Below are 102,071 nucleotides of genomic sequence, written 5' to 3'. Positions count from 1 at the left end.
TCTTCAGAACTGCAAGAAAAGAATGTATGTCCTGTCTTAAATCACTAAGCTGTGGTAATTTGTTATAGCAGCAATAGAAAACTAATACAGGTACCATGATGCTATTAAAGGAGATAAAAAGAGAGAAATAAGATGAAGCAACAGCTGGCTACCAGTTCTTTAATTTTATTGAAATATTAGTTTGAAAATAAAATTTCTTATAAGCTATATGCAGATTGTATACTGGAAAAGCTTACCAATACATACCACAAGCCCTTTCCCCTCACCCCCCACCAATTCTTATAAGACTTAAGCTGAACATTCTCCCTTTTTTAAAAATTTCCATTTTGGGAAATGAAGATTCAAGTAAATTCCAATAAAGTGATTGGGAACTCTACAGGCATTTTTCTATGTCATATTCTGATAATCTCTTTATTTTGATCATCTCTTCTTGACATTTCTTCCTTTATTGTTAAATCATCTTCGTTCATTCAATAAACAGCTAAGTATTGAAATATATATGCATGAACAATATATATGTGTGCACATACATACACATGAGATCAGAATGAAATAAATCCTCTTCTTAATAACTGTATGAGTACAGTGAAGATTTTGATTTTTAAAAAGATGAATCCAAGGATATATATCTGTGATGTCCTAGAAAGTTCTTTTGGGACATTATTAAATGATAGTTTGAAAGCATTTTCAAACAAGGGTTTGTGATCCTTAGGCATCTGCAAAATGTTTTCCTGGTGACTTCTACTATGACTAATCAGGCGTGATAGGCATTCACCCAACCCAAGGGCTTTGCAAAGCTCTCTTTGTGCCTTCATACTACATACTCAACTCAGGCTGACATCCATCTATTTTTTTGGTGCCCATCCTGGGGTTTGAACTCAGGACCTGGGTGCTATCTCAAGCTCAAGGCTAGTGCTCTATCTATCACTTGAGCCACAACTAATTGAAGATAGGAATCTCACAAACTTTCCTGCCCAGGCTAGCTTTGAACTGCAATCCTTAAATCGCCGCCTCAGAAGTAGCTACGATTACAGATGTGAGTGAGCCACCAGTGCCTCACTATAAGTCTATTTTTTGAGAGTATCTTCTAATATGTGAATAACTTGATTAGAAACAATGTTCCTGGGGCTGGGAAGGTGGCTCAGTGGTAGAGCACTTGCCTTGCATGCATGAGGCTCTGGTTTCTATTCCTCAACACCACATAAGCAGAAAAAAAAAAGCCGGAAGTGGTGCTATGGCTCAAGTGGTAGCGTGCTAGCCTTGAGCTGAAGAGCTGAGGGACAGTGCCCAGGCCCAGAGTTCAGGCCCCACGACCGGACTCCCCCCCAAAAAAAAGAAAAGAAAAGAAAAGATAAGAAACAATGTTCCTGCCAAGTTTACAAATACCTGACTTGAAAATAATCTCAGTATACTTTTAAAACTTGTCATTAAGAAAAAAAAAACAACTTGTCATTAAGTTTCTTGCCGTGGTACCTAAGAGTATCTCTTTGAAGTCATCTGAGTCAATCCAACATACTCCAGAACACCAGCTGAGCTTAGTGAATGGGAACCTCCTGCCTTATTCAACCTGTTCATTAGACCTTTCATTTACAGGGAACATTTCATTTAATGCCGACCATTTGCTCACCTGTAAATAAAGATAAAATCCTGTTGTCTCCTATTACCTGAAAACAGCTGCGGGCTTTCTTGCACAATCTTTCCTTTTTTCCTCAAGTTAAATATATGTTTCTTTTTCCCCCCTCTCCTTTCCTTCATAGGACAATTTTTCAGACAATTCTATCTCACTTTTCTTTCTGCATTTTTTCTAAGCCCCTTTTTAAAAGAGACCATTCAAAATAGGACAAATAAATATTCTAGATGGCACCTGGTCACAACAGTTCCGTCAATGCTTATGAAGTTAATGCTGTGTTTTATTCATGTGGTATGAATAAAAGATCTCATTAGCTGCAGCTGGGAAGGTGGCTCAGTGGTAGAGGGCTTGCCTTGCATGCAGGAGGCTCTGGGTTTGATTCCTCAGCACCACATGAGTAGAAAAACCTGGAAGTTGCACTATGGCTCAAGTGGTAAAGTGCTAGTCTTGAGCTGAAGAGCTGAGGGACATTGCCCAGGCCCAGAGTTCAGACCCCACAACAACAACAACAAAATCTCATTAGCTTGAGAAAAAAATGATTGAAAACAAAAACTGTGAGTGTCTTTCTACAAGTCATTCATAGAAAATATTGCACAGAATGAATGAGTGAGTGAATGAATGAATCAGAGGATCGCCCTGTGATACTGTGAAGCAGACATCCCTCCAGGTAGCCACGTAAGGCATTGTGTTAAGTCAGTCAGCTGTGACTCCACCCAACAGTCCAATAAAGAGCTATTGTTTCTCCACCTTCTTCAAAAAGCTGCTGTGGGAGACTACCCAAGCACCAGTCAGTGAATTACCAATATGACATGTAACAAGTTTATAATAAGGATGATTTGGCTTGCCATTACTTTTCTGACTCTTGGTGATCCCTTCATTTCTAAATATTCAGCCACCATTAGTTTGAAAATGAGCTCTTTAACTTTCTTATATTGGTTTATAGGATCTACTCTTAAAAAAAAACCCTCTATTTATTAACACAAGTAAACACAGACATCATATCCTAACATATACTGTACACCAATATTTTTGAAGATTAAAGTAGGTCTGAAAAAGTCTCCATATTTGTTCCCCAGCCTGAGATAAAATGAATCTGGATTTAGAAACTTACATGAAGCCAGGCAACTGGTGACTCATGCCTGTAATCAATCCTTGCTACTCAGGAGGCTGAGTGCTGGGAATCACAGTTCAAAGCAAGCCCTAGTAGGAAAGTCCCTGAGACTCTTATCTCCAATTAACCACCAGAAAACTGGCTCAAAGGGGTAGAGCACTAGCATTAAGCAAAAGAGTTCAGGAACAACACCCAGGCACTGAGTTCAAGACCCACAACCCACAAAAGAAAAAAGAAAAAAGAAAGAAAGAAACTTAAATGAAGAATGACTGGAATTGGATGAGATTCCCTGTTTCACAGTGACTAGTCATCCAGGAGTAAAGGGAGAAGGGGAGCAGGCTCTGGCACCTCCAGATCTTGCGATACGATAGGGGGTACTATCAGCTCTAGCTTCAGATTCTATTTTTTTCCATTTCACAAAGCTGCTTCTGTGTTCAGCTTGAGAAATGCTTGGTGATACAAAAGGGCTTCCCAGAAAGGAGTATTATTAAACATTAATTATTAAAATGATTACCTGAATTGGGATTAATATGTTCAAAATAATCTTGTTTCTGCATAACATGAGATATGTTTACTTTATTAACATTGTGATAGAATGCCACCTGGACAGCTTCTAGGATTTGTCACTATCATGACACTGATAGCTTCTTTTTTTTTTTTTTTTTTTTTTGTCAGTTGTGGGGCTTGAACTCTGGGCTTGGGCGCTGTCCCTGCGCTCTTCACCTCCACGCAGGCACTCTACCTCTTGAGTCACAGCACCACTTCCGGTTTTCAAATGGTTTATTGGAGATAAGAGTCTCTCGGACTTTCCTTCCCCAGGCTGGCTTTGAACTGCGATCCTCAGATCTCAGCTCCTGAGTAGCTAGGATTATAGGTGTGGGCCACCAGTGCCCGGCATTTCTGAAATTTTTTACCTTAATTCAAGAGAAGGATGTAGAACACATTACGGATGTTTCTTCAATCCAATTTTTCCCTTTCCCTTTGCTCAGCTTAATATTGGATGCGGCTGACTTCACTCCCTGCTTCAGGGTACCTACTGATTGGTCTCAAGTCTATTTGCTCCATAGATTAATTAGGAAGGACATATGACTCTATACTGAGCAGCAAACAAGAATTCAGGACATTTGTTAAATGATGGTCAAGAAAAAAGCTATCAGCTCTTCTCTGGATGCTATTGTGCTTATCTGTCAATCAAGAGGAAAGCAGTGTGAAGATAGGAAAAAACAGCATTTAAAAATAATCACACGCACACATTCACACAGAGAGAATAGTATCCTTTATGAAATAATCTGCAATTCACACTATCCTGGTCTTTCTCACCCAAAGTTCTATAGAAGAATTCATTCCCAGTGGTTCCAAGACACCCTCTACATGTAACTATGTTCTCTCTTACACATTTAGAATGCACTGTGGACTGTCCTTGGAAAACAGGGGAAACAGTCACTCAAGCCACTTACTATGCTCTGTGGTGAAGATAAGAAACTCCGCTTGTAAAAGCACTTTGACTTTCTAGTTGATGGAGCTAATAAATTGCCTTTATTGTTTAAGCTAGTTTGAATCAAGATATCTGTTTCTTGCAGAGCTGAAGTGTTCTAACTGATAGAGAGGCCAACGGCCTTTTGCAAACAGACTTCTTTCTTGTGCTCCATCTGTTGGTCAGATTACAATGTTAATAAAATTCCTGTAAAATCTGGCTCAGCAGATGCAGTCTCTCATAGGTTTGCTGCAGAATCTGTTATCAGTTGCTTCATTTCTCAGGCCATTTAAAAGATATTGGACAATAATAAGAGGGTTAATCAGGAAGAGATTAGATTCTAACAAATGTGTAACTAACAATAAAGATGATCCCCCTTACATTCCACCCCAAAAAGCCCCAAACAAACAATGGAGATACTGAAAGAACTGGAGGTAAAGGAGACAACTCAAAATTAAAGCGTTATGCACTTATTACCACTATTATATGCCATTTATCCCAGGAATGCATATTTTTGATGTCACAAATATGTACCTTGGGGCTGGGAAGGTGGCTCAGTGGTAGAGCACTTGCCTTGCATGCATGAGGCCCTGGGTTCGATTCCTCAGTACCACATAAGCAAAAAAGAAAAAAGCTGGAAGTGACGCTGTGGCTCAAGTGGTAGAGCGCTAGCCTTGAGCTGAAGAGCTGAGGGACAGCGCCCAGGCCCAGAGTTCAGGCCCCACGACCGGACCCAAAAAAAAAACCCAAAAAAACAAAAAAACAACAAAAAAAACAAATATGTACTTTTGAAATGCTAGGAAAGGTAGGGCATACTTCCTAGGAAAAAATACCCAATTTGGTATTTATTTGTATATTGAGGGCTTTTGTGGAATGATAAGAATAAAAGTAGGGAATAAAAAGAAAAGGAATAAAATGTGCTAACTTGTAAATGTGACTAAATTGTAAAAACAGATTCAACTAATCACATAGAGACTGAGTTGTCTGGAATGATGACAAGAGAGCTTAATTTGTGCATCTGCGCATTGACAAGTAGGTGAATATGGGTTTCCCCTGGGGGAAAAAGTTAGCATTGCCTGGAGAGAAGAAATTTATTTCATCTTAGGGCAGTTTTGAGAGGAAAGATTTGCCACAAGCCATCAACTGGGTAATCGTTTGGGCAGCTGAGGAAATCAGGGTGTTAGTCCTAAGAAGAGTGCATCTAGACAGGGCCTCACAGTACCTGCCACAGCCCACCCCTATAATGCATCCATTCCCATTTATTTATTTATCTGGGTCTAACCTTCTTAGGGTTGGTCTCTTTTCCCAGGAAACATGCAAGAAGGAAGGTAGGGAATGAAGTACCATCTCCACTAGTGCAGCCGACCTCAGAACAACCATTCATCATATTGAACACCTCCTTCTCTGTGGTCCATTTTGAATTCCCTCATCCTTGGGTCATGGCTGCACCATGCTCATTATGCTCTCCTCTGGGCCACAATGCTGGGTTATTCTTTTCCTGCAAAGAGTAGGAGAAGATAGTAAAAGAAACCTTGGGGCCTGTCATGGAGTGACAGCAGTCACATTCCGTGAAGTTCTTTTATCTGGAAGCCAGCACTTGACTGGCCACCCTCTGCTCTCCTCTGGATGTCTCACAGGACTATGGATGGCTCAACGTGCACTAAACAAATTGGCATTTGTTTCAAGCCACACCTGTAGCATCATTTTTTTTTTTTAAAGAATACCCAGAATACCAACATACACCTTTAGAAAGTAGAAAAGTCTTATGAAAGTAGACAATGTGGGGCTGGGAAGGTGGCTCAGTGATAGAGTGCTTGCCTTGCATGCACTGAGGTCCTGGGTTCCATTCCTCTGTACTACATAAGCAGAAAAAAAAAAAAAGCCAGAAGTGGCACTGTGGATCAAGTGGTAGAGCGCTAGCCTTGAGCTGAAGAGCTGAGGGACAGTGCCCAGGTCCAGCGTTCATTCCCCATGACTGACCAAAAAAACCCAAAACAACCAGAAAGTAGACAGTGTGTTTGAGAGGAATACCTCCTTCTCTGGAAGATGATAAATCATCTATGTCTCTCCAGGATGCAGTTGAGCATACTCTTTCCTCCAAAGCTTAATTTTTAATTAATCAGAAAAGCACATTTATTTATTTATTTATTTATTTGTTTATTTATTATGCTGGTCCTGGGGCTTGAACTCAGAGCTTAGGCCCTGTCCTTGAACTTCTTTTGGTTTAAGGCTAGTGCTCTACCATTTGAGCCACAGATCCGCATCCAGCTTTTTGATGATTAATTAGAGATAAGAGTCTCACACATTTGAACCATGATCCTTAGATCTCAGCCTCCTGAGTAACTAGGATTATAAGCATGAACCACCAGTCCCTAGCTAAAAAGCACATTGTAAGATATAAAGCTAGTGCCTGTGTCCATGTCATCCTGGTTGTCAAACACTTATACCACACCCACATTTTCATAATTTTAAAAGTAAATTATTGCTGGGCACTGGTGGTTCACACTTGTAATCCTAGCTATTCAGTAGGCTGAGATCTGAGAATTATGGTTTAAAGCCAGCCTGGGCAGGAAAGTCCATGAGACTCTTATCTCCAATAAACCACTAGAAAACTGGAAGTAGTACTGTGGCTCAAAAGGGAGAGTATTTGCCTTGAACTGAAGAGCTCAGGGACAGCACCCAGGCCCAGAGTTCAAGCCCCACGACTGACAAAAAAAAAAAAAATTATTGATACACAGTGTTGATTGGCCTATTTAGCACCAATGGGGCTGAAGCAATCTGGAATCTAGGAATTATTTGACAGCATTGACTTGGGTACATCTCTGTAACTGACTGTAAGTTCTTTAAAACACAAGAGTATTTTCTTTCTTTTTTCTTTTCTTTCTTTTTAATGGCCAATTCACTTCATGCTAAACCCAATATTTTAATGTTTAATTTCAGAGTATTTTTGTCTAACATCTGCCTCAATGACTGGTCGAAAGCAAAGTCTACTCTTGACTTTTACTTTTTTCCCTAAACCTTTTACAAATAGGCTGCTCAAACTATATGGAAATAAACCAATATTTTTTATCAGTTCTTTAAAAATATGCAGACATGAAGTAATGCAAAAGCATTGTCCTGATTATGATAATGAAAGAACTAGAAAAGTTAAGTTAGAAAATATTTTTGATTCAGTTGTACATTTTCATGGTCTAGAGTAGTTCATTTCTATTTAGTTAGATCTATGGAGCCAAATAATGTAACAATAAAAAGAATTAAGAATTCATGTGCAACCTGCATTTAATAAGTATTGTACTTCACAAGACAGAGCATCTGTCCATTTCATGGCTTCCCACTAGAGTATGAGAGTCTGGCAAATAGAGGCTCAGTAAATACATCTCAAAATGGGCATGGTGGTACATACCTGTAATGCCAACTCTTACAAGGCTAAAGCTGGGGGGATTACAAGCAAGTTAAAAGTCAGCATAGTAGCCAGGTGTCAGTGGCTCATGCCTGTAATCCTAACTACTCAGAAGACTGAGATTTGAGGATTGTGGTTCAAAGCCAGCCCTGGTAGAAAAGTTCTTATCTCCAATAAAATACTCAGAATAATCTGGAAGTGGTACTGTAGCTCAAGTGGTAGAGTGCTAGCCTTGAGCACAAATAGGCTCAAAGATAGCAACCAGGATCTGAATTCAAGCCCCAGGACTGAAAAAAAAAGTATGTTTGCTGCTTCATATCAAAACAAACAAATATATCTCTAAACAAACAAATATATCAAACTCATAAATATACAAAGATTGTATTGCTTATCTGATACTTCATATTGCAGTTAACTTTTCTTTTCTTTCTTTTTTTTTTTGTCAGTCATGGGGTCTGAACTCTGGGTCTGGGCCCTGTCGTTCAGCTCTTCATCTTAAGGCTAGTGCTCTTCCACTTGAGCCACAGTGCCACTTCCAGGTTTTTCTGCTTATGTGGTACTGAGGAATTGAACCCAGGGCCTCATGCATGCAAGGCAAGCACTCTACCACTAAGCCATATTCCCAGCCCCTGCAGTTTTCTCTGTATGTATATGTGAGTGTGTGTGTGTGTGTGTGTGTGTGTGTGTGTGTGTGTGTGTGTGTGCGTGTGCGCGCGCGCACGCGCGTGCGCGCACATGTAGTCTGCATGCACAAGTACCAGGGCTTGACGTTAGGGCCTGGGTACTGTTCCCTTAGCTTTTCTGGCTCAAGGCTAGTCCACTACCACTCGCACCACATCTCTACTTTCAGGGGTTTTTTTTGCTGGTTACTTGGAGATAAAAGTCTCATGGACTTTCCTGCATGGGCTGGCATCAAATTGCAATCCTCAGATCTCAGCCTCTTGAATAGTTAGGATTACAGGCATGAGTCATGGGCACCTGGCTGTTTTTCTTCCTTTTTGTTTTTGTTTTCTTATTCATCCTTCCTTTCCTCCCTCTTTAGTTTCTCCTTTCTTCTGTATCTTTACCTTTCTTTAGTTTTTCCTTTGCTTTAACCCCATTTCCTTTTTACTTTCTTTAGAGTGGGTAACAAGGGGAGACAGAAAACATTTTTAAGATAGGATTTTATTAGGTAGCACAGTTTGGCCTTAAATGCAAGATTCTCCTGCTTCAGTCTCCCAAATGCTGGGATTACAGCTGCACACTATCATGCCAAACTTAGGAGACATTCCTTTTTATGAATAAACGTCTCATTTTGCGTTATCCTAACGTTCCCTTTCCAAGTACAGAGCTGGGAGAAGTTTTCTTTCCTCTAAAGAGGTGAGGTGGGCCTCTGTGCCAATTCAGAGCAATCAAAGCAAACCTTAATGAAATCTTCTCGAAATGAAAGGTCTGCGAGGGGCTGGAGATGATGGTACGTACCTGTGACTCCAGTTACTGTGCGATCATAGTTGGAGCGTGGCCCAAGGAGAAGCAAGAGACTCTCTCTAAGAGAATAAAAGCCAAGGACTGGGTGTGACTGAAGTACTAAAGCACTTGAGATCCTGAGTTCAATCCCCAGTACCACCAAAACAGGGTGGGTGATGTGCTGGTAGAAGAGTTGGGGTGAGGGCATGAGGTTCCTCAAATACTCAGGGAGAACAGTGGGCCTTGGTGAGTTCATTCACATTAGCCACAGGCTGCCAGGACCCTTAGCCTCTGCGTCTACTGAATCAGCAGAACCAAACTTAGTCTTGCCCTTAGCTAAATGTAAGCGGACATTCAGGAGCTAGGTTCCCAGAAATCATTTAAGAAGCTGTCACAGGAGACCCATTTCATTCACCTCTACATTCCAAATATAGTATTGATCCTTACACTCAAATCTGAGTGACAAAAACAGATTCATCCAGGATCAGAGAGGTTGCTGAAGCCAAGGTTGGTACGGTAAATTATCCTATGTGAGCTCGCAGACAGGACTCCTCTCATTCTGCTTCATCCTGCCTCCTTCTCACCCTTGGCCTCCCAACCTTCGTCTCTGCCTCCTCCTCTCACCTCCACCAGAACCCACAGACAGGAAATGCATGCAATAAGTAATAAAAAGGGCTGATGGAGTCACGCATTGAATACCGACTCTATCCAAAGTGCTACTCTTTAAAAGAAGGATGTCTATTTTCGAGAAGTGAGAAATATGCTTTGTTTCTCAATTTCCTTGACATGTTCCATCCGCATCTGCCACGTTGTGAAACAGGAGATTTAAAACACAAAGTTAATTGAACATTGAAAGGGCTAGTGTCATAGGCACTGCAAGTTGATTTTCAAAGAATCAAGGAGCGGAAAAGGAAAAGGCTAGTTTTAACATTATCTAAGAAAAAAGAGTTTTCAGAACTGTGGCTTCTTCAACTTAGGGACCCATGTTCTTTGTTGGCTTTTTCCATTCAAGGCTGGTGCTTTAGTACTTGCACTGTCGCTCCACTTCTGGCCTTTTGCTGGTTAATTGGAGATAAGAGTCTCAGAGATTGTCCTGCTCCTGAGAAGCTAGGATTACAAGAGTGAGCCATGGGCATCTAGCTGAAAAGAGATTTTTAGCTGTAATAATTTTTTGTATGTATGTACTTAGTCTTTTTCCTATATAAGTACATCAAATATATTTCATTTATTTAGAATTCTTAAAATCAATGCCTAAAGATATTATATAGTCTGAGAAATAGCCACTGCTTTAATGTTAAAGAATCATAATAAAATAATGGTAATGAACTATGGATTAGGCAAAGAATGGCTAAATAGCTAAATCATGTTAAGAAATCAGCCGAAGTTAATTTCACTTATTTGCCTTGGCAAGTCAAAGCTGAATGCATGTTATGATTCTTGCATGAAATGTAATAAGGAAGCAGAGGAAATTTCTTTTTATCATAATTACCTACCATCTACCTTCCCTCCCTTCCCAAAAAGAAATTCCTGTTCTGTGTGCTTAGCTTAATTTATATTACTTATAAGTTTAACATATTATTTCATGTGTCTTAGTTTATATAGTGAAATTGTTATTAAGCATGTCAAATCATTTAAAGACTTTTGAAAGCTTAATGCAAAATGATGCAGGTTTTTTTTAATGGTTTACAGCTTTTAAAATTATTGTGCTTGATAATGGAGCCCCCTTGTGGGGAATGTGAAGCATTTCAGGCATTCAAATCAGAAAATACTAACTTTCCACCCTTCAACTACACGCTATGTATCAAGAAAATATATTATTTTTCAGGTTTTTAAAGTTTTCATCATAGAGGTCTTTCACTTCTATATTTAGTTAATTTCTAGGTATTTTATTTTTTGTGGGGCTATTAAAAAGGGAGTTGCTTTCCTGATTTCAGCTTTGCTTTTCTCATTGTTGGCATACAGACAAGCCATTTATTTATTTGTTTGTTTGTTTATTTTTGGGTCCGGTGGTAGGGCCTGAACTATGGGCCTGGGTGCTGTCTCTCAGCTCTTCAGTTCAAGGCTAGCACTCTACCACTTGAGCCACAGCACCACTTCCAGATTTTTTTTTCTTTCTGCTTATGGGGTGCTGAGGAATCGAACCCAGAGCCTCAAGCATGCAAGGCAAGCGCTCTACCACTGAGCCACCTTCCCAGCCCAAGCCACTGATTTTGGAGGGTTAATTTTGTACCCTGCTACTTTGCCAAAGTTTTGAATCAGCTCGAGTAATCATTCCAGTTAGAATGGCTATAATCAAGAAATTTAATAACAACAGATGCTGGAGGGGATGTGGACAGAAGGGAATCCTACTGCATTGTTGGTGGGAGTGTGAACTTGTTCAACCACTTTGGAAAGCAGTATGGAGGTTCCTCAGAAGAGCTCCCCTACGACCCAGCAATCCCACTTTTGGGCATTTACCCAAATGATCACAAACAAGACCATACTAAAGCTACCAGCACAACTATGTTTACTGCAGCATTATTTACCATAGCTAACATGTGGAACCAACCTAGATGCCCCTCAGTAGATGAATGGATCAAGAAAATGTGGTATACATAAACAATGGAATTCTATGCCTCCAGCAGAAAGAATGACATCGCCCCATTTGTTAGGAAATGGAAAGACTTGGAAAAGATTATATTAAGTGAAGTAAGCCAGGCCCAAAGAAACATAGGTCCCATGGTTTCCCTTATTTACAATAACTAGTATATATCTGGGACGAGCAGAAAAGGTCAAAAACTATGTACATATGACCTGATAAGATGATGTTAAGCGAAATGAACCCCAAGATAGGGACACAGTGGTTTTTCCTTTCTGGCTATTGTTCTTAACATATTTGTAAGTACCATGTGATTTTTTTGTTTCTTTGTATGTTCCTCCCCCATGGTATAACCCCTGTTTTCACTGTATTTGATGTCGGTGCCCTGCATCTTGTATATACAGTTCACTAGTTTGGGGAGGGGAAGGGAAAAAACAAAATGCTTAAATAGGGATACAGGTTGACCCATTGTAACAATGAGATGTACAAGACACTATGTAGAAAAATGAACTTTACAATTTAGGTGGGGGGGGAAGAAAGAAGGGAGGAATGTAGTTGTGGAAGTGGGAGGTGAAGGAGGGGAAGGGAAAAACAAAGGAGGAAGTAACAATGCTTGATAAGAAATGTACTCATTACCTTGCTCATGTAACTGTAACCCCTCTGTACAGTATTTTTACAATAAAAAAAGTATTTAAAAATATATTCTTTTCTGGCATCCAGAAATGAGCAGGAGCTCAATGACCACCAGGAGCTTTGTGACATCACCATGTGATGTCTCTCATGCGGTAGATCATATTTGCAGCAAAAGATAACACATTATGATTTTTAAATTTTTATTCAACTTGTTATGTCCTTTAGGGAACAAAACAAAGTGACTTGCCATTGCTCTCCCATTAAAACTGTCTCCTGTAATGGGAGTCCTGAACACGTGACATTGGGAAGATGTGTGTTTTTTCTTAATGTAGCTAGTTCTTTACTTTTAACCAGAGGGCATTCTTCCAGTTAAAAGAAGAAAGGTTACTCAACAAACTGCAGCACATTGGAAGATAGGTGCTAGCCTCTCATGCAAGCCAGTTCCAATTTGCCAATGAACATGCTAACACATATTAGAATCTTGTGTTTTTGCTTTCTTAACCAATGATGGAGTCTCAGCTGAGAAGGAGGTCAGGAATATGGAGAAATGGTACAGTAACAGTGTCATCTATTCCTTCACTTGTATAAGTATGAAATAGAATATTGAATGAAAAAAATACCCAAGTGAGAACTATTACAATACACATACAAATATAAAAATCAGGAGTGGTGCTATGGCTCAAGTGGTAGAGCGCTAGCCTTGAGCTGAAGAGCGCAAGGACAGCAGCGCCCAGGCCCAGGGTTAAAGCTCCACGACTGACAGATAGATAGATAGATAGATAGATAGATAGATAGATAGATAGATAGATAGATAGATAGATAGATAGATAGATAGATAGATAGATAATCAAACTTGCTTATAACTTAACTGAATATTTCCAGGACTTTTTGGGTCCCAGGAAAAGAACTCAGTCCTACAGTAGAGGCTTAATGTATTTTTCAGAACTTAGCCCTAGGTAATGGTCTTCCCAAGCGGAGAGGGCAGAGAACAGCATTCAAGGCAGCTGCAGTGGCTAATACTCATAGATCACAGTGACTGGAATTTGTGGACTGAAATCAGAAATAAAGGATTTATGCAATGGATGGAAACAAAAGTCTCTAGGGGGGGTATCATAAATCTTTGGGAGAGATTTATGGGCTACACATGCATAGGAAAGAATCTCTGGGAGACCTGGGAGAGAGGGGCTACTGTAGGAATGAGAGATGAGCAGAAATATATAAAAATACATGGTAGAATGATGCTGGATTTATAGTACAGCGAGAGTGGAACCTTAGATGTGCATTTAAGACAACAGAAAGATTGGACCTTGGAAGCAAAAATCAGGACTTTAAAACACATGGTATGCTATATATCTATAGTTTAAAAAAAATGGAATTTTCAACAATTATATATAGAAAAGATGTCAGCATATGTTAGTAAATGAAAAAAAATCAATGTGTATAGGTTTATAGTTTCCTATCTTTTGTATGCAAAAGGGAAAATATTATGCAAATAGATTTGTATTAACAAAAACAAAAATGAGGCAAGAATATGGTAACTGTGATGGATGAAGACAAGAGCCTTTCAGTGTATATCTGTTAAAAGACACTGGCTATCTTTGGCTGATCTTGAATATAGGATTCACCACAGATTTTTCTTTCAGCATATTGAATATGTGATCCTACTACCTTCCGGCTTCCATTGCTTCTAATGAGCAATCAGCCATTTCTCTTATTTTCTTTTCTGCTTTTAAGATTTCCCCCCAAAACACAGCGTTTTTAGTGTGGTGTGCCTTTGTTGATCTTTATGTGTTTTTCTTGGAGTTCATTGAGTTTCTGTGCATGTGTGTGTGTGTGTGTGTGTGTGTGTGTGTGTGTGTGTGTGTGTGTGCGCTCTACTACTTGAGCTCTGCCCAAGTACTTTTGTTCTTACATATTTTATTTTGTTTTATTTTGTTCAGATGGAGTATTGGGATTACAGGTTTGCACTACCATACTTGACTTCCACTTCTTGAATGTGAAGATAAATTCTTTTGAAAATCAAATTTGTAAGATTGTCAGCTGCCATGTCTTCACTTTTTTTTTTTTTTTAAACTCTGGGCCTGGGCGCTGTCCCTCAGCTCTTCAGCTCAAGGCTAGCGCTCTACCACTTGAGCCACAGCACCACTTCCTGCTTTTTCTGTTTATTTGGTGCTGAGGGATCAAACCCAGGGCCTCATGCATGTGAGGCAAGCACTCTACCACTGAGCCACTTTCCCAGCCCCCTTCAAATTCTTTCTTTTATTCTTTTTTTCTCTTTCTTAATCATTGGATACTCCCACCACAGACACATATATGTGCTTTATGTGGTCCCATGGGCCTCTGAAGCTACATCAATTTGTGTTTATTCTTTTTTACTCTCTTCTTTAGATTGCACTAACTCTTTGAAACAAATTATAATCAAGCCCACTAGTTATTTCTTATACCAGTTTAAATTACTGTTGATGATTTTAGTAAATCTTAAATCCCAGGTATCATACCTTTCAACTCTAGAATTTGTGTCTTTATGATTTTTATTCTCTATTAACAACATTCCAAGTATGCCTTCTTTTAGTACTTTTAAATTTTTTTGAAAATTATTGTTATTATTTTATTTTATTTTTGTCAGTTGTGGGACTTGAACTCTGGTCTTGGGCACTATCCCTCAGCTCTTCAGCTCAAGGCGAGCACTTTACTGCTTGAGCCACAGGACCACTTCCGGTTTCCTAGTGGTTTATTGAAGATAAAAGTCTCACGGACTTTTCCTGCCCCGGCTGGCTTTGAATCGTAATCCTCAGATCTCAGCCTCCTGAGTAGCTAGGATTACAGGCGTGAGCCACTGGCGCCTGGCTTGAAAATAATCTTTAAATAGCTGTGCAAAGAGGTTTCAATTCAACACAGGGAATTTTTTTTCCTTCTTTAGGCATAGGTTTCAAAAAATATTTACAGATTTATAATGGCTACTTTAGGACTGAAATCTGGTAGATCTCACAGTTTCTGTTGCCTGGATTTCTTTTTTCTGGGTATGGTTTATTTGCCTTTGTTAGGTTCTAATACATTTGTTGTTCTGGTTGCAAACTGGACGTTTTAGAAAGACACTAGAAAAGCCTAGAGATTAAGCTTTAGTGCTCTGTTTTTAGGTGTACCTCCACTCCTGGACAAACTCTCAGAGTTATAACTTGGAAGGTGGGGGCTGGGATGGTGGCCTGCTTATCTTGGAGTGACAGCTTGCTTTAGAAATAAGCCACTGAATGGAGGCACTAGTGTCTGATCTGTTCAGCTTACCTGTCCTAGTATAAAACCCTAGTCCTACCAATGAGCTGGGTTGAGGACAAGCCAGCCACAGCATCACTGAAGCGAGACATCTTGTCCTGTGATTGGAGGCTAGGCAGATGAAGAGAACTTATTGGCTATTTTCAGCTGGAATGGAATTTGTGCTACATGTAGCTGGAGAGCCAAGTTCCCCTGAGCCTCTCTTCTTGGGATATTAAGATAGTTCTTGACATAGGGAGGAAGGAATCCCACGCTTTTGGCCATACCCACTTGGAGTAGGATTTCCACCATGGTGACTCTGGAGGAAGTCAGATTCAGTATTCTCCTGAGTTTCAGTAGATTCCCTTGAATCTACTTCATTTTTTATATCCCCTTATGTCAATGCCAAGAGATTTCTACTGGTTGTTTAAAGAATAATGTTCCACAATGACATGTTTTCACTAGGACTTAGGTCTACAGTTTGTCACTGCTGTTCCAGAAAGGGAAACCCCTCATGTGTATTTTAGATATCATTTTCATTTTCGGATTCAGAAATATTAAAAAAAGAAACCAAATAACACAAAGTAGTTTTGACAAGCAGCCTGAGCTAGCCTGATGGGCATGACCATAGTTCTCCATGATACTGAGTTGGGACAATGATCTGTGTCCAGGGAGGAGCCACGAGCAGTCAGTAGAGCTGGGTCCTCTTGAGCATAAGTAGGGGGTAATTACGTTCTGCACTATGCATGGAAGGCCAGGGTCAGGTTGACAGATTTCTCGACAGAGGCCAGTGTGGATGCATGACCACTGCGGACTAATGCTTACCAAGGCCCTGGCAGGAAAGCAGCACCTGCACACAGATGCCATGATCTTAAATATTTCCAACTGGAAGAATAAGGGACTAGAAAAAAAATGAATTCTAGAACAATAATTTCTTGTGTCTCTAGACCTATGAGTTATGACTTTGACGCAGCTGTAAAAGTATAGGTAATTCTTAATGACTTTGGCTGAGAGACCTGAGGGAGAGAAAAGGGTAAGAGATGGGGGCAAGGTTATGGCTTAGCATTCTTCAGAGGGATTTGGTTCAACAGGAAAGCTAAGGATACCAGGAGAGGTAGATAACTGAGATAATGCAATTCCTCAGGCTAGACAGGGAACCTGGCTTCTTACTTTAACAGGAAGGCCAGCTCTAAAAACTGGTATAAATCCAGGTTACTAGGCTTAGTGGCTAACATGTGAATATGTATAATTTATATGCATTTTTATATACACATACATGCTTATTTGATGTCCTATTTTGGCATCTTTTTGTATGATAGAGATAGTTCAAAATTTAAATGGAGGATGTCTGAAGGGTCATAAAAGTGGGAAAATATGGTGACAAAGGTTTACAGATTCTGTGCAGAAGTTGCCGTTTGATGTGACACCCTAACTTTTCTTCAACTGTGCTCTCCTGATTGGGAATAAGAGTGGAAAACATAGATCATCAAGGTCAAAGGTTGAGATGATTTCACAAAATAACTGCTCAGTACATACCTCTTCATGTATTTTTTTTTAAAAAAACATACATCTTATATAGCTGTTCTTCCAGTGAAACAAATTACTTCTTTTAAATTTTATGTGATCTAGTCTCCTGTCCCTTTCATGGCTATCTTCATCTTCTCTGGCTCCTTTTGAGGTTTCCATTGTAATTTACAAAGGAGAGAAGTAGTACAGTGTGTATAGGAGATCTGCTGCTCACAGTGTTTCAGAAATAAATCGTGCATCTAACACTTTCTGGCTGTGTGGACTTAGCATCTTTGTACCTCAGTTTTCTCATCTGTAAAATGGAGGGAGAAATATCTCACTAAAGTTTCTCTGAAGATTAAATGAATTCCTCAGAATCCATTACTGAGCATTACTTTGTTGTCACTGTTGCAATTCAAATGAGATCCTCACAACAGGCAGCAGAATGAGGCTTACATCCTGGCTTTTGCATATCCTATAATATTTAATTCCTCGCCATATTACATAGTTTCACTCTCTTCTTCTTTTTCCTCTAAATTATATAATTGCACATTTGTGGTAAACAGGAGGAAAGGTCTATCTTAGATTGCTAGAGACTTTCATCTTTTGAGACATTAATTTCTAAGTATTTACATGGGACCTGTTTGACTATTGATATTTATTTGCACCTCTTTTACTTCCAAAACTCATCTTTCTTTCTTTTTGTTTTGTTTTTTGTTTTGGGTCTGGTCGTGGGGCCTGAACTCTGGGCCTGGGCGACGTCCCTCAGCTCTTCAGCTCAAGGCTAGCGCTCTACCACTTGAGCCACAGCATCACTTCCAGCTTTTTTTTTTCTTTTTGCTTATGTGGTGCTGAGGAATCAAACCCAGGGCCTCAGGCATGCAAGGCAAGCACTCTACCACTGAGCCACCTTCCCAGCCCCAAAACTCATCTTTTTTTTGCTATCTTCTACTGAAAGTGCCACTGCTTTCCCCACAGGCTTGCTTATGGATATTCCTTTCCAAATACAACATCCTCAGGCTGTGGAGCCTTCTGAAGGTGGGACTGTCATTTCTATCTTCGGTGGTAGCCTTAGAGCCAAGGCCTTTCACAGCCCATCCCCCACCCAGCACTTTCTTCCAGTATGCTCAAGGGGATGCCTTTTCTTCCTTAAAGTCATGAATGCCCTCACTTTGTCCCTCTCCCCCCAACTTTTCTCCTTTACACACCAGATAGGTTGTTTTTCAACACCTACTTTCAGTTCTTAAGTGATTACCTGCTTTGAACTCTGCTTACCTTCTTCCTCCAAGTTCTCTAGCCTGCTTTCTGACCTCTGTTGAGAACAGCTGATTCCTATTCTCTGACACATTTCACCATTGAAAGATTGTTCATTTCTACCTAAACCCAAAACGTGACTCCTATTTTCTCACAATGCTAAAAACTATTATTCCTCCTCCTCCTCCTCCTCCTTCTCCTCCTCCTCCTCCTCCTCCTCCTCCTCCTCCTCCTCCTCCTCCTCCTCCTCCCCCCCTCCTCCCCCCCCCTCCTCCTCCTCCTCCTCCTCCTCCTCCTCCTCTTCTTCTTCTTCTTCTGTCAAATGTGAACCCAGCTGCATTTAGCCTGTATATTTTATCACAGTAAGTACTAGAAAGGAAAAATTTCATCTATGTTTTACAACTTTGAGTGTAATAAAATACATACAGATAATTTGTTAACTTCTGATCATGATGATACTCGAAGAACAGAATAAGCATTCTTTGCTCAAGACAGGAACCATGTATTTCCATCTTTGATTACAAAATAATGATACAACCCCACCTGTAACACAAAGTCATAAATACTGATAAACATTTTCAAATACCTTACAAGAAAAATGTTATTTCACATTGAAATTGTCATGTGAAAGCTGATGTCTTTTCTTATGTAAAACGCTTATACATTTAAGGCTGTGAAGTATTATTGACCTAAAAGAAGAATAGCAGCATGGCAAGAAGGAAAAGAGGGAGAAAACAGAACAACTGAATGTTCTCAGCAAATGATTCTGTATACAGTGTCAGTCAAAGTGAGAAATTTTATACACACAATTTTGGAATTGTGCTTTTGAACTATTGTTAAAAGAAAACCTGTGTTTTAGTATGTTTCTGAAGGTGTTTTCAGTTTATTTGAGGTACCTCTCCAATCCAATGACTGTTTTTAACATCCTATTCGATAATCCTAAGCCTATTTTTCCTTCCTAATAATGAGTGTTAATATTTTAGACAATTCACATCTCTAAAAGCTAAAGGAAGCTGCTTATAAAAATACCCAATCTTTCAAATATAAGAAAGTACAATCATCTTAGAAAGCACTATGATTATTCCAAGAATGTGTTCACTTCTCCAGACTGTTTCTAGAATGCTGCTTTGGGATCACAGTCAGTTAGTTGAAAGCCATGTTGGAAAGCCAATCTTGTAACTTTACAGAATTCATATGTATATATGAATATATATGTGTGAATTAATTATATACATATTATTCACCGTATTAATTTAGCTTCAAATTACAGTTGCCTGCATAAAAAGTCAAATTTACTTCACAAAGGCTTATATTCTGAAGGTGCCAGCCATCAGTACCTCAGCTTTGTCATCCTAGTGACTGAGGAGGCTGCCTTTTGAGGATCACTGTTTGAGGCCAGCCCAGGCAGGATAGTTGGAGATACTCTTATCTCCAAAAATTAACTAGCAAAAGGCCAGAGATGAAACTTGCTCATGTGATAGAGGTCCAGCCTTGCATAAAAAGTAAAAGGATTAAGTGACAGTGCCAAGGCCCTGAATTTAAGCCCCAGGATTGGCACAGGTACATACAAGAAGAAAGAGAGAGACAGACAGACAGACAGACAGACAGACAGAGACAGAGACAGAGCAGAGACAGAGACAGACAGACAGAGAGGCAGGCAGGAAGGGAAGGGAAGGGAAGATGGGAGGGAAAGAAAAGAGTAAAGGAGAAAGAAAAAAAGATCTGAAAGGTATTACTTAAAATATGAAAGCATTTTTGAGTGGTATCTTAAAAGCTATTGAAAAGAACTGGGCAGTCTGAGTAAGATTAAAGCCTCTAAGCCAAAGCCGGCCATCTGAAAGTGGTATGGGGTGGCAGTGACATTTTTATGTGTAATGCTTTCCAAAAGCCCCATCTCTTTGCCTTCATACTTCTACTTTTCCTTCGGATGATTGAATTTTATCTAGCAACACATCACCTTTAAAAACCCTAAAATCATTTATAATAGGATCTGAATTTAAAACTTCCCATCAAGATGACCAGGGCTGGGGAGAGGTGCACCACTCTAAGAGACAATAAGAATATTTTGCTCCCAAACCCACGGCACCCAACGCATGTGGCAGGGGTTGGGATTCTAGACTCAAGTTTGCTTGTTTGTTTGTTTTGAATGCTGGTGATTTGGAGGGCCTTTCAAGCAGCTCCGAGGGTCTCCATTCTTTCCACAAACTCTAGGTATTTGAGCAAGTACGGGTTGCTTTCAATGAGTTTTGTTTGTTGCACAGTGATTGCTATGATATGAGCATTTCAGTAACTGAATTTTATGTTTTGTCTTTCTTTTTTGGCACAGTTCACCATGCCTACTTGTGTGGCTTAAGATTGTTTTAAGTTTTGCAATTTGCTTTCCTTTGGGCACTTTTGAGGAAGAGGATGCCATGACTTTTATGTTGTCTGGGGAAGAGTGGTAACCTCCTCCCGTGGTCTCTTTATCTATAAACAATTTGGCTTTCTGAAATGCACGGTTTATCATTGAATGAAGGGGATGGGAATTTGGCTTCACGAACCGTGTGATCTAACCCTTTTCTCAGAGGCTAGTGTCCCCGGCTTCAAACTTAGGCTGTTTGGTCAATGCCGTCACGGGCTCTGGCGGTCCCTCGCGGCAGAAAAGCACAACTGGGTTTTTGCGGGCCCACAAGGCCACGTCCCCTCCCGCCCCGCTGTTGGGGTCGGAAGAGGATATCCAACTACAAGCCCCCAGCCTTTTGGCATAGCGGTTTCGAAGGCGATTGCGGCTTCGGGTCTGCAGATCCGAGCCCTGGCTGGGCAGGAAAGCATCCATATTCCTAGTCCGGTATCCCTCTTCGCGGTTGCGCCCTAGGAGCATGGAGATGTTGGGGTTGCGGACGGCGTAGATGACAGGGTTGATGGCCCCATTCGCCCAGGTCAGCCAGACAGCCACGACGTTGAGGATGGAGGGCGCCTGCGTGGCCTGGACCTGTCGGGTGGCAGCCAGCAGCACCAGGAAGCAGTACGGACCCCAGCAGCAGATGACAAAGACGATCATGATGAGCACGGTGGTGGCGGTGCGCACCTCGCTGAAGAAGCGCAGCACGCGCGCGTAGGTGGTCACGGGCCGCACGCGCACGTCCGACAGGCGCACCGTCTTGCAGATGTGGTAGTGGCAGAAACACATGAGCAGGAAGGGCAGCAGGTAGCAGGCCACCACCAAGCCCACGCTGTAGGCCGCGCCCAGCTGCGCGGGGTCCGGGGAGGTCCGGTAGAGGCAGCCGTGGAAGCTCTGCGCGGCGGGCGGGTCCCGGGCAGCGCCGAGCAGCTCCCAGGGCAGGGAGAAGCCCAGCGCCGCCAGCCAGGCTCCGGCCAGCAGCTGCAGCGCGCGGCGGCGGCCGATCTTGTCCCGGGGCGGCCGCACGATGGCGCAGTAGCGGTCGAGCGAGATGAGGGCCACGCTGAAGGTGGACACGATGCCGAAGCACGAGCTGAAGAAGCGGCTGGCGGCGCAGAAGCCGCGCCAGGGCCCCGCGGAGTCGGGGGCGGCGGCGCTGGAGGAGGCCGCGCTGGCCGCCGAGGGCGCGGAGCCCCCCGGGGGCGTGAAGAGGTCCAGGAAGGCGGCGGGCAGGCAGAGCAAGGCCGTGAGCAGATCCGACAGGGACAGGGACAAGATGAAGGCGTTGGTGACGGTGCGGAGCTGCCGGTGCTTCACGATCACGCCCATCACCGCGCAGTTGCCCAGGCTAGACAGCAGGAAGATGAGCAGCAGGACGAGCGCCTGCGCCGCCACCGCCGCCCCGTGCGACAGCAGCGGCGCAGCCTCGGGGCCCGGCGCCGCCGGCCTCGCCTCCCCGGCCTCGGCCGCCGCCCGCGGGCCCCCGGCGCCCCCCGCCGCCGCCGCCGCCGCCCCCGGCCCGCCCAGGCCGCCGCCGCCCCCGGCCGCAGCGCCGCCACCCCCGCTCCCGTCGCTCTGGTTCCCCAGCGCCGCGGCCGCCGCGCTCGCCACGGTGCTGAAGGAGAGCGCGGCCAGCGAGGCCGCGGAGGAGGCCCCGCCGGGAGAGCCGGCGCCGGGGTGCGGGCTGCGCGGCCAGGCCAAGGCCATGCTCACTGGTGGGCGAGCCGGCTGCTCCTCCATGGGGCCCCGCGGCGGCGGCCGCGGGTCTGTTCATCCCGCACTCGGGAGGGCAGGCGGCGGCTGGGCCAGGGACGTGGCTCGGGGTGGGGCGCCCGCGGCGGGGAGTCAGGCTCCGCCGGGGCCCCCCGAGGGGTGGAGGTCGCCCGGGACCCGGCCGATCCTTTGACGTGGGTTCCAGGCGTTGCCGAGGGAACCGCGTGTTTACGCAGGGAACGCGGGGCGGGACGCCAGCCCTGTACCCCAGAAAAGCCAGCCCATGACACCCCTCCCCACACACACCTGCTCCCACCGCCCGCCCCAAAGTTTCTTGGCCAGGGATCGATCTGGGCATCGGAGTGCCAGCCGCCAATCCACCTTCTTAAGCCCAGCTGGAAAGAATGACACCACCAGCATACAAATGCGCAGGCACAATGGTGCAGTCTTACTTTCCTGTTGGGCACCCATGGCCTAGAGGATGGCCTCAGAGAGGAGGCTTTGCTTACTTCCCATGGGTGATTTTGGCGTATGCTGGTAGGAAAGGAATCTAGACCCCGAAGTGAAAATTCACACTGTGAGATCCTAAACTTGAGAGGGAGACTGATTATAACCAGTCTCTGTCCAGCTTGTGCAAAAGCAAAGCACAGAGGGCCTCAGTCTCCATTTCAGACGATGTAGATCAGGGATAGGGTCCAAGAATGTGCATAGGTGGTGATGATAAATGTTGGTCCGAGAACCACAATTTGAGAGACCCTGTGAAAATACGGCTTCTCTGGCTGACTCCCAGCGATCCCGGGAGTGGGCCTCTAAGTCTGTTCTGAAACAGGGGTTTTGCGGACGTTGGTTCCTTGCCTGCCCTGCTTCCATCTGATCTCAGGATCGTGGCATGTGTTGAGTCTAAGGTGCTGCCAGCCAGGCAACCATCACAGGCACAGCACCAGATACCCAGCATGGAGACACAGGAGCAGGACAGATGTGGCTGCCGAGGGAAAATGGACAGTGGGCCAGCAGCATCAGCATGACTAGGAACTTCCAGAAATGCAAATTCCCAGGCCCGACCCTGATTGACTGAATGTGACCTTCTGGGGGAGGTACCCAGCCTTTTGGTGCATGTTGTGGAAGCCCTCCAGGAGATGCTGACACACAAGTGTGAGAAACACTATTTTAAAGAATGACTAGCACACTTCTGGCCCACTTCTGTTCTCGATTAGTCCTTTGAATGCTTGCTTCAGTGAAGCGAAATACCTTACAAAGGGAAGTACCTTTAAGGTGGTGTCAAGTAAGATCAACTTTCTCAGTCTCAACACTGTTGACTTTTGGGAACAGATAATTGTGCGGGAGCTGTCCTCTTCTACCCAACTCCGGAGCACCTCTTTCAATTGTGGCAACTAAAAATGTCTCAGAAATTGCCAAATTCCCCTTCAGGGAAAAATCATCCCCAGATAAGAGTCATTCAAGACAAAAAAATAGAATAACTATAGGTTCATTTATTTAGCAAATATAAGCTTCTAACATTATGTTTAGTTTTAGGAAATGAAATAATGAATCCTGGTCCCAAGAGGCTTACAGTATTAGGCGAACATAAATGTGTAACAGGTTGATATGTGCTGTTAAAAATGTATATGACCAAGCCAGGTGCCAGTGGCTTATGCCTGTAATTCTAGCTACTCAAGAGGCTGAGATCTGAGGATCATAGTTTGAAGCCTGTCTGGGTAGGAAAATCTCAGAGACTCCTACCTCCAAGTAACAACCAAAGAGCAAAAAATGGAGCTGGGGCTCAAGTGGTAAAGCTTTGGACAATAAAACCCTCAGGGACTGTGCCTAGGCCCTGAGTTCAAGCCCCAGGACCAGCAAACACTTTCTCTCTCTCTCTCTCTCTATATATATATATTTTCATATATTGTCAGATAATATGGACTTGAGGTCTAGGCCCTTGAAAAAAATGACACACACATATGATGTATGGATATATGTATATATATCCAGTTAAGGATTATTTTGCATACTGTTATTTTGTATACTGTAGCTTATCTAACAAAAGAGTCTACTGAATTCACGTGATAAAAGAGAATATTTTAATGTTTTCACTTATAATTGACAATGATCAAATACTATTTTTTACATGTTTATGTGGAAGTATCAATTAGTAAGAAGGCACTAGTGAACATTTTATGTTTTAAATGTACTTAGTATATGGTGATAAAGTATAAGATTCACTTCTTGATAATGATTCACTGATTAGTTTTTTGTTTTTTTGGAAGTACTAGAGTTTGAATTTAGGGCCTAAAGCTTGCTAGGCTGGCCCTCTACTACTTGAGCCATGCCTCCTTCCTTGCTTTTTGCTGGTGATTTTTGGAGATACCAAAATAAGTCACCAGCACTGGGCTCATGGATTGATTTCTACTGTCTTATTGTTTTTCAATAATATAGTATGCAAGTCTTTTTGTATAAAAGCTTTAAAGAAACTAGAGGCACATTTGTGAGAGACTGTGTGTTTAATGGGAATGAGGCCCTGGGTTCAATTCCCAGCATGATTTTTTTTAAAGCCTTAAAGTGATAGCAAAAATTTGATTAGCATTTGGTCTTTGTATCTGTTTATAGCACGTAGGTACCAATGAATATAGAAGCTGGGCTTTGTAACTCAGAGGCAAACCGCTAAAATACAGTATGCCTGTTCAAAGATGTCAACACCGGGGCTGGGAAGGTGGCTCAGTGGTAGAGCGCTTGCCTTGCATGCTCAAGGCCCTGGGTTCGATTCCTCAGCACCACGTAAGCAAAAAGAAAAAGCCGGAAGTGGCGCTGTGGCTCAAGTGGTAGAGCTCTAGCCTTGAGCTGAAGAGCTCAGGGACAGCGCCCAGGCCCAGAGTTCAAGGCCCCACGACTGGACCCAAAAAAAAAAAAAAAAAGATGTCAACACCCCGGCCCACCCTTCCAAGCCTAGGTATGCCAAGTATTGAGAACCTTCCAGTACTCCATCTGGCTTCCATGCAGCTTACTGAGAACATTTTTGCTCCAATTTAGACATCAGAATGATAAGCTTGTAGAATTCATTGTTATAAGTCCTATAAGTACAGGTATTATTCAAAGAGCCTTTAAGATAACATACTGTAGTCATTACCATAGAGTCATGTTTTTAAAGTAATATAGGTTTTTATTTTATCTGGTAGGTTAATAACTAGGAAAAGTTCCTGAATTTGTATACTAAACATACCAAATACATTGGAAAATTGGAGTTATAATGACTTTTGATTTAGCCACAGTGTGGAATTTAGACAGAATGGAAATTAGCTTACATGCATATCCAATATTGGTTTTTACACCATTAAGAGACAATGTTACTTATAGATAACGACCTTTAGAAGGAAAGCCCACACAATCATGGAAGAGGTCACTTGAGAAGAAAGCCATCCTTCAGTGGGTCATCCTCCTCCACCGTCATGCTCGCAGCCCCGGTGTAATGGGCTCGTCCCGACACTTCCACTACCACAGCGTTAAAGTCACCACACTTTGCTTCCTGAGAAAGCAACATGGAATGAGCACACTCTCAAAATGTTGCGTCCACATTTCACCTGGTCTAAAGTTGTACTCTTGATTCTTATCATGCTAAGGAAAGCCCAAGCATTAGTCCCATGGGCAATGAGAGATTTTAAAGGACAGTGACATGGTCAAGTGAGTTTAAGCTAAATTAGGTTGGAAAATGGGGGGACAAATTAGAGAAGAAAGAGACTAGAAGCCCAGAAACTTAAGAGGTAGCCTTGACTCACTGATTGAATCCAGAGTCACTAGGTAGTTTTTGGTAATGATGGAGGAGGACTAATATAAAGAATTAGGAGGTGGAACTAACTGGCCTGTTGACCCATGACAGTGTGGAAAGTAAGGAATTAGGAATCAGGTACACATAACCATAGTTTCTAGCTTGGAAGTGATACTAGTGATGGCATTAATCAAGATGAAGGAGGAAGGGAAGGAAGAAGGGAGGTTGGGAGAGAGGAAGGGAGGATTTTTTCCATGGGTTAGAGTTTGTGATGCTTTGTGGACAGAATTTAGAGATGACTATAGAAAACATATAGATTCAGAAATTGGTACAGGATAGGCACTGTAATGATGAAGGTATGTGAGTAGGCAGTAGATAAGAATAAGCCTAGAAAATGATGAAAATGCCCAGTGAAGATGTTGGTAAGCATGATTAATACCATGCTTGGACATTTTACCTGCAGGATGTTTTATTTTGTAATTTTTAAGAATGACTGCATATAAGGATAAAATGTCAAATATTAAATTAGGGTAGAGTAATTTTACTATCTTTTTATAAAGCTGTTATAATATCAAGCCTCAGGAACTTTTGTTTTGTCTGGTGACAATATAAAAGCAGTTCTTAAAAGGAAAAGGTCTGGTGAGGGAACCACATTCCTAGTCTTGCTTTGCTGCTCACTGAGTAGATTCTGGTAAATTACCCAACCTTTCTAATGTTCTTCATTTATCATCTCTGAAAGAGGATGAGAACAGTACTAATTTGGTATTCTAGTAATGTTTAAATGAGATGTTTGTATGAAGTTCTTGGTTTAGAAATTGACATAGTAAATTACCTAACAAACACATACATTATTACTATTTTGTTGGTTGGTTTGAGACAGAGTCTCACTATGTATTCAGGCTGACCTGAGGATGTGAGGGCGATCTGGCTGCGACATCTGTCACCCCATTGATCACCAGGGTTGATTCGGCTGATCTGGCTGGCTAGGCGGGTGTCCCCTTCCTCCCTCACCGCTCCATGTGCGTCCCTCCCGAAGCTGCGCGCTCGGTCAAAGAGGGCGACCATCCCCGATAGAGGAGGACCGGTCTTCGGTCAAGGGTATACGAGTAGCTGCGCTCCCCTGCTAGAACCTCCAAACAAGCTCTCAGGCTGACCTGAAACTATGTAGCTCAGACTGCAGTCAAACTTGTGATGTTTCTCCCTCAGCCTCTTGAGTGTAAGTACCTCCTAGACAAGTACCATCAATACCTGGCTTATCTTTATCTTAAATTTCAGATTCTGAGGACATAGTGTTCTAAATTCCTGTTTACAACATAAATGGTTTAGAAAATTTCATGATTGCTTTGTGATACAGAAAGATCTAATGTAAAGAAAATTCAAGCTGAGCGCTAGTGACACACTCCTGCAATCTTAGCTATTTTAGAGGATTGTGGTTGTAAGCTGTCCAGAGCAGAAAAGTCCATGAGACTCAATCTTAAACTAACCAGCAAAATGCTACATATGGGCATGGCTCAAGTGGTAAAGCACCAGCCATAACAAAAAGCTAAGCGAGAGTATGAGGGGAGTTCTAGCCTTGGGATAGGCATTAAAAACAGAAAAAGAAAGGAAAAGAAAGTGAAAAGAAAGAAAAGGAAGTCTAATATATTTTCTAAAAAAAAAGCTACATTTGGATAGACTGCTATGTTAAAGGGCTCTTAATGTGATTTGTTTGTTCAATGTAGATTATTCATTCTGTAGATTTCATTTATCTACTATAAACAGATACAATAATTAGCTGTGTTGGTATATGTAAAGCTTTATTTCATTACAAAAGTTCTAATTTTCTTCAACTTTTTACACCTTTACTTTTTTTTTTTTTTTTTTGCTTATTGGAGATAAGAGTCTCACAGAGTTTCCTTCCCGGGCTGGCTTTGAACCGTGATCCTCACATCTCAGCCTCCTGAGTAGCTAGGATTATAGGCGTGAGCCACCGGCGCCTGTCACCTTTACATCTTATTATATAAAATGAAATATTACTACAGAATAAAACATAAGACAAAAAGTACCATATTCTTGTTTATGTGGTTCTTAAGTCTTCTGGTCTCAGGTCCACCTTTGGATTTGGGGACCTCCAAAGAGTTTTTATTTATATAGTTGTATCTATCAATATTTACTGTACTAGGAATAAAGATGTTTATTCATTGCTTCATCTTAAAAGCTTCTACATGCTAATATGTAAAAACTAAATTTTTGTGAAAAGAAGTATTTCCAAAAAAGTAATGACAAAAGTGGCATTGTTTTACACATATGCAAACCTCTTTCCTAACAGAAGATAGGTAGGTTTTCCAAGCTACTTCTGCCTTCTATTGGCTGGGATGTTGCCCATCATGTAGACTCTGGAGAACTCCATTGAACACTCTTGAGAGAATGAGAGTGAAGAGCAAACACATCGTAATATTATTATGAACATAGTTTTGACTTGGGATCCCCAGAAACATTGTCAAATTCGAATAGTTTTTACAGGACTGCTCTAAATTTTTTTTCTACCTAGCCTGGTGATTAGTAGATCACACTTGTAATCCTAGTTACTCAGGGGGCCGAGATCTGAGGATCATGTTTCGAAGCCAGCCTGGGCAGCAAAGTATATGAGACTCTTTGTTTTTTTGGTTGTGGGGCTTAAACTCTGGGCTTGGGTGCTGTCCCTGCACTCTTCAGCTCAAGGTGAGCACTCTACCACTTGAGCCACAATGCCACTTCTGGTTTTCTAGTGGTTTATTGGAGATAAAGAGTCTCACAGACTTTCCTGCCCAGGCTGGCTTTGAACCATGATCCTCAGATCTCAGCCTCATAAGTAGCTAGGATTACAGCCATGAGCCACTGGCACCCAGCGGTATATATGAGACTCATCTCCAGTGAACCTCCAAAAAGCTGAAAGTGGAGCTGTGGTTCAAGTGGTAGAGCACTAGCCTTGAGCAAAAAAAACTCAGGCCCTGAGTTCAAACCCCAGAACATTCTCTCTCTCTCTCTCCCTCCCTCCCTCTCTCTCTCTCTCTCTCTCCCTCGCTCTCTCTCTCTCTCGCTCTCTCTCTGTCACACACACACACATATTTTTCTTCTAAGGTTGCTGTGGTGGTTAACCGTTCAGCAACTGCAGAGAGAGAGAGAGAGAGATCAGGAGGACTGTGGTTTGAGGCAGGCCCAGGAAAAAGGGCAGAAGGATCTCATCAATGAAAAAAAAACAAAAGTGGGTGTGGTGGTGTGTGCTAAATAATCCTGGCTATGTGGAGGTATAAGTAGAATCACAGTCCAGACTGGTACCAGCAAAACATACAAGACTTTTTCTGAAAAGCAAACATGTGCAGAGTATGGCTCCAGTGGTAGAGTATGTGACTTTGACAAATGCCATTAACTAGAGTTCAAACCACAGTAACACACACACACATACACACACACACACACACACACACACACACACACACACACAGAGTTTTTCTGATTATAATTCCAGCTACCTAGGAGGTGAAGATTGAAGATTAGGAGGATTTTGATTTGAACCCAGTCCAGCAGAAAAAAGTAAAATCCCATGTCAGCTAAGAAACAGGACATAGTAGTACATGCATGTGATCCCAGATATATGAGAGATATAGCCAGAGTGGCTCAAGCAAAAAGTACAAGTAACTGTGACAAAAACAAAAGCAAGAAGGTCTAGATGGATGGCTCAAGTGCTTCCCTCACAAGTGGAAGGCCCTTACTTCCAACCCTACTATTGTTAAAAAACAAACAAACAAAAAACTCTCATCCAAGAATTGAGTGAAGAGATTTATCCAACATTAACTGTTCAGTCTCACTTGCAAATAAGCAAAGGTGACACTCACCCTAACAGCCTTTCCTGTGAACACAGAGCCAGTTGCACTGCTCTTGAAGCCTCTGGTCTGGTTCAGTCCCAGAAGACCTTTATGGTACTGTAAAGCAATTCGCGCTGTCACTCCTGAGCCGGTAGGGCTTCTGTCAACCTGTTTCAGAACCAGCAAAGATAGGAATGTTCAGTGTGGCTGAGTTCCATGCTACCTAGTGTGTGTCCCTAACAACTGTAGTGTTAATACCTGTTCATCTGCAAACACACAGATGTTGGTGGTGGGGTCCTTACTGTAAGCATCTTTCCCATCTGTTAATATAGTTCCATACAGAAAAGCCAGGTCTTCACTCTCAGGATGGCTAATTTTAAACTGTAAACAACAAAGTCATCACATAGAAAATCAGTATGATTCAAATGCATCTTTATAACTCATGTAGTCAGGTACTCTTAGACATAGCTTTTCAATCTGTACTGTATTTGAAATTCTTTTTTTTTTTTTTTGGGTCCGGTCGTGGGGCCTGAACTCTGGGCCTGAGCGCTGTCCCTCAGTTCTTCAGCTCAAGGCTAGCACTCTACCACTTGAGCCACAGCACCACTTCCGGCTTTTTTCCTTTTGCTTATATGGTGCTGAGGAATCGAACCCAGGGCCTCAGGCATGCAAGGCAAGCGCTCTACCACTGAGCCAACTTCTCAGCCCCTGTATTTGAAATTCTTTTGGGGATAAGACACTGAGTACTAGATATTATGTCACTATAGGTGACAGTAGCTTTATTGGAAGTTACAATTCTTAGGAAAGTAATACTTATAGGTGAAGTGAAAGCCAGCAATAGAAGAAAGGACTGTAAGCAAAAGTTAACAAGATTCAGAAGTTATTAGGAAAAAAAAATCAGGATGGAAAAAAGATGATAGTAGAGAATGAAGTCATTGGGTTCCATGAAAAGCAGCAGACAAATACACACAGAAGCAGGCTCTGGCAGAGGGGCCATACCCCTCAATGTAAAGCACACTCAGGCCCAAAGATGTAAGGCTTCCAGGTCTTCTTGGGGGTCCAGTTGTTTAACTTTTCCTGGATTTCTGCAATGTCCGATAGTATAATCAAGATTACCCTCATTTTCGTATAGTCTTACATTTAGTACCTTCCACTTTCACTTACCTGGCATTTAAGACATTTAAGACAAAGATAATAGTCTAGGAACATCAATTTTTTTCTTCCAAAGAACTTTGGGTATTTATAACATCATATGAGGCCAGACAGATTTATCAATATATACAGACAGTCATGAACTGCGGATCTATGTATACACCAAACAATTTTGCAGGCTGGATATTCCCACTTCCTCTAGAGCCTGACTTTAACCAGTACCCTATTCCTAGTACTGGAAACCTAAATGTGGAGGTATTTAGTTGGCTTCCTAGATATGATCTTTTCTCTTTCTCCACAGCACATAATAAGGTACTTGTCATATGAACAGAGATGGGACTGACCTGAGACTTCACTGCACCTGTCACCGCGCTAGCTGCATCCACAAGGTCCCTTGTCTTTGCAGAACACACATCAAGTCCTAACTTTTCTGCGCTGACAAATGCATAAAATGCTCCACCATATGCAATGTCTACTACCAACTTTCCATGTCCAGGAACATCCACTGTGAGATCTGAAATAGACATAGGCAGAAGCCTATTTTCAAATTGAGTAAACAGGAAAATGATAGCTAGACACCTCTTTCTATTTTAACTGGATAGTATTTGCATAAAGTATAAGACCTCAGAATGCCGTATGTTCCTCTACCATGGGTTAATTTTGTAGGAAACATCATTGAGGCTAAAAGAGGGAAAACCTTGGACATCTGTGAACACATGGAGGAAAATGTACTAAAGCTGGTTTTAAATACTGAGGATGTTAATCCTATTCACAAATCGGTTATCTTCAGTTATCGTGTCAAACTTCAAGAAAAGATTTTTCTATATAAATTATTTGCAAACATTTAGTTTACATGTTTTCATCTTAAACTTTCCTCCAGGCAAATAGAGCCATTGTGGAATAGCTGATCTGCACAGTATATCATTTTGTTCAGAGTTTTAAGCACTCTTAAGTTGTCAACATACCTGAAGTTTCACCCAAAGGTGGGTTGTCTGAAATCCTTTATCCGTGTTTCCAAAGCAAGAGGGTTGGGTAATATTTGGGGACATTACATCTGGTTTTACCCCTTCTAATGTTTTCTTCTCTTCCTCTTTCCCATTTCAAGGTGGTCAAGTGGTCACTACTTCAGGGGGAGGGGAGATGAAGCAGATGGCAAGAGAAGAAGCAGGGCTTTCTTAAGTTAATAAGGAAACCTAAGTTCTCAAGGGAAACACATTTTGTTAGTAAAAGAGCATACTGAAGGAATAAATAGTTCTACCAGTTTCTACCAGTCATCACATTCCCTTTGGACTCTGAAGTGAGAAGGCCAAAGGTCCTGGGGGCACACACAGCACCACAGGAGGGTGAAATGCTGTGCAGAGCCAGCCAGCCAGGAGGGGGGAAAAAGGGAGAGAGGGCAGGGCCACTTGAAGTAGCTGGCCAGAGAACAAGATGAGGCGAAAGGGCCTTTCTCTCCAAAGCATGGACACATTTCAGAAACATTTGCTCGTATAAGGGGACAGATACGGAAAAGATGAACTAAGTCACCCAGCAGGGCAGAGTGAGGCCTCCATTTGAGAAAGTCGTTTTGGTGTATGAGTTTTCACACTGTGTCATAAAACAATAGCAATGAGATGGGTTACAGAGTCGTCTACAGAAGCTTCTTCTACTTTGTGTCAAAGTAGACCAGGTTTACAATCAAAGCAGTCACACATGCATGAGTCCTTACAACTCTGAATCAACGGTGTCTGTCTTGATGCTACGCAAAATGAAAAGCAGGTTGAATGAAGGGAAAGAAGAAATGATAGAAGCACAGGACTGCTGGAGCATGGGAACCCAAAGCGAAATGGTAGCTATGGGCATCATCAGAGGAAATAGGTGACAGGTTGTGGCCCATTTGTCTCCTCTGACTCAGTGCTATTTAAACAGAGAATTGGCTGCCAATCCTGGCCAGAGGAGTAGGGCAGCTGGCTCTACTGAAGGAATCACTGAGCCAACAATCATTTCCCTAACCCACTCTTTCTAAAATCTTGGGCACTTTCTTGGGGTGGGCTTGAATTTTGGATATTGCACCTCCATGAGTTTCTGTTTCCCTCTCTTCAGAACGGAACAGATGCCCTTTAAGTTATTTCAGCCCACACAAAATTACTTATATTGAAAATTAAGATACTTTTTATCAGATGTGACTACAGCCTATTTGTTAGGTGTATTAAATATACAGGCTCATTAATGACTACAGCCCTCAGAAGTAGTTAATTATTTTCAGTTATCCACCAAACAAGTGGATAAACTCAGGATGAGGTAATCCAAAGCCCAAACTCTTTCCATTGAAGTATGAAACCTGTATGTCCATAGAACTCAATCCAAATTCTAAGGCTTTCCCTTTTATTCTAGTATAAGCTTACTGTTGGAATTTTAATTTGACTTACTTCACATGAGATTTATTGAGCAACTTTTATATGCTGATTATGCTGGAACATGTAAAAAGCACAAGAGTGAATAAAAGTTCTTTATTTTCTTGGAGTTAGTTGAACAAGAAATACTAGTTTTGCCAGGTGCCAGTTGCTCACACCTGTAATCCTAGCTACTCAGGAGGCTGAGATCTGAGGATCACAGTTCAAAGCCAGCCTGGGCAGGAAAGTCCATGAGACTCTTATCTCCAATAAACCACTAGAAAACTAGAAGTGGCGCTGTGGCTCAAGGGGTGGAGTGCTTGCCTTGAGCTGAAGAGTGCAGGGACAGAGCCCAAGCCCGGAGTTCAAGCCTCACAACCAACCAAACAAAAAAAAAAATGCTAGTTTTTGAATATACCATATGCATGAATAAGTTGTAGTACTTTAGTTGTTTTCCAGAAAATTGACATATATCTCCTTAAGCTAAAAAAAAAAATCTGAAGGATAAGAGAGACAGGCATTCTGATAAGCCTGGGTTCAGATTCTGATTCTGACATGTAATGTGGCTTCAATGTAAAATGGAACTTCTATTTCCCTAGAAGAGTTGTTTTGAGAATCCATATGATGCGTGGAGTGTGCCTCTAACATAACGAAAGGCTAACATTAGTTTCATATTAATTAATATTAGTTTCATATTCAACAGCAATAGTGTTGTCAAGAGGACTAGATATTTACATTTGCCAGTCAGCACGTTTTCCAAATTTCATTCCTCAACAAATATCCATTGCCTACCTGCAGTTCTAGACACTTAGATTGGATGAATGCAACAAAGGAGTTTGCACGTTAGCAGGTTGGGTGGAGAACTCTGCACCCTCAAGGTGGATCCTGCTGTCATTCTCACTTGTCATACTCTGATCTAGAAACTTAATTGCCAGGGTCACCAGGATGGGAGTGGGCAGAGCAGTAAACCGGAATAGCATTGTCTAGGCACAACATTTTTTTTAAAGTAGAGAATAGAGCAGTGCACTTTCTTAATACTCAGAGTGACCATGCCCCTCACGGACTGTGTGTACTATCACCCAGAAATGCTCTCAGGAACTATGTTCCTCCAGGGTACTGGCTGTCCTTGCCCTTACGCAGGCAGGGCTATGAAACAATCCATGATCAATTCCAACAAAATCTAGTGCCTCCATCACCTACTGGGGCTGCCTCAGGGGAAGCCACCTGCTAGGCAAACTATTGAGGTTTTCCAGATGCCATCTTTAACACAAATTCATTCAAGTGCCAATCAGGATGTGACACCATTCTCTCCTAAAGGAGAAAGCATTTAACTCCCTCACCAGTATTCTTCATCAATGTGTGTTTAAGCTGCCTGGGTTGGTTAATCTAAGACTGACAAATGCCATCTGGAATCCAAGCCAGATGAATCTGAAGTCACCACATCCAGTGGAAAGGAAAAGGAAAAGGCATGTTTAGAAACTTGTTAGGAGTTTACCAAGCATATTCTGAGTCGGCTTGGAAACTTGGTACGCTGGCTGTCCTTGGTGCTTAACTTTACCTTAGTGTACCTTGCTTTATGTCACTGTGTCATCTCCAGGAATGCCTGACAGGGCAGCATGAGGCGCTGAGTAAGGGGCACGCTCAATTCTTAATCGTCCCAGGCTTTCCTCAAGCGGTTGGATAGAAGTGCAAGATCATGGAATTGCAGGCACGGAATCTGCAGAGGTAAGCGGCTCACACAAGCTTGCAGTGTGATTCGAAATTACCCTGTCAATCGTTAGTAAGCACATGCGAGACGGGTTAGAAGGGTGGAATTGGCACCAGCACCGTGGTTAGCTAGGCTTGCCGAGACCCGGGTGGCGCCCCCCTGCCCTGGGGTCTGGTAGGGTCCTCGGGTTACCTGAGGCCAGCACGAAGGCCGGGACGCTGTGGAAGCGCACTGGGCCGCAGCTGCGGCCATCCTCGCACGCCACGAAGGCGGTCACCAGCCCGCAGGGACAGTGGATGTTGACGCGGGCCTCGCGCGCTCCGGCGGGGGGCGCGGGCAGCAGCCCGAAGTCCAGAGCCAGGCGGCCCAGAGCCAGCACCGCGTGGCCGCACATGGAGCTGTAGCCCTCGTTGTGCAGGAATAAGACGCCCAGGTGCGCGTCGGGCAGCTCGCTGCGCACCAGGACCGCCCCGTACATGTCCCGGTGGCCCCGGGGCTCCAACATAAGCCTGCGCCTCACGAAGTCGAGGTGCTGCCGCATGTAGCGCCGCTTGGCCAGCAGCGTGGGCCCGACCACCTCCGGACACCCGGCCAGCACCACGCGCAGGGGCTCGCCGCCCGTGTGCATGTCCACCACGAACAGCGCGGGCGTCCCCGGGTCGTGTGGGGGCAGCCGGGGCACTGCCAGCACGCTCTCCATTCTCGGCGGACAGTGACTCTGTGATGGTGCTCGCTCCAAGGCCCGGATCAGCACCGAAACCCACTGGAGGAGGGTGAGAGCGTGGCAGCTCGGAGGCGGGACCTCCAAGCCGTGATGGGCGGGGCCGGGGACTCCAAGCCGTGATGACGAGAGGGGCGGGGCTTCCAAGCCGCAACGACGGAGGGGGCGGGACCTCCGAGCCTAGACAACTACCGGGGGCGGGGCCTCCAAGCTGTGAGGACGTGCGGGGGCGGGGCCTCAAGCCCAGACAACTAGCAGGGGCGGGGCCTCAAAGCCGTGAAGACGAGCGGGGGCGGGGCTTCCAAGCCGTGATGACGAGGAGGGCGGGGCTTCCAAGCCGCAACGACAGAGGGGGCGGGACTTCCAAGCCTAGACAACTAGCGGGGGCGGGGCCTTCAAGTTGTGAGGCCGAGAGGGGGCGGGGCCTCAAGCCGAGCCAACTATCAGGGGTGGGGCCTCCAAATCAGTAAGGACGTGCGGGGGCGGGGCCTCAAGCCGAGACAACTAGCAGGGGCGGGGCCTCAAAGCCATGAAGACAAGCGGGGAGGGGGGGCCTCCAAGCCGTAAGGACGAACGGGGTCGGGGCCTCAAGCCGAGACAACTATCAGGGGCGGGGCCTCCAATCCGAGACAACGAGCGGGGGCGGGGCCTCTGAGCGCAGACGTGTGGGAGCGGGGTCTCCCAGCCGAGACCAGGCAGTGGGGCGGAGCTTCAGAGTCTAGACCGAGCGGCGGGGGCGGGGCTATGATGCCCAGCTTAGGGAGCAAGGCGGAGCTTCAGAGCCTAAACCAGGAAGTGGAGGCGGAGCTTCAGAACCAAGACGAGCGGCAGGGGCGGGGCTTCAGAGCAGTCGTCCTGGTTACTGGGAGGCGGAGCCGCGAAGGCCGCTGTGGCCCGGATGTCCGGGCAGGACCGTCGGGTCCGTTGGTTCCTGAGCTTCTGGAGTGAAGCCTAGGAGCGCCCAATGGGTGAGTGGTCGTCGAGGGTGCCGGAAGCATCAAGGTTGATCCGGCCGTGGGTGCGGCGCTCGGCTTCCCGGCGGCCGGGGCTCCGGCCGTCCCGGGGCGGGCCGTGGACTGCAGCCGGGCTGCCGGGCGGCGGCGCGGGCTTGGCTCCGGGGAGGCCGAGCCGGTGTGGTGTGCCAGTGTCACCTGGGTCTGGAGGCTCGCGCGGAGGACGCCTGCGCGGAGCCGTGTTGTGCGGCTTGCGGTCCAGCTTCCGTGGGCCCTTCACGATGGGACGAGACCATTGCAGAAAAGAGGGAACGGAAGAGCAAGGAAAGCCGTGCTTCACTGAAGGAAATGAAAGCAGATGGGCCTTTGGAGCCAGGGTTTTCTTGGGTAGATTGGATAGCTGCAGTTACTGTAACCAAGTCACAGGCCTTGGGTTTTTGAAAAACAACTCAAATTTACATTCAGATGAATTAAGCATCTATTAGGTAGAAAGCCCTTGCAGAAGTTTCCAGCGCCTTAATTTCTGCCAAAAAAATCTGAAAGACTGCTTGCTTTCATATTTTTAGCACACTGAGATAAAATTGGTTTCAAAGATAAGTTCCGACGTCAAGAAGCCTGTGCCACTGAAAGAAAAGAAACCACCCCAACATAGTCAATGAAAATACTAAGCCTGAGGCGTTTTAGATTTTCTGTTTTCCTCTCAGCAGCATACACAGGGAAAAAGAAATCAACTCTTGGGAGTTGAAAGGAGAAAGGGCCCTGGGGACCAGACAGGCTGCAGATTTGTCAATTCGTGAAACATTTGAGAGATCGTTCATTATTCATAGTCATAAAATGCATACTTCTTCTAAATTCACATTCAGACCCCAGTGGTTTGAGGTCTGCTCTACTTTAGTCGGTAGGGTCTTAGCGGGGCAGAGACTGTCCATCAGTGCACGTTAAGAACCAGTGAATCAGTGAAGGACAGGAATCAAATATCACTGCTGAAGAACATTCCCAGTAATTTCTCCTTATGGATGAAGTCCAGGATGATCTTTAGGGTCTTGAGGCACTTCCCTCATCCCTCCTTTGTATAAAAAAAACTGTTGTAACCTTTAAGGTTAAGAAATTGATTCTAAAATAGTGGTTCCCAAACACGATCAGAGGCCCAGTGACAGCCCTGATTTAATTTCCACCTGTCCTCAACAGAAGTGACAAAATGCTAGGACAGTGCTTTTATAAAGGTGAATTGATTAAAGGCCTGACCTCTTCTGAAACTACATTTTAATTTCTCTGTTATTACTGAGTTCTGTTAAGAACAAAAGTGGCAATAGGTTGTTTGTGTGCTTAATGTTCTCACTGGGCACAATACACCTTTATTGGTGCTCTATTGAAGACACACTGGGTTGGACTATTAGTTCTGGGGATTTAACCTGCTCTGAGGAAGTTCATGGTAAGGCACACTAAATTATCATCAAGGTTTGAGTGTAACAATGCTTAGTGTCACCGCGTGAAAGAAGAAATTTAAAACTAATGCATCAACGTTTTTGAATAATACATAGGTCATCTAAAAACTGAAATTGTCGAGATACTTCTGCAAAGTGCTTCAGCTATTATCATATTTTTTTTAATAATCAAAAGATGTTACTTTACTGGCATTTGTTTTTAAAAAGCTGTCGATATCCAACCAGCATGCCTTGGACTTTATTGTGGGAAGACCCTATTATTTAAAAATGGCTCAACTGAAATCTATGGTGAATGTGGGGTAAGTTTCTTGTTTGTATGTTATTTCATTTGTTGTATTTATTTGCTTTTGAAATATTTTCACATATAGAATCCTTTTTCTTAAATATACGCAATTTATAAAACAGTATGGAGACATTAATAGAATCTTTGTATTGTTATATTGATAAATGTTACATCTTGATTCCACAGCTGAATATTTTAAAGTATTTTATAATTTTGTAGTAATTTTTCAAATTATTTAGCATAGTGCCTTATATAGAAGTTAATATTAATACTTTAGAACTCATTCATTCATTAATGCACTATTCATATTTATATCTTTATTCATTTTATTTATTTTTTTGTATTAGTATTGGGACTTGAACTCTGGGCTCTCACTTGGCTTTTTTGCTCAAGGCTGATGCTTTCCCCCTTGAACTATACCCACACATCCTTCTTATTGCTGGTTAATTGGAGATAAGAATCTCCAGGCTAGCTTCAATCCTTAGGTAGGCATGAGCCTGGCTGTATAATTTTTTTTATGTAATGTTACCAAGTAGTTTTTTTTATTAGATGTTCCTTAACCATTTTAACTAAATAAGTATAATATTTTAAAAATGTTCCTTCTAAGAATATTTTATGAGCATTTTATAAACAAAGTAGATTTTTCTTCTTTTGCAGTACTAGAGTCTGAACTCAGGCCATGTGCTTTCTAGGCAGGCACTCTGCTACTACACCAGGCTCCCAGCTCTTATTCACTTATTTTCTGAATAGGAACTTGTAATTTTTGCCCAGACCTAGCCACAAACTGTGATCTCCTTATCCGCAACTCCTGTGTAGCTGGGGTTATCAGTGTGCTCCATTGCATAGTCTAGTTTGTTTGTTGAGCTAGTTGTCTCACTTATAACATCCCCTTATCTCACCCCGACCAATACTTTGAGCCAAGATCCTGATCCCTCCCCTCACCCACTAGCTGGGATTACTAACGTGGACTCCCATACCAGGTCCTCCCCCCTCCCCACTTTTTTTTTTAATTCTAAAAGCTATACATACAAATTTAAATGTTTAAAATAGTATGTCTTACAGAATCACATTGGAGGAGAGTTAATACTATAGTCTCTCTATAAAATATTTTTTGTAGGTGTGCCCCAGAGGACAGAGGACAAATGCACAGAAGTACTGTCAGCCCTGCACAGGGTCTCCAGAGCTCTATGATTGGCTCTATCTTGGATTTATGGCTATGCTGCCTCTTATTTTACATTGGTTCTTCATTGAATGGTACTCAGGGAAAAAGAGGTGAGACATTTATGAACGTGTCTACATGGAGTGGTGTTGGACTAATTATCATTTATTATCCATTTTCATGGTGGCAGTAGAACCCAGGGCCTTCTATGTGTTAAGTATACAGTCTTCCACTGACAGAATGCTTTTATTTAGGTCATGAAGAATGTAGACACATTGTGCCTGGGGAGATCTGAAAATAATTTTAATGAAATAACTTTTAGGCAGGAAAAAACAGCATAAATAATGAGATGTATGTGTAACAACTGTGGTCTGAATTGGACAGAGTCTAGGCTGCAGATAAAAGGAATACAATATAAAGAGAGTCCGAAAGACCTTAGGGCTTGAGTGCTCTCCCTGCTCAAGGTTGGTACTCTGCCACTTTGAACCACAGTTCTCGGTCTCATTTTTAGACACTTAGTTGGAGATAAGAGTCTCAGAAACGTTTTTGCCTAGGCTGGCTTTGAACCGCAATTCTCAGAGATCAGCCTCTTGAATAGGTGGGATTATAGGCATGAGCCACCAGTATCTCTCTTAGATATGAAAGTTATAAGGATGCTACTGGGAATGGAGAGTCCAGTTCCAACTTTGTTTCTGTCATACTGCTTTTAGTTCCTCACACTTCTCAGAATTTTTCCTTCTATCAAGATAATTAAAAATGATTGGGTTGGGAAGGTGGTAGAGGACTTGCCTTGCATGCATGAGGCCCTGGGTTCGATTCCTCAGCATCACATAAGCAGGGGAAAAAAAAGCTGGAAGTGGCACTGTGGCTCAAGTGGTAGAGCACTAGCCTTGAACTGAAGAGCTAGGGGACAGCGCCCAGGCCAAGAGTTCAGGCCCCACGACCCGACCCAAAAATAAATAAATAAATAAATAAATATGATTTACAGATAGATAACTTTAAGACATTTTAATAAGACTTCGGCAGTACAATGAAGTTAAAAATTTCTGCTCTTCTGTTGCATTTTAAAATAATACTGGTTTTCTGAAATGAGTATTCCTTTTTAGAGAATAAGATTATACTTTTCTGATCTACTTAGAAAACTTTAGTTTTAGGGTTTTTTTTTTGGAAATATATACATGTTTTTTTTACTAGAGCCAGTTGAATACTGACTTCTTCCTGGTGGTGGTGCCCCTTCCCTGTGCTTCTCTAGCTCCAGTGCGCTTCTCCAGCACATCACTGCACTGTTTGAGTGTGGCATGGCCGCCATCATCACCTTACTTGTGAGTGATCCAGTTGGCGTTCTTCATATCCGTTCGTGTCGAGTATTGATGCTTTCTGATTGGTATACGATGCTCTACAACCCAAGTCCTGACTATATTACCACAGTGCACTGTACTCATGAGGCCGTCTACCCGCTGTAAGTATTCAGACTTAAGCTCATTTAAAAACTATACTCTGGGGGCTGGGAAGGTGGCTCAGTGGTAGAGCGCTTGCCTTGCATGCATGAGGCCCTGGGTTCGATTCCTCAGCACCACATAAAAAAAGAAAAAAAGCCAGAAGTGGTGCTGTGGCTTAAGTGGTAGAGCGCTAACCTTGAGCTGAAGAGCTGAGGACAGCGCCCAGGCCCAAGTTCAGGCCCCATGACCGGACCCCCCCCACCCCCCATTTAAACAGATTGAGCATTGTTAGATATCTTTTTAGGCAGTGAGGGAGATACATAGAAATGATTTTCTTCTCTCAAGACGTATATTCTAATAAGAGAAAATGAAAATATATCTTAGTATAACAAAAGGGAAAATATTTTTGTTGGTATGGAGTAAATATAAAAATGAAATAAGCTTTGTCTTGTTTCATAGACCTTCTTTAAAGAGAAAGTAAGAAGGAACCCCTTGTGCAACAGAAACCGAGTATCTGGCATGTAAGAAACAGTATGAGCTTTGGAGGCAAAACCAGCTTGGGTCTAATTCTGGATCTGCCCCCTGCTATATTAACAGAAGTGTGTTAGTAGGTCTAGTGATCTCAGTTTTCCCTTTGGCAAAATGGGAATACTGAAAAATGCTGGGCAGATTGAGTCCACACATCGGAGAGAGATCATATATATAGAAGGCACTCAGTAGTAGCAGGATTATTGCTAGAGTACTTGGGTTAACACTTTATTTCTCTCCTGTTTTTCCAAATACAATTTTCATTAGAATATTTTAGTTAAAAAAAAGAAAAGTCATAAGATTCTGTATAATACTTGTCTAAAACATTGTGTTCTAGCTGGGCGCTGGTGGTTCACACCTGTAATCCTAGCTACTCGGGAGGCTGAGATCTGAGGATAGTGGTTCAAAGTCAGCCCAGGCAGAAAAGTCCCTGAGACTCTTACCAACAATAAACCACTCCAAAAACCAAAGTGGAGCTGTGGCTCAAGAGGTAGAGCACTAGCCTTGAGCTGAAGAGCTGAGGGACAGTGCCTAGGCTCAGAGTTAAGCCCCACGACTGACAAAACAAACAAACAAAAACACATAGAAATTCTTCAAGATAAAATTTCTACAAAATTATACAAATTCATTTTTATACGTTTTCTTGGTAAATGTGTTTCCAGTCTCTCAGAACAGGAACCATTGCAACTTGTCAGCAATGTAACAGAATCTGGCCAACCCTTCTCCAATCAGAGTGTTCATTGATCAGACTTCATATAGGATCTCTAATTTTAAAATATAAGGGGTCTAAAAGTTCATAAATACATTTTGATGTTACAAATGCTTTATTTTATTCCACAGGTACACCATTGTGTTTATTTATTATGCATTCTGCTTGGTATTAATGATGCTGCTCCGGCCTCTCCTGGTAAAGAAGATTGCATGTGGCTTAGGGAAGTCCGATAGATTTAAAAGCATTTATGCTGCCCTCTATTTCTTCCCAATTTTAACTGTGCTGCAGGCTGTTGGCGGAGGCCTTCTATGTGAGTATATATTTTCTGCTTTATATTTATGCTATATATTGTTTATACAAGGCAATTTATAGTCCTTTGGAATATAATATTATGTATAATAAACATTTGTTTTCTTTGAATTCAATTTTGCAGCTTTTTCTTAAAAACCAGTCTTTAATCCTTGAAAAGAGGCCTTAGTACATATTTTTACTAAATGTTATAGTCAACATTAAAAAAAAAGAATGGAATAGGAATTCTCAAGATACTGGTTATATTTGAAACTCAAGCCAAATTGGACTAGTGTTAAAACAATTATTATTCTAAAGTAATTATATAAAGGGTTTTCAGTTCAACATGCCAATCTATAAATATGATGCAAATTGTTATCCCTCAAATTGGAAAAATTTTAAAGACTACATAGAAAACAAGAACAAAAATTTTCTTGCATATTGTAGTTAGAAATTGGTCTTGATATAAACTGTTTAGTATTAAGTCAGATCTTGAATTTCTTTTACATTCTTTTACATATAATAAAAAAAGTACCAATCTGTTCTTTGTCTTTTTTTGTTTTGTTTTAGCCAGTCCGTTCATTTCCTTCAGCAGTCATTTAGATTGACCTGTGCCTTAAATGAACAACAAAGTCATTATTACAGTTCTCACACACTAGTAGAACATACAGTAGAGAAGTTATAAATAGCTGAAGGAACAGTCCAGGATTTGAAAACATGACATTAAATGTTCCAAGATATTGGATATCATCTTTAGGAGGAACCAACCAGGGTGTTGAGAGTGAGCCTTCTGGCTAAAGGGTACCATGTAGATGCTGCAACTTTTTTTTTTTCCACTTGGATTGTTTTTCCCCCAGTCTTGGGACTTGAACTGGGCCTGGGCACTGTCCCTGAACTTCTTTTGCTCAAGGCTAGTGCTCTACCACTTGAGCCACAATGCCACTTTTGGCTTTTTTCTGAGTAGTTTGTCAGAGATAAGACTCTTATATACTTTTCTCCCCCGGCTAATTTCAAATCTTGGTCCTCAGGTCTCAGCCTGTGGAATAGCTCGGATTACAGGTGTGAGCCACCACCACCAGTGCCCATCTGGAGATGGATGTTAAACTTTTATCTATTTATTTTATCTTTAAATAGTTGTTTAAGGAGTTTCCATTCAACAAAGCAGTTTATGAATAAAGTGCATCTTAATCAGTGACATTCCTTTAATCACTTATAATGATTGAAGGAATTACAATGATTAAATCTGCCCAACATTTTTAGGTATTTCCATTTTGTCAAAGGAAAAACTGAGGTCACTAGATGCTACTAACATACTTCTGTTAATATAGCAGGGGGCAGATCCAGAATTAGACCCAAGCTGGTTTTGCCTCCAAAATGTAATTTGGTTCAAGGTAAGGGTAGATCTGAAAGTGAATCCAAAGGAAAATCAGAAGCTAATTAGGGATCTGATATCCTTCAGGGTCTAGCCTACAGACCAACTATTTATTTGGTGGCTGCCATTTTAAAATCTACAGTCCCTTCTATCTGTTGCCCACTCCCTGATGGATTTGACCCACTTTAGTTATTTGCCAGTATGGCTAGTGCCGGGGGGTATATACATTTGAGGTTACTGCAAATAGGACACTACTTGTAAAAAGATTTGGAAGGAAGAGTAATTAGATTTACATTTTAGAAAGACAATTTGATAGCTTAATGGAAAATAGAGAAAGGGAACCTGAGGGATCCTTTAAGAGAATATTCCAGTCATTCAGACTTGCCTTATCTAAAAACAGAGAAACACTGGGAATTCAAGAGTGATTTCAAAGGTAGGGCTATATAAAGTAGGAAACTAAGACTAGAGTTGAAGAATGTGACACTGTAACTTTATGATTTAGCAATGAGGACATGGATAAACAGCAAATAGTAGAGGAAGCAAGGGGGTTGGGAGAAGTGAATTCAGTTCCCAGTATTCATGGAATGGCCAAAAGGTCACAGGAAGGAATTTATGCCAGTTTGGAGCTTGGATTGCTGTCTAGGCTGGAAAGAGAATTGGCAGCCCTCAAATTCCTCAGCCCTGGATTGATAATATAGAAGCTCTTAGTTATGAAATGGAGGAAAGGAAAAGGTTGTGAAAGGCAGGAAGAGGTTTTGGAAGCATAATTGAGAGACTGCCAGACAGCAATGATTCCTAAATTGTAGTTGCCCCTACTGAAGATTGCCCTTTCCTATAATATGGAGAGTTAAGAACTTAGTATTCATTTGCGCCCTTTCCTATAATATGGAGAGTTAAGAACTTAGTATTCATTTGCGCCCTTTCCTATAATATGGAGAGTTAAGATCTTAGTATTCATTTGTGCCAAGTATAAATTTAGTCTGCTGAGATTACTCACAGGGGGCTTGTAACAACTCATTCTTTTATGTTGCTGAAATTAGTTTGGGGTTGTAGGATATAACTAGTCTGAGCAATTTAGAACAACCTGTGGTTTATAGTAACTGACAATATTGGGGGGATGAGGGGCTTGAGAGAGAGTCACTGAGAGTGGTTAGGAAGTTGTTAGTGGAAACTTTTGTTTACTTTGAAGTGTTATAAGTGTGATCTCCTACTAACCCACTAGAGGAATTATGTGGCAGATTTTCAGACCCACCCCACACCAAAGGGCTGGAGTACTCTTATACATAACCTTTCTCAACCAAAGCTCCTCTTTGGGACCATAAAACACATAAAATTATTTTTATTTTCTCAATACTCCCAGGTTTGATGTATATCTAGTACCACTCTAGCTGCACGGAAGAGGCATTAATTCTTTTCATTCAGTGAAAGCCTTTACAATTTTAAGAAGTTGAGAAAAAGAAATCATAAGACATTTATTGTCACATAAAAGTTGTGACATTCAAATTTTACTGTTTGAAAATTTTTATTGCAACAGGACATGCCCATTGCTCTTTACCTTTACTATGGTCACCTTCACACTACTGTTATATACGTAACTGGATAACTAAGACAGACTACATGGCCTGCAAGGTCAATAGCATTTACTCTCTGACCTTTCCCAGAAAATTTTGGGTGACCTGATGTCTTAAGATATAGGACTCAAGTCTCACAGAACTGGTTGAGAAGGGAGTTTCCTGACCATGGGGAAAATTACACTCTTTGAATTTGTTTGATGCTTTATTTACAAAATATGATTAATTTCTAATGTAATATGAATACTTTTCTTACAGATTATGCCTTCCCATACATTATATTAGTGTTATCTTTGGTTACTCTGGCTGTATACATGTCAGCTTCTGAAATAGAGGTAGGCAATTTTTCTTCTTTGTTAAAATTTTTTTGACATATTGACTATAAGTGCATATGCTATGATAAAGTAAAATTGGTAGTTTTAGTAATCCTTGACTAATGGATATAATCCTAGTTTCTAACTCCTTAGTAAATTTATGGAAAATTCTCTCTACTACATTATTTCCTTCAGAAATTAAATAGTGAAGTAATCAGACGGTTAACATAGCATGAGGAAGAAAAATCATCTCATGTAATTTACCCACAGAGCAAGCAGAATTTTTAAACTTTATCCTGATAATTGCAGTACATAATCATTAGTAATTAGTAATTAAAGTATAGATGACATAGAATGTATGTCATCTATTTTTTATTGTCTTGATTATGGATGAGTTGTATTGTCTTGATTATGGATAGGTTTCTTTTACCCCTTAATATGTATAATATTTTTATATTTAGAGATCATGTTAGTAGTAGCCACATTCGTTCTGATTCTGATCTTTCCTGAAGAGCAGTGCCTCTTTTAGTATCTCAGCAGAAGGTCACTGTTAAAAAGAATCCTATTTTGTTGTTTTCATTACTTAAAGAATACTTCATTAATTTCTGTAATATGGCCCATGTAGATAAGACCATATGTATTTAATAAAGTGTATTACCTCTGTACAACTGGGAAAAAATAATTTTTAACATTTCTAGGTCATGGCTATTAGTTTCTGTGTAATGCCAACTCAACCCAGTGAGCTTTTCCAGGTTCTTCAGTTGTCTAAACAAAATTACAAGCAGCATGCTCCATTAAAAAATTTCTAGAAAAATCTCTCTATATATATACTTATATACAGATGTATATTGTATATATATGTATGTATATATATTCAGCGTATTTTGACCAAAAGTTACATTTTGACTTATTTAAAGGTTAGTAGAATAAAATAGAATTTCATGTCATCACAATTTGTATTTTTAAGTATTTTTAAGGAACTAAGCTATTATCAATCAAAAAGAAGAGTAATAAATGAGTAGTCACATTCATTAAGCTTTTAATACAAAAGTGTATTTTTGCCTATTTGTTCATGTACAGTCATCTGAAATTTTCTTTCTAAATAATGTGGCCGGGGCTGGAGGTTTAGCCCAGCGGAAGGGCGCGTGCCCGGCGCGCGCAAGGCCCTGGGTTCGGTCCTCAGCCCTGGGGGGGGGAAAAAAGCTAAATAATGTGGCCCTCTGTTGATGCTATTGATGTCACTTTTTCTAATATAGGTGAGAAAGCACAGGGGCTACCTAGATGTCCTAGTGACTTTTAGGAAGAATATCAGTGGAAGCACTAGACAGAATATGTTGATGGAGGTTACTCAGTTCTCATTTAAAGCTATCCTCTTTTCTCCTTATAGTCAGCATTTCAGTATGATTAATTAAGACAGAAATTAGCTCTATACATTTATCAATTGTAGGGAAAGATTTGAAAGGTGAAATGTTTGGGTGATTGAATCAAATGAGGCTTTTGAATTTGTTATATATTTGTTATATAATTATAAATTAGGCATGCACTTATAAAATTAGCTTGAAATCTACTGGGTTCTCTGCCTCTGCAAATCGCTCCTCCGTAAAATATACATATAGTTCATTAATTCTAGACACACAAGTCAGAAATAGGTACCTGCATCCGGGAAAGCAGCATTAGGTGAGTTGATGGGTCACATATAATGATAAGAGAAAGTAGATGACTGTCTACTACAGATTACATGTTATATGTTAGCACACTTAGATGATACTTAAATTAATTTGATCCTTCTAGTTTCTGCATATTATAGGGTATTGTTAAGAGTAAAAGAGGATAAGGATATTTACATGTCATTTTTGCTCCCTTCTAATTATTCAGGCAGAATACTCTGAGAATGCTAAAGGGTGAGGAAGCTTAGTTTATGTAACTCTTATGTCATAGCTACATGGGGCGGGGCAGGAAGAAAGAATGTAATAAAGAATTCCTCTTGTAGTTAACATCTTTCAAAAGAATCCTTGCTGTTTCCAAGAGCAAACAGCAAGCCTGGGTGATTCTTACATCCTTATAACCTCATATTCTGTGATTCTAAGGCTATGACTTTGTGTGAGAACAGTTATCTTGCTTGTTCAGTTAATAATATGTATTTCTCTTTTCTTTCTTTTATAAAATGATATAGAACTGCTATGATCTTCTGGTTAGAAAGAAAAGACTTATTGTTCTCTTCAGCCACTGGTTACTTCATGCCTATGGGATAATCTCCATTTCCAGAGTGGATAAACTTGAGCAAGACTTACCCCTTTTGGCTTTGGTACCTACACCAGCTCTTTTTTACTTGTTCACTGCAAAATTTACTGAACCTTCACGGATACTCTCTGAAGGAGCCAATGGACACTGATGTATGGAACATGCCAGAAAACCTAAGAAGTATTCTTAATAAGTCAAGTTTTTTTTTATTATGTTACCACTGTTCTGTCATATGTGAGAACAGTTTTATCAGCAAACCTTAATGCTTGTGAATTTTTTTACTTTTTTGTTTTTTGGCTTAAAAAGCCTTACGGTTGAACTTGGAAATATAAAATACCATGATCCTCTGTTATACAGCATACTGTTATCTATTACACTAAAAGCCTAAAAGTTCTTTTTTGGAGTGCCACCATGTTTATGGAATCTAGCATGGATTATTCTCATTTTTTTTAAAGAAAAACTTTAGGTGTGGGGACAGAACTCAAGTGGTAATGGCTCTGGGTTTAATTCCTAGAACTTCCAGCAAAACAGAACAAAAAATCCTGCAGTCTCACCTCCTGGGGAGGCAGAGGCAGATCCCAGGTTTGAGGCCAGCGCAGACAAAGGTAGTGGTGAGAGCCTGTGAAACTAAGTAAAAATGAAGGAGCTCAAGTGATAAACTGCTTACCTACCATATGCAAGGCCCTGGTTCAATGCCCCGCACTACAGGGAAAATTAAAAAAAAAACTCCTTTTAACAAAATTACATTCTGAAGTCCTAAGCAGTAACGTAATTGTGCATGCGTATTCTGTTTTGATATGCCACCTGTACTGAGGTACAGTGTCAAAGATAATTGTTTAGTCTATAAGCAAACGTGGAAATAAAGTATGTTGTTTTTATTTATTTTTGCCAATACAGTATTTTGATAATATAGAACATAATTTATACACCATTTTTTTGTTTATAAACTATGTAGTAGACAGGTTCATATTATGGTTCCTGTAAAGAAAACAATGATAAAAAGTTTTAAGTACAAAAACCTCAAATGTTCGGATATACTAATTATGGAAGTAACTTCTCAAAATGTCAAATAAAAGTATAGTGTTTCTTCTGAAATGAATAAATATATGTACTCACATAAACCCTTTTTCCTTTGTCTCATTTTTTGAAAAAATCTATATGCCATACTTTATTGAGACACATTTTTTCACATTGTTATATTTTGGAATGAAGATGTGTCTAATGATTCACAGAGTGCTGCTAGAGTGAATGAAATACAGAATAGATGTTTTCCTTTAGTTGGGTTTTTTTTTTGGATCCGGTCGTGGGGCCTGAACTCTGGGCCTGGGTGCTGTCCCTCAGCTCTTCAGCTCAAGGCTAGCGCTCTACCACTTGAGCACAGCACCACTTCTGGCTTTTCTTTTCTTTTTTTTGCTTATGTGGTGCTGAGGAATTGAACCCAGGGCCTCATGCATGGTAGGCAAGCACTCTACCACTGAGCCACCTTCCCAGCCCCCTTATAGTTGGTTTTTGATGATGTTTATGCTTTCAGGTTTCAAGAGACTCAGGGACAGTCATGAAAACGAAATAGCACTTAACCTTATAATCTGGCTACAGATTATATTATTATCTATTTGTATTGTTTAGACAGTTACTCTCTGGCTCTGCTACTTGTTGGGTAAATTACTTCATAGACCTTGAAGATTTCTATGACAGTTGCAAAATGTGGAAGTAGATGTGCTCACCTTTACATTAGTTTTGTCTGTGCTTTTTGAAGTTACAGCAATTGTATCCTTGATTTTGTTAGTTATTCTTTGTTAATGCATTTTCCTACTACATTTAGAAGGTGGACTTCTGGCACTTTTGATACGTCTAGTTTTCTTCTTTTCTGTAGGAATAAAAAATATATATTCTTGTTTGTTCAGGAATGGATCTACCACTTTATCCATGCCTCTAACAAATAGGAAAATCAATTATGAAATTCATGTGAAAGCACAAAAGACACTAAGTAGCCAAAGAAATCTTAAGCAAAAAGTAGCAATGCTGGAGGTACCACAATACCAGACTTCAAATTCTTTTACAGAGCCACAGTAACCAAAATAGCTTGGTACTGGCAACAAAAGCAGAAGCTAAGACCCATGGAACAGAAGACACAGAAGTAAGGCTACACAGTTATAGCCATCTTTTGAGGGGTGGGGGCGGGGAGGGGAAGATAGCCTTTTCAACAGATGGTATTGGTAAAACTTGATAGCCACATGCAGATGATTGATATTAGGTCTCTCTGCAAAGTGGATCAAGGATTTTAATGTAGAACCTGAAAGTTGGTTGTTTTGACTTAAGCCTTTGTAGCACCTTAGACTTTTCACTGCAAATGGTAATTTTGTTAATCAGCCCGAAATAATTTAAAAGTCAAATTTTTTTCTGTTGATAAATCTAACAAGTACATTGTTATATACTATCTAAAACCATTGGTTTGTAATGCTGCACACTGAGCTATTTGCAAGGTTTAAATGAAACACAAAACATGCTTGGGCCGATCCCCTGACATTCATGTTGAATTGATTTAAAATATAGTCTGAGCCTAGGAATTTTATTCAAACCTCCCTGTGGCTCTCATATTTAAGAGTCTGTGGCCTAGATTCTTCATTTAGTTTTTCCAAGAGATAATTGCTGTTAAAAAATGATTTTTCCTTGCTGAAATTATACAAGTATAAGTAGTTTTCCAGAATTAAATGCACAAAATATAGCCAGGCACCAGTGGTTCATGACTGTAATCCTAGCTACTCAGGAAGATGAGATCTCACGATCTTGGTTTGAAGCCAACCAGGGCAGGAAAGTCAATTAACCAGCAAAGAAACAGAAAAGTGGAGCAGTGGTTCAAATGGTATAGTACTAGTCATGAGGGGCAAAGCTAAGGGACAGAGCCCCGGCTCTGAGTTCAAGCCCCAGTATTGGCACAAAAAAAAAAAAAAAAAGCTCCAAATGTTTTTAGGTATATCAAGTAGTTTTCAATCAAACAAAAACATAACACTGCAAATTGAATTTTTAAGGCTTTAAAAATATTACAGGGTTGGGCTTAGTGGTTAATCCTTGTATAAGATAGAACTGGAGGATTACAGTTCAAACAAGTACAAACAGAATAAATAAATTCAGGTAGAAGGAAGAATTGGCAAATAATTCTATAGTATTCAACCCATAAATGAGTGCCAATGTCTATTTGAGTGTGACATATTAGAGATAATTTTTTTCTTTTGATGTCACCAACTACAGTAAGATAACAACACTATCTTATCAAAGATATGAAAGTATTGCTTACTACGGTCCTCTGGTAATTCCTCCTCCATGAGGGAACGTAGCTTTTTAATATTCCCTTCGAGCCACCTACTCATGTTTTCGATGCTTTCATCCCTCTCCTTCAGTTTCTTTATTAGAGTTGCTAGGTCTTGCAAGATCTCTTCACCATTACGCCCCGAGTCCTTAAAGAAAAGACATTTGGAAAAAATTATATTAGTGAAGTAAGCCAGGCCCAAAGAAACATAGGTCCCATGGTTTCCCTTATTTGTGGTAAATAGTATATGTCTGGGACAAGCAGAAAAGGTCAAAAGCTATGTACATATGACCATATAGGTGGTTTTTTCTTTCTTGCTATTGTTTTTAACATATTTAAAATGTACTATGTGATTTTTTTGTTGTTTCTTTTGTATGTTCTTCCCCCACGGTACAACCCCTGTTGTCACTGTTTTTGATTCTGGTGTCCTGCATCTTGTATATACCTTTTTCTAATTTGGGGAGGGGAAGGGAAATAGCAAAACACCGAAATAAGGATACAGGTTGACCCATTGTAACAATGAGATGTACAAGACACTATGTTGAAAACAAACTTTACAACTTGGGTGGGGGGAGGGAGGAGTTGGGGAGGTGGGGAGGGAAGGGATGGATGCTAAGGGGAAAACAAAAGAGGAGGTAACGATGCTCCATAGGAAATGTATTCATTATCTTACTCATATAACTGTAACCCCTCTGTACAGTATTTTTACAAATAAAAATCATTTAAAAAAAGCCATTTGAGGTGGGGGTGTAAGTGTATCAGTCGCAACAAAATATGCATTCTGAAAACAAAAGTAATGTGAAATAAGTATGTGTATACAGCCAGTTTGCAAAGTTCTGTAAAAGTACCCAGAAAAAAATGGATTATTAAAGGTCAAGATTGGTAGAATTCCCACTGACACTGCCTTTTTCATGTGTATCTATGTGTGTGTGTGCTAGAAAACAGGGCCTTGGCACTGTCCCTGAGCCTCTTTGTGCTCAAGGCTAGCACTCTACCACTTGAGCCACAGGCTCACTTCTAGTTTTGAGTGGTTAATTGGAGATAAGAGTCTCATGGGGACTTTTCTGCCTGGGCTGACTTCAAACTCTGATCCTCAGATCTCAGCCTCCTGAGTAGCTAGGATTTCAGGCGTGAGCCACTAGTGCCCAGTTTTTATTTATTTATCATTTATTTATTTAGCCCAATGCTAGCACTCTACCACTGGAACCACAGTTCCAGTTCCAGTTCCAGCTAATTGGAGTCTCATGGATTCTCATGCTTGGGTTGGCCTTGAACCAACATCTTCAGTTCTCAGTCACCTAAGGATTATAGGTATGAGCCACCAGCACCCAGCTCTGACTTTGACTTTTTAACTGTATACAGTTGGGGGTGAGGTGGTAGAAAAAGCCAGATCACCCTCAAAACAGAACAGAACTGCAAAGTAGCTAAAGTTTAAGATAAGCAACCTTGGAACCAAATGAGATCTGCCTTTTACGTTCTTAAGCTTATTGATTGGGTCTTGGAAAAGTTACTTAGACTCAGCTGCCACAGCTTCTTTTTCAGAAGGAATTCTGAAGATGTCTTAAGGGCTACAAAAGGATTGTATGAACACTAGTACTTAAAACTTAGTACATAGGCAGAGCCTGGATTGAAATCCTAGGCTACCTAACTGTAATGAAGACCCTGGTACTGGCTGGTGAAACATGATGATAGCCTGCATTTAGGACTGACTACTTTGTCCAAAAACAATAATGTGTTTAAGCTTGCAAGGAGAGAGAGAAAAAAGATGAGAGGGGGATGGGAGACTGGCAGGTGAACCCCCCCCCCACACACATGCACACACATACACAAAGGCAGAGAAACTCCCAAATTAGAAGTATAAGACAGTTTCCTAAAAAATTAAGATTTCATTGGCACAATGAAAATTTTGAACTATGATAGTCATAAAGGTACTGTCAACCTCCTGCAGTCCTGGATTCTTTTTCAGTTTTGGTCGGTCTTGGGGTTTGAAATGTGGGCCTGGCCACTGTCCCTCAACTCAAGGTGAGCATTCTACCACTTGAGCCACAGCACCACTTCTGGTTTTCTGGTGCTTTATTGGAGATAAAAGTCTCACGGACTTTTCCTGCCCAGACTGCCTTTGAGCCATGATCCTCAGGCCTCAGCCTCCTGAGTAGGTAGGATTTCAGGCGTGAGCCACCGGTGCCTGGCTAGTACTGGATTCTTGTCCAAATATGTACACCCCACCCCTACACACTCACCTTAACTGTGGCCTGAAATTCTGCCCACAAATCTGTGTATCTTGCTAAAGGATTTTAAAAAATAATAGTTAGTGAAACAATTTGAACATTTTTGTAAAACTAGCTTTAGTTTTCTTATAGAAATACTTATCAGTACTTATACAATTTAATAGGCTTCTCTTCATACATATGTGTATATATACGATATATATTAAAGAACATATATATGACATATATATATATATATATATATATATATATATATATATATATATATATATATATTCACCTCCTCATTGTCCTAGCATGATCTTTTTTGCACTGGTTGGTTTTTTTGTTTTTGTTTTTGTTGGTCATGGGGCTTAAACTCTGGGACTGGGCACTGTCCCTTAGCTCTTCATCTCAAGGCTAGTGCTCTACCACTTGAGCCACAGCACCACTTTGTAAATAAGAGTCTCACAGACTTTCCTGCCTGGCCTGGCTTTGAACCAAGATCCTCAGATCTTAGCCTCTTGAGTAGCTAGGATTACAGGCGTGAGCCACCAGCGCCAGGCTTGCACTGATTGCTTTTGAGATAGGGTCTTATTTTTTGCTCAGGTGTGACTGGACTGTGATTCTCCAGTTTTCTGCTTCCTGTCATAGTTGGGACACGAGGGCATTACCCAAACCAGCTATTTGCTGAGAAAAGTTCTTGTGTGAATTTTTTGCCCAGGCTGATCTTAAGCTTCAGTCCTGATCTTGGCATGACCCACCATGTCTGGCTAAAATCTTAAACATTTTGCTGAGTCAAAAAGCCAAAAGGCACACTTTTTTTTTTCCTTTCACTTAATTTCTAGTGTTGAAAGCAGAAAAGTGGATTCTAGAAAGTGGAGGAGAATTGAGAGATCAACCCTAAGGAGACATAAGGGAACATTTGGAATGATAAAAATGTGTTATGTCTTGCCATGGTGGTAGTAGTTGAACAGTTGATAACATTCATTGACCTTCAAACCAGGGCATTTTACTCTATGCAAATTGATAAAGCCGATCTAATGGGTCCATAAGACATTATTCACCTTGCTGAGCTAACAGCTGCCAAGACAGGTCATTGGAACTTTGCTCAAGGAATTCTCTTCCTTTCTTGTAGTTATCGGCTTCATTCCGCAAGTAGGCCGTATGCTGTAAAAGAGAGGTTTGGTGTTGCTTTTAGGAGTCTGGTTACTGTGTGTTTTAAATAGGCATGTAGTCATTTAATGAACCTAGAGCCTAGACTTACTTTCCTGGTGCTACCAAGTGCTCTACATGAAGGGGGCAAATGGCCAATATCCTTATCAAGCTTCTATGGAAGGAGAAAGACAGAGGATATTCTGAATGTAAACTGATACCGTAAGAATTTGAAGAGGTGTGCTGTCTGAAAGCATGAAGTCCCAAACAAAAATATTGCCGGGCACCGGTGGCTCACGCCTGTAATCCTAGCTACTCAGGAGGCTGACATCTGAGGATCACAGATCAAAGCCAACCCAGGCAGGAAAGTCCATGAGACTCGTATCTCCAAGAAACCACTAGAAAACCGGGAGTGGTGCTGTGGTTCAAATGATAGAGCACTTGCCTTGAGCTGAAGAGCTGAGGTATAGCGCCCAAGCCCAGGGTTCAAGCCCCATGACTGACCAAAAAAAAAAAAATTCCTGCACCAAAATGTACAAATGGAAATTTGAATTATTTTAATAAATAATAATTATTAGAAGAGAGTCTATTGGAATACTTTCACAAGCGGATAAAATTCCTTCTAAGTTTGTTCCAAGGGCTAGAAAAAGAAGATGTCTTTCACATGTGAAGTTCTGAGACTTAGGCTGTTTGGAGCACCATTGCTCTTTCAAAGAACATTAGGACTTATTAAGCCATGTATGTATGCATGTATGTATGTATATATGAATGTTTGTGTATATATATTTTTGTGCCAGTACTGGGACTTGAACTCAGGGCTTCACACTCTTCCTTAGCTTTTTTTGCTCAAGGCTAGCACTCTTCCACTGAAGCCATGCCTCCAATTTAGCTTTATGCTGATTAATTGGAAATAAGAGTCTTATAGACTTTCCTACTTGCTCTGGCTTTGAATTGCTATCCTTAGATCTCAAACTCCTGAGTAGCTAGAATTATATGCACGTGCCATCTGTGCTTTGCCTATTTTGCTATTTTAATACTATCAACCTCCCCCCCCCCAAGAGATTGGTAGGATAGCTATTGACATGTTACAGGAGGGAAAAAAATCACCCATATAAGTGAAGAGAATTAGCCAGTGACTATGCCAATTCTTTTTAGACTTATTGCTGCAGTGCTCACTGTTTTATCTAACATCAAAACATTTTAAAATCATATAAAGTCTTAGTTTCTTCCTCTGTAAAAAGAATGTAACATTCCCTAGTTAGAGTATTGTGAATATCCAACAGACTGAATACATGCTAACTAAGCTTTGTTACTCTTGGGAGTACACTGATACAGATTCTGACCTTCAGATCATTTTACTTAACTGAAAAGTTATTTTATTAAAAAAAAAGTTCATTCACTTTAAACTTTCAGTTTACAAAGAAGTTACATTTTTTCCTATAAGGAATCACTACTATTTCAAGAAGACAAAAATGGGAGACATTAAGTATCTGCCCAAAGTGAGTGTTAGCAGCAGGTGGCAGAATCTAATTCAGGCCTTTCAAGCTGGGATATATTATACAAACTTTTGTTATTACTGTTTTTTTTTGTCACACAACATGAAATGTACAAATTATGCATTTTAAAGACATATAATACAGATTATATATTCTTTTTTATTGTGAAAATACCATACAGAGGGGCTATAATTACATGGGCAAGGTAATGAGTACCTTTTTCTTTTTCTTTTTTTCTTTTTTTGGGTCCGGTCGTGGGGCCTGAACTCTGGGCCTGTCCCTCAACTCTTCAGCTCAAGGCTAGCACTCTACTGCTTGAGCCACAGTGCCACTTCCGGCTTTTTTCTTTTTGCTTATGTGGTGCTGAGGAATCGAACCCAGGGCTTCGTGCATGCAAGGCAAGCGCTCTACCACTGAGCCACCTTCCCAGCCCCCATGAGTACATTTCTTATCAAGCCTTGTTGACTCCTCCTTTGGGATGGGAGACATATTATATATTCTTTGCAATGTATATGTACACTAGCTCTGAGCATTAAAATCAGTTGCATATCTAATTATTGAACATAAATTATTAAAATGATGGATCTTATATAATATGCAAACCTTAATCTTTTGAGATCTAAACCCAAAAACTTAAAATCTGTATGTTGAGACTAATTTTAGGGGCTTGGTGAACCAATTTTTTTTTTTTTGCTGTAAAATGATCAGTATGATACAGACAGCTTTAATTTTTTTTTAAATAGGTAGAAAATTTAGAACAGGTACTTCTTCAAGGAGATGTTCAAGTGACCAGCAATATATAAATAGTCATCAATTATTAGGGAAAGGCAAATTAGTGGGGTACCACTGTGTGCACACCAGAATGGCTGAATTGAAGAGGCATGTTGGTGAGAAGATGGAGTTCCCAGTGACCTTATGTACTGAGGAGAGGAAGGGCAATTGGTGCCACACCTTCAGAAGACTGCAAATATGTTAAGATGAACCCTGTAACCTAGCAATTCCACTTGAGATAACTAATAGAAATGTGTTTGTGTGTTTATGTATGGTCATCAAAATTTTATACTAAGCATGGCGATACTGCCAAAAGTTAGAAACTCTCCAAATATCTAAGGACAGGAGAGGTGGGTTTAAATAAAGTGAAGTAGAGTCATACAGTGAAATACTTACAGAACTAAGAATAATGGACTGACTACACTCAAGAATAAGCTCATCAACACAAGATTGCACAAAGGATTATGCACTGTATTCTATTGTTTGTATGCCTACATTGTTCCAAACCAGGCAAAGTTAGTCAATACAGCAGCACTGTGCCACTTGACAGAAAAGTATGAGAGACTCCAGCTCCAAAAACAGTAACCAGCTAAAAGCAAAGCTGGAGATGTGGCTCAAGTGGTAGAGCACCAGCTGAGCAAGTAAATTAAGCAAGCAAGCTCAGTGAGTGGGAAGCTTGAATTCAAGTCCCAGTACTGAAAAAAAAGTTTACCTGAAGAGATATTTTTTTCTCTTCTAGTGTTGCTGATCTAAGCAACCAATCAAAACCATTATAGAAAATGAGATTTTGATAAACTTACTTTTTTAATTTTTTCATTTTCGGTAGTCAAAAGGTTTACTTTATCATCATTTGTCTGGATTTCAATTTCTAACTTCTTTAGACATTCATAATGACTTTTGATTTTCCTGCTTTCTTCTTCTCGTATGGCTTTTAACTCTGTTTTCACTTTCTCCTACTCAAACATAAAAAGCACAATTATCTCACAGATCATAGGCAGAGCAGGAGTCTTCATTAAGTCCTGAGCCACACAGCTTACTCCATGTCTCCCTCTCTTACAAAAACTCACAAACCTTAAAGCTGACTTATTCAAATGATTCATGGACTTCCCAAAAGTTAAGTAAAATAGATATTGAGATACTCACTATATGGAATATACTTGAATATAATGACAACTGGTTGGCAAAACTTGGGGATGAGAAGGGATTTACTGAGACTTTTAAGGAGGATTAAAGATTTCTTGAAGGAAAAAAAATCATTTTATGGAGTTTAAGAACTTCTCTAGGGGCTGGGAAGGTGGCTCAGTGGTAGAGCACTTGCTTTGCATGCATGAAGTCCTGGGTTCGATTCCTCAGCACCACATAAGCAAAAAGAAAAAAGCCAGAAGTAGCACTGTGGCTCAAGTGGTAGAGTGCTAGCCTTGAGCTGAAGAGCTGAAGGCCCAGAGTTCAGGCCCCAGGACCGGACCCAAAACAAACAAAAAAACCAAAACCAAAAACAAAACTTTTCTATTTTTTTCTCTGTTGAATTCTCCATTCAATTCTTGGTTATAACACTTTTAAACCACACCTCCTGATTCATTGTATAATTACCATCTTTTAAATTCATCAATGGATTAAACCATTGACTAGGTTAGAACCTTCATGGTCAAATGTTCTTTGGAACTGTCCTCACAGACATATCCAGAGCCGTGCTTTACTAATCTCCCAGGCATCTCTCTTTCCAATCAAGTTAACAAGATTAACTGAGAGAGAGAGAGAGAGAGAGAGAGAGAGAGAGAGAGAGAGAGAGAGACAGAGACAGAGACAGAGACACAGAGAGACAGAGAGACAGAGAAAGAGAGAGACAGAGACAGAGACAGAGAGACAGAGAGAGACAGAGACAGAAAGAGACAGAGACAGAGACTGTTACTTCCAAAGACTCTGGAACCAACATTGTATGATCCTCAGCATTTTGTTAAGAACAGAGGAATATACATATATGTACATATATGAATATATGCATATCTATATGACTATATAGTTATTTTTAAGGGTCAGGGGATGTCACACATCTGTAATCTCAGCTTCATGGGAGACAGATATGGGAGAATCTAGGTTCAAAACCAGCCCAAGGAAAAGCTAGTGAGATTTTATGATGGTGCACAACAACAATCCAAATAGGTGGGAGGTGGATATAGAAAGATCCATGTCTGACACTATCCCTGGATAAAAGTATATTATACAATCTGAAAAATTATCCCCACAAGGGCTAGAGATATAATTCGAGTGGCAGAGTGCTTGCAAGCCAAGGAAGGCCCTGAGTTCAAAACCACAGCACTGTGACACACACAAAAAAAGTAAAACAAAAAAGCTGAAGTTGTTGGTATCAGGTATTTCAAATAGTATATATTTCCATTCATAGCTTGTCACTATTGATTAGATATTTTATTTTTATTTTGTCAGTCGTGGGGCTTGAACTCTGGGCCTGGGCACTGTTCCTCAGCTCTTCAGCTCAAGGTTAGCACTCTACCATGTGAGCCACAGTCACTTCCAGTTTTCTGGTGGTTTATTGGAGATAAGAGTCTCACAAACTTTCTGCCTGGGCTGGCTTTGAACCGCAATCCTCAGATCTCAGCCTCCTGAGTAGCTAGGATTACAGGCATCTGCCACCGGCGCCTGGCCGATTATATATTTGAAAAGATTATAAATACTGCTTTAACTGCTCCTATTGCAGCTACCCCTATCACAATCTCTGTCCACTCATCCTGAAGTGAAGGTATAGCTCTGGCCTTGAGTGGAAAAGCTAAGGGAGAGCTTGAGATGCTGACTTCAAGCCCCAGTATCAGCACAAGAAAGAAAAGAAGGAAGAGAGAAAGAAGGCAGGAAAAAGGAAGGAAGGAAGGAAGGAAGGAAGGAAGGAAGGAAGGAAGGAAGGAAGGAAGGAAGGAAGGAAGGAAGGGAAGAAAGGAGGGAAGGAGGGAGGGAGGGAGGGAGGGAGGGAGGGAGGGAGGGAGGAAGGGAGGGAGGAAGGGAGGGAGGAAAGAAAGAAGTAGCAAGCCCAATCTAATCACTACCTTATAAAGAAATTAAAATCTCTTAAAAAATGAAAACTAAGGCCTCTTGAATTATTTCCCCACTATTGTATTTACATGTGAGTTTGTTCTAGATCTCTCTCCCTCCTTCCCTTGCTCCCTCCCGTTTTCTTTGAAGATCCATCCTAATTCCCAACTTAATTGAAATAAGAGGCAACCTAGGAGATGAGTATCATCCAATAATGGTTGTGGCTGTGAGGTGAGTTCCAAAGATGATTAGATCATGAGGGCTCTGACCTAATCTTTGGTTTAATGCATAGATAGATTCAAAATTTGAATAGATTATTGAGAGTATAAAACTATGGATAGTGGGAAGAAGTCAGTTCCTGTGGGTTTGCGTTTGAAGAGTCCATCTTGGCTCTGGCCTTTTCCTGTTAACTATTCTTTGCTTCCAGGCTGCTATAAGGTGAGCAGCTTTCTTCACTGTGCTTTCTTTAGAATGGTTCTGCTTTTCCAAAGGCCTATAAACAAAGGAGCCTGGTCAACCACAGGGAACTTCTGAAACCATGATCCAAAATAATCTTTCTTTCCTTAAGTTGATTTTCTTGAGTACTTGGCCAGCAATGGAAAAACTGACACACTCTCTAATACTTATATATTTATATATAAGATATACATGTATATAATAATACATGATAATAAATTGATTTATAATATATATGTACACACCTATGTACACAGCTACACATGTGCATATACATGTAATTAAAATTTAAAGCCTTAACAGAGAATGGTTTTAATAATAATTGTGAATTTTATGAAAACTTCAATGGTGCCAGGTAAATAGTACTATCTGTAAACACCAATTTTGTAATGAAGAAAGAAGAAAAGAACAAGACACCAGGTGTGGTAGTACACACATGTAATCCCAGCAGCTGTTGAAACAGAGGCAGGAGGGTTGTGATTTCAAGGCCAGGCTGAGCTACATGTAACAGAAATTTGTCTCAAAAAACCACGGGTTAGGAATTCCATTCAGTAGTAGAATACTTGTCTACTATGGGCAACACTTTGGGTTGGATCCCCAGTCCTTAACAAGGGGAGGAGCAAAAGGAGGAGAAAGAATGCACTAATCATCCTTTACCATGTTTTTAAAGTATCTTGCAATGTCCTTTGTAAACTGATAAATGCTGTTCTTCAACAAAGCAGCTTCCTGCTGTTGTGCTATTGGAAATAGAAAAAGAACTGTCCACAAAGTTGCTTAGGTTAATAAACAAAGACATATACTTAGTTTTAAATGCCAAATACGGTTACAAACGATCATTTCTAGTACTATTGTTGTTACTATTATAAAAATCCAAAAGAGTATTACTATATTAAAAAAAAAAATCAAATCTCCCCAGTGCTACTTCTACTATTGTGTCTGCTTGGAATCAACTATGTTTCTTCTTCTACTTAGCTTCTACTTAGCTCAATTTTCTTAAAATATATGCTTTTATGGTTATTTCTTAATAAGTTTAAGAATTTTTCATTTAATTCCTTTTTGGGGGGTGGTCGGTTGTGGGACTTGAACTCTGGGCCTGGGCGCTGTCCTTTAAAACTCTTCAGCTCAAGGCTAGCACTCTACCACTTGAGCCACAGTGCCACTTCTGGGTTTTTGGTGGTTTATTGGAGATAAGAGTCTCATGGACTTTTCCTGCCTGGGCTGGCTTTGAACTGCAATCCTCAGTTCTCAGCCTCTGGGTAGCAAGGATTACAGGTGTGAGCCACTGGCACCTGGCTATCATTTAATTCTTAATATAGTGAAGGAGGACTTAAGCTTGCATACTCCCATCCACGTCCCATCCCCATTCCCCAAACGCTACATTTCCTCCTTCTCACTCTCCTATAAGAGCAATCTTTGCTTAAACAAATCTTAAAGCGCTTAGCCCATATGACGTTGTGAGGGGTTAGTCACAGATGAGCCAAATGACACAGCATGATAGCGGTTCTCTCTCTAAGCGTCGCGGGCCAATCATGGCAATGAAGGCCGTGTGCGTGCTGAAGGGCGAAAGTCTGGTGCAGGGCATCATCCACTTCGAGCAGCAGGCAAATGGGCCAGTTGTGGTACAGGGGACCATTACAGGATTGACTGAAGGCCAGCATGGATTCCATGTCCATCAGTTTGGAGATAGATAATACACAAGGTTGTACCAGTGCAGGTCCTCACTTTAATCCTCTATCCAAAAATCACAGTGGGCCAGAAGATCAAGAAAGACATGGACAATGTGACTGCTGACAAAGACGGTACAGCCAAAGTGTCCATCAAAGACTCAATGATCTCACTCTCGGGAGAGTGTTCCATCATTGGCCGCACTATGGTGGTCCATGAAAAAGCAGATGACTTGGGCAGAGGTGGAAATGAGGAGAGTAAAAAGACAGGAAATGCTGGAAGTCGTCTGGCTTGTGGTGTAATTGGGATCACCCAGTAAACATGCTCTACTATGTGGTTGTCTGAGTCCCAGTAACCCGTTTGTTACCTTGCTACCTTTAGGAATTTAACCCGATAAACATTAAACTCTGTAATCTTAAAAGTGTAATTGTGTTGACCTGAAAAAAATGGCTTAAGAACTTGTAATGAGAACTGATTTATGGTCACTTGGAAGATTTGTTTTATAAAAGAAGAATTGTTTTATAAATTGTTTTATAAAACAATTAAAATGCGCTTGATACCTGTATTTGCCAGATTGCTCATATATGGGTATTAAGCTGTTTGAATTTCATTTTCATTGAAGCCTATAAATAAACACTATATATGTCACTTAAAAAAAACTTTCTCAGTATCCTGTGTATACGTGATTAATTTATACCAAAGTCAATGACAGGATTATGAAATCTTTTTGAATATGGCTTCTCTCTGTGATGGTTTGGGTAAATGTACCCCCAGAGTTCATATGTTATCATCTTAGTCCCCAGAGTGCTGTTATGGGGAGAAGGTAGAATATTTAGTAGGTGGACCCTCCTGGCGTATCTCTGCCTCATGGAGGGGCTGCCCTAGACCCTGAAGGGACCCTGGCCTCTTTGCTTCCTGGTCCTGAGGTAAGCAGTTTGCTCCAGGGCACATTCAGTGCCATCAATATGCAAGCCCACCAAACAGGTGTAAAGCCAATGATTTGCTTAGTAGACTGGAGCCTTCAAAACTGGAAGCCAAGTGAAACCTTTCTTTTTTTTTTTTTAAATCAGTTATCATCTCTGGGATTTTATTATAGTGATGAAAAGCTGTCCAACACATCCATGTTGCCAAACCTACAAGTTTTGATGGCTAGGTGTGCTTTCCTGTGTAGTGATCAGGAAGTGATTGGCTATTTTTGAGAGTGGAATCCTCAAGTGTCAGTATCTGAGGTGGAGTTTTTTTCTGAGCGGTTCCATGTCCTTGGAGGAAGAATCTAATAGTCTCCACTTTGGGGACTTTCTGCTTTCAAAGACTATTTAAAATTAAGAAGTTGTTATGGTGTCATCTTTTTCTCCACGCTTGGCAAAGATAGAAACAATTCTTACCTGCTACCTGTGGAGACATTCTCAGCTTCACCTTCTGCTGTTATTTTTTTTTTTAATAAAATCTTCTACCTCTTACCATGCAATTGTTATGACAGGCTGTAGGTTTGATGAAGTTGGCCAGTGGAAATGGCCTCTGGTGCTTCATATATTCCTGCCCTCAGTGGTATCAGATGCCCTGCAATTCGGAACCAATTGCTTTGCCAGCGGTGAGAGGAGTCACTCAGCTACTTTACCAAGAGAGGAATTTCACAGGAGGTCTGACCACTGTTTCTAAAGTCATCCAGCCAGTCTTTCGTGCCATGACTTATCTAGGCCAGCCATGCCACTGTTTGGCAATTGGGTAGCTAGATCTTCTTCTTTTCTTTTTAACTTATGCTACTATTGGGGGATTTGGATTGAGGGCCTGAGTACTGTTCCTTAGCTTTCTTGCTCAAGGCTCACACTCTACCACTTGAGCCACAGCTCCACTTTCTGCTTTCTGCTAGTTAATTGGAGATAAGAGTCTTAGACTTTACTGGCTAGGCTGTCTTCAAACCATGATTCTCAGATCTTATCCTTCCACGTAGTTAGGACTACAGGCATGAGGCACCCATGACTGGTGAGATAAAATTATTTTACACACATTTTGTGATGCTTCATCAGGGAGAAAAGAAATATTTTATTACATTTCACTAAAAGCCTAAACATCGTGCTCCGTGTAAACTGAGCCAAGCCACATAGTCTATTGTCTGTAAGACTAGCAGCTGGCTAGAGCACTACCCCTCCCTGGTGAAGCATTACCTTTCGTGTCTTTTTTATTCATTACAGGAGACTCAGTACCTGCAACGTACTGCTTACTTTTATACTCACAGTGATTCTATATACTCCATCTAGACCAAAGGGAGAAGGGGAAAGGCAGTAAACTAGGTATGCATTGTGAGTCTGAATAAAACTAACAGACCAAGAAAGTCTACCCAAGTTTGCTAAATGAAAACTGAGAAGTATCAAATCAACTGATACATGGAAATCAGATTGAAAACCCCAACACTTATTATTGTAACATCCATATATTCTTAAAAATAATCCAGGGTTTCTTGGCAATAATCACAATTCATTTGTGATTATATTTATATTTGTGATTATATTTCAGGTGATTATTACTTTTTATTTTTTCAGGTAAACTTTGTGACACAGCTTATATTAATTCCTAGATTCATGTTTGTCCTTGCTAGCTGGTTATTGCTACCCAGTAGGTGGTCATGGTCTTTGTTCCCATTTCCAGTGCTTTTGGTGGTGGAAGGTTGGGGGAATGTAGAAAGAGATTGTGGGATGGCAGATGTTTATGGGCTTCTAGGCTCTGGGCGTCCATGAGATACAGAAGTAGGCTCAGGACCTAGCAGGGAACTCAATTTTGAATCAGGAAACCAAGGTAGCTGCTGCTATCTTCAATGGCAGAGGGAGGGTAGGAGGTAACCCAGAACAGTGAAGGTAACCCAGCTACTACCCCTACTTGAAGGATTGTTCCAGGAAAAACCCCAGGTATGTGTGAACATGCTTTTGATTTCTTCCATCATCATTCTGGATTGTTCCAGGAAAAACCCCAGGTATGTGTGAACATGCTTTTGATTTCTTCCATCATCATTCTGGAAGACAGTAAGTTCTAAAACTGGTTCCTGCTCTGAGACCTGCACAGACTCCCTGGATATGGTTCTTTCTCCTTAGATCTCAAATCTGTACAGTGGTTCTGGACCTTGGATATAGGGTTAGATAACCATATCTATTTTTTTTAAGAAAGCAACCATTTTGTGTTAAGCCCATACACAGTTATGCTATGCAATGAAATACAAAAGATGTATACATGCAGATGTATTTTGAATCACCCAAGATCCTAAATCTGAGATAAGACTTACTAATCTCTGTCATAGGAACTGGCTAGTGAAAAATATCTGAGACTTATCTACTTGATAAATTATTAAAGTTGTAGTCAGAAAAGAGATAAAATTTCAAACTTGCAATAATAACAAAAATAGTCTCCACATGGTGGCAGACACAGGAGCTACCCACAGTAAGTATAGACAACATAATATAGTGAACTAGTAGTTCTTATTTTTAAAGAATGTTTAAACGAGGGCTAGGAAGGTGGCTCAGTGGTAGAGCACTTGCCTTGCATGCCTGAGGCCCTGGGTTCGATTCCTCAGCACCACATAAGCAAAAAGAAAAAAGCCGGAAGTGGCACTGTGGCTCAAGTGGTAGAGCGCTAGCCTTGAGCTGAAGAGCTGAGGGACAGTGACCAGGCCCAGAGTTCAGGCCCCACGACTGGACCCCCCCCCCAAAAAAAAAGAATGTTTAAACGAGAAAAGGAAATTGTGGTATGGAGAAGAAAAGATTAGTAGATAGGGAAAAACCTGGAAAATAGAGGTTAAAGGTATTGGGAAAAGTTGAATGAATTTCACCACTGGCCTGTGATTAGTGACCCCTTTCTAGTGGAAGACAATCTAGGGTGGAGATTAATGTTTCATACATACGTTGAAGAATGGCGTAGGCATCTTTTAACTTTTGAGATATTTTTGCATACTCTTCTTCTGCTATGTGAAGTTGTGGGAGCCTAACAATTAGTTCCTCTTCTTTTTGTTTGTAAACGATTTCTTGCTGAACAATTAAATCCTTGAAAGAAAATAAGGCTAATTGAGAAGTGTAGTTTTGGAAATTTTACAGGATTCGGGGGGGGGGGGGGGAAGTAAGTTCTTCCAAAGGGAGAGTCCTGCCTTCTATCCTGAAGTGAAAAAGAGGGTATCTAGGCATTTACTAAATAGTTATTATCTCTGACAATCTATAAAGACATTGGATTCAACTGCCTTTCCCATCTGTTCTGTATCTGTACTAGTTAGTATATTTCTGTTGTTACCATGTATATCACCAAAATATACTTGAAAAAAATTTCCTTTGTTGATTATATTTTTTTTTAAAAAGGGGGAGCATCAAAAACAGAATATATAGGCAATACACTAATGGCTCACACCTGTAATCCTGCTACTCAGGAGGCTGAAATTTGAGGATCATAGTTTGAAGCCAACCTGGGCAAGAAAGTCTGTGAGACTCTTATCTCCAATTAACTAGAAGCTGTACTTCCAAAAACTGGAAGTGGAGCTGTGACTCAAAGTGGTAGAGCCTTGAGCAAAACAGCTCAGGGACAATACCCAGGCCCTGAGTTCAAGCCCCATGACACCCCTCCCCTTTCTTCCCCCCTTCCCCCCTGGTTCCAACAAACCCAGTATATACCAGTTCTGAGACATTTGGATGTAAATAAAATATGGAGAGGGGTAAGAATAATTTGCTATCACATTAAAAATAAATGAGTCAAAAGTATGCAAAGTAGAACACAACAGTTCTTGTCTACTTATGCAAACTTGTTTCATTTAGCTTTAAATAGAACAATTCTTGGACCTCTTTTAAAAAAAATTAAGAGGGCTGGGAAGGTGGCTCAGTGGTAGAGCGCTTGCCTTGCATGCATGAGGCCCTGGGTTCCATTCCTCAGCACCATATAAGCAGAAAAAGCCGGAAGTGGCGCTGTGGCTCAAGTGGTAGAGCCCTAGCCTTGAGCTGAAGAGCTGAGGGACAGCGCCCAGGCCCAGAGTTCAGGCCCCACAACCGACAACAACAACAAAAAAAGTCACAGGACTAGATTTTCCTAGAGCACTATAACCATCCTCCTGGTTCTGCTCTACTCATGATTGCCTCACCCCCGCCCTCCCCTCCCCTCCATGCCCCAGACAGGAGCGATGTGCGCCCCCCCCTCCCCCCGCCCTGCCCCGCCCCAGCCTTTCAAGGTGTGTCCTTATCTTATCTTGAAAAGGTACAAACGTTTGCTATGTTCTGCAGACTTGTGATCTTTGGGCCACTGGGCACTTCCATTGCCAGTTTTCTCTACCTTCCCCGGAATTCACACCTTACTTCACCCCTGGTTGGCATATGGAAGGTTTCAAGTCACTAGACTACCCTGCTTTAAAGAAGGATTTCTGAGATGTACTTTACTAGTCTCCTCGCCTCCTCCTCTCTCTCTCCGATTTTCCCACACTTTCTGTACAGTACCACTGCTCCCAAGGCAGATGCTGGCAGCACTCTGCATAATTTGAAGTATGTGATTTTTTTTCCCATGGGGGGGGGAATACTTCTCTTCACGTCCTTTCTTTTACTTTTCTTCACTCTTTTCTCTTGTTCCTCTTTATTTTACATGGAACTACTTAGGATAGCATGCAATATTATTTTATCTTGCTCGCCCCCCCCCCCACAGTCATTCAGTATTACACTTAGATGCAATACAAAAATTACCTTATACATGTTTAACTCTTTTAATAACTTTTTCTGTTTGCGAACAAATTTGTGCTTCTCATCTTTTAATGCTATTGAAAGTCTTTCGATCTCAGCCACAAATTCTTCGATTTCTTCTTGTCTTTGTGTGGTCTAATTAGAGAGAAGAAAAAAAAGAAATGGATCATTTCTCTTGTAAGTGTTCAGCTTTGTATTTTTCAGCATCCAGGCAAATTGATGCCTATGACTTTTCAGCTTATGTGATTTGTCAGTAACTACTGAAAAGATTATTTTTCCCTCTGTATATTAAGTTCTTCACCATATATTATCTACAAACAAATGACATGCGATGTGGGAGGCTCTGGGATGGTTGGTGGGCAAAGAGTAAATGTATGAGTACTGAATTGTATTTCCTCTCGTGCATTTATTTTAAGATTATTTCCTTTCTTTGTGTGTATGTGATGGTACCAGCACTTGAGCTAAGGGTCTCATACTCTCACTCATCATTTTTACTCTATTGTGTTCTACTGCTTGAGATCCACTTCTGCCTTTTTTGTTCTTTCTTTCTTTTCTTTTTCTTTCCTTCTTTCCTTCCTTCCTTCTTCTTCTTTCTTTCTTTCTTTCTTTCTTTCTTTCTTTCTTTCTTTCTTTCTTTCTTTCTTTCCTTCCTTTCTGTCCTTCCTTCCTTTCTTCCTCCCCCTTCCTTCCTTCCTTTCTTTCTTTTCTTTTCTTTCTCCTTCCTTCCTTCCTTTCTTCCTAACTTCCTCCCTCCTTCCCTTCCTCCCTTCTTTCTTTCTCCTTCCTTCCTTTCTTCTTTCCTAACTTCCTCTCTCCCTTCCTCCCTCCTTTCTTTCTTTCTTACTTTCTCTGTTTTTCTGTCTTTCTTTCTTTTTCTCTTTCTCTCTCTTTCTCTCTTTGTCTCTCTCTTTCTCTCTCTACTCTCTCTCCTGTCTTTCTATCTTTCTCCCTTCCTTCCTTCCTTCCTTCCTTCCTTCCTTCCTTCCTTCCTTCCTTCCTTCCTTCCTTCCTTCCTTCCTTCCTTTCTTTCTTTCTTTCTTTCTTTCTTTCTTTCTTTCTTTCTTTCTTTCTTTCTTTCCTTCCTTCCATCCTTCCTTCCTTCTTTCTTTCTTTAGCTGTTTAATTTAACTGGAGAGTCCTTTTTTTTGGGAGGAGGTCCAGTTGTGGGGCCTGAACTCTGAACCTGGGCGCTGCCCTCAGCTCTTTAGCTCAAGGCTAGGGCTCTACCACTTGAGCCACAGTGCCACTTCCGGCTTTTTTCATTTTGCTTATGTGGTGCTGAGGAATCGCACCCAGGGCCTCAGGCATGCAAGGCAAGCGCTCTACCACTGAGCTATCTTCCCAGCCTTAACTGTAGAGTCTTGCAGAATTTTTTTGCCTAGGCTAGCTGGTTTTGAACGGTGATTCCCAGATCTCCCTATCCTAAATAGCTAGGATTATACAATTCCAGGTCTGAACCACCAATCTCCTGGTTTTGGACACATTGCTTAGAAAGGAAAATAATTCACTCTAACCTTGAAGTCAGCAGAAAGAAGAAGACCTCTTAATATAAGAAGTTAATTAACTTTTGAAAGGAAAGGACTGATGTGCAAGGTAGGGAACTATGTTAATTCTAAGCACCTTTAGTTCCCTTACCTCTTCCAATAAGTCAATTCGTTTCAGTTCTGCCTCCTCAATTTGCTGTGCAATATCTTTTAGCTCATCCTTGAGACCAGTCAGCCAACGTTGATGCCTTTTTCTCGTACATGCTATTTTCCACTGAGTTATAACACTAGAGATCAGACCAAAAATAATTACCACAGCACAGAAATTTACCAAAGAAGATGAAGGAATTTCAAACAAAACACATGCTACTTTGATTTTTCAGAAACAACTTGGATCATTAACAATGCAGGTCCCCCCAAATCACTGAAATAATAAGAGGAAACATTAGCTTCCCCAGTATTCTCTCTGAAAGTTTCTCCCCAATGAGAAATGTTTGCCTTATGTCCAAGACAACAGCAGACAGACAACACTAAACAGCTCAAGGCATTTCATTGAAGGAACATGGCAAGGAGCAAGCTGAGGGGCGTGTGGAGAAGCAAGAAGCATAGGCAGAAATAAAAAGGGGACGCTCCAAATTGCCCAAAGTGCTAAGAAGAGATTTCAAATTCTGGGCTTCTCAATTTTATCTATCACACATAAAAAAGCTACCTATTTGGTGGATGGTAAAAATATGCAACTGGAGCCTTGTAGATCATGAGGTTAATGTCAGTGGCAACCACAAAAACATTACAGTAAAATACAGCTAACTATTAGCCAGTGGCTGCTGGATACACTTGATCTAAATACTTTCCATGGATCTTCACCACCTTATTACGGTTTGTAATGTGGTACAACCACTCCCATCCCTCACTTTACAGGGGTGGGAGCAAAGAGAAGGGATTCAATAAGTGAGTCATGGTCAGAGCTAGCAGGGAAGAACAACCACCAGGGGCCATGTGCAGAGCCTGGGGTCTTAAGCACTCTTTTCTTTTCCCCTATCCATTACCAGCATTGCTGGTGGGCATGGAAGCCTGAGCAAGCACCAGGCATTGCTCAGTTTCTCTCTCGGATCATTCCACTTAGTTGAAATGGAAAGCCGTGGTTCTGCTCAATGTCAAAAAGCAAAAATTCAAGCTAACAAACACATATAGATCTAAGAGAACTTAGATGCAACTTAATTCAGGAAAATCATACCCTTGAGTTCTTGATAACACACTATTCATAAACACACACATCTATCTATCTATCTATCTATCTATCTATCTATCTATCTATCTATCTATCTATGTGTACTTACGATCTCTGATTTTCTCTTTCCAGGTTATCCCCTAGGATTTTTATTTGTTGTCGATATATGTCATTTGTTGCTCTGAAAATAAGAGAAACATAGTTGATTTTTCATTTATGCTACTTTATTAATTAGAAACATTTTAAATAAAAGTTAAAGGGACTTAAAATGACAGAAATGTAAAATAGAGGGTCAGCCTTGGTTTAATGCTTAGGCATATTCTGGCCACTGGTCTCCATCATTGAAATGTACCTGTGTCCAAAGTATCGTGAGAATTCAGGATCTATCTAATTCTATAATGAAAGGTTGAATGGTAATGACTTATATAGACTATGAAACAAAGGGCCCATTATTAATATCCTTAGACATTGGCATGGGCTTATAGTTATGTGTTAAAAATGCACTGAAGGATGAAGATTAAAAACATAAAAGACAAAAACCATATTGGCACCAAGCATGATAACAAGTTACAGTAATCTCAGCTGTGTGGGAGATGTTGGTAGGAAGATTGTGGGCTAAAGACAGTCCTGGAAAAATGTAAGACCCTAATGGAAAATAAAGCAAGAAACTGCTGGTGGCATGGCTCAAGTGACCTTCCTAAAAGACCTGAGTTCAAACCCCACAACCTCTACCAAAATAAACCCAAACAAACAAACAAACACATGGACAACAAACAAGTACTTGTGAAGGTCTTCAAGTGCAGCGAGTCCTTCTTCCATGTTTTTGATGTCTACTTTTCTTTGTGATAAGAAGTTTTCTTTCTCAGCAATAAATGCTAATTGTTTCTGGTTTCTGTCATGATTTAAAAAAAAGTTATCTGTTGAAGGTGGAAATGACCTCCCATTTTTTTTCTAAAACCTAAAGATTGAACTAAAGTGCTGAGAATCAAATCCAACAACTTATGCATGATGGCAAGAAAGAATCATTTTTAATTCCTCAGGGTGAGAAAACATGCAAACCATGAACAATTTCAAAAGTAAATTGGAGGGGCTGGGAAGGTGGCTCAGTGGTAGAGTGCTTGCCTTGCATGCATGAGGCCCTGGGTTCAACTCCTCCACACCACATAAGCAGAAAAAGCCGGAAGTGGTGCTGTGGCTCAAGTGGTAGAGCGCTAGCCTTGAGCTGAAGAGCTGAGGGACAGTGCCCAGGCCCAGAGTTCAGGCCCCACGACTGGACCCAAAAATACAAAAGTAATTTGGAAAGTTTAGAATACAAATGATTTATCAAATAAACTAGTAAAAACGCCAACACATTTTTGCTAGCAGTAGCTACAACATATAATTTTCATAAAAATGTTGGACATTTACAAGCCACTGAAAGAACATTAACTGAAATAAAACCACAAAGCAGCAAGACCAATTGTACATACCTCATCTGAGATAAGCGTATAGGTCAGTTCCATCGTGATATTCTGAGCAAGGAGAGTTACACCAACTTAAGAGTACTGGTTCTATACTTAAAAACAGTGCGACCTTGGATAAGAAACTCTACCTGTGGTTAGGTTCCACCACTCATGAAACATCTACACTACCTAACTTACTGGATCAAAGGATTAAATAATAGCACAGACCAATGAGACTTTTTAAAAGTCAAGACAGGAAGTGGCACTGTGGCTCAAGTGGTACAGCACTAGCCTTTGAGTTGAAGGGCTGAGGGACAGTGCTCAGGCCCAGAGTTCAGGCCCCACAACTAACCAAAAAAAAGTCAAGACATATTTGTCTCAACTTGAAGGAGAGAATAATAAGGGCTGGGGAAGTTTATGGTAAGAGGCTGTGCATAACGAAGAGTACTGCATTAAAGTGACACATCTTCAAACTGCCATGGACTGAACCATTCCCCTCCTCCAGAATTTACATTTTGAAATCTTAACCGCAAATGTGGAGAGATTCAAGTAGCTTTCACTTTCTACATTTGCACATTTATGTACTTGAATTTAAATATAGAATGCTGGCATTGCTTCACAGTGAGAAAAAAATTAACTAAATTAAAATTTAGATGATTTGGAAGGACAGAAATGACCATCATAAGGAGTCATGTTTTCATAAGATTTGTGCCCATAATAAACACAGGGTCTTTGAGAAGGTCAGGAGGGTGGGGTCTTCACGATGGGAATAATGTCCTTGTAAGAAATGATACTGGAAAATCATCCCTTCCTTCCTCTTTAACTAGAAAACAGCCATATATAAGCTGGTAGGAGGGAATCCTGGCCTCTGGGTGTTTAAGCAAACCAGTCGATGGCATTTTGTTATGGTAGCTTATGTTAACTAAGACAAAAGCCCATGAGGATAGCTGACCCTAGGGCTACTGTTACTTATCATCAGTACATCTTATAATCCCAAATGACAACTTAGTATTCATCTGGGAAAGGTCTTTGTGTGAAGAATTCTAACACTATCACTCTCAGTACTCCATGCAATTGGACAAAATCAACACAAGGATTGTAACAATCCTTTGTAGCTTAAGTACTATAACAACGAACATAAGTTTAGCTAAGGGTAAGTAGGCCTAGCTACCAAAATTACACTACTGTGAGATTTAGCTTTGAGTGTAAGAATAACTATCGTATAATTGAATGCTCTGATATTCATAAAGAAAACATTGGTGAATATCCACTACTTTCTAGGCAATGTATGAGGTCCTAAGCGTACAGAGGGGTAAGATAGAGTGACTTCTCTGATTTGTTTGCAGTCCAGGGGACAAAGAGTTTGTTGTAATCAGTTGTAGTGTTTGTAGTGTGGAAAGAAAGTAGACAAGTTGAGATGAAAAATGACAAAATGGGAAAAAAATTTGAGAGGCAAGCCAAAACAAAGACATGAAGAAGCAAAATACAGTTGGAAAAAATATAGCTGGAAAGCAGTATAGATATGTTTGGGAAGTGAAATGAACAAACCTTGATGACTAAATGGAGTCAAATAGGTAGTAAAAGGTAAGTGATTCCTTAAGAGAAATTTCTAAATCTCTGTGTCAATAACTAAACCCTTCTCTTAAAAAAGAAAATATACATGTTGAGCTTTTTTTTTTTTTTTTTTTTTGGTGGGTCGTGGGGCTTGAACTCTGGGCAGCGCTCTACCACTTGAGCCACAGCGCCACTTCGGGTATTCTAGTGGTTTATTGGAGATAAGAGTCTCATGGACTTTCCTTGCCCAGGCTGGCTTTGAACCGTGATCCTCAGATCTCAGCCTCCTGAGTAGCTAGGATTACAGGTGTGAGCCACTGGCACCCGGCTCTATGTTGAGCTATTTTTAATGAAGGCAGATCTCATATTTTCTCTGGCTAGACCCACAAAATAAAAACACAACTATTCTCTCAAAAAACTGATAAGTCTTTGTTTTTTAAAAATAGATTTGGTGTGACAAAGAGTATTACTTGGCACTATAAGCCCAAATTAGAAGCATGTTTACTTATTGCTGGGTAAAGAACATTTCATTGTGGTTAGTAGGTTTTAAAACTAGGATGTTTAGTGGGGAACCAGCAATTGGACAGCAAGTACAACACCCCATTAACTATGACACATTGACGAATGTAAGGATCATGGGTACAAACATACTCTTCATAGAGCTTCTTGTATTGCATAAAAGCTTTTTCCTCATCACTTAAGAAAATCTTATGTTGTCTGGCAACAATAAACATATTACCACGTAGATCTTTGTTCTCAACTTGGGCTTTCTGTATGTTTGCTAGCACCTAGAGAAAAAACAAAAGAGTTGTCTGAGAGGTTTGTTCATGGTTCAATAGAGGAACGGTACAACAAGCAACTTCCAGTGACTAATACAGGTCACCTGCCCAAATATGCTGTAAATGCCTACTGACTTGATTCTGATGTAAAAATGTCAGTTATCTATTTGGACCCTGTCCAATAAGTGATGTAAAATGTATAGACACGTGACCCCAGCACTGGTGATACATGCCTCTGATGCTAGCTACTCAGGAGGCTGAGATCTGATGACTGCAATTTTGAAACAAGACAGACAAATCCATGCAATTTTTATTTCCAATCCATCAGCAAAAAACCAGAAGCAGAGGTATGGCTCAAGTGATAGAACTCAACACTTGAGCAGAAAGTTAAAAGACAGAACCCAGGCTCTGAATTCATGCCCCAGGATACTTTCTGTCCTCTTTCTCTCCCTCTCCCACCTCTCTCTCTCTCTCTCTCTCTCTCTCTCTCTCTCTCTCTCTCTCTCTCTCTCTCTCTTCCTCTCTCTTTCTGTCTCTCTCTCTTACACACAAGAAGCAAAAGACCAATATATTTCTGTTATTCAAATGAATAACAAATTCATCAAAGGTTTTTTTTATATATACACAGATACTATATATTTACAGAACTTTTCCAGGTGAATATAATATTTAATAATAAAAACATTAGGCTACTCCTACTGAGCCAAAAGAAATGAAAACAGTGTGTGGAAGAAACACCAGCACTCCTGTGTTCACTGAAGCACCTGCCACATGTCTATCAGTGAGTGAGTGGATAATGAAAATGTGGTTTATGCACACAGGGAATACTGTCCAGACTTAGAAAAGAATAAAATCCAATTGCATGAAACAACATAAATGAGGACATTATGTTAAGTGAAATAATCCAGGCACAGAAATACGAATCTTGCATTGTGTTATTTCTGTGTGGAAGCTTGAAAAGCTGAAGGTGTAGAAGTTGAGAGTGGAAGGGCTGCGGTGGGAAGAGGTAGAAGACAAGGGGAGATATTGGGAAGAAAAGTGAAAGCTCTACCCTTAATAGAATTTAATGTCATCTTTGAACTGGTCTTCAATAATGCAGGAGAATTCTGATAGATTCCTCAAACAGTCCAGTTTTTACCCTAGTACAAACAATAAATGGTTCAAGGCCTCCTCCCTTGGTAATCACTACTCACTTGTATCCTTGGCATATGGCTGAGAGCTAATAATGGAAGGGAAATCTCTCTATATGTGCCCTTCTAAACACAAGAGCTATGCCAGCATATAGGTCCTGGACTATTAGATAATTATGAAAGCTGGGGAATGTGGAGCCATTGCCTGAAGGCTGTCGAAGCGTCTACAAAGAAAGGCGGATAAATGGAAAGAAAAACGTATTTTGCTCAGAAAACAAAAGGCAAGTTTAAAACTGACCACCCAATGAACCTTGTCTCGTTTGTACTTTCCTTTCAGCCAAAAGGATCAGAATAGGGCTACTAGCTCTAAAGGAAAACTATCTGTATAGCTGAAGGTTCACAGCACCAAAACTGGAAAGAATGCAAGCAATGGAGGTCATTCTTCTGGGTGGGAAGTGCTTGAAGGTCTCTACTGATTTACAGGCCTGGGTGCAGGCCTCAGGTGGAAAGAGATGTTTTGCTTTGTAACAGTGAGGTTACACTGAGCACACTTCCTACAGCAAGGGATGAATGAGGGACCAGTGTAGTCGTTCGTATCTGTAATCCCAGATATTCAAGTAGCAGAGATCAAGTAGCAGATATTCAAGTAGCAGAGATTTCCCTTTAAGGCCAACCTTGAGCAAATGAAATTCACATACCCCCACCCCGCATCTCAAAAATATGCTGGACATTATAGCATGTCTACAAGTTCATGATCTGATATCAGCCCAGGTGAAATTATAAGACTGTAACTGAAAGATAATTAAAGCAAAAAAGGGCTGGAAGTATGGACCAAGTGGCAGGACATTTGCTTAGCAAGCACTAGCAAGGCTCTTGAGTTTAAATCTGAGTACTGCCCTCTCACCCTGCCCCCACCCCCACAATGTGCTCTTCAGTGAGATTCTTTCATGTAACAACTGAAATTCCCAACAAAGCTTGCAATAGATCCCAAGATGTTTGTGATTACATTTGTTTTAGAAAATATAGTGAAAGAGATGAATTTTATAACCTGATTGACATAGTATAAGACAGAGATAGAGGATATAGACAAAAGGTATGATGTTACAATGCTAGGACTAGGGAAGTTAAATTTGCAAATGTAATTTGTGCGTGTGTGTGTGTGTGTGTGTGTGTGTGTGTGTGTGTGTGTGAGAGAGAGAGAGAGAGAGAGAGAGAGAGAGAGAGAGAGAGAGAGAGAGATAACAAGAGCATTTCTTCTTCAATGCCAGGAGTAAAGAGAAGTTCAGTTATCACTGGTGTGTCTGTATATTTGTGCATGTACATAAACAAATGGGACTATATCACAGTAGGTTTTATAATGCAATCATCACTCAATAATATACTGCAAACATGACTAATATTTATTCAATTCTCTTTTGTTGGATTTTAATTGTATTACTCAGGTGCTGGTGGCTCACAACTATAATCCTAGCTACTCAGGTGGATCAAAGTTCAAAGCTAGCGTGGCAGGAAAGTCTTTGAGAGTCTTATCTCGAATTAGCCAGTAAAAGCTGGAAGTGGAACTGTGGCTCATGTGGTAAAGCCCTCAGCCTTGAGTCGAAAAGCTATAAGACAACACTCAGGTTCTGAGTTCAAACCTCAGGTACAAAATCATATTCCTCCTACTCCAGTTTTCATTGTTCTAATGAAGGTTGGTGAATAAGTCTTGGCTTAGACTCAATTACTTCATTATAATAAACTGAGTTCAAAAAGTCTAGAAAATGCAAAAAATCTAGAGCTAAAAACAAAACATTAAAAAAATTAAAAGAGAAAGAAAACAAACTCAGAAGAACAAAGAAGCAAAATAAAACAAAATGTACTTTCCTTAGGACTAACCCTGACTGAAATACTTTTTAATAAACACTAATTTTAATAAATATGGAACAGTTTGCTATACTTCACCTGCAAAATAGCAAGATCATAGTTTCTGTAAATAATTTACATAAAATATCCATTAATAACAGATATTGCTAGTGTAAAATTATCACACTTCACAGACAATTTCTATTCACATGGACAGCCTTTGCTATTTCACATATTTAAAATACATTGGGAGGAGATAAAATATTTCAATCCATTTTTTGTTGACAATCATAATTATTAGTCAACTTTAAAATTGCACGTTTCTCACACATATTTAAAATATTAACTAAGAACAAACTATAACCATAATCTGAAAGCTATCACTGCTGTCTTCTTACCTCTTTTATCTTTTTCATATATTCACCTTTTTCATTAGTAGTTGTAGTGTCCATTTGTTCCTTGTGTTTTGCAAAAAATTTCCTATGAACAAAGGAAATCAACAGAGTCACATTAGGACATGTTTTTCAGCAAAGAAAAATTTACTTATAGCATCTGAAAGTTCCAGCCTATATTTACTAGGAAGAACTTTCTTTTAGTCTTTTGAGTTAGTAAATTGATGTTTTATTTATTCATTCATTCAAAAATCAATTGTCAAACACCTAGGCTCTGCCAGACCCGTTGTAGGTATTAGGGATAGAATGTATGCAAAATCCACAGCTCTCATGGAAATTGCATTCTAGTGGAGTCATTATAATAGACACAAGGAATCAAAGAATCAATAATATATTTCAGAAAGTGTTAGATGTTCCAAAGAACACGGAGTAGGGTACAGAAGACTAAGGTCTTGAGAATTAGAATGTTCCTTCGGACAAGTAGTTAGGGACAGCTGGTGGATAAGCTGAGTGGTAAGGAGCCAGCCATGAACAGATCAGAAGGAAGAAGAGACAGCAAAGGAGAAAACCCAGCGGCAGGCTACATCTGGCAATATTTATTAAATTTTATTATTTTTATGCCGATCGTGGGGCCCTGTCCCTGAGCTTTTGTGCTCAAGGCTAAGCTTGCTGTATTTAAGGAAAAGATTTCATAAGGTTGAAGGGATAAAGACTTGAAAATAAGATAAGAGTTCAAAGGAAGACTTTTTTTAAGGCACAAGAGCAACAAAAAATGGATTCTGATCTTATAGAAGTGAGTCTGGTTACTTTGTGGAGAAAGATAACAGTGAGAGAGAACAAACTATGTGGTAGGCTACAGTTGTAGTCAGATTAAGGATGTAGTGATCACAGGCAGCATTAAGTGTAGTCTGGATATAGATCAAGGATGAGGGTAATAAGATGAGCCTCTGGATTTGTAACCATTTGTAACTGCAGTGGGTTAGAGGAAAGCAGAAGTAGTGAATGACTCTTAGGCTTTTTTAGTTTGGATACAGAGGTCAATGGTGGTGTTACAGTAAATGACCTGGAATGTCAATGAGAAGAGCTGTTTCAGGGTTGTAGAACATTAAAAACTCTGTTTAAGATCAATTATGGTATCTACATATATATAATATGTATAAATAAGTAATGTTTATACCCAGTATCATAAGATTTCACAAGTAGGAAAGCTTAATTAGTACCAAAATTGAAAATAGGTGACAGGTCGTTTCCCAAGGTTTGGCAGAGGTGGGCTTTGCTATGTGTCCTCCAAGAAGAAAACTGGACGCAGATAAAGAGAACAAGGTGCTTTCATGAGGGAAAGCTCACAGATGTGAGCTTTTGGATGTAGGGAATATTTTTCTACAAGGCCTGCTTGTATTTTCTCAGCAGGTTCTGTAGGCCACTTTGAGTATAAACAGCATATAACAAACAATGTGGTGAATTGTAGCCCTACAACATATCCCCATAACACTTCCTTTTCTGGCAGTTTTGTTTGTAGGGAGTCATGAATGGAAGTGAGGATAACACATTCGGAGTTTTTCCATTTTTCCAAAGTGATGACATCATCCGCATCTAAAAAAAATTCTCTTGGTCATCGGTAAGACTAGCTAATCTCCAAATGAACAAGTGATTCTGTGAAGCTCTCACACAAATCTGGGTAAACTAAGCAAATATAATTTCCACTGAAGTATTAAAGACATATTTAAAAATGAGAGTAGCATATTGACTGGGGAACCTTAAGTATCCCTTAAAGGATTATATATTAAAGACTTGATACTGGAAGATTGTGGAGCCTTTAAGAGACAGGGCCTCATGGGAAGCCTTAGGCCTTTGGCTGACACGCCCATGGAAAGTGCTCTATCACCCCAGTGGCTTCCTCTTCCTTTGGCTTCCTGACTATGAGGTAAATGGATTTTCTCTGCTATACATTGATACCATCATGGGCTGCCTTGCCATAGGCACCAAACAATGGTGCCAAATGAACATGGACTGGAACCTTATAGGTCCTGTGGTTTTCCTTATTTGCAACAATTAGTATATGTCTAGGATAATCTTAGCAGATGAGCAGAAAAGCTCAGAAGTTATGTACATATGACCATATAAGATGCTGCTAAGCAAAATAAACCCCAAGATATGGACACAAGAGTTTTTTCGTTGTTGTTTTTACTGTACTATTTGATTTCTTTTTTTGTTTCTTTTGTTCCTATGGTAAATCCCCTGTTGTCACTGTATTTGATTTTGGTACCCTGCATCTTGTATATACATTTATCTAATTTGAGGAGGAGAAAGGGAATAACAAAATGCTGAGACAAGGACACAGGATGACCCATTGCAACAATGATACTTACAAGACACTATATTGGAAATGAACTTTACAACTTTGGTGGGGGGAGAAGTGGAGGAGATGGGGGAGAGAAGGGGTAGTAGGAGAAAAACAAAGGAGAGGGTAACAATACTGGACAAGAAATTTATTCATTACCTTACTCATGTAACTGTAACCCCTCTGAATAGCATCTTTACAATAAAAGAAAAGAAAAAAACTGGGAACCAAAATATACCTTTTGTCTTTGTAAAGTGGTTGTCTCATGTGTTTGACCAATGATAGAAAACTAGACTTACTTCAGTAAAAAGGAATACCACTCACATTTTTCCATCCATAACAGTACAAGCTTTCTTCATATTTTCAACCTGCTCTTTCCAGGTATTTATTGCTGACTGTAGTCGTGATGTCTCTAAATTGTGCTCACTAACAACCTATTGGAAATTCAACAGAAGTATGACATACAATTATCATCAAATGATTCATAATAGCAGTTCTATTTCACTAAATATTCATGAATCATTCATTATGTACACTGGGACTATCCTTTAGTAGGAAAAAAGTAATCCTTATAATAATTATTATTTTTTGGGGGTCCGGTTGTGGGGCCTGAACTCTGGGCCTGAGCGCTGTCCTTCAGCTCTTCAGCTCAAGGCTAGTGCTCTAATCCTTATAATTATTAAATTTGGTCAAAAATAATAGTAAAATCATCAGAAAACCTAAACTTAAATGTGGTGGATGACTGAACACAGCAATGAGAATGCGAACACCATTAAATAAATTTAAAAAACTTGTAAGACAGAACAAATTTTATCTAACATTTTTTGAAAATGTAAGTAAATTCTTACTTTTATGACAATTAGTATTGTCATAATTATCTTCAAGGTATTATCTCAGGTTAATATGAGAAAGAATGAACACACACTGGGCCTTAAAAGATGGAAAATTGTTGGGGAAAATTAATAGTAGAACAGATACTTTTACAATGAAGTTGTGGTATAAAGAAGAGGGAAATCAAACAAATTCATTTCACCTTATGAGAGAAAATAGAGTGAGGGAAGGTTGCTCAAATACATTGTTCTTATTTATTTATTTACTTATTTATTTTTATGCCAGTCCTTGAGCTGGATTGATTTCATTGCTTGGGAGCTGTACTTTAGCTTCCTTTGCCCATGGGTAGTGTTTTACCACTAGCTTTTATTCTGCGTTTATTTTTAGGGGAAGGTAGTTTATTGGAGATAGTCTCATTGACTTTTTTGCCCAGGCTGGCTTCAAGCCTTGATCTCAGCCTCTGAGTAGCTAGGATTAACAGATGTGAGCCACCAGCTCTCAGCTTCAAATAAATTGTTCTTAAACAAAGTGTTAAATAAGACAGCCATCACATCTCTCTGACATAGAGACAGATTATTTAAACCATCTAGCTTTGGACAATGGTGGGGTAAGAAAAACACCTGTGGGTGTACAATAGGTGGGTGAAAACTACTCAAAGCAGTTTCTTTCTCTAGAGCATCTATAAGGCTAAACTTGTGGGCCACAGCTAGTACTAGAGTTAATAGGAGCCTGAAGTTCTAGGACTGCCATCAAAGTTAGCAGCGTGTTGAAAAATCTCTGATAAATTATCAGGCTCATGGCTAATGCTGAAGGTCTGTTTCTCTTGACTTGTTACTTCTAGGTGTCAGTCATTTTTACCTGAATGTGTGGCCTGCCCTAGAATCCCACCCATTTATTCTCTTCTGCCAACACTGCATCACCTTGACCTGGCTAGAGTCTTACAATGGAAAAGTGCTACATGTAGGTTAATCTGAACTTCTAGCTGGTCATGGAAGTTCACATACACCTGTAATCCCAGCACTTAGGAGGCTGAGAATTATGAGTTTGAGAAAAACCACAGGCCAGTCTGTGTTACACAGTGAGACTGTTTCTCAAAACAACAACAAAAATCTGAACTTCCCTGTGGTCTGGGTCCATAACCAGATGTGGAATCATTACCAAATACAAAGCCCTGAGCTAATAGTCTGATGATAGGCATGGCAACATTTTGTCTCCACAAAAATTCTTTGCAACAGGCAAAGAATATATATATATATATATATATATATATATATATATATATATACATACATGTATAATATACATAGTATACATATTTGTAATATACATTATATACACACTAGTTTTATATACTATTATAGTTCAGGCAGGCTGGACTGAGAAAATGGAGAAGGACTTGGGATGAGTTTATAGTTGCCATCTAATTTGGCCCTACAGATCTTGGGGTAGAAATTAAGGAACATATACTTATTTTCCCCATGTTAGGTTTTGTGGGGTGTTTGATTTATGATCTATTAGGCCCAAACTGGAAATATAAACTCGAGCATACAGGCAAAATATGTTTTGTTTCACTCCTATATTTTCTTGTAAATCTGGTCTGATTTATTCATCCTTACTATGTTGAAATGTAAAAAACGAGAAAGCATGGTGGCAGAAGCCCATGATTCTAGCTACTCAGAAAGTGAGAGCGGGAGGGTATGGATTGCAAGGCCACCTAGGACAAAGTTCATGAGCCCCTACCTGAAAAACTAATAGCAAAAAAAGCCGGGGGTATAGTTCAAGCGATAGAGTGCTTGCATTTGTGAGGTCTAGGATTCAATCCCAGTACCACACACACACACAATCCAAAACCAGATACCTTAAATGCCCATATTGGGAGACATATTTTGTTTTATTTTATTTATTTTTTGGGTCTGGTTGTGGGGCCTGAACTCTGGGCCTGGGCGCTGTCCCTCAGCTCTTCAGCTCAAGGCTAGCACTCTACCACTTGAGCCACAGCGCCACTTCTGGCTTTTTTCTTATGTGGTGCTGAGGAATCGAACCCAGGACCTCGAGCATGCAAGGCAAGTGCTCTACCGCTGAGCCACCTTCCCAGCCCCAAATATTTTATTTTTTTTTATATCTGTTACCCAATTGTATATCATAACTGATATACTGTAATTAAAGTGAGCAGAGCCATGATTCTGTGTCACTGTGACATGAGCATGGTTTTACATGATTTTCAATACACATAGAACAGATATTCTAATGATTCATTCAACTAATTGTGGTAGAAGGTATTTCTGCTTTAATTGATACAGAGTACATAATGATATTAATGATACTAACCTCTTCATACTTGCAGTCACCTTCTATAACATCAATATTCTGATTTTTAAAATAAAGATAATCCTCACAAATACATGTTACTGTGCTGGTTTTCAATACATGTGATGATTTTAAAAAATTAAACTAGTTGGGCGCCAGTGGCTCACATCTGTCATCGTAGCTACTCAGAAGGCTGAGATCTGAGGATCACAGTTCAAACTCAGTGTAGGCAGGAGTTTTCATGAGACCCTTATCTCCAATAAATCACCAGAAAACCAGAAGTGGCACTGTGTCTCAAGTGGCAGAGCACTAGCCTTGAGCCGAAGAGCTGAAGGACAGCACCCAGGCCCAGAGTTCAAGACCCACCACCACTGACCAAAACTTAAAAATAAATAAATAAATAAACAAACAAACTGAAAAACTGTGAGGTCTTCTGTAATTCAAATAGACAAATGGTCTCTTTTTCAAGTTAATTATACCTCACATTAATGCAGATTGTAAGGTTATCACACATAGTTAGCTAGTTTTAGAGGATTTAAAAAAAAATCAACGACTCACAGTATTTGAGCTATTCATATACAGGTTGTACCAAAGACAACCAAAACTTCCTCTGCCCACTATATTCTTAAAGAAGAAAAGCACAGTACTGTGATTCTTTAAAAAATAAAAAGTCAGAAGCTGGGTGCTGGTGATTCATACCTGTAATCTTAGCTATTTAGGAGGCTGAGATCTGAGGATTACTATTTGAAGCCAGCCTAGGGCACACAGATTCAACTGATGTTTATCTCTAATTAACCACCAAAAAGCTAGAAGTGGAGGTCTGAATTAAATGGTAGAGTGCCAGGAGGAATATGAGGCTCTGAATTCAAGACCCAGTATTGGCACACCCACCCACCCACACACAGAATGTCAGAAAACGTTAACATGTCAAAAGTTCTCTTCCAGAATAGCATAAAGATGCATTCAAATCAATCTATATATATGTATATGTAATTATGAAAATACCATACAGAAGGGTTACAATCAAGCATTTCTTATCAAGCATTGTAGCCTCCTCCTTTGTTTGCCCTTCACATCCCTTCCCAGCCTCCTCCCCCCGCCCCCCAATCTTCCCCCCCCACCAAAGTTGTAAAGTTCATTTTCGACATGACAACTTGTACTTCTTATTGTTGCAATGGGCCAAAGTCAATTTTTTTTAATGAGATGCTCAGATCAGACTTGATACAACATAGTTTATCCTTTCTTACCTCTGAGGTAGCAGTAACTGTTTGATTCATTTCCCTAACTTTTTTTTTTAATCTATCGAATATTTTCTTCCTTATATAAGTCTCCTTCCTCTTACTTTCACACTGAGTTTTGATTTCACTTATCTGTAGTGACAAATAGTAAACCAATTAAAAAGCCATTTAGCACAAGAGTTTAGAAAATCTTTTGAATTTGTCAACTTAATTTATATTCAATTTACATGTGCTCTAGTCAATCTAAATATACTAACAAAGTAAAACAAAATCAGAATTCATTTATTTTGCAAGATCAAATATAAATGATGGACTCTATGGATTAAATTATATTCAAAAATGAAATAGTAAATTACAAGGGCAATAATATGAATTATCATTAATAACATCTATTAGTGCTATTAACAAACATTAATAGCAATAACACTAATAGATGTTTGCTCACACCTCTAAGTATGGCTACTTGGAAGTAGCCATAAATCCTCATATCTGGAGGACTGTAGTTTGAAGCCAGACTGGGAAGCAAAGAGCACAAGATTCTATCTCCTAAAAGTAGAATTGAAAGCATGGCTCACATGGTAGAACATCAACTGAGTAAGGAAACTAACGCAAGCGTGAGGCTCTAAGTTCAAACCCCCATATATATAAAAAAGTAAATTACCATTGTCGTGATTTATGAGCAAAACACCTTAGTAATGGTTGCGAAATTTACAATGACTAGACAGATTAGGATTGTCAAAGAAAAATTAGGAATTTTCTAGGTCTCTAAATTTATATTAGTTAATGAGAAAGAAAACCAAATAAAGACAGCACAAAAAAAAATCAGCGAAGAAAAGGTAGCTTCTAACCCTGGATGATTTATTTTCATTTTACCAAAATCAATACATTCTTTTAAACTTTTTTTTTGAGGGGGTTAAATTGAGGTTTGAAACTCTAAGCCTCACATTGAGCAGGTGCTCTTCTGCTTGAGTCACACTCTCAGCCCAAGATCAAACAGATTCTGATCATTGCCAGACCCTAATAAAATGGGTGATGACTTCCTTATCAAAATCAAATAGATTTACCTGCAAAACAAGTGATCAAGGAAAAGGTAATAAGTAGGAAAATCTAAGAAAGATATTCAAGTCTGTATTCAAGAGCTGTGAAAATCTACATCTGAAAACTTTCCATTTAATACAGCAACTACTTCATCTAAAGTAGCTACTCTGAATGAATGTGATCCTACTCACTTATTTCTGTATCAAGGCAGAAATGAACGTAAATAAAATGTGATGATTAATCAATTTCACTGAAAATTAGAAATCCACATGCATACTTTGGTTGGCTAGATTCTTCTCCCAATGTCTTATAATTATAGAGCAAACACTGGCAAAAAATACTTTGTTTATGTAGGGACGATCTGATGGGTTTGAAGATGCACTGACATTTGTGATAGGTTTTCCTTTATCAAGGAAGTAAGGAAATGAACTGGATGTGACCAGGGCCTGTCGTATGTCTTTAGCCTCAGTTGGTCTAACCTATTGGCACATGACTCTCTTTAAGGATTCATTGCTGTTCCAGGACTGAGCGCTCTGTGCCCCTACCCCATCAGACACGGTGGAGGAGGGCTCATAGAGAACCGTGAGGGAGATCACACTGGAATGGAAGGTGGAAGGGAAGATGAGTCACTAGTCATGGAGACTGACCCACTTTAGAAGTTACTGTTGATGAGTCAAGAGCCAGCTGTACCAGTTTAAGCCAGCTTGAACCAGGACTTTCTCCTCGTATCTGATAGCCTTTTAAATGGTACCTTCTTTCTGGGAGACAAATCTGAGGTAAGGTGTTATGGACCAAATCTAGCTACCATCATCCATGTAAAATCACTCACATTTATTTAGTTATTATTTATATCAATTTCCGTGCGAAAATGGCAAAAGTGTGTAGCTGTGACAGAGACTATACGGCCTTAAATATTGACTATTGGGCCTTTTACAGGAAAAGTTTGTGGGCCTTTACATAGAGACTTTACATAACAACAAGGAAGAAGTCATATAGCAGTAGAAGGAAAACAGTCAGGGAGGTGTAGTCAATATAGCTTTCAAATGGCAAAATAAGGTGATAAACCAAAATCTGCCAGACAATGAAATGGAGGGATGGGGGAATGGGCTACAAAGGAATGAGAAAGTTTAAAAAGACGACAAAAGAATGAGAGGATAAGGATGAGACAGTAAATCTTTGGCACCACAACCTTACAGGCAACAGAAAGGAGGCAGCCAATCAGAAAGCCATCTAATTCTCACCGTTTAATCCCAGACCAACTCTTGTAATGAAGAGAAGATGGCTGAAGATGGCCCAAGATGGCAGACATAGGCTAAATGCCATCTTCCCTGTGGTATGCCTATGCTAAGGGCTCTCTTTCTCTGTCATGTTTGTTTTCTAATAAACTTTTCTATCATCTTTGCTTATGCTTGCATCTTGCCTGAATTCTTCTCTTTCCAGGTGCAAGATCTGAGGTTGTTTAGTTGCTCTAAATGTCCTGGTAATGTATTTGATGTGTTAGCCAGGAAGTTAGGGATTAAGTGTACCTTGTTCTGACTTGGATTCATTGAATAATTACATTATTTTGGTGGTGTGACTCAGATTGGCTGTCCAGGTTACAGACAAGCCCGTCAGATCTGGGAATTTCCTATATGAAGACCCTCTGAGCTTCCTTTGGAAGGTTTTAACATTTGTATTAGAAAACTGAAAGAGAGGAAACAACGATAACAAAAACTCTTCCCTGTAGAGCTTAGAAGTTCAAATGCCTACCTTTGGTATACAGGCCCTATTCTTGGTGCTAGGATATGCCAGTGAAGAAACCAGACATAGGACTTGCCTTCTGGTGGGTAAAACTCATAAGAGCTGCCACCTTGGCTGACTGTTCTGGTCCTAGGAGATGTGAAGAAGGGACAGGAATCCCCACCTGACTCTTCCACTGCCCTGAAGTCCTTGCCCACTTATGCCCAGCCAGATGCTCACTCTTCGCCTTTGTAACTTCAGTGTTTAGAGCCATCTTGAAGATTCTGGGCTTACTGGAGGGAATAGAAACTAGCTGAGGGACAGAAACAGTGGGAGGGGCACAAATATTCCTCAGCGCTATTGTGGTAGGGAATGAAAATGCCAGTCTCTTTTGAACCTTGTTCTAAAACTTGCACTTGCTGGTGATGTCAGTAAATCCATGGAAGGTGTGGCCTGTCCATCAGATGCAGGGGACTCAAGCAAGTTGGCCATGGTCTATGTTCTCCCTAATTTTAGCATCACATGGAACATGGTGCAACCTCTGTCAGAAACAAAAGTTTAATAAAAGAAAACAGACCCCACCCTCACAAAATTGCTGGTCTCTATAGTGTTTGCTCTTAAGGCTGCAGAAATGACTGGCCAGCAAAAGGTCCCTCTTCTTTCAGATTCATTTGGAAGGAAAAGCAGGCACTGGCACATGGATTTCCTGGTCCTGTCCAAGATTGCCAAGAGCAACGAGACTGTATGCTAGAAAATATCTGATCTCAGGCTATGGAACAACCCAGTGTCACACAAATCCTACCATTGATATTCTTTTCCATGAACTGAGATCCTGGGACACAATCAAGTATCTTCACGAAGTGGTTCCAAATGTTCCCAAGCCTTCCACTCTTTGCCAGTCCCAATGACACAGAAGACAACAAAAATCTTTTACCACCCTTGAGGACAAATACATTATTGCCTATTTCTTCCTTCAGCTTCTAGATAATTCTGTATTTAAAAAATACACGGTGCCACTTACCTGTGTCTCTATTTCCTCTTTTCTTAATAAATATTCTGATTCATGTTTTTCTATTACATAGTGTGTGTCTTGTATCCATTGTTTTTGCTCCTCTACTTCTTCTTTCCTTTTACTGATTGTGTTATAGGTCTCGTTTATGAAAACATTAACCATAGCTTTTTCTTCCATTGTGCCATTGAGGTTCTGGACAAAATGTTGATGTTCCTTTGCCAGCTTTTCTTGCCTTTCACTGCGGGGAAAGAATCACTTCCAGCTTGAAAAGAATGGCATTTGGGAAAGGAATTTGAAGTCTGGTGAGGTGAGTTCTCGTAGAAAGGGAATGGGATGCTTATGTTCTAGCTGTGTTTCTGATCTGCACTTGATTGGGATGAAGACAGAACATAGGACAAGGGACATCCAGTCCTCTCACCCATACATCCTCACGTACTAGGTAGCAATTGCAGAATATTTTGGATAAAGTATAGCATCAAGCTAACATCACTTAGGACAGGTGAGTGGGATCTGGCCAGATGAATGTTTTGCTATGTATCATCCTTATGTCTGTCTTATCATTCCCAGGCATGTCATTAAGGAAAAAAAGGGTATTAACCCTATCACATCTCCAGCGACATTGCTGCTATAGCCTTATATGGTGTATCCAAGATAAAGCTATTTTTACAAACAGATCTGCTGGAGAGCTCATTTGAGCTTTCTTACCTTCTCAGACAGAACTGAACACAAGAGGGATCATTAACCTCACACATTCATTGCTGACCACACTAGGAAAAATCTTAATGTTGGGAGCTGGATCCAACCCAAAGTTTAACTATAAAATAATTTGAAGAAAGGATAATAGTGCCCTTTTTTTCATTTTACTTTTTAAAGCTCCTGCAATGTAAAGGACTTTTTTTTTCTTTTATATGGTTTCCAAGGTTAAGACTTTTAATTGTATATGTTTGGAGTGAGGGGATCTTGTAAGCTCAGGAAAATGCAAAAAAGGCTGTTGGGCAATTTATTTTTCAGAGGTCAATCTCCTTAATAGAAATGTAATAAAAAGAGGCCCAGGGAAGATGCCTAGTGAGAGGGCAGGATTGAGGAGAATCAGAGAAGTCAGATCAGAAAGCCTACCTAGGTAATGCTGCAATGGACCGAGAGCACACTCCAGGCAGAATGTGGGACCTGGGAAATCACACTCAAAGACCTATCTCTTTCAAGTCTCTCAGGGCCACCCAGAGAAAGGGATATGATCACCACTCATTAGAGTTTGTGGGTACCTTGACCACAATCTTCCTTGGAAAAATAGTGGCAACAAATGGTGATAGTTTGGCAATGTTAGCTTGTCAAGCAATCACCTTCCGTTTATAATTTGCCTTTCCCTAAAGATTTGTTTAGCTGATAATGGTGGCTCAGGAATCTAGCCAGGCAAAAAGTTAGTGAAATTTCATTTCAATCAATAAGCTGGGTGGGGTGGTATTGTAGTCCTGCCTGTGATTCAATTATGTAAGAGGTATAGGGGCTGGGAAGGTGGCTCAGTGGTAGAGCACTTGCCTTGCATGCATGAGGCCCTGGGTTTGATCCTAAGCACCACATAAGCAGAAAAAAATAAAAAAGCCGGAAGTGGCGCTGTGGCTCAAGTGGTAGACTGCTAGCCTTGAGCTGAAGAGCCGAGGGACAGCGCCCAGGCCCAGAGTTCAGAACCCAAGACCAGACACTCCCCCCCCCCCCCGCAAAAAAAAAGAGTTATAGGTACGAGGATCTCAGTGTGAGACCAACCTCAGACTCTATCAGAAAAAATAAAGCAAAAAACTCTGAGGGTGTGTCTCAAGAGGGAGAGCATTTGCCTAATAAGCACAATGCCCTGAGTTCAAAAGCCAGTTGAGAGAAAGATGGGAAAAGGAAGGAAAAAGACAGAGAGAGGGAGAAAAATAGAGAAAGACAGAGAGAGAAAGAAAGGAAGAAGAGAGAGAGAGAGAGAGAGAGAGAGAGAGAGAGAGAGAGAAAGAAAGAAAGAAAGAAAGAAAGAAAGAAAGAAAGAAAGAAAGAAAGAAAGAAAGAAAGAAAGAAAGAAAGGCTTGCAAATTTGCTTACAGTGCTAAGCTATCCAAGGGGTTTATTGCTCTCTTCTTTCAGAATGTATGTTTCTCTGGGTGGTTTCTATTTTACAGATTTTGGAGCAAAGGAGGCCTATGGAGCAAAGTGCTGGCCTGAGACAGCGGAGCTCAGAAAGAAAAGGAAAGGCCCTAAGAGCTGTCAGATCTGGAGCTCCAGACAATCACATAATTTATCTCATTAAATATTGATAAAATCTGGAATTCTCTCCTAAAAGCCAACCCCCATCCTTAGTCCCCTCCCCGCCCCCAGAAGACGAATAACTGAATGTCTTGGAGGAACCGAATTCAACAGTCCTGGTTTGACACATATTTGCAATATAATCCCAACAAGAGATCTTTAGAGTGAGGTGGAGTGATTAACACTATCTCCTTCTACTATGAGAGATGATTGTCCAAGTATTATGTGCTTCCCCAGCCCCCCAAACCGTCTGCTGAGAAACAAGATCGCTTGTGAAGTGGCACAGGTCTCCAGGCTGCAGTGATTGGAGACTTCTGCTCTCCCCAGTCTCCTCATCAGCCTGGCTCAGCTTCTACAACTCATCCCCATCTGTGAGCTTGCCCTGCCCCAGTTCAGCTAAAAAGGCAAAGCCCTCACCAGGGTTTATCCAGTCCAGCCCCAGACCCCTAGGCTCAGGTACTGATTTATACAATACTTACTGGAGAGATTCATTCATGTCATTCAGCTCCTGTATGCTCTTCTTTAGAAACGCTATTTCATTATCCGTGTTTACAATTCTCCTCACTATTCCTTTCATTTCAGAAACATTTAATTTGCGAGCATCTCTGATACATTCTTAAAGGCAAGGGGATATGTTATTCATTGACTTAAGAAAGAGCACAATAGTAGATGCTTTGTAAATCATTTCTTTCTTGGAAATATTTTAAAAATTGTGTTTCAGACAGCTCTAACTTATCACTTTGGTGCCTCTTAATCTTACCTATTTTTTTCTTTTTAATTTCTCTGATTTCTACTTCAGTCTAAGAGTACCTGTGATTCTCATCTGGCCTTGTGCTTCTCATTTCTTGCTTGAGACTTCTTATTGCTTCTGCTATGAGATGTGTGTGTGTGTGTGTGTGTGTGTGTGTGTGTGTGTGTGTGCCCACTTGTCTTTTCCACTTACGGCTGGTATTCTACCATTGGAGCCACACTCCATTTGTAACTTTTTGTGGATAAATTAAAGCGTCTTGCAGATTTTCCTGCTCAGGCTGGCTTTGAACTGTGACCCTCAGTTCTCAGTTTCCTGAGCAGCTACAATTACATGCATGGTTACATTATGGGATTTCTTTAGATACCTTGTCCATCCATCTACAACTAGAAAGTATAGGAGGGAAGAGGAAGTATTACTGATAGATGAGATCTGAAGAAGAGGCAATACTATGTCTCCGAGGCATGTTCTCATCATATTAAGTTATAATTGGCAGAAGCTAGCATCATCATGAACTCCATATTGGGTCTCCTTCTTCCCTGCCTTGGTCTCTTTTCCCACCTTTCTTTTGGGATTACATTCCCTAAAACCTATTCATGTGAAAAAAAACATTGCCTCAGACTCTCTTTCTTGAAATTGGTGTCAAAGAACTAGTCATTCATAGATTTAAAAAGCAGTGTAATTACATAAGATTTCAGAGAATTACTCAGCTCATGACAAAGGGACAATATACATGAAATTTTGAACACTTGCTTAGACAGGTGCAGTTTCTTTTTTATAAGCTAATATGAGATGATTTTTTTTTCCTTCTAAAATATTTTTCCTAGTAGAATAATGAAACCTGTGGAAAATATTTTGGGAAAGCAGGAAGGGGAAAAGGGAGAATGACTAATTGAAATATATTGTCAACATGTGTGAACATGTAAGCATAACCCCTCCATAGCTAATGTAAGCAAAATAAAATAAAACTTTTTTCCTTTGTACAAATAGAACTGTCTTTATGAAAAATAAAGTTATCCAAGGAAATAAAGCAGAAGCACTTTTAGTGCTGTCTTTGGTATAGACTCTTCTAAGTCTTACTTTTTCTCTCTCAGGTAGCTTGTGTATTTTCCCTGTCAAATTAAACTAGCATCAAACATACTGTTTGGTTATCTACTGTATCAGTCATAGTTTAGTTGAGTCAGAAATCTCACAGAAGTTTCAACAGAAGTTTACATTATAAAGGGCTTCTAAGTACAACAGAAGATTCCAGTAACAAGGGAAAAAGTAGCAAGAAGTCAAGAGAATTCAGTCCTAAAGGATTCAGGAATAACAGGAGGCATGAAAAGCACCCCTCGCCCCCGGGGTGGGGGCAGGGATAGAGAACTCTAGAAGGAAGCACTGCAGACCTCACTGGAGAAAGCTAGGGCTCACCGAATGTCAAAAGGACACAAACCATTTTAGATTGTTGGAACTTACTGGAAATCTGCTCTCTGAAGTGTTGGGTCTTTTTGTCCACACAGAGGTACCACAACTCAGAACTGCCCAAGGGATTTTAAGGGAAGCTCTTTATAGGAGAGGTTTGTCTTTGTGACTCTGTACCAAGAAGTACTACTGGGCACTGCAGACCATGGGATTGCTGCAGAATTACAGTTGAGGCTGCCAAGCTGCGCATCCAGATACCCGCCCTCCACTCCCACCCGCACTTCAGTAGCTCTACAGTGCCCTCTACAGACCAGTTGGAAAAGAAAACTGCAGGCACACCACTGTGGAGAGGACCATGAAGTATAGGTGTGGAGCTGAGCGGTGTCCAATGGGTAATGGGAACAACCATTATTTTTATTTTACTTTTTTCAAGACGCCTGTCTTGAACTTCATACGTCGCCCAAGGTGGACTCCAACTCTTGATCCTTCTTTCTCCACTTCCTGATTGCTAGGATTATAGATAGCAGACAGAACCATGCCTGGAGAGACATCTACTTTTATAAAAGTTATATATTGTTCCTTTTGTGGTTTCCTTTTTATTAGGAGCTCCTTATTAAAGGGCGCTTGTCAGGAAACAGATTCTAAAAATTGTGCTTTTAGAAACATCTCCTCTGGCTGGGCGCTGGTGGCTCATGCCTGTAATCCTAGCTACTCAGGAGGCTGAGATCTGAGTGAGGATCTCGGCTCAAAGCCAGCCGGGGCAGCAAAGTCCCGTGAGACTCTTATCTCCAATAGACCACCAGAAAACCAGAAGTGGCGCTGTGGCTCAAGTGGTAGAGTGGCTAGCCTTGAGCTGAAGAGCTGAGGGGACAAGTGAAACTGGAAAGCGATTTGAGCTATGCTAACATTTCAGACTTTGTTCTCTGCTGATGTGGGGGAGCCAGGTTTTTGATTCCTTATGGAGACCAATCACAAGATGTGAGAGGCAGACAGGACAGAGTGTAACAGGGGTGGCATGTCTATTTTGTCCAAGTCAGCCCTTAAGACAACATTTCTGCAGCTGAGAAAAGAAAGTTATTGCACGTACACAATTTTAGTAAAAAGTGATTCACAAACTTAAGTGGAGAGCTAAACTATAAATAAAAATCGAAGGGGCTGAGATTGCATGAGTCTTCAGGTTTTTTTTCTCCAGCAGTGCAAAAACAAAACAAAACAGCAACAATAATAATTTTAAAAAACGGTTAAAAGAAAACTAGGATAAGAAAGAACATCAAGACTTTGGATTTGGTAATGATTGCTTAGGCACAATACCAAAAGCACAGGTAACAAAAGAGAGAAATACATACTTGGGATGCTGAGAATGGGAAGATAGTGATTTTTAAGGTGGGCTCAGTCAGAAAAGTATTGGTGAGATCCTTCTCAACACAAATCTGGGCACACCTCTGTCTTCCTAAACTACACGGGAGGCTGAGATTGGGAGAATTGTCGTTTCAGGCCAGCCTGAGAGAAATGTCTGTGAAACTCCATTTAAGCAGAGTGAAATTGGTCACAGTGGTGTGCCTATTATCCCAGCAACAACGGGAAACCTAAAATCATTGTATCACAATCTAGGGGTGTGCCCAGGCAAGAAGCTAGACCCTATCTCAAAACTCACCAGTGAAAAACAAGGATGGAGACATGGCTCAGCAGTAGAACTCCCTGAGTCCAAACTCTAATACTGAAGAAAAATAAAGATGCATGAGGCTGCCCCCAAATTTAAAAATGTTTTGTTTATCAGAGGTCTATATACACAGAGTAAAGATACAAGCCATGAGGTGGGAGAAAATATTTGTATATATCTAATAAAAGGTTAGTATCTAGAATACAGGAAGAACTACTACTCAGTAACAATAATGACACCCACAAAATCCAGTTAGATGATGGACAAAGGACCTGAATAGACATTTTTCCAAAGCTGATATACCAACAGCCAATAAGGGCAGCAAAAGATGTACAATCTCACTAAGCAGTGGGAAAATGCAAATTAAAATCACAATGTGGTCCCAGCCCATGCTTAATAAAAATTAGGACAATCCAGCAGGTAGCAAGTGTTAGCAAGGATATGGTAAAACTAGAACCCCTTTGTATTGCTGCTGGCCATGCAAAATGGTGCAGTCACTTGCAAAACACTAAGAGTTGGTTCCTTGAAAACTGAACTCAGAATCTAGTCATTGCATTTCTGCAGATAAATCCAAAAGAACTGAAAATAGAGTCTCAAATAGACATCTGTTATCTAGTGTTCATAGCATTATTTACAACTGTAGAAAAATCAACCTCCATTAGTCAGGGTCTAGGTAAGCAGAGGGTGATAGGTGGTGAGCACTTGAAATGGAATAATAATCAGCTTTTAAGAGGAAGGAAGTTCTGATACACACTACAGTATGAATGAACCTTGAAGATATTATGCTGAAGAGAAATAAGCAAGTCACAAAAGGACCAATATTGGATTATGCCGCTTAAATTCCTAGAATCTCCCAAATCATAGAGTAGAGGGTTAAGTTAGCCAAACTGCCTAATTTAATTGGATAAATATCACTTTGGAATAGGCTAATCATATATCTTTACTTAGACATGGAATGATTTAAATTTCTATATAGAATATGTTGTTTTTCTTAAAATGTAAGAAACAAATTATTATCAGTGATATGCTGTCTTAAGCAATCGTTCTAGTTGCAGTTATATAAGTGACAACTATTAAATGCAACTTGGTAAAAGTTCTTGGTTTCTATTTTCATAGGAAATAAATTCAGTCTTTACAGCGGAAGTACCTTCCATTTCCCTGTTAATGATAGCAGGCACTGTCTCCAGCAGGAAGTAGAGCCTGCTCAGTTCCATACTCTCAATTTCCAAAAGATCGATTGTGTTCTTTCTCATTTCTTCCTGAAAAAATTAAGTTACATTAAAACAAATTAATCTACCAAGATAATAAGAGTGGTCTCCTAAATGAGCCTCTATAAATGTTTTCTGGGCTCTAATTTTTACTAAGCATCTACTGCCATTATTTTTATTGGAATAAAAAGGCAGAAAAAGAACAAATTCTACAGCCTTTTTTTTTTGTCAGCCGTGGGGCTTGAACTCTGGGCCTGAGCGCTGTCCCTCAGCTCTTCAGCTCAAGGCTAGCGCTCTACCACTTGAACTACAGCACCACTTCCAGTTTTCTGGTGGTTTATTGGAAATAAGAGTTTCAAGGACTTTCTTGCTGGGCTGGCTTTGAACCACAATCCTCAGACCTCAGCCTCCTGAGTAGTTAGGATTACAGGCGTGAGCCACTGGAGCCCAGCTTCTACAGCCAATTTTTAAGTCTCATTGTTATTTTTTTAAATTTCTACTTTCTTCTACTTATAAATCTTCTTAATATGTTTCTCTCCTGTCTACAGTTTTAATTACTTTAAAAGGAAATATTCCAACAAGAAGGGAACATTGAAAAAGAAAACAATTGCTAAAAAAAAGAAAGAAACGCTCGCCTTGAGCTGAAGAGCTGAGGGACAGCGCCCAGGCCCAGAGTTCAAGCCCCACGACCGACAAAAAAAAAAAAAAAAAAAGAAAGAAAGAAAATTTCTATAGAAAAATCTATTTAGGTATAAGGAGAATGGGTTTCTTCTTCAAACCTATAAATCCAAACAAGTCAGGTGAGAAGATTGATTCATTTGTTTGTTTTAGATAAGTTAATTTCAGAAAGGAAAAAACATTCAAAAATTAATTAGGAAAAGAAACAGATAATCTCTTTCTCTTTCCTTCCTTCCTTCTCTCTCCTCTTTCTTTCTTTCTTTCAAATAAAATATGTTAATAGCTACTGTTATTTTATGACATGAAAAATTATAAATATATTTTATTAACTAAAAAATCTGTTACAGCTGATTGCTGGTGGCTAATGCCCAATCCTAGCTATTCAGGAGGCTGAAATCTGAAGTTGACAGTTCAAAGCCAGACCAGGCAGGAAAACCTGTGAGACTCTTATCTCCAAATAACCACCAAAAAGGCAGCAGTGGAACTGTGATTCAAGTGGTAGTGAGCAAAAAATGTCAGGATCAGTACCCAGGCTCCTGAGTTCAATCCTTAGAACAGGTGTGTGTGGGCATGTGCAATCCATTGCATTATTGTGTATACATTATGATTGTTTTTCTTTAAAAAATAAAATTCATCTGGGTACAGTGGCTCCTGCCTACAATCTCAGTAGGGAAGTATAGATTAGAAGTAGAGATAGGGTGAACCATGGTTCAAAGCCAGTCTGGGCAACAGCTTAGTAAGATCCCATCTTAATAAAAAAGCCAGACAATGGTGGTTCACTTCTATAATCCTAGCCAAGCTAAAGGTCAATCCCAGGCAAAAGTTCAACAATCTGTTTGGAAAAACAAAACAAAAACAAAAACACTAAAGATCAGCTAGTAGGTCACCTGCATTGCTAGCACAAGGTGCTGAGTTCATACTCAATGCCAAAATAAAGTTCAATATAAACATCACATATACTGTGAAAGTATGATATTCTTTAAAGACTAACTAAAGGTTTTAGGGCAGTGGGATCATAGCAGTTTTTACTTTCTTTTCCTTACCTATTTTTCTTCCTCAGATTTTCAAAGAATATTTATTATTGTAATAATGGAAAGATTTTTCTGTTATATAAGAGGTCTCACAGCTCAGGTAATAAACAGATACATACTAGTTACTTTAATCAGACACAATGAATATTTTTGACTCTTGCACATGCTGGAGAAAAACAATCGAAAGAAATGAGGAAGAGGAAAAGTTTCCATAGGACCCCTTGGCAGTACAACATACACAAACTCTTCAGTGTACACTGGTTTCTATTCAATTGACTAGGATCATAAAGTATGACTAAGTACCATACATCCACAATTGCATGTAATTATGTAAGATATAAAGTGATAAGATTTTTATCTGCCGTCTCTGGACTCAACTCCCATACTTTACAGTTAGATGTTGACACTTTTAGATCTAGAACATGTAGTAGATTCTTATTTGATATTTTAAAATTAAATGAAACATTCAACATTTTGATCCTGCTGAAGAAGCCTTGAAAACATCATCCAGACATGACAAACAGATATATTGAAGAAAATTAAATTTTTTTCTTAAATATGTCTTTGATAGGAGCTAGGTTATAACTGAAAGAGGTTCTGCTGTTTTCATTAATAATGAGACTATTTCAGTGGAATAGACAAGATGAAAAATGATCTTTTATCTGCTGTGAAAGAAGCAGCTTAGAAAAAACTGATAGTAGGTAGCATGGGTGTTATTTTGTTTTTGTTGTTGTTAGGTTGTGGGGTTTGAACTCAGGGCCTAGGTGTTGTTGTCCATGAGCCTCTTTGGGATCGAGGCCAAGCGCCACTTCCAGTTTTTGAGTAGTTAATTGGAGATAAAAAGTCTCATGGGGACTTTTCTGTCCAGGTTGGCTTTGAACCACTATCCTCAGACCTCAGCCTCCCGATTTGTAGCTAGGATCTAGGTGTGTGCCACGGGTGCCTAGCTGAATGTAATTTTTAAAAATTTCTTTTTTGAGATTAAGTGATTACATAAATTTCACAGTATTGTGACATAGTGGTGCTTAGCTAAAGTCACAAACACATTTTTAACCTACACAAGGAGAATTGTCATTATCATGGCCTAGAAAGCTTATGAACTCTACGAACTTTGACACTACAACTATTTTTTTCCAAATCTGGTGATATGTACATTTCTCTCCTTTTGCTTAGTGTCAGCTGTTCCTTCTCTCTCATTCCCCCCTCCCATCGCTGCCCTTGAGTTGCCTGGTTCACTTTCATCAATGTCCAGTGCAGCTGAGGGACCCCCTCTGCTGTATTTTTCACCTGTTTCCCTCTGATTCTGTGCCTTCCTCCTAGCTTCCCTCATATGTGCACATGTATGTACCATATGTGGGGTCAAGAACATAGAGTCATCTAAAAATGATACCACAATTAAGAAGAGGTCCTTTGTTTCTTCAGTCCTGTTTACTTTGTCTTATCTTGTTGGGTTTTGAATTTAACATCTGCATATCAGGGAGACCATGTGCCATTTGTCTCTCTGATCTTTGCTTACCTAGCTCTATATGATTTGTTCCAGTTCCATCCATTTCCCTGTGAATGCCATTATTTTGTCCTTTCTAATGGCTACATAATATTCCATTGTATATAGGAACCATAATTTTTGGATCCATTCATCTGTAGTGGGGCATCTGGGTTGTTTCCATATCTTGTCTATTGTAAAACAGTGCAGCAATGAACATGGAGGTGCATGTATCCTTGTATCCTGGTTCCTGTTGCTCAGGGTAGATGCCTAGGAGTAGTATGGCTAGGTCATTTGGAAGGTCTATGTTTAGTTTTCTAAGGAACCTCCAGACTGCTTTCCAGAGTGGTTGTATTAGTGTACCTTCCCACCAGCAGTGCAGTAAAGTTCCTCTTTCTCCACATTCCTGGCAGTATTTGTCATTGGCTGAATTTAGGATGTGGGCCATTCTGAGTGGGGTAAGGAGGTATCTTGGAGTTGATTTTATTTGCATTTCCTTTATGGCCAGGGATAATGCATGTGATTTTTTAAATAGTCAGTTTGCTATGGTTAGATGGTAGTTGTTGAGTGAATGTTTACTTGGTTGGTTGGTAATAGTGAGTTTTGTTAGTTGTTGGTTGGTTGGTTGAGTTGAAGAAGTGGTTACATATTGGTGTGCAGGCATTTGCCATTTGGTCCTTCCACTAAGTTTTCTTACCACCCCTATTGCTTTCCTAAGTGACTTGACCTCATCCTTAGCACAGTATCTACAATTCATTTACTACATAGAAAACTGGGCAGCAATCTCTACTTATAGATATATTTTCCAAGTTGAACGAAAAAGATTTTTAACTCCAGACAAATGTTTCACCTATTCACCTATTAAAATAAATTGAATGAAGTTGGTGCCAAGTTAAGTTTTTTGAAAAATTAAGTGGATGATTGAAAAAGGTTGATCTAACAGATAACACAATACAGTAGATGATTGAAAAAGTAGTTCTAATAGACAACACAATACCAGTTGTTTAACAGCTACAGCAATGTCCTTAAGAAAGATCCTAGCTTCTTCATCGCATTTAAAATCGTCACTTTTCAGAGATTGTTCTAAAAAGCAAAGAGATTAGAAAATTAAGATCTTTTCTCTATTCAAATCCTATTTAACCATTTATGTTCTGGTTCAAATACTAGAAGTTATTTCTAAATGTATTGTATATGTGAACTTTGCTGGTACTTGCTACATCCTACTACATAGCATTGTAATTTAGACAAGCATTTTATGCTTTTTGGAGACAAACTCATCTTTGCATATCTTCTGGTAGAAAGAGTATGACTAAGATGGGGCAAAAATATTGATACTTATAAGAGGTTTAAATCTACCATGGCTATACTGAAGGTTTGATTAGCCATTATTTCATATGCATACACTAAATACATATTAATATAAAGTAATATGGGATTGTGCCAGGGGGCACATATCAAATAAACTGTTATTTTTACTTCCTTGCAAAAATTTGAAGCATGGAATGGGATTATTTGTAAAACTAGAAATTGTGAAGGAGTTTCTGTCTTGTTCCTAGCTGCGTGTGTGTGTGTGTGTGTGTGTGTGTGTGTCCTTTCTCCATATGTTCTGTAAGTGACTTTGCAAGTCACCATGTTAAAGACTCAGAGGCACTACTTATTTCTAGTGGGGTTTTGGTTTGTTTGTTTTAAGGAGGGAATGAGCATGCTCTTGTTCCACTTGCAAATAGGATGGAGAGCTGCATATTTTACAATCCATACTCACAACAAAAAGGTTTTTTTCTATCAAAATTTTTTGAGAGTCAAGACATTATTAATAGAAAAAATATTTGTGCCTGTATACTAAGGTTGAATGGACATGGTGATATACTGATCATCATGAAAAGAATTCAAGGCCTGGGCTGGGAAGCTTGCCTTGCATGCTTGAGGCCATGGGTTCGATTCCTCAGTACCACATAAGCAAAAAAACGGAAACGGCCGGAAGTGGCACTGTGGCTCAAGTGGTAGAGCACTAGCCTTGAGCTGAAGAGCTGAGGGACAGCGCCCAGGCCCAGAGTTCAGGCCCATGACCGGACCCAAAAAAAAAAAAAAGAATTCAAGGCCCAAGTTCTATCAATAACAATGATTATTAACAATGAATATTAACATATGAATAATGTGCATCTCATTAGTGGTGAACATTCTTCATGATAACACTTGTCCAGACCTGAGAACTGTGGAATTAAGCCTTTTATGAAGGAAGAAAGCATCCTAAAGAAACAGCAACATCGTCGCAGAAACCACTATGGTTATTTTGAAACAGAAAGATGATTCATTCGAGTAAAAACAATGAGATGTTTTGCTCTTTGGAGAAATGATTTTTGAGGAGCTACCCAGAAATACCCTTTCTTGGACTAACACATTGAGCTTTCTAATAAGTATGTTGGCCTGGACCCATTTAAATCTAAGTTTCCTAGTTTAATATAGCCTTTTCCTCTCCTATTCGTCAAATAAACCCTGGCCAGGCAGAGTCCCCTGGTTTCAGGAGGAGGATTTTCCATTAGAGGCGGTGGAGCACTGAGCTCCACCTGGCCTCAGCCTCCTGTCCCTGAACTTTGCACTCCCGGGTCCTCTCACCTATGGCAAAGAGTTGCTCTAGGGCAGTGGTCGCCACAGAGGAGCCCAGGGTAGGGGGGACGGTGCTTAGATCCAAGGACAGACTGGCGGAGATGGCGACATTCCTCCCCAACTCAGGGACCAAGGAGTACAGGAGTTTCCAGGCCATTTTGCTGTTGTTGCTCACAACCTCCCAGGCCGGAGTATGGCGGTTGCTACGGGCAACGAGGATGCCGAGGTCCTCGTGCGCCCCCTCGTGGTCCATATCGGAGGGCCGAACTACCAAGTTGTTATTATTATTATTATTATTATTATTAAAATTTTTATTGTACAGGTGATGTACAAAGGATTATATAAGTTAGATTATGAGTGCATTTACTTTTGAACAGTGTTACCCCCCTCTCTCATTCACTCCCAGCTTTTCTCTTTCTGACTTTTCACTCCCCGAAGTTATACAGTTCATTTCCAACATAGTGTCTAGTGGATTTCACTGCTGAATTGGTTCACCCTTTGTCCCACCGTTTCTGTGCTTTCCTCTCCCCAAATCAGATAAATTTATATACAAGACAAAAGGCACAGAAACAAATCATAGTGACAAAAGGAAATAGACCAAAGAAAAAAAGAAAAAGAAAAGAAAAAAAAACCCCATGAACA

General features: G+C 40.4%; 4 protein-coding genes and 1 pseudogene across 7 annotated transcripts; 2 read left to right on the top strand and 3 right to left on the bottom strand.

The window, feature by feature from the left end:
- Positions 1–17,065: 17,065 nt before the first annotated feature.
- Gpr135 (G protein-coupled receptor 135) lies at positions 17,066–22,536 on the bottom strand. 2 transcript variants are annotated; one of them, XM_069994144.1, is made up of 3 exons: positions 20,822–22,536; positions 18,708–18,824; positions 17,066–17,340 (listed from the first exon to the last, which is right to left on the bottom strand). In XM_069994144.1, the coding sequence occupies exon 1, from the start codon at positions 22,399–22,401 to the stop codon at positions 20,842–20,844; it is 1,560 nt and encodes a 519-aa protein (XP_069850245.1). In that variant the 5' UTR covers positions 22,402–22,536; the 3' UTR covers positions 17,066–17,340; positions 18,708–18,824; positions 20,822–20,841. The 2 variants fall into 2 exon arrangements, with proteins under 2 accessions (XP_069850245.1, XP_069850195.1); XM_069994094.1 differs by having other exon boundaries at positions 18,708–22,536.
- Positions 22,537–24,429: 1,893 nt separating this feature from the next.
- L3hypdh (trans-L-3-hydroxyproline dehydratase) lies at positions 24,430–35,983 on the bottom strand. Its single transcript, XM_070032542.1, has 5 exons — positions 35,380–35,983; positions 31,452–31,621; positions 30,214–30,336; positions 29,986–30,123; positions 24,430–25,891 (listed from the first exon to the last, which is right to left on the bottom strand). The coding sequence occupies exons 1-5, from the start codon at positions 35,885–35,887 to the stop codon at positions 25,766–25,768; spliced, it is 1,065 nt and encodes a 354-aa protein (XP_069888643.1). The 5' UTR covers positions 35,888–35,983; the 3' UTR covers positions 24,430–25,765.
- An 802-nt stretch (positions 35,984–36,785) lies between these two features.
- Positions 36,786–48,380, top strand: Jkamp (JNK1/MAPK8 associated membrane protein). 3 transcript variants are annotated; one of them, XM_070032498.1, is made up of 7 exons: positions 36,786–36,876; positions 38,514–38,605; positions 39,707–39,861; positions 41,001–41,207; positions 42,556–42,737; positions 45,917–45,993; positions 48,146–48,380. In XM_070032498.1, the coding sequence occupies exons 1-7, from the start codon at positions 36,873–36,875 to the stop codon at positions 48,362–48,364; spliced, it is 936 nt and encodes a 311-aa protein (XP_069888599.1). In that variant the 5' UTR covers positions 36,786–36,872; the 3' UTR covers positions 48,365–48,380. The 3 variants fall into 3 exon arrangements, with proteins under 3 accessions (XP_069888599.1, XP_069888609.1, XP_069888618.1); XM_070032508.1 differs by having other exon boundaries at positions 36,787–36,876; positions 38,532–38,605; XM_070032517.1 differs by lacking the exon at positions 38,514–38,605 and having other exon boundaries at positions 36,787–36,876.
- A 710-nt stretch (positions 48,381–49,090) lies between these two features.
- On the bottom strand, positions 49,091–101,608 carry Ccdc175 (coiled-coil domain containing 175). The gene is made up of 21 exons (XM_070032482.1): positions 101,439–101,608; positions 99,823–99,908; positions 95,573–95,684; positions 91,093–91,228; positions 88,346–88,574; positions 84,577–84,699; positions 80,516–80,625; positions 77,857–77,938; positions 74,359–74,495; positions 71,493–71,603; positions 70,821–70,892; positions 69,635–69,770; positions 68,003–68,134; positions 66,199–66,337; positions 61,302–61,381; positions 57,950–58,102; positions 54,795–54,897; positions 53,761–53,804; positions 51,509–51,668; positions 49,938–50,080; positions 49,091–49,191 (listed from the first exon to the last, which is right to left on the bottom strand). Exons 1-20 carry the CDS (start codon positions 101,584–101,586, stop codon positions 50,010–50,012), a joined length of 2,364 nt encoding a protein of 787 aa, XP_069888583.1. The 5' UTR covers positions 101,587–101,608; the 3' UTR covers positions 49,091–49,191; positions 49,938–50,009.
- LOC138833954 (superoxide dismutase [Cu-Zn]-like) lies at positions 62,174–62,801 on the top strand (annotated as a pseudogene).
- Positions 101,609–102,071: the final 463 nt, after the last annotated feature.

Source organism: Dipodomys merriami, unplaced genomic scaffold (assembly GCF_024711535.1).
Source record: "Dipodomys merriami isolate MVZ:Mamm:240054 unplaced genomic scaffold, mDipMer1.0.p SCAF_1, whole genome shotgun sequence".
In the NCBI taxonomy this organism is placed as follows: Eukaryota; Metazoa; Chordata; class Mammalia; order Rodentia; family Heteromyidae; genus Dipodomys; species Dipodomys merriami.
The sequence above is the reverse complement of the archived record's forward strand: the minus strand, read 5'-3'. Positions and strand labels throughout refer to the sequence as shown.

Bases quoted from the DNA above. Each gene is read 5' to 3' on its own strand.
- Gpr135 (XM_069994094.1), bottom strand. From the start codon at position 22,401: ATGGAGGAGCAGCCGGCTCGCCCACCAGTGAGCATGGCCTTGGCCTGG.
- L3hypdh (XM_070032542.1), bottom strand. From the start codon at position 35,887: ATGGAGAGCGTGCTGGCAGTGCCCCGGCTGCCCCCACACGACCCGGGG. The intron at 30,124-30,213 runs GTATTAACACTA...GTTCTGAAACAG, and splicing joins GTGTGTTTGCAGATGAACAG to GTTGACAGAAGCCCTACCGG. The intron at 25,892-29,985 runs GTGAGTGTCACC...TTGCTTTCTCAG, and splicing joins TCACAGGAAAGGCTGTTAGG to GAAGCAAAGTGTGGTGACTT.
- Jkamp (XM_070032498.1), top strand. The intron at 42,738-45,916 runs GTGAGTATATAT...CTTTTCTTACAG, and splicing joins TGTTGGCGGAGGCCTTCTAT to ATTATGCCTTCCCATACATT. The intron at 45,994-48,145 runs GTAGGCAATTTT...AAAATGATATAG, and splicing joins TGTCAGCTTCTGAAATAGAG to AACTGCTATGATCTTCTGGT.
- Ccdc175 (XM_070032482.1), bottom strand. From the start codon at position 101,586: ATGGCCTGGAAACTCCTGTACTCCTTGGTCCCTGAGTTGGGGAGGAAT. The intron at 91,229-95,572 runs GTACTTCCGCTG...CTTGCCTTTAAG, and splicing joins CATTAACAGGGAAATGGAAG to AATGTATCAGAGATGCTCGC. The intron at 66,338-68,002 runs GTAATTTTTGTA...TTTTCTTTCAAG, and splicing joins AAGAGTTAAACATGTATAAG to GATTTAATTGTTCAGCAAGA.